This window comes from Tiliqua scincoides, chromosome 10 (assembly GCF_035046505.1).
Source record: "Tiliqua scincoides isolate rTilSci1 chromosome 10, rTilSci1.hap2, whole genome shotgun sequence".
NCBI classification, from domain to species: Eukaryota; Metazoa; Chordata; class Lepidosauria; order Squamata; family Scincidae; genus Tiliqua; species Tiliqua scincoides.
Window position 1 is genome coordinate 835568 of NC_089830.1, and position 137787 is coordinate 973354.

Consider the following 137787-nt stretch of genomic DNA (forward strand, 5'->3'; position numbering starts at 1 on the left):
TACTGTGTATGTGACTCGATATCTACCCTCTGGTGCAGGAGTTCTGCAAGCCTTTTCAACACACGTGGGCTTGCTCTCAATCACCCTTGCTGACTCTTGCCTCTCTGGTAAAAGAGGAACTGTCTCAGTGGTGTCAGAATACATGTCTTGTCTTTCATTTTTGAATAAAACATTATCTCTCTTTTTTTTTTTATCTGTGTCTTTGACCTCATATTTTTTCCTAGGACCTGAACTGAGAATAGACTTAGTTGGAGGCAAACTGAAACATTTGCCTAGGGTCATTGTCTCTCCCAAGGGCCACTTGCCAGACAGATTGTTAGCTAATGTAAAATCTTAAGAAAACTTACGGTAAATAAATCCTGTTGGACTCAATGGGACTTAGCACTATAATATATCTTATAGTGATTTCAGATATTTGTTCACCCCATTTTTTTCAGTTTTTTCATTGGACATGTTTAAGTCATATAAGTACAGCATGGAACAGAGATTGTGTAACATTGAATAGAACAGTGGTCTTCAACATTTTTCATGCCATGACACCAATAAAGTATGAGAATGAGTGCCCACCACCTTTTCTTTCCCCCTCCAGGGACCCAATCCTCACCCATTCCTCCATCTCTTGTGTCTATACAACAACCTGTGAGGTAGCAGCCTGAGCAGAGCTGGCCTTAGGTGTTGTGGGGCAAGATTGAGAGGCTCCAAGGGAGATTTTCTAAGATCCCTCGTTCAAATAGATCATGTCTGTTTTGTTCAGTTGAACCAGATACTTTGGATCATATTCCTCTTCAGTGTACTGCCCATCATAATCTCAGGTCCCACCTACTTGGCCCTTTTCTTTCTTCTCTTCCCATTTCCCTTGTTGATCCTTTCCCAATCCTTCTTAGTGATTATTCCCCTTCCATCACCATTTTGGTGGCGAAATTTTTGGCGGCAGTTTCTATGGCAAAGGCCAGAAGCTAATAACCGATAAAGTTGTATCTCTTTGCCTTGTTATATTTATTATTATCGATGGATTTTTATATGCCAGTAAAGGTTTACCAAAGCTAGATTGAGAGGCTGTGCAGGACTATATCAAGAAGTTGGTTTTGATGAGGCAGTACCATGATTGGATAACATAAGAACATAAGAACAGCCCCACTGGATCAGGCCATAGGCCCATCTAGTCCAGCTTCCTGCATCTCACAGCAACCCACCAAATGCCCCAGGGAGCACACCAGATAACAAGAGACCTCATCCTGGTGGCCTCCCTTGCATCTGGCATTCTGACATAGCCCATTTCTAAAATCAGGAGGTTGCACATGCCTGCTTGGATGGCTTACTGAAAAGCTGTTTTCTTCCTTTCCAAGCAAGAGGGTCAGTGGCTTGACATTGAGGGCAATGAATGTATTTCTCACCTCTTTCCTGCAGGTTGTCTCCCTGTCTTTATGGATTATAAATTTCAAAGAGACTCCCCAGTGTTCTGACACCTGTGTCTAGATTTGCCATCTGAGCTTGACAACATTTCATTAAACCGTCATACACACCACTGACGTAGTTTCTCCTGGACCTCAACGTTTGAGCAGAGGCTGCTCCTCCAGATTGTACTGGAGATTCTAGCTTTAAACAACAAGTTGCCTTGTGACCTGCTTACTGGGGAGACTAAAATCTAATACTTTCACTGCCTTCTATCTTCGAACCAATGTCTGATATAGATGTCTTGTGGGGCTTTAGAGCAGCTTCCCACCCCATAGTGAGGTCATCTCTTAAATTGGGCTAGTTGAGAAGAGGCTGCTCTCAGAAAACCGTTTGGCTCTGACAAAACTTGTCAGGCCTCACCTGATGCAGTTTCAGCATTATTTTTACTTGTTTTTCACATTTTTATACCGCCCTTCCTTCAAGGAGTGCAGGTGGTGCACACAGTTCCGTCCTTTTGTCCTCACAACCCTGTGAGGTAGGTGAGGCTGAGAGAGAATGGCTGCCCCAGGTCACCCAGGAAGCTTCATGGCTGAGTGGGGATTGGAACCTGGACCTTCCTGGTCTTAAGTCCAACTCCTGAACCATCACGTCATCCTCAGTGTCACCAGCCTGAGAAGCTGAAGTTTTTGTTTCAGCACTGTCCTTGGCCTTGAAAAGGATCCCAAAATCTACATAAGGAGGAAGTTGGAGTTAATTTGTAGCTGAGTTGCTCACTTGGGAGGTGGGTGGGATGAGAACTCGGAGCAAGGGACCCATCAACATCACAGGCTGGTGCTGTCGCCCCTCCATCCTCCCATCTTTCAGTGTTGGACTTTTGTCTGAAACTAGAGTTTCCCAAACTGTGGTTCAGGACTTCCCAGCCTGCTGGGTCATGATCTGATTGTGAGAGGGTTGTGAAACTGACAAGCCGATAGCTGACAAGAAAAATGTACCAAGCCCTCTAGAAAGTGAAACTGAGCCACAGGTGTGTATTTACTTGTGAGTAGGCAACCATATCTCAGTTCACTTTGAAAGGCAGGCTGAGAAGTACTCAACGCCACCAGAATTGTGCCGATCTGATAAAGGTGAAGCTAAAACACTCCAGAAGGTGGTCCATCCCCCCACCATAGTAACAAGGATATAAACAGACTTGAGCTCTGATAAAGTGAATTTTTTAAGTACCTAAAGCTAGGTATGAATATCACACCAAAAGAATGTCATTTTAAAAAGTGGTCCTGGTGCTAAAAAGTTTGGGAAGCCCTGTCTCAACCTATGGCAACCAACTCCAAGAGTTTGGGATGAAACGGGCAACAAGTTTAAGAGCAGGAATAAGTGAAGAGCAGAAAATGCTGCAACCAAGAAACAAAGTTTTCTGTCTTAAGAGCAGTTCATTTTTCTGTTGTCCAGTTTTAGTGGTACGTGGTTGTGGCTGGCTGTGTCAAGGTGAGCTTCTGTGTGTCCCAACCGACTACTGCATCACTGACGTTTCAGCTGAAAAAAGGTTCCTGTTTGGCAAGTGGAAGGAGGTGGCTCTCTGTGTTGAAATGAGCCTCGGTCTCTTGGCCCAACTGGGCAACGCCCTCCCCTGCTGAGCTTGCCGCTATGGAAACAGCCAGAGTTGCTCTTGGCAGAGAGCTGAGCACAGAGAACCCAGATCGGACAGGAAGAGTGTGTGGCTCAGTGGTGGCAGCAAAGGTCCCTGGGCATTTTCCTCCCAGCCTTTGCCAAGGGTGTTCCTTGAAGGGGCAGTCTGGTGCCCGCTGCGGCAGGGCAACATGAGCTGTGGAACGGTCACCTTGGCTCCTCCTGCAAAGAATGTGGTCCTCTATCGCAACGGGGACCCCTTCTTCCATGGCAGGAAGTTTGTGGTGAGCTCGCGCCGACTCCTCACCTTTGAGGCCTTCCTGAACGAGGTGACCAGCACTGTCCAAGCCCCTGTGGCAGTCAGGAGCATCTACACTCCCAGGCAGGGTCATCAGGTCACTGGCTTGGGAGAGCTGCAGAATGGGGGTCAATACGTTGCTGCCGGCTTTGAGCGGTTCAGGAGGATTGAGTAAGTAAAAGCTTGGCGGGACAATGAAGACACGGGTTCTCTGGACATGTTTGCATTTCTAGAACGGTTTCCAGGAAACCGGCCGATGCTCTAAATCAGTTGGGATTGGATTGGTCATATTTGGCTTGAATTGAGTAAGCAAGACCAAAAAATGCGCGCCATTTGAATTTTTATGTGCTTTATCACAATCTCAAAAGCTTTTCCAGTAGTCAAAAGCATTTGAACTATTTGAATAGGAAAAAAAAATCTCACTTAATGCAGTTTAAATATTGTGTTTGAACACATTCAGAGCTTTAATTGGAAATTTATTCTTACCGGATTATCTATAAAGTGGGAGAAAATGGCGATAAGGAAATAAAAACACATAACACCAATTTCGGCACTTCTCATTTTTGTAAACAAAACACACCCCAAATCTGCAAAAGAATAAAACTGTCTTATTTGGATTTTAATTATTTGTTTGGGGGGGTGGGATGCCTGGGTAAAGATTGGCTGCGTTTGCTACACTATATCACCTATATCACCTGCCTCGTACACTTTTAAAGCAAATATAATTTAGAATTACAATGTGAGTTTTGAATAAAAACACATAAAATCGCTTTCTGCACTTCTAACTTTGGAAAACACCAAAATCTGCAAAAATCTCCCACCTCTGTCTAGAAGTGTTGACAGGTCAACGGCATGTGCATCCTTTGGTTAATATTTTCAGGGGGGAAAAGTTAGTATACCTGAGAGTGGTACTGAGCTGAAAAAAATGGCCTGAGCTCAGGGAGGCAGCTGGGGGGGGGTGTTAAAAATGTTTGTGCCCCAGGTGTCAGATGCTTTAGCTGCAACATTGGAGGAGAGGGCTTGAAGACACAGAGGGAGGAAAGAGGTGGAGCGGCGGAAAAGAAAGAGAGGGGGTTTCCCAAATTAGCCCAAGGAGCCAGAGCCCCACTTCCTCGGCTATGGGTGGTCGGTGGGATGGGGGCTTCAGTGCACCTGTAGAGTCCAGGTGCTACACGGGTGGGGGTGGGGGGACCAGAAGAATGTGCCTGGCATCTTCAGGGTGATTGTGTGCAGAGGAGCAAGGAGGCAATGGAGACAGTGTGGGTGGCTCTGGAAAAGTGCTTGGGGCCCCACAGCCAAGTTGCTTATGTTAATATGTGAACAAAAAGAGTTGTCAGTGGCATCTGCCCTACTTCTGCACACATCCTGGGACCTGGCTACTGCCATGTGCTTCCCCCTCCCCATGCCACGTGGCGCTCCCTGCCTGGGAAGAGAGTGAGGGGGCAGGGGTCTTGCCCAACATCACTGACTGGGAGGTCACAACCGCTATGGATGTAGGTCTGTGGCTATAGGGGCAAACTTGGATTGTGACTCAAGTGGGCCGATGATGTCAACCCCCAAGCACTTCTCAGCACATGCTTTCCCTCTTGGGAGTCTCTGCATTTGTGGGTCTGGAGATCAGAGCAGCAAGAGACGTGAAGTTAGGAGACTTTGGGGCATATCTTATTCCAAAGCCCACTGAAAATACATCTGATCTTCTGGTAGGTACTGAGGTCTGCTAAAGGAGCAGTGAAAAGACTGATGGTCAACCTCCGGCCAAATTAATGATGCTATAGTGTCCCATTAATGTGAAACTAATGCAATTTCTAAGTGCTGGTAGAGTGGAGTGGCTGAGATGCTTGCTATGAGCCCAGAAGGTCCACTTTGAATCTTGTCCTTGAGCTGCCCTCACCAGCAGGCCTTAGGCAAGCCCCCCCCAAAGATAAAAACTGGCCTCTCATTGAGTTATTGGTAAGGTACTCAATAATACATGCTGTCAAAGGGATCATTAAGGGGCAACATACATAGAAACCCCACTCTAGGACAGTGTTTCCCAAACTGGGTTGTGACCCACCAGTGGGTCATGACCTGATTGTTGGTGGGTTGTGAAATTGACAAGCTGATAGGCTTGTGCTCCCAGTCACACTTAAATGGTGGTTTTTCATCACTCCAGTGGGTTATCCATGCCATGACGCAGCAAGCGGTCAGAGAAATGCTATCACCAGTTCTGTCTTGGAGAGAGGAAGAGCCCTGCTTCAAGAAGTCTGGCTGAACTGGGAATTAGCTCCCAGCCCAGCCGACCAGACCCCACATGCCTTTCACTGTCATTTCTTCTCTCCAGCTATCTGAACCCTGGAATGAAGCCATTCCATGGACACAAGAACACAGAGGGCCTGCAGGTGAGTGCCCTCGAGGTGGCTGGGGGACTCTGCTTTCATCCTGCTGTGGGCAGTAGAAAGCAGATCTTTTGTGACCTGCTGTGTTATGTAGAGGCTTTGCAGCCCTGGCAACACTCTTCATATGCCTGGCCTCCACCAGCCATTGTGAAGAGGTACTTCTCACAGCCTCTGTCCTAGCAGCGCAAATGCATTAGGGAAGAAGCATCCAGGGGAGGAACGAGGCTGTCAAGGGTGTGGTGGTGCATTGCTTCTGACTGGGGGGGGGGGGTGGGCCTGACTCCTTTAATGTAGGATTAGCTGATCAGATTCAGCATCTGAGTTTGGAGAGACATCTGTGTTTCTCTAGGGTAGTGTTCTTCAACCTGTGGGTTACGACCCCAAAGGCGTCCCAAAGCCTCATTTGGGGAGGTCATGGCAACCTTTCAAAGCCTGTGCAAGAGGGGGCTTGGATCCAATCCAATCACGGCACTGCCTTATCAAAACTGGGTGGATTGGATCCTGGGACGGGATCAGCGGTGGGTCCCCTGTCTCATTATTTATTTATTGGGGTTGTGGCACAAAAAAGTTTAAAGAATACTGCTCTTGGGTACATACATTCTCCCAGCCATCCTTGTGGCTAGGTTTGAGTTTGCCCACGGCCATCCCTTGGATCTTCTTTTCTTCCCTATGTGATCTTGCTCAGGGCCGGCCCATCTATGAGGCTGAGGCAGTTGCCTAAGGTAGCAGAATGACGGGGAGGGACCTCTCCTCTCATCCACACTTCTGTAAAATGCCAAACACATAGATAAAGATTTCCTAATAGGAGCTTTCATGTTTCTGGCCTCTAGAAGCATCCAGTTATTTCCCGAAGGGCAAGTGTTCTGGAGCGATGGACGAGGCAGGTGAACGTGCCTTTCTTCATACAGTGAGTGACTCTGCTTTCCTTTGAACGTTTCTTTTTGGAACTCTGGACAAATGAGTGTGAGCCCCACATATTAGGGACGGAGGAGAACCTATGCTTATTATTATATTTGTTTACCAAAGGTATACTCCACTTTTTCACAAAGATTTGCACCTGAAGTTGCTTACCAATATATCAATGAAACAGATAAAAGCACAATCTTAAAATTGCTGTTGAGACAATGAGTCAATGAGCATCAAACCAAAAGAGTCTTAACACAGTAGATCATTAGGCATGGAATTCTTGCCTGAACAAAAAGGCAGGGACAAAAACCCTAACCCTCAAAAAGAAGGGGCCTCTGCTGGACTTCCCCAGGGAGGATATTCCAAAGGTTTGATGCCATCACCTAAAAAGCCCTGCCTCACATATCTGCCCACTGAGTCTTGGTAGGACAGACAACTCAGCCTCTGGATCCAAATCTCACAGCTTGGACAGGTTCGTGTGGGAGAACAAAGAGCCAGAGGCCACCCAGATTGGCTTCTTTGCCAAGTGGGCTTTTGAACCCAAGTCTTATTGGTCCAAATCCATCACTTTCAGCTGTATAAGTGGATTTCACACAGCACTGCAGGGAACTCTGGGGTTCTTCAGAGTTAATGAGGAGATTGGTCAGTACTGGCAGGTCAGTAGCTGGCCAGCAGCACCTCTTGTTCCCTGCAGGGCTGCAGATGAGGCCTCTCACCACATTGGCACATGCGGTTGAGGAGCTGCCCCAGAATCCTCTGTGGTGCATCGATATTGCATTCGGGCAGATGTTTCTCTGCACAGATGCTCCCTAAAGTTAGGCATTTGAAAAACGACTGCCCTGCACCATCTGGCTCTGCTCTTTTCCCCTTGGAATGTCTGCAAAGCACAGTGCAATAATCCCAGGAAGAATACTGTACATGCAGTGTTTCTCAAACTGTGGGTCGCAAGCCATTTTCAGGTGGGTCCCCATTCATTTCAATATTTTATTTTTAATATATTAGACTTGATACTGCACTTGGGGAAATGTTACAGCTCTGTACTTTGAACAGGCTACTGTGTATATGCTTTTAACAATGAAAGTAAATGGGACTTACTCCTGGGTAAGTGTGGGTAGAATTGCAGCTGAGGATTGTTAAAAATGTTCCTGCTTGATGATGACACTTCTGGTCATGACATCACTAATGGAGGGTCCTGACAGATTCTCATTCTAAAAAGCGGGTCCCGCTGCTAAAAGTTTGAGAACCTCTGCTGCGCAGCTCGGCCTGCCTGTGGAACTCAGATAAACATTCGGGGCTTGGTGAACGTTGCCAGACCCCTTCTGTGCCCTGCTTTTTGCTTCTTCTCCGAAGTGTGTTCCGCAACGGGGACTTGCTGAGCCCTGCGTTCCGCCTGGTCCTCACCAAGAGCCTCCTGCAGGAGTGGAGCACCGTCCTTCGCCTGCTGTCAGAGAAGGCCAACTTGCGCAACGGAGCTGTCAGAAAGTGAGTCCCTGGCATAAGCTTCACCCACTTTCCTTGTTGGCCTCCTTGTGATTTTGGTTTTAGGGCACTCCTTGGCATCAATAGGTGGAGGCCTGCCAGCCACACGGAGGACACAGAGTGTTTCTCTGACAGTAAAGTGAACATAGATGAAGTCGTAGGGTGGACAGCCAGCCCCATTGATGAGGCCAGCTAAGCTAATGGACTCAGGCAGTGCCTGCTTCTGCCGGCCCTCCCACCTCTCCGGATGCCCTGGACCTACCCTAGGGATTCAGAAAGAAAGAGGGGGGCAGGCTGATGCCTGCTTCCGTTCACAATGAACATAAGACGAGCCCCGCTAGGTCAGGTCCAGCTTCCTACATCTCACAGATGCCTCAGGGAGCACACAAGACACCCTGCATCCACTCCCTTGCTTCTGGCATTCAGAGACAGCCTCCTTCTCAAATTAGGTGGCTGCACATACCCATCACAGCTTGTAACCTATGAAGGGCTTTTCTTCTAGAAATCCATCCAGTCGCCTTTTAAAGGTGTCCAGGCCAGACACCATCACCATATCCTGTGGCAAGGGGTTCCACAGACTAACTACACACTGGGTAAAAAAAATATTTTATTTTGTCTGCTCTAACTCTCCCAATACTCAGTCTGAATGGATGTCCCCTGGTTGTGGTGTTGTGTGAGAGGGAGAAGAACATCCCTCTCTCCACACCATCTAAAATGTTGTACGTCTCAATCATGTCCCCCCTCAGCCGCCTTCATGTCTACATTTATGTGTACTTATGACACCATTTTTATGGTTTTAAGTTCAAAAGCCAGCTCGACACCCACACCCAGTTTTTAGGGACTGAGGAAAGAAGAGTCTCTATTGTAGTCCTTTTAATACAAGGGCCATTGACCAGGCTTATTTCAGATCTACGGTTGGGTTCCAAAGGCGGAACTTAGTCCCGGCACTGAACCTTTCTTTCTTCTTGCTTTTGTCCTTGCAAGACTCTGTAAGCTGAATGGCGAAATCGTCTCCAGTGGCGAGGATCTGGTGAGCGGCCACTACTATGTGGCGGTTGGCCTGGAGAAGTACAGGAGCTTGCCTTACTTTGAACTGCTGGTGCCCAAGAAGACCACGCAGCGGCTATTGCGGTAGGCAGGCAGAGGGCATCAGAGAAGGCTGCCTCCTGGGGTCTCGCTTAGAAGGCTCGCAAGCAGGGCACACCAGCTCCTCCGTGGTGGCTGTGTTTGCAGCACTTCTGTCTCAGTCCTTTCTTCAAAATAGTTCCTTGGAGGAAAGAGGGATGGGTGCAGAATTACTGGAGCTTGCCCAGACCTTTTATCTGTTACCTGTGTCCAGTCATGGGAGGATGCTGTGAATTTGCTGGTTCTTTCCTTGCAGGAACCTCCCAATAAAGAGAAGGCAGAACTACGGTCAAGGGGTAGGTAGTTGGTTCACGGTTCCTTTCTTCACCGAACACTGACTCAAGATTATGCTCATCCCTGTGGCTTGGGCCTGGGCTCCTTTCTCCTTGATGAACCTTAATAATTATTATTTATAAGGGAAGTCTCCACCCTTTTTGTGCCATGAACCCAAAAAACAAAGTATGAGACGGGGAAACCGTGTACACCTGCCTTTTCCTTCAGGTGATATCGGTGGTAAAGTGTCAGCAGATGCAGCCACAGTGACCAATATGTAGAGGTGCTTAAATTTTGAACGGCTCAGTTGCCAAGGAATGCAGCTCATTCCCAATCTTTACAGAGCTTTTCTTGTGCTGTTCTCAGTTTGGAAAGGTTCGGCTGGCTTCCCAGGATGGCGCCAGTGACTCGCTGCTCCTTGAACCACTTCCAAGGGTAAGGGAAAGAGCAGCTGCCTAATGGGTTTACATGTACTCCTCTCTCTGCCAGGGCATAGCTAAGGAATCTGGCACCTGGGGGCACAAACACTGTTAACACCCCCCCCCCCCGAAACCTCTACATGTCCCCTTTCTACAGCCAAAGTTCTTTTCTTTCCACGCTGTTCTTTCGTTTCCAGAAAACAGGAGTTGGACAGACACAGAACGGGCCGCAAAATGTTGGGCAAGGGAAAGGATTGAAAATATGATTGCAGGGAGAGGTTTGAAAATATGTAAGCAGCCAGGCCTTTGTGATCTGCCTGTGATCAGAGCTGCCTGGGATGCTGACCTCTTCATCCTGAGTAAGCAGACAGGCCAGTGACAGCCAACTCCCTGGGCCTCAGAAGGCCTCCAAGACCCCCCTCAAGAAGCGCGACCCCCTGCTCCTCCTGAGCTACGCCACTGCTCTCTGCAAGCATCCAGAAGCATCTTTCATGTTGACCAAAGGGGGTCAGTATCTAAAGCTGTCTTTTACCCATTTTGTTCATGGTTATGGTCCAGCCATCTAGCCCAGGATGTCAGACTCGTTTCATGCAGAGGGCTGAAGTTCGCATTCATGGCACTTGCTAAGGGCCAGAAGCGACATCACTAAGCAGATGATGGCCATAAATAAGCAGGTAGAAAACCATTCGCTGCAAATGGCAGAAAATATGCAAAACTTGACCGTATTTTCAAGATATGAGAGAGCCCAATCATCAAGCTGGGGTGGGAAAAGTTCCTTCGGGGGCCACATTCAGCCCACGGGCCTCATGTTTGACACCCCTAATCCAGCCAGTCATTTCACTGTGTGGGAACCAATTCCCAGACCATCTCACCGGTTGAATATCAAGTGTCAAAAAATCACCTGGTGGTGAGTCTTCCATCTCAACAATGTTTGTGTAGAAACAGACCCAGGATTGGTTTGAAAGTTATTTTTGTTTTTGAAACATGTTTGCCCCACTTCTGGGCTAACCCAAGGTGGCTCACAACCAAAATGAAAACAACACAAAAACAAGAACAAAATCCGTAAAAACAAAACTGTTTAAAGTCATTCAAAGACAGGAAAGCCCAACATGACACCCACCCACTGCCAGGGACCCCCCTTCAAAAGTGGAACAGAGTCGCCAGAATAGCCGGTGGAACTGGTCCCGAGGGAGTGTGGGGAGCGGAGAGGTCAGCCAGGTCTCTGCATCTGCGCCAAGCATCTCTGTTCGTGCAAAGATCCTACCTGTCTCATCAATTTAATGTATGAGCCAGAAGCACAGAGCCTTCACCTGCGACCTCTCCTGTGTCAAACTTTGTTGCAGCTGAGATTGTCACGATCTCCACTCAACCTGTGACGTTGCTTGTGCAGCTAGCGTTGTGCTGGGAATGATGAAATTGGCCCCAAACTGCCCAGGAGTCAGCCTTTATGAGTTTTTTCTCGCATGGACCTTCCAGGTGGACCGTCGGAGAGTGCAATCCACAGGAACTGCAGAGAAAGAGAACAGACCAACTTCTCCACCAGCGCGGCCCAAACCTGCTGGGAAACATCCACACAGAGATGAGGGGAAATCCATGTTTCATGCCAGACCAGTCCAGGTTGGGCCAGTGAACCCAAGCTCACACCAGGGTGCTGATGAAGGTAGAAATACTTGCTCCGATTTCTCATGACTGCAGTATAGAAAGTATCAAAATGAGCAGAAGAGTCTATGCCTGGTGGGCTGCACAGTGCCTAGGAGGCCTTCTGTTGAGCAGGCTTGGCTTGATCCATTGCCAAGGTGAGAATCCATTGCCAAGATGTTTCCTGTCTGGCTTTCAAAAGGAAGCTGGGGAGGGTGAATTCTAGCAATCTCCGTTCTTGTTGTACCAGTCAAGCCGCTCTGGGTTGCCTTCACTTGGTCATTGCCTTCCTAGAGAAGACAAAGGTTCAACCAGCCCGGTCCCAAACTGCCTGAAATCCAAGGCGGTAGGCCAAATGCAGCCTCCCCCTTGCCTAGCTGCATGCCAGCCATCAGTGCTCCTCCACCTTCAACTCCTGGAAGTTGAAAGGCACTGAACAGAAGAGGAAGTGTGGAGGAAAGGAGGGTGCACTCTAGCCCACCACTCTTCTCTTCTCTTCTCTGCAGTTTAAAATAGGTATCAAACCATTGACAGACAGCACGCCAGTGGCAGTGTACTGTCCAGAAAGGCTAAGTGCCCCAGCCCCTCTCTGATCTGTGGAGGTGTCTCTCTGCCTGGCTTCCTCCTCTCTCTCTCTCCCCCCTCCCAATTCTCTAAGCATGCCAACTTCTCGCCATAAGCTCTGACCAGCCACCTGGAACCCCCCTGCCAGGAGGTCTCACACACCCATGCAAAGGAATAGCTCCAGGATTCCCTCTTCCAAAGGCCAGAACTTGTATAGCCAGCAGAGACGTGCATGCTTGCGAACTGTGAGCAGAGTATTCTTTCTCTGAAACCTTTCTTCCCTGCCGCTGCTGCTGTTCCCAGCAGGGCTTGATGGGTTGCTTCAGGGAAAAGAACCTCTCTGTTCCACCTCCTGTTCCACCAGGCCCTTCCTCTTCTGTTCCCTTCTCCTTCATGCATCTGATGGAGCTGTAGGGCTTCTGTGTACAGGCTGGCCCTTGGTATCCATGGGGGATCTGTTCCAGGACCCCCTGCGGATACCAAAACCCCCTGATAACGGAATCCACAGGTGGGGGCCATCAACGCGCCTTCCGGTCTCATTCGGAAGTGTTCAGAGACATGCAGAGGCTGCGTGCCTCAGAAGGCCTTCCAGAGGCTCTGAGAGGCACTTCTGGTTTTTCCTCCCCATGCCTCAGACACAGCTGGTCTTGTCTGGGTGGTTCGGTGTAACCCTCCAGACGTGGGACAGGACCCACAGTAAGACAAATCCATTGGTCCCAAATCTGTGGATAAGGAGGGCCCACCCGTGTAGGTGCCGTTGTTCTTGCTTGTGTGTACTGGTTGTTCTTGCTGCTGCTCGCTAGAACGGCTTCCTCTCTGGACTGGTGTACTCAGCAACATCTATTTCTTGAACTGAAGCAGTGCTCCCCATTCTCAGTTTGAGTTTTCCAGCCACCCATCCCCAAATGGGTGAAGGCGCCCAGGCCAGAGGCCGATGCAGCTGGGCCATGGCTCCCTGTCTAGTCTGGAATAACCCTCTTTTCTCCAGCCAGGGTGATCTGGTAAGCACAAGGCTCTCCACTCAGGATGCTCTCTTTTATTTATTTTTTTCAGAAGGAAGTGTTTACAGAACCAAAGGGGCGAGGAGAGAGATGCAGGGAGCTCAGGAAGTAGGGGAAGATGAGGACACGCAGGTGGATTTGCCCATTGATCAGGTACTGGGGGTGGAGGGCACATGGGCTTCTCCTAAGTCTTCCAGCCCAATTTTGTACATTGGCACTCTGTCACAAGAGAGATGATCGATATCCCGTGGGTGCTGAAAGGCCTGCTTAAATGCCACTTTGGCTGGAAGAATTTAGACTTGGTGTCCCAGGAGGTTCCAATCTGTTTTGGCTTCTTGTCAATAACTTCAGAAAGCCACTGGAATCTGTTCATTTCGTGCTGCCTTTTGATGTTGCTTTCATGCTTTGGACTCAGCCGTCAAAGCAGCAGGACCTGAGCAGGACACACTTCTGTAGGTCAAGCCCAGTGCTGGGCTTTGCGTTTTAAGAGAGAGGGCAGGTCTGAAAAGCAGCCAGCTTTGTACTTAAGTGGTGACAGAAGACCATGTAGGAGACAGAAGAAATCCCCCCTCAACTAAGTGAAAAACATGTGACTTGAGCCCATGCATTCGGCAACGAAGTTTATGAAGAATTAGAGCTAGACAAATGAGTGGTAACATTTCATATTACCAAAGGGGGACGACGAGGGAGATCCTCAAGAATAACCAAGTATGATTAATGTTCCAATAACAAGGCATTGGACTTCTTCTGTGGCCTGGAACAGTCTAACCTTTGTCTTGCCTGAAATCAGCACATTCAGCTTGCAGGCTGGCAAACTCACAAAACTGTTGTTCTAGTGAACAAAACTCTTAGCTTGAAACCCCAAGGCTGTCTGAAAGCATTTCCTCTTGCACGGGACGGCCAGGCTGAAGTGTACGCTGGAGCTGAGTAACACCTGATTTGGGCTCTTTGCTTCACTGAGATGCTTAAAAGGTCCAAGAATCAGTGGTTCTGGGTCAGGCCTCCCTAATCCAGGAAGCTCTAGCTGGGCACTCTGACAATAAATCTTATCAGTCTTTTCTCACCTCAGCCTGATTTGTTTTGATCATGTAGGGATTCCTTCTACAACTGCTTTGCTGTCAGCCCACAAGAACTAGATAAGCTTCTCCAAAGGCGTGTGGAATCTTAACATGTGTTTGTCCTGTGTTTTTCCAATGTTTTTCTCTCCCCCTTTTCTCCAGAAAACTGCAGAGACTGTGGAAGACGAAGAGGTTGCACCCAGAATTAAACTACTGCCACACAGCAAGGTAACTTTCAGGGAAGGAAGCCGAAGAACCCCAGGCCAACGGAGAAGCAGGGCCCAGTGATTAGTGCTCACACACCTCTTCCTGATCTCCTCTTTGGAGAGGAGGTTTGGAGTGTATGGGGCAGAGGTGCAAGGAAGCTGTCAGATCGGTTGACAACCTCTTCTCTAGCATCTGACTTCAGTGCCGGGGGATGCTTTGGTCAATAGGGCCATCCATGGGCTGGAGGAAAAGCTCTTCACATTGATCTCAGACTGCAGTGAATCTGTCCCCCCTGGACAGGCTGCCATGATGGGCCTCAGCTTCCCCTTGAGAAGCCTGTGCATCTGTCTCCCTGCTGCCAGAGAAGTCGTATCAGCATCAATAAGGAACAATTTAAACACATCAGCACACAAGTGTTTATTTGAGTACCCTTTGCCTTAGAAAATCGTTTTCCTCTCCCATAACCACCCTGCCCCTTCCAGCACCATTAAAAAACAACATTCCCCCTTCCTCTTCAATCCACTATGGCAGCAGTTCTCGAACTTGTCGAAGCAGCAAACCACCTCGACATCTGGTGCTGGCATTGTGACCCACCTCCAGAGGTCCCTGCAAGCCTCAGAATCACCCCAAACACAACCTGAAGTTGTGTTCATGAAACCATAAGTGACCTGGAAATCACTTCCAGGGGAGTTCCTGAGGCCCGCAGAGGCTGTTCCGGGCCTGGTGTGATGTAAGAGTAGCCTCCAGAGGTGAGTTGCAGCCCAGACGTGGCCACTGGTTGTGTTTGTTTGGCTCCAATTTGAAGCCAAATGGAGGCAAGGGCAGGCAGGTCGGCACAACTCACCTGGTCTTAGGCTGTGACCCACAGTTTGAGAAGTGCTGCTCTATGGCTTTGAAGTTTGGGAGCCAAAACAAACTGTGTGTGTCTTCCTTGTTGTTGTTTTTTTTTTATGGTTATACAGTTTCTAAAGTTTGCAGTTGCTGACAGGCTCCAGAAGACCAGTCCAGTCCCACATTCTGCTGGGGATGCAGGGGATGATGCAACAAGGTGGCCCCACTTCCTTCTGGCTCGGACAAGCCTTGCTGAGTCTGCAACATCACCGGTGAAACAGAGTCCCAGCGAGGCTCCTCCTGGGGGGGAGAGATCTTAAAGCAGCTGCAGCCTGGAATTGCGCAGGCCTTGCCCAGATGTCTTATGGAAGTTCTTAAATAAAATGTGTATGTTCCAGAATGCTTTTGCTGACTGCGTTTTGAAACACAGACCTGCTGGCCACAAAAGTGGATTGTGGTTTGGGTTTTGAGGGAGAAAAAAGGATGAGGCAGAGGCTCCCAGGATGACTGGGGATGGCAAAGGAGCATCATTTCACAGTTCAATAAAGGAAAAAAAAAGTGGGGCAACAGGTTAACTAACACCAACATAGGTAGCAAATGTCTCTTGCAGAAGGTCACCACAGACAGAGTAATCTTCCTCCAAACGGGCAAACCCTGTCCCCTGGTGAAACTCCACTCATGTAAAAACGACTCTCTGGAGCACCGTAAATGGCTCTCATGTGGGTTTAAAATACTCCCCTAACTGCGAGTGCAAATGTGCCATGAGAAAGCACGGATTCTGATGCTGACCGGCTGCCTCTGGATAACAAGAGCCTTCCAGCGCAGACTCCGCTCAGCCTGGCTGCTCCAAAAACCCAGGGCACGGAGAGCCAACGTGAGGCCCAGAGGCGAGGGGCAGTCTTGCCTCCACCAGTGGGCCCCTCTCCAGCATGCTGGGAGCTGAGAAGTTCCTTGGCTGTCAGCCATTCCACATTTGCTCCTCCAGCCTTCCTCTCAGAGTTTCTCACCCACAGACCCGGCTATGCAGAGAGCGACTCCAAGGCCAGTCAACAGCATTCCCAGGGCAGTCCCTGCAGAAAGAGAAGCAGCAAGAAAATAAACCCCAAACTCTTAATGGGAGCTTCCAGCCAATTTGTTCATGAGAGAAGGGGACAAGTAATCCTCTCTCCTACAAGCCATGCACAGAGCCGGCATCTTAGCCGTAACGGAGAGACTTACTGGCACCTCCAATATCTTCACCAAGCATCTTCCCCATGGCCAGCGTGAACATCAGAGCCAAAGAGTTGCAAAGAGGCACAGCCAGGGTCAGGTCTGCAGTGGGAGATGGAAAGGTGAAAACTAGATCTTCTGAAGCAAGACGACCAATAATTTTAAGAAGGCAACACAGGAGGGCCCTATCCAGAGAACCGTCAATCACAAGCAGACTGACTGCAACAGAAGCATTTCCAGACTAGCACATGTGAATCAAACAAGCCACAAGGGTCTGGTCTGCAGATGCAGGAGGGTGAAGTGGTGGGAATTGGAGGAGGTGCAGATTATATTACTTCAGACTGAAGAACAAGGGTGTCATTTTTGAATGCACTTCTATGTAAAAATGCTTCCTGCAAGCTACAAAAAGCAAGCAAGCAAAAAGGCAAGAGGTTCTAACCTGGCTTGCTCCTACTTGTGTTAGTTCTTCAAATGCTGGGGGGGACGGACGGGGACATTCCAGAGTGGCTTCTCCCACCTGTAGCCTGAAATAAAGGCAGCTCACAGTACCTCCTCCGAACTCGGACACCTCAGTCTGCTGTATATGTAGACAGTCTTATTTGCTTCTTCCTTGTCCCAGGTATCAGTGATCAGCCAGACCAGGAGATGAGCTAAACTCAGCCACTCATTCACTCCAAGAGGCACAAATCCCTGCCACAGGGCCATAGCTAAGGGGGCCAGGGGGGGCCTTTGCCCCCCCTGAACCAGCAGTTTACCCCCCTAGCATTTTTTCCAAACCTGTCCTCTTTATCTAATCTGGGGTCAGTTGGGGGTGATGTGAAGCCCTTTTACCAACATTTTTTATGCAAAGGAAGCATGATGGCTCAGTGCTTCTGGAAAATAGCCACAGAGGCCTGAGGGGGGACATGATTGAGACATATAAAATTATGCAAGGGATAGCTAGAGAGATGTTCTTTTCCCTCTCACATAACACCAGAATTTTAGGGGACATCCACTAAAATTGAGTGTTGGGGGTTAGGACGGACAAAAGAAAATATTTCTTTACCCAGCGTGCAATTGGTCTGTGGAACTCCTTGCCACAGGCAGTGGTGATGGCAACTTGCTTAGATGCCTTTAAGAGGGGATTGGACACATTTCTGGAGGAAAGTCCATCACAGGTTACAAGTCATGATAGGTATGTGCAAGCTCCTGATTTTAGAAGTAGGCTACCTCAATGCCAGGTGCAGGAGAGGACACCAGGATGCAGGTTGTGTCTTGCTGTCTTTTGTGCTCCCTGAAGCATTTGGTGGGCCACTGTGAGATACAGGAAGCTGGACTAGGTGGGCCTTTGGCCTGATTCAGCAGGGCTCTTCTTATGTTCTTATGTAGGCTATAAGCTCAATCAGGAGCCCAGGTCTACCCAAGCAGGTAGACCTGGGCTTCAAGTCCAGGTGGGAGCCCAGACCCAGGTCTGCCTGCCCAGCAAATGTCCACAGAAGTGATAAGTTCAAGCAGGAGCCCAGGTCTACACAGCAGGTAAACCTGGGCTCCAAGTCCAGGTCTACCCACCCAGCAAATGGCCACAGAGGCGATAAACTCAAGCAGGAGCCCAGGTCTACCTGCCTGGTTGACCTGGGCTCTGAAGGTGGTGCTCATGGCCCCTCCCAAACAGACACTGGATCCACCCCTGTTTCTAAGGAGATTCAACTCTCAGAAAGCTGGGAGGATTCAGCTCCACCAGGCAGAGTCCATACATTCAAATCTTATCTACTTTGCTTTTTAAAAGTAATAAATTCTTCTGTATTTCTTTGCCTGATTAATGATTAGTGGTTACCCTGAATGTTTTAATTTTGTTTTCTTGTTGGATTGTTTATGCCAATAAAGGTGAATGAAATGAAAATGAAATGAATGAATATTGTAAAAAAAATCTAGTGTTCCAATGACCTTACTGTATTTGACTAGCATATCTTTCCTCTTGCTTTTATGTAAAGTAAATCAATTTTATTTTAATATGTATCAATGCATCAGCAATCTGTCATTGACAAATGTTATTTAGGTGCTAGACTGGCGCTATATAGGCATTCTATAGGTGATAGATAGGTGCTAGACAGGCCCTAAATAGGTGTTAAATAGGCGCTATAGAGGTGTTAGATAGGCATTACATAGGCGCTATATAGGTGCTAGACAGGCCTAGATAGGCACTATATAGCTGTTAGATAGGCGCTAGATAAGTGTTACATAGGTGCTAAAAAGGCACTATATAGGTGTTAAATAGCCGCTATATAGGCATAGGTGTTATGTAGGTGCTATATAGGCATTAGGTGTTAGATAGGCGCTATATAGGTGTTAGATAGGCATTACATAGGCGCTATATAGGTGTTAGGCACTATATAGGTGTTAAATAGATACTATATAGGCATTAGGTGTTAGATAGGTGTTATGTGGGTGCTAGATAGGTGTAGATAGGAGCTATATAAGAGCTATATAGGCATTAGATAGGTGCTATATAGGTGTTAGATAGGCGCTAAATAGGTACTATATAGGTGTTAGATAGATGCTAGATAGGTGCTAGATAGGCACTATATAGGTGTTGCATAGCACTAGATAGGCATTATATGGGTGCTATATAGGTGTTACATAGGTTCTAGATAGGCGCTAGCTAGGTGTTAAATAGGCACTTTCAATACAAGTAAATACTACCTGCATCACAGTGATATGTTTTACTTTTGCAGGCTTGCAGGCCTGTGTATTGCACTGGTGTATAAATGAAAGGATATCTTGCATGTTATTTTTATGTAGGCAATACATTTTACATGGTATGCAGAGATGCATTTATTCTATGCAAATTATTTTTACGTTGCCTTACAGATAATGAATGCATCTTTCTAAAAAAAAAACCCCACATTATTTTCTCTTCATGAAATTTGGGGGAGTTTCGGGTATTTTATGTTTCTCCAGACTTATCCTTTCATTTTGCCCACCAGCATAGATACCTAACATCATTGTCCCCCTTGAAAAAATAGTCGCCCCCCCACCTCTAGAATCCTGGTTACGGGCCTGTCCTGCTACCTGGCCTCTGGTTTCCAGTGGATTTAAACAACACAAAAGGATCTAGGTTGCTGAGCTTTTAGGACACGTAGCTCTCGTGCTAGCAAGCTCTTCTTTGCAAGGTCAACCAGGGTTTGGCAGAAACACTGGGCTTTGAGCTGCCTAGACAGCCAGGAATGTCCGTGGCCCCAGAGTTTCCTGTTAGTGTTTGGCGTGAAGCATGACATAAATGCTAACTGTTAAAGTGATCAATAGGACAAGCTCTGCCTTCCCTTTCTGAATTGCTCTCTGGAGTCTGGGGACAGCAGCACAGCGGTGATTGAAGGTTGGCTGGCAGAACCAGCAGTGTTGCAGTCCCATCTTGATCAGGAAAGGTGCACCCAACTGAGGCCAGACAGGTGGCTGGCGGAAGCAACAGGCAGGTGCATGGTGGGATGCCCTGTGCCAGCCTGCTGCCTGAAGTCACCATCCTCAGTTGTCATACTGTTGCACTGATGCATCAGACTTTCAGCTAGAACATTTTCTTTTTTAAGTGAAGATGTTACTCCTCAGCTCTACTAAGAGTCTGGATAGCACCTGCCTTGGCCACACTGTGGTAATTAAAGGACCTAGGACCAAATCCTATCCCATTTCCCAGCGCGGGTTCAGCCATGCCAACAGGGTATGCACTGCGTCCTGCAGTACGGGGGCAGTCTTGGAGGCCTCCTCTAGGCAAGGGAACGTTTGTTCCCTTTCTTCAGGGCTGTACTGCAGCTGCACCTGTAATGGAGAGTTGGATAGGATTGGGCCCTTTTCTAACATCTATTGCAATGGACTTGGGGACTGGGCTAGAAGATCTACCAAGGTGGGAACTGTCCACTCTCCTCTTCTCCCTGCATTCCATTCACACCCTCCAGAAGTGTTTGGGAAGACCCACCTGTGGAAGCCAGAGTGAGGTAGTACACAAGCGAGCCCGATTGGTTGAGCAAAAATGGCACCATGTACTGCAAAGGGAAAAAAAAGAAAAAGAAAACCCAGGTCAGCATGGTCAGATCTCCAGTTTCACAGAGGTAGAGAGATTTGAGACACCTGGCATAACAAAGGATTCAGTGGGACTTGCTCTCAGGTAAGTGTCTATACAGGGCTGAAAGCAATCTTCAAAGCACTGTCTGGAAGAAACTACTCAGGATTTGGGGAAGAGCAGGATACCTTGTAATTGAGACACAGGAATTTCATCTCTGCCAGCAGTTGCAGGGTCCGCTTCTCTCTCTTCACCTGCTCTAAACCCTCCGTTCCCCTTTTCAGAAATGGGTTGGTTCCTCCCCAAAGAACAGCCACGAGGATCAAAGCAGCCACTTCACCTGCAACAGCAAAACTCTCAGATTATATTCGAGAATTATTCCGAAGAACTTTTCAAAGTAGGAGCTGGGAAACAGTGAAGGACGAGGCTAAAGGGTGCTTGTAAAAAGGGGGGGGGTCGCTTTCACCCCATCTTTTTCAACACGCGCTAATAGATGAAGTAGAGATTCTAACCTGTGGTCCTATCCAAGCTTGCTTGGGAATAATTCTCACTAAGTTCAGTGCGGCTTTCTTTCAAGTAAAATCTGATCAGGAGAGGTGTTTATTCCTGGTGAGCAAGATCGCGTTACAGCCTAAGAGTCCAATCCTACCCAATTTTCCAATGCCGGTGCAACTGTGCCAGTGGGGCATGTACTGCAACTTGTGGTGGGGCAGTAGTCACAGAGGCCTCCTTAAGGTATGGGAACATTTGTTCCCTTGCCTTGGGGCTGTATTGGGCCCCAAGGGTCCAATCCTAGTCAACTTTCCAGCATCGATGCAGCCACAAGGCAGCCCTGAGGTAAGGGAACAAGTGTTCCCTTACCTTGAGGAGGCCTCTGTGACTGCTTCCCCACCACAGGATGCAGCGCACACCCCATTGGCACAGCTGCACTGTTACCTGAAAATCCCCTTTTGCCTTTAGTTGTGATTTTCTCTTTATCTGGTTATGTACCATGGACTGAAGTATCATGCAGATTAAACCTCAACACACAGGTCACAATCAGGTCAAGTCACAAGCGCACACAACCTCCACTTCCCTGTGGTTATAGGCATCTTAAATCCACCTCCCTGATCATACATTGTAGGAAGAAGTATGGCATCTTAAATCATTGTTAAGTGTCTCCTATTCATTGTACTGTTTTAACTCAATCACTGCTTAAGTACTGTATGCAAACTGGAACTGCCTTCTTGTGTTGGTATTGTTAGCCAGCCACAGACCCCATTGATTTTGCTGATAACTGACACATCCACTTCCCTATGAACTTATTCCCAAGTACCACCCAGCTCAGCTCTGTCTCAAAAACCCCTTTTTAAAAGAGGGCTTCTGCCACATGCTCTCTCTCTCTGGCTCCCCCTTCCAAGGACCAACACATCTGTGTTGCGTCAGAGGGTCCTCCACACAGGACTCTCCCCCCCCATCCAACTGCTCTACAGGACAGGTAACTATCTCGCATCTGGAACTCTTTCCCTTCTCCCCCCCCTTTTTCTCCCCTTCACTCCCCATCTCTAGTCAGCGACTGGATTTGGCAGACCAGGGACCCCTAAAATCCTTCCCTACAACCTTTTTCTAATTTCCTCGGATGCACCAAATACTCTTTACATGCAACCACCATAAAAGCTAGCTACACTAGATTCACGTACTAGGACTAAGAAACATATACTCATGTGCATACTGTTTCTGTAATAAAACTATAATCTTTTATTGAAAATTATCTTTCTCTCAGTCTCCTTTTTAAGCTAAAGGGAATTTCTCTGCATTATGCCGTCTTGTTATCCAGCCTGCGATCCTGAGGTTCCAAAAAGAGTAGTGTAATAATTCCCCCTAAACAAAACAGCCCTTTTGGTAACACACCAGCACTGGGAAATTGGATAGGGTTGGGCCCTAAGACTTACTGAACACAGTGGGCTTACTTTTCAGCAAAGTAACACTGTTTTTAAACACCTTTACTGATCAGGTAGTCAGTGACTAGGAGTACAGACTCTGCCTGGGGGTGGCAGTGACCCATATACACGAATTAACAAGTGCCATCTTCTGTATATAGGGGCTGCAGGACGCAGAGCTGAAGATTAGGCCACTAACGGAGATGAAGTGCACCGCTTTATATCTCTGTCTCTACATTTCCGAATGGTGCACAAATCTGAAATCTACTGAACAGGACGCCGTTGGAGAGCACCATATTTTGAAATGATGCATCATGCAAGGATGAAGGGCCACATGAAACCAGACCATAAATAAGCACCCTCCTCTTTCCTTCACCGCAGAGGAGGCCTGTCCATGAGGGCAACTGAGACACTCTCCCCACATGGCAGGTGGTGGGGGTTCTTACCTACTCACTCCCCCTCCCAGATTCGAGGAGGAGGAGGGGGACAGAACAGAGCCCACCACTCCCTCCTCCTCTGCACTTCCTCTTTCGCTCTGTGTACCTTCCTGCCTCCAAACCAGGAGCCCAATACAGCAGGACCTTGCACTCTTGTCTGGTTAGGGACCAGAGCGTGAATAACAGGACAAAAAGGATGAATGTCAAAGCAGAGCCTTTTTCATTTAAAAGATTTTTACCCCACCTTTCCTAAGCCGAAGTAAATGCCCAAAGTGGCTTACAATTCCAGATTAAGAAATAATTAAAATCACAATAAGGGCAGTACAACCTGTTAGAGGAGGGTAACTATTTATAACCAAAGCTCTGCTGGGAGCTGATAAACAACCCACCACCCAAATGCAGCAGTGGACCTGCCATTCACTGAACAGGGCAAATGCCCAGGGCGCATAGACTCAAGAGCCTCTAGCACCGTGTGGGAAGCTGTCTGAGGCTCCTGAGGTGGTCGGAAACTGTGTTTCTGATTTGCAGGAAGCACAGCTTAAGACTGTAGGAAAGACGCAGGTGGCTTCCCTGGTCAGTCCTGGAGCTGTGTGAGGCTCCATTTCGCTCCAGGTAAGTGGGGGGTGGCTTCATGTGGCGAGGGGGGGTGGGCAACATTGCAGACCTTGCCCCTGGGCACCTCGAGGGGAGGTCCACCACTGCCCAAATGCAGATGGAAAATGTTTTGAGTCCTTGCAGAAAGACCATGAGGAAGGAGGGTAGTTCTTAGTTCCCTCAGTAGAGAATTCCATAATTGAGGTGCCACTACAGGGCTTGCCCTCACACTGTCACCCCTCTAACTTGGGACAATGGCTGCATTTGAAGGAGAGCCCCCTCAGAAGTCCCAAGAGCTCAAAATGTTTCTGTTTAGTCTTGTGAGTGTGTGATGTATCATCTATCTGGTCCCTGCGCCTCTCTATGCTTTTGTTATGTTTTTATTTATTGTTAAATATATTGTGGGGTTTTTGTTTAAGTTCGACATTGTAATCTGCCCTGGTCATCTGCTCCAGCAGGGGACAGGCAGGGTAGAAATATTTTAAATAAATAGGAGAGTGAGCTGAAATGTATGAGAGAAGGTGATTCCTCAGTTAACCTTACGGAGCTTGCAAATTTGTTTGGGCCCAAAGACAAAATGTAAATAACTAACTACGTAACACATGCAAAATGTGTGTAAAACCTAAATAAACAAAAAAAAAAGAAAAATAAACATAAGAATGTTGACAGAAGTTGTTGAGGGTTGGATGACATTGGATGAGAGAGGAAAGCAGGTGCAGGAAATTCTGAAATCTGGTTATAATTGAAAGCAATGAATTCAAGGTATTGCTGTACTTGGGGTGGGGAACATACGAACATCAGAAGAGCCCTGCTGGATCAGGCCAAAAGCCCATCTAGTCCAGCTATCTCTCAGTGGCCCACCAGACGCTTCAGAAAGAACACAAGACAAGAGACCTCATCCTGGTGCCCTCCCTTGCATCTGGCATTCTGACATAGCCCATTTCTAAAATCAGGAGGTTGCGCATACACATCATGGCTTGTAACCCGTGATGGATTTTTCCTCCAGAAACTTGTCCAATCCCCTTTTAAAGGCATCCAGGCCAGTCACCATCACCACATCCTGTGGTAAGGAGTTCCACAGACTAATTGTACTCTTGGTAAAAAAAAAAATACTTTCTTCTCTCTGTCCTCACTCTCCCAACACTCAACTTTAATGGCTGCCCCTGTTCTGGGGCTTCGTGAGAGGGAAAAGAGCGTCTCTCTATCCGCCCCCCTGCACTGCTTCTAGACCCAGGAGGCTGCATATGACCATCGTGACTTGCAACCTGCAATGGACTTTTCCCCGAGAAATATGTCTGACCCCCTTTGGAAGGCATCCAGGGCAGGTGCCATCGCCACACTCAGTGGCAAGGAGTTCCGCAGGCTGGGAAAAAAAAGAGGCCCTTTGTCTGTCTGACTCTCCTGACACTCAACTTCAGTGGTGTTCCTCCAGTCACTCTCTCTGTCACCGTGTCCTGTGGCAGGGCGTTCCACAGATACTCGGGCAGTGGCTGCCCCCTCGCTCTGGAGCTCAGTGAAAGGAACAAGGACGCCCCGCCCGCCTACCACCCTCTGCCTGACGTCTTCCCCACGTCCTGTGGCAGGGAGTTCCACAGATGCTCAGCTGCAGTGGCTGTTCCTGGTTCTGGTGCTGCCTGAAAGGGAAAGAAACTCCTCCACCCGTTCTCTGTCACCGTGTCCCGTGGCAGGGAGTTCCACAGACCCATCTGCAGTGGCTGCCCCTGCTCCCCCACCCCCGGCATGCCCCCCCAGCAGAGACCAGGCTCCTCCCCGCCCAGCCCCCACCGGAAGTGGCCTCCTCACCTGGAGACGCCATAGCAGCGCAGACCACCAGCAACAAGCCGAGGCCTGGAGCGGCGCTCCCGCCACTTCCGGTTCTGAATGGACAGCCGCCTTGGGGGGCGCTGCCGCTCTGTCCCTTCGCCTCTATGGTGCGAGGCAGCCTTCTTCCGGCTCTTCCCCGCACTGACCATAGAGTCCTTCGCTCGGGAGTTCGCAGAGAGACCGGAAGGGAGCAAGGCCTGAACCGGAAGTGTTGGGAACGAGGACTTCAATTTCCGCTTCGACGCCTGCTCCGCTCCGCCTCTCTCGCTCGCGCTCCTGCTGCCTGCCCGGCTGCTGTCCTCGCGGTGTTGCCGCCGCCATGGTGAGTCTCCCCTACAGCCTTTGAGCCTCACAACAGCCCTGCGAGGTAGGCCAGGCCAGGCGGGGGAGTGACTGGCCGGTCAGCCGCCCCGGGGGGGGGTTCCGTGGCTGGGGCTGGAGCGGCGCCTCCCAGGTGGTGCTGGGGCTACTGCCCCCCCCCCCGACTTCCGCATAAGACCCTAAGAGGAGCGTCCTGCGGCAGGGAGTTCCACGGGTTAAGCACACTCTGGTTGTAAGAAGAGCCCCGCTGGACCAGGCCCAGGCCCAGGGCCCCTCCAGTCCAGCTCTGCATCTCACAGCCGCCCACCAGATGCCTCGGGAAGCACACAAGCCTGCTGCATCCTGGTGCCCTAACCCTTCAGCTGCATTCTGAGGTCGCCTCTTGTAAAAGCAGGCGGGTGCATTTCCCATCAGAGCTTGGAACCTGCATTGGACTTTTCCTCCATCAATATGCCCAGTCCCTTTTAAAAATTACCTAAGTCAGGCGCTATCAGCATGTCCTGTGGCAAGGAGTTCCGCAGACTTATTACACACTGGGTATAAGAATGTAATAAGGGCCCCACCAGATCAGGACAAAGGGCCATCTAGTCCGGCTTCCTGTATCTCACAGCGACCCACCAGGTACCTCAGGGAGTGCAACAAGAGACTTGCTGCCTGTTACCAGTCCTTTGCACCTGGTGTTCAGAGACAGTCTACTTCTAGAACCAGGCATGGGATTGAGTAGCCCCATTGCAGGGCTACTTGGCTTACCCAGGGGAAGGGGACGAAAGCCGCCTTCTCCTGAGGAGCCACTGGTGGTGCCTGCGAAGTGTGCAGGATACAGCAACAGCCGTTTTTGGTGCTGCTGCAGTCCCATGCGCCGGCAGCTCAGAATTGGGCTGTAAGTAGCTTATAGTTCTAGAAAGGGTTCTTGCCGCTTGATGTTTGGCTCTCCAGTTTAAGAGTGTGTGTTTTTATTTAATTTTTTACCGTGTCTCTCTTAGAAACCGATTCTGCTGCAAGGCCATGAAAGGTCAATTACTCAGATCAAATACAACAGAGAAGGAGACCTGCTGTTCACCGTAGCCAAAGATCCGGTACGCATCTCTTGCATTGTACTTTCAAGCCAAAGTGGCATCCCTTTGCTCTCTGTGCAAGGCCTGTAATGAGTGGCAGGAAGGAAAAGAAGACAGACAGACAGACAGACAGACAGACAGACAGACACCCAGTCCGCATTCTGTAGCTGGGTCCGTTGCGTCCATTTACACCAGTTCCTGGAAAATGGGATCTGCCCATTGTTGTTCATGTTTTTGCGAGGTTGAAGATCAGGCCCTGCACTGCACTACCTGTGGGGCTGCCCTTGAAAAACATGGAGGAGTTCAGATGGTACCAAGCAGGCGTGTCAAACATAAGGCCGAACACGGCCTGCATAAGTTTTTTATCTGGCCCTTGAGCTCTCAGTTGCTGAGCACTGCTGAGGTGTCACTGCTGAAAGGGTGGCCCCCATGATAATTGAGCTCTCCCATATCCTGAAATGTGATCAAAGTTTGTTTATTTTCTCTTCTGTTGTTTGCAGCTAATGAGTTCCTAAGTCAGGAAAAGTGCTTATTTCTGGTTATGACATGTTTAGTGACATCTCTTCCAGCCCTCAGCAGGCATCATGAATGCTATTTGGCCCACTCTGTGAAATGAGTTTGACACCCCTGGTACAGAGGCTTGTGTCCTTATAGACACAAGAGAGCAGGAAGGTATCCTACCAGTTGCTTTGGTATCTCTGATTAAAAGCGGGATATAAATAAGATCTGGGCTGCAGCATGTTTGGGTGCCAGCCCCAATTCAGGGTGCTGCCTTTGCTTTGGTCTCTTCACAAAAGAGACCTGTATATCTCCCTGTACGAACTCACAGTGGTGAAAATCTGCCATAGGCCTTGCTCAGAGCCCCTTTGGAAGTAGGTCTCATTGAATCCGATGGAACTTATTTCCAGGCAGTAAGTGTGTATAAGTGTGCAGCCTGAGGAAGTTGATCATGGCCAAGGCTACAGTCCTGTGCACAATTACATGAGAGAAAGTACCATTGAACGCAGTGGGGCTTACTTCTGAGTATCCATGCATAGGCTTGCACTACATGCCCCATTGAAATTAATGGGGCTTAAGTTTATTTAGTTTATTTATCACATTTTTATACCACCCTTCTTCCAAAGAGCTCAGGGTGGTGTACACAGCTCAACAACCCTGTGAGGTAGGTGGGGCTGAGAGAAAGTGACTGGCCCAAGGTCACCCAGGAAGCTTCATGACTGAGAGGGGATTTGAACCTGGATTTAGTCACAATTAACTTGGATTGTATCCTAAGGTGAATCCTGAATAATTTCCACTTAAAACATACAATGAGATCTTATAATTTACCCCAGTTTATCATGCAATATGTGCTAATTTGTTTCTCTTGGCAGTAATATTTATTTATTTAAAGCCCTAGCTTTAATCAGTAAGCTGGGAAAAATCCACCGTGATGTTGGAGGGGTGACTAATATATTGACTCTTTTTTGACCAGATTGTTAACGTTTGGTACTCTGTCAACGGCGAAAGACTTGGCACATACAATGGACACACTGGTGCTGTCTGGTGCGTGGATGCAGATTGTATCCTTTGGTTTTTAAAAACCAGTAGTGTATATTAAGGGCCCAGGTTTTCAGGCATGGAGTTTGAGGTGTTCTTAATGAGAAATGTGGGAGAGAACATTCTTGTCTCGCTTGCGCATGGCTTTGGACTGAGTTTCCAAATGGCCCGTTCTGATGGAGCAACTGTTGATCTGAAGCAGCAATAGGGCACTTTGCTTTCCTGCAGTGGACTGAGAGGATGGTGTATGAAAATGTATAGAAGGTAGCAGGTAGAACATTTATTATGTTTAGGATGCATGTGAGTTAAAAGAGAGGTCCTTGCTCTCCACCCAGCTCTCATTCACACAGGGGATGTTCAGGTACTGCCCCTGGTATGTTGTGCTTTGGAATCCTTTTATGTCTGGATATTGAAGCCACCCTAGAACTTGGATGCCTCCCTTGCTGCAAGATGTCCCTGTTTATATGTTAGAATTCCTTGACTGCTGCTTCAGGGGACACGAGGCACGTGCTGACTGGCTCTGCAGATAACAGCTGCCGGCTCTGGGACTGTGAGACAGGTAGGACTTTGATTCAAAAGCCTTTGGGAAGGGGCTGCTGAGATCATGCTGAAGGGAGGCTAGCCTAGCTTGTCCTGCTTCCTGTTAATGTTTGGTTAGCCTCCCCCCCTGTAATGTTCTTCAGCGACGCAAGAACGTTCCTTGGTTAAGCAAGAAACACCTGTGCTTTAGTCGCTTCTGCTGAAAAATGATGGCAGCCTTCTAATGAGGCTTGCTTGGGAGTAGGCCCCATTTGAACTCCACTGGACACTTTTCGGAGTTGACATGCCCAGAATTGAGCCAGTAGCCACAAGCTGTCCTCTGGTGATGAGGGCAGGAGTATGGCTCAGTGATTTTGCATGCAGAAAGTCCTAGCAGTCCATGCCTGCGGTTCACAGGGTCTCTAGCAGTAGCCCTGAGAAACGCCTCCTTCTGTCTGGAGGAGAGAAGTAGATGGTCCAATGAATTGCTCACACAAGCCTGTTTTCTGTGCTGTCCTGTTTGATTAGGGAAGCAGCTGGCTCTGGTCAAGACCAACTCAGCGGTGCGGACCTGCGGCTTTGACTTTGGAGGGAACATCATCATGTTTTCTACTGACAAACAAATGGGCTACCAATGCTTTGTGAACTTCTTTGACCTCCGTGACCCCAGCCAGATTGGTGAGGCCTTTGGGAAGGGCAGCAAAAGTTGGGATGGGCTCTGCCCCCAGGCCCTTGGCTGGTGTCTCTGAACCCCCTTTCCATTTTCCTTTGTCCACAGAGAACGATGAGCCATACATGAAGATCCCCTGCAGCGAGTCCAAGATCACAAGTGGTGTTTGGGGTCCCCTTGGGGAGTTCATCATTGTGGGACATGAAAATGGGGAGCTGAACCAGTTTAGCGCAAAGGTGAGTACGAGTGGGGAGGCTTAGCGGCAGGGCTCTTGGGCTTGCTGATGCCGGAAACAAAGCCACTGCAACCAGCTGGCAAGACCAGCTTTTGTTTCCCCCCCAGCCTGCTCTGCAGTTCTTATCAGGCAGTTGTATAAATTCTGTGAGGATACTTGGCAGCTGGGGAGAAATGTATGTTCTTTTCCTGTGGCCTAGAGGCACTATTTACCCTTGATCTCCCTCTTCCCTCCTAGTCCGGGGAGGTCCTCATGAACGTCAAGGAGCACACCAAGCAGATCAATGACATCCAGACCTCCAGAGATATGACCATGTTCATCACCGCCTCCAAGGACAACACTGCCAAGGTGCGTCTTGCAGTTGGAAAGCCCCCTCTGGAAGCCAGCCTCTGAGGTTGGGACTTGGGGAGGCAAGGTACATTTTAGTGTCGTAAGCAGAACCCTGCAACAGCCAGAAAGGGGCTGCTGGAACTTCCCTTCCAGGTTCGCCTTTGAGCATAAACCAGGAAGTGGAGAAGGAGGCCTTGATCTGGTGTGGCCTTTCCTTGCAACAGCTCCTTGCCTTCCTGTGTGTGGGTCATGGCAGAGTTTGGGATTCATGTGTCAGCTGGGCCAGAAGGGCTAGTGGGCTCAGAGTGGAGTACTCACAAGTTCTTTTGGGGCATCTGGGTCTCCTGTGCATCAAATGAGCAAGCTAGGTGCAGAAGTGCCAGGAAAGGGTGACCACCAGTCAGGCTTCTTCCTTTCAGATACAAGGAGCATCCTGTGCATGGCTGTGTATTTCTTAATAGCAATGATAATAATAACAGCAGCAACACAGACCAACACTCATTTTGCTGTCGTAAACGTTAGACCTATTCCTGAGTATATTTGGGGTGCAGATTCCAAAAATGGCATCGGTTTTGCTCTATCAGAGATACGGCACGACCTTGTTAGTGAATGGTTCAGTTGACACTCCAAATTCATAGAAAACCACCATAAATTTTGAAAAAACATTTCTGACCCTCAAATTTTCAGTGCTGTGTAATAATATAACCCCCCCAACTATGCTTCTACCAAGAAAATCTTCATCTAACAGTCCCCAAATAAACAATGTAGGATCACCAATTTGCTGCATTGATGCCACACCCAGGGCAGTTAACAAAATTAACAACTCAGACGATTAACAGTTAGTGCAAACTGACAACCAGCCGTCACGTGGGAATTCACTTCTGATGCCCTAGTCAGCCTCCGTCCTGCTGTGGAGCAGCATTTTGGGGTGGCCCAGTGTGAGTGCAGAGAGATGCCCTGCAGCCCTCCTCTGTGGGTGGGGAATTTGTGATTGCTGGGCTGGTAGGAAGTGGGCCATCAGAGTGATGGGCTGGTGGACTGGGAGCAGTGAGGTCTCCAAGGCCAGTTGTTGGGACCTTCAGGACGCTCTGGCTCCAAAAAGGCTCTTCACTGAGAAGGCACCTCACAGTCCACATCTCCTTTTGGCAGCTGTTTGACTCCACAACGTTGGATCACCTGAAGACGTTCAGGACAGAGCGGCCTGTGAACTCTGCGGCTCTCTCGCCCATCTTTGACCATGTATGTTGGAGGGTGAACTGGGCTGTGTGTCTTGTCCTTGTTCCCCCATCCCCCAGTGGCATCATCTCATTCCTAGAGCTGTGTTGTCTCGTGGGCTGGACTGTCTCTGAGGCCAACTAAGGCGGTTGCCTCAGGTAGTCAGTTAGTGGAGAGACACCCAATTCTACTGCTGCTTCTGCTCCCTAGATTTGAAAAGGGAGAGCAGAAGGGGAGGTGTGCAGGAGAGCGATGGGCTGAGTGCTTCGAATGCTCTAGCCCACCACTGTCCTCCCCTCCACGTTTCCTGTTCTGCTGTCTTCTTCCTTTTCAAGTCTAAGGAGCAGGAGGAGGAAGAGTGGTGGCAGCCAGCCCCACCACGTGGTGCACCGCCTACAGTGCTGGCCTCCCAGTGGTGTGGGAAGTATCTTCTGCGTGAGCATGTTTGAGATGGAAGTCTGAGTCATGAGGCCCCTTCTGAACACAGGCCATATTCCACGTCTAACCCGCGTGGCTCCCGTTGGATTGGAACAGGAATTGGTGCAAATGCATGGGGGACCAGGTGGCGTGAATGAAAGGAGCGTATGGAAAGGCGTTAATCCCCAATTCCCGGTTGCTTGGGACACACCTGGGTGGGCCAGAGTTTAGAGCGTAGCAGTGGTGGTGGTGGTAGAGTTCTCTCTTGTTGTGGAACTGTTCCTAGGGGCGGGGGGTGCACCCTGGGACTTCTGTGTCTGACTGGCTTTCCCCTGTGGCAGCGAGAGAGACCATCTGGTCTTGGACAGGGACTGCTGTACTGCGTCCCTAGATCACTGCCTCATGCCACAAGAACAAGCAATTGAAAAAAGATTGTGCTCTCCCTCCCCCCCTTCTTTGCCAGGTCGTGTTGGGTGGTGGACAGGAAGCCATGGACGTGACGACCACCTCCACCAGGATCGGCAAGTTTGAGGCCAGGTGAGTGGCTTTTGGCTTGGCTTGTTCCTTCAATGGATGGTGGCAGTGCTGTGGCAGCTGTTGTGTTGCCAGGAAACAGAGCCCCGGGTTGCAGAGGGCCAGGTGCTGCTGCTCCTCCCACTCAGGTGGGCTCTGGGGTGGTCACCTCCTGCTTTCATCCCTCCTGGCTTTAGGTACTTCCACTTGGGCGTTGAGGAAGAATTTGGGCGTGTCAAGGGCCACTTTGGGCCCATCAACAGCGTGGCTTTCCACCCGGATGGAAAGAGGTAAGGGCTTTGCTGCTGCTCCTGAATCTCAAAGCGGTGGGTGTTTCATGGGGTGGGATTCATGTCTCCTCCTCTTGCTTCCAGCTACAGCAGTGGTGGTGAGGATGGCTACGTCCGCATCCATTATTTCGACCCTCAGTACTTTGAGTTTGAGTTTGAAGTCTGAACCTGCTCCCTTGGACCTGCTCGCTGATTTACTAGGATGGGACGGAGCTGTTGCTGCTGCTGCTTTGTTATGGAGCAGCACTGGGGTGTCTGCTCTTGGGCACGGCTCCTCCCTGCGCTTTGAGGTGTATTTATAAAGGTAATATAGGAAAAAATAATAAACACTCAATTATTTTCCCACCACAGTTGGTGTATGTGTGAATTCATGTGTTCTGGTTTATGTCATCATTACTATTAGGTGGTTCATTCTTAATTTGGGAGAGGGAGCCGTGACTCACTGGCCGAGCCCTTGCTTTGCAAGCCGGAGGTCCCAGGCTTGATCCCTGGCCACATCTGCAGGAGGGTGGGTTGGGAAAGACCCCCATCAGAAGCCCAGGAGAGCCACTTCCAGGCAGCAAAGCAGTCGGAACCGAGCTGTATATACTTGCCAAGCATTGGAGTTGGCAAAAAAGCAGCTTTATGTCCAGCTTTTTGTCACCGAACACTTTATTTGTTGCAGCTCAGGGTAGTCACAGCTCTGAGTACAGAAGTGTCTCCTTGAACTAATACATGTTCGCGCCATGCTTTCCAAGGGTGCACACTGCTTTGTGTGCATTACCTAGAAGCTGACTTTGGAACTGCCCTGCAAGATGCACGAACATTATTGCCGCTCCCACATTGCAGCTGGGAGAGGCTGAGTTGGGAGCGTAAGGCCACCCACAGAATTCACGGCAGAAGCAGCACTGCAACTGGGGAAGTCACAGCTCAGCACAGCGGCAGAACCCTATTTGTGTGCCAGAGGCCCCAGAATCCATCACAAGGAGCTCCGGGTCGCAGGCCTGGAAGAAAGAACTTGCACCTGCACTTAAGAGTTGCTGCCACAGACAGCAGTCAGTCCTGGTTCTGTAGAGTTCAGTGATTTTGTAGCTCTGCTTTTTTCAGAGCCAAACTTATGAAGGGAAAACAAAGCCCAGCCGTGAAGTCCACAGGCCAAATGTAGGCCTTGGTTTCCTCGTTACAAAACCTGCACATGTTGATTAAAAGGAGTGTGTGACTTGTGTGACCAGCACCAAGCAAGAGGCTTTTGCTTTTCGAGGTGGAACTCAGGCAGGGTCCAGGCTAGCTGGCTGGCTGGCTCTCTTTCCCCTTAGGTGGCAAGGGTGTTGGACTCTGTTCCTGAAACCTTCTGTGCGGGAGTCTGCTCTGGCGCTGATCTGCTTGGCCGTTCTGAGAGGGTTTTGCTGTTTCTTGCTATTTGCTGGATTTCTGTCCAGGCTTCATCTAGGTAATGGGGAGAGCGAACCCAGCGGAGAAATAGTCCTGCAGAAAACATGGAGGTCAGACACACATTTCCCCCCCGCCCCGTGCCATGGTCCCCTCTGATTGGGACCGTGTTCAAGTCAGACCCAGGCGTCCTGAACCCATGGATAAGGAGGGCCAGCCTGTAAACAGTTGCAGAGCTGTATGGGGAGAAGCATATCCAGGAAGGTTCAGATCACTGTTTCTCCTCTGCATGGACTTGGATTTGAAGAAAAAATTGCTCTTTGTGGAGCGCAGAGGTAACCCAGCTGCCTGTCTGCAAGGCCTAGTTAGTCTGGGGCTACAGAGAACCCCTCTGGTCAAAATCGTTGGATCATCTGACCCTGCCTGCCTGGGAAGGAATCATTTCCCCGCTGCCCAGACTGAGCCACCCTGGACTCACTGAGAAGGGGGACTTGCAGGTGAATGCAAATTTCCCCTTTTAGAATGCTGGCAGTGAGGCAGAAACTTCTAAAACCAAGGTAAGGTTTTCCAGTAGTCCAAGAGGTCAGGCTGTTTGCATCCCCCCCCCCCCCGCACATTCATTCCTTGCCTCTTCTCCAACATGACTCCTTTCCCATGTTGGATGAAATGTCATAATTCCATCCAAAGCAAAGAATTATATATATAATTTGATCACTTCGTTTTGGTTGAAGAATGTGGAATCTTGGGTAAAGGATATGTGTCTGCCTCTGGGCTAATGGTACATAAGGATAAGGGACGTGTGTCTCCTACCTTGCCAGAGTAGCACACTCTGGGGCTCCACAGAGGGCCAGATGACCAAGGGGTTGCGCATGTACAGTGGATTGAGGTACTTCTGCCTCCTATGGTTCAGCCAGGGCCAGAGTGAGTGTGTCTTCTCCTTCACTTCACAGAGCTTCCTGCAGGGGGCGGCAGTGGCATTTCAGTGCTTGGATTGGGCTGCGGCTTCCTTACAAACCCTCCCTGGCTAGCTCAGTTTGCCCCCATATTTCGGGTGTTGTTTTATTATGACGAGGAGTGGACTGAGATTATCTGCTGCTTGTATTGGGGCAGATCCACCCCCCTTAAATTACCTGGTATACTCACCCCACCCCTGCTTTTCTGGCCTTGGTGACCATGCAACTCATTAACTTGTCTCAAAGGTGAGATGATGGGAGAGGCAAACAGTGGCATAGCCAAGACATCTGGCGCCCAGGGGAACAAATTTATACACCCCCATGCCCCCACAACACCTCCCTCATGTTCATGCTTCCCATACAACATAAGAACAGCCCTGCTGAATCAGGCCCAAGGCCCATCTAGTCCAGCTTCCTGCATCTCACAGCGGCCCACCAAATGCCCCAGGGAGCACACCAGATAACAAGAGACCTGCAAGGCCTCCTGGGAATTGTAGTTAAGAACATAAGAACAGCCCCACTGGATCAGGCCATAGGCCCATCTAGTCCAGCTTCCTGTATCTCACAGCGGCCCACCAAATGCCCCAGGGAGCACACCAGATAACAAGAGACCTGCAAGGTCTCCTGGGAATTGTAGTTAAGAACATAAGAACATCAGGCCAGAGGCCCATCTAGTCCAGCTTCCTGTATCTCACTGCGGCCCACCAAATGCCCCAGGGAGCACACCAGATAACAAGAGACCTGCAAGGCCTCCTGGGAATTGTAGTTAAGAACATAAGAACAGCCCCACTGGATCAGGCCATAGGCCCATCTAGTCCAGCTTCCTGCATCTCACAGCGGCCCACCAAATGCCCCAGGGAGCACACCAGATAACAAGAGACCTGCAAGGCCTCCTGGGAATTGTAGTTAAGAACATAAGAACAGCCCCACTGGATCAGGCCAGAGGCCCATCTAGTCCAGCTTCCTGTATCTCACTGCGGCCCACCAAATGCCCCAGGGAGCACACCAGATAACAAGAGACCTGCAAGGCCTCCTGGGAATTGTAGTTAAGAACATAAGAACAGCCCCACTGGATCAGGCCATAGGCCCATCTAGTCCAGCTTCCTGCATCTCACAGCGGCCCACCAAATGCCCCAGGGAGCACACCAGATAACAAGAGACCTGCAAGGCCTCCTGGGAATTGTAGTTAAGAACATAAGAACAGCCCCACTGGATCAGGCCACAGGCCCATCTAGTCCAGCTTCCTGTATCTCACTGCGGCCCACCAAATGCCCCAGGGAGCACACCAGATAACAAGAAGACCTGCAAGGCCTCCTGGGAATTGTAGTTAAGAACATAAGAACAGCCCCACTGGATCAGGCCACAGGCCCATGTAGTCCAGCTTCCTGTATCTCACAGCGGCCCACCAAATGCCCCAAGGAGCACACCAGATAACAAGAGACCTGCAAGGCTTCCTGGGAATTGTAGTTAAGAACATAAGAACAGCCCCATTGGATCAGGCCAGAGGCCCATCTAGTCCAGCTTCCTGTATGTCACTGCGGCCCACCAAATGCCCCAGGGAGCACACCAGATAACAAGAAGACCTGCAAGGCCTCCTGGGAATTGTAGTTAAGAACATAAGAACAGCCCCACTGGATCAGGCCACAGGCCCATGTAGTCCAGCTTCCTGTATCTCACAGCGGCCCACCAAATGCCCCAAGGAGCACACCAGATAACAAGAGACCTGCAAGGCTTCCTGGGAATTGTAGTTAAGAACATAAGAACAGCCCCATTGGATCAGGCCAGAGGCCCATCTAGTCCAGCTTCCTGTATCTCACTGCGGCCCACCAAATGCCCCAGGGAGCACACCAGATAACAAGAGACCTGCAAGGCCTCCTGGGAATTGTAGTTAAGAACATAAGAACAGCCCCACTGGATCAGGCCATAGGCCCATCTAGTCCAGCTTCCTGCATCTCACAGCGGCCCACCAAATGCCCCAGGGAGCACACCAGATAACAAGAGACCTGCAAGGCCTCCTGAGAATTGTAGTTAAGAACATAAGAACAGCCCCCCTGGATCAGGCCATAGGCCCATCTAGTCCAGCTTCCTGTATCTGACAGTGGCCCACCAAATGCCCCAGGGAGCACACCAGATAACAAGAGACCTGCAAGGCCTCCTGGGAATTGTAGTTAAGAACATAAGAACAGCCCCCCTGGATCAGGCCACAGGCCCATCTAGTCCAGCTTCCTGCATCTCACAGCGGCCCACCAAATGCCCCAGGGAGCACACCAGATAACAAGCGACCTGCAAGGCCTCCTGGGAATTGTAGTTAAGAACATAAGAACAGCCCCACTGGATCAGGCCATAGGCCCATCTAGTCCAGCTTCCTGTATCTCACTGCGGCCCACCAAATGCCCCAGGGAGCACACCAGATAACAAGAGACCTGCAAGGCCTCCTGGGAATTGTAGTTAAGAACATAAGAACAGCCCCACTGGATCAGGCCACAGGCCCATCTAGTCCAGCTTCCTGCATCTCACAGCGGCCCACCAAATGCCCCAGGGAGCACACCAGATAACAAGAGACCTGCAAGGCCTCCTGGGAATTGTAGTTAAGAACATAAGAACAGCCCCACTGGAGCAGGCCGTAGGCCCATCTAGTCCAGCTTCCTGTATCTCACAGCAGCCCACCAAATGCCCCAGGGAGCACACCAGATAACAAGAGACCTCTTCCTGGTGCCCTCCCTTGCATCTGGCATTCTGACATAGCCCTTTTCTAAAATCAGGATGTTGCGCATACACATCATGGCTTGTACCCCGTAATGGATTTTTCCTCCAGAAACTTGTCCAATCCCCTTTTAAAGGTGTCTAGGCTAGACGCCAGCACCACATCCTGTGGCAAGGAGTTCCACAGACCAACCACACACTGAGTAAAGAAATATTTTCTTTTGTCTGTCCTAACCCGCCCAACACTCCATTTTAGTGTATGTCCCCTGGTTCTGGTATTATGTGAGAGTTTAAAGAGCATCTCCCTATCCACTCTGTCCATCCCCTGCATAATTTTGTATGTCTCAATCATGTCCCCCCCTCAGGCGTCTCTTTTCTAGGCTGAAGAGGCCCACACGCCGTAGCCTTTCCTCATAAGGAAGGTGCCCCAGCCCCGTAATCATCTTAGTCGCTCTCTTTTGCACCTTTTCCATTTCCACTATGTCTTTTTTGAGATGCGGTGACCAGAACTGGACACAATACTCCAGGTGTGGCCTTACCATAGATTTGTACAACGGCATTATAATACTAGCCGTTTCGTTCTCAATACCCTTCCTAATGACCCCAAGCATAGAATTGGCCTTCTTCACTGCCGCCGCACATTGGGTCGATACTTTCATCGACCTGTCCACCACCACCCCAAGATCTCTCCTGATCTGTCACAGACAGCTCAGAACCCATCAGCCTATATGTGAAGTTTTGATTTTTTGCCCCAATGTGCATGACTTTACACTTACTGACATTGAAGCGCATCTGCCATTTTGCTGCCCATTCTGCCAGTCTGGAGAGATCCTTCTGGAGCTCCTCACAATCACTTTTGGTCTTCACCACTCGGAAAAGTTTGGTGTCGTCTGCAAACTTAGCCACTTCACTGCTCAGCCCTGTCTCCAGGTCATTTATGAAGAGGTTGAAAAGCACCGGTCCCAGGACAGATCCTTGGGGCACACCGCTTTTCACCTCTCTCCATTGTGAAAATTGCCCATTGACACCCACTCTCTGTTTCCTGGTCTTCAACCAGTTCTCAATCCATGAGAGGACCTGTCCTCTAATTTCCTGATTGTGGAGTTTTTTTCAGTAGCCTTTGGTGAGGGACCATGTCAAACGCCTTCTGAAAGTCCAGATATATAATGTCCACGGGTTCTCCCACATCCACATGCCTGTTGACCTTTTCAAAGAATTCTATAAGGTTTGTGAGGCAAGACTTACCCTTACAGAAGCCATCCTGACTCTCCCTCAGCAAGACCTGTTCGTCTATGTGTTTTGAGATCCTATCTTTGATGAGGCATTCCACCATCTGACCCCATATGGATGTTAGGCTGACCGGCCTATAGTTTCCTGGGTCCCCCCTCTTTCCCTTTTTAAAAATAGGCGTGACATTTGCTATCCTCCAATCTTCTGGCACCGTGGCCGTTTTGAGGGACAAGTTGCATACCTTAGTCAAGAGATCTGCAACTTCATTCTTCAATTCCTTAATAACTCTTGGGTGGATGCCGTCAGGGCCCGGTGACTTATTGATCTTTAATTTATCAATTAGGCAGGTGGAGGCAGAGGGTTGGAGGGTGGAGGCAAACTGATGAGGGATGACTTGCACTGCCTTCCACCCCACCTCCAGCACATTACACCACTTTATTAATTTAATTTACATTAACATTATTTTTGCTATTTTAATTTACAAAAGCAATTCACTAAAGAAAAAGAAAAGAATAGATAACTTGCCCCGAATCCCCCCAGCTCTCTTCATTTAAATGTTCTCAAAGTTAAAAGGTTGGTAAGAGAATATTTAGCTGGCCAGAAGAGTAAAAGAGATGGGCAATGAACGCCCTCGGCTGCTGGGGGAGGGATGCAAATCCATCTTGGCAAACATGGAAGAAATGGAAACCATGTAGATGAGATTTCCACCCCTAGTCTGTGCTTTGGGATACATAGCCCGTTCAGCTGAGACCAACTGAGGTGATTGCCTCAGGCAGAGGACCAGCAGTGCACCTGCTGCCCACCTCCAGCCACCTGCCTCTGCTCTTTCTCTGGCTACCTGGATTTGAAAGGAAGAGGGGAGAAGAGTGGTGGAGACACTCTTTGCTTTGGAAGCCAGAGTGGGAGAAGGAACAGTTGAGACGAGCAGTGAGCGCCCTACCTGAGGCACTGCCTTAGTCGGCCTCATAGGTGGGCCTCCGAGCCCTGCCGTTTTTCCTGACCCGTCTCACCTTTCTTTCTCGCTGTTGCACAGGAAAGTGCCGTACGGAGAAGCATAGCTGTGCTCAAACAGGGTCAGCAGGAGGCCTTCGCTGAATTCTAACGATAAGGGGAACTGGCGCCCCAGTTGCCAGACACAGTCGAGGAAGAGGAGAAACACGGGGCCTTCCTGCTTGAGTCGGGCATGCGAGTGGGCAGAGCGGGCGCAGCGGAGGTGGAACGGGTGACCGGCCTGTAGAAAGCAAGGCATGGAATGAGGCATGCTCAGGGGCACCTTCTTCTGGAGACCGGTGGCATGGCTAAGAGGGGGCAGGGGGTATATATTGCCCCAGTGCCACGCCTCGAGGGAGTGCCAACCCATATCTCTGACGGTGGATCCTGAGGTGTAGCCAGCCTGCCCCCCCCATGCCTCCCTGCCCATGTTTTTCATGAATACCAAGGTTTCCACAATTTTGGCCAGTAGTGGTGTCACCCCCCCACGGTGTGGCCCAGTATGATCCACACCCCCTCGTGATGCCACTGCCTGAGGACAATCACGTGTGGTCTGACACAGGGAGGGATGCCCTCGGAGAGCACCTCAGCACATTCCCTTTCTTGCAACCTCACCTGTATCCACTCCCGCTCCAGCAGCCCCTGGAACCCGGCCAGTGTCCTGCAGTCAGGATCCAGGATGACCTGAGCGAGGGCTGTCACCAGCAACGTGGTGTCTGTCCCTTCTGCTCCGTGCACCAGGATGCAGGCCTCCTCTCTGTCAACAGAAGCACACAGTTCCCAGGAACTTGGTTCAGTCCTGCGTGTGACCTGCACTCGGCCCTGTTTCTCAGGGCTTCAGACAGCCAACAGGACTTGCTCACAGGACATTTGCCACCGTGAGCTCCCGTTCCCAAGATGCACCAGCCTCTGTGGAGTTGCTCTTGTGCGCGCTGCCAGCCCACCCACGAGGCCACCCGATGTGGGTTGCATCAGCAGCAAATGGTGAAAGGGCAGCAGATTTGGGGCACCTTTCACCCTGCCATCTCTCTCCAGCCTGCCACCAATGCAAGCTGAACTGGTCTGTGACTGTGCTGTGACCCTGTAAATGAAACCAGAAGCCCCTCACTTACTGGTTTCACAGCAGTGTGCGAGGAGCTTGGTAAGAGCTCTTGGGTTGTTTTTGTGTCTAGTGCAGACTTGGCATTCCGGGTTGTGGCCTCCCAGCTCACACTGCTTCTTGCCGAAAATGGGGGTGGGGGGACAGGACATCCCGACTTCCTGGACCCCATTCGTACCTTTCCATGCACTGTGCTGCGAGGCAGGCAGTGCTCAGCGCTTCCTTGACGTGGGACAGCCACTTGGAGGCTTCCAGCTTGCTCAGCCAGCGGTCCATGCTGGAGGAAGGGTCGCTGCAGGCCTCGACCAGTTTGACAAAGCTCTCCTGGAGGGGGCGGCCCCTGCGGGGGAGGCACAGAGGCAAAGAGAAAACAGGCTGGATCGAAGGACTGTTTTGTGGTGTGTTCCACTCCTTGCCAGGGGTATCCGGGGAACTTGCAGTCTTTCTTACGAACTCTTTCTGGTGTGTATTTTTAATGTTTCACACCTTTCAGCCTACCCCAGTTAAAGGATATGCGTGCGCAAGAGAGTCAGAGCTGTTGGTTGTCAGAGGAAGTGAGAACCTGGCCTGAGGTTGAACAGTCTGACTTGCAAGGATATGTTTGGGGGATCTTAAATGTCCATCTCATTTACTTCAGAGTGGCATTCGACCTCATCTTCTCTTTCGTTGGACCAAGGCGGCTGGTGGTTGACAGGCTTGTCTGTTAGAAAATGACCTTTACATAAGAACCTCAAAACAGCCCCACTGGATCTGGTCAAAGGCCCATCTAGTCCAGTTTCCTGTATCTCACAGTGACCCACCAGGTGCCCCTTGGAGCATACAAGACCACAAGATGCCTGCACCCTGTTGCCATGACCTTGCACTTGGCGTTCTGAGGTCAACTACTGCTAGAACCAGGAGGTTGCGCATACCCATCATGGCTTATCAACTGTGATGGATTTCCCCCCCATAAATCTGTCCAATCCCCTTTTAAAGACATCTAGGCCAGGTGCCAGTTTTAATTGAATAAACTAAGCTACTGTAGGCAACCTTCAGTCTTGAAAGACTCTGGTATTGTGCTCTGAATGGTGGTTCTGGAACAGCGTCTAGTGTGGCTGAAAAGGTTTAGTTTTAGAATAAACTAAAATGTTAAACAAAAGTGAGCAAGATTTCAAGTGCATCAGAACTCCCCATCTGGCTGGAAACAAGGAGGTGGGGAACATTCATGTAACAACCTTCTGCGCTCTCCCCACTATTTGTTTCCTTAACATCCAGCCTGATGCAGATGATGCCTGAAATAAAAAATCATGACTTTCTAGGTAGTCCTTTTAACAGGAACTGTAATTGTTGAAGAAAGGAATGTAAATGGGAGGAACCGGGGCCGTCCCGTCCAGGACCGCATCTCAGGTGGGAGACTGACAGGGCACTTTGGTGCTGCTCTCGTCTGCTTCTTCCATTCTCTCGATCCAAGAAGGAAAGAGGGGAACAGAGTGCAAGAGGAAGTGAGGAGGAGAGAGAGTGGTGGGCTACAGCAGCAGCAGAGACAATGGTTGAGAGGCTACCAGGGTAAGGAGAGGGGCACTAGGAGTGCTGCATCAGATGGTAGGAGGTCTGGCGCTGACCCTGGGAAGAAGACAGTTTTCCAGAGCTCATTTGTTGTGACCTAAATGTACTGTAAGTACATTTCTCTGCCTGGACATGAGGGTGGGTGGTCAGGTCCATCTTTAAGTCAGTTGGCCCTGTGCCTAAGGGTCCCCCGCACTAGATTAAAAATAAAATGAATATTTTTACTAAATCATTTCACAATCAATAGAATCAGTGGTTTTTTTTAACTATCTACGTACTTTTCAAAGGTAATCTGCACATTTTGTTTGTGTACTTGTAGGCTTACATGTGTGCAAGTTTATATTAAAATATGGTTAGATCCATGTGGTCCATTAACTCACAAGCACTTTTAAAGCACATATTTTGATTGCATTCCATCCTACATAGAGATATAAAGTCGAGGATAAATTGTATTGCTATTCTCTAGGATTCTACAGCTGTTCACAGCTTCCCTGGCTGTGAACCTGGCGTCCTGGGCCCCACAGTCCCCAAGGCTGGCGCTCTGTGTGGTGAGATAGCCTGGGCCAAGAAAAGAGGGTGCTGCAGTCTCCCTTGAAGCACCACTCACAGCTCATTTGGAGGTGCAGTGAAGTGTTCTTGTATGTAAGCAGTGGTGATGGGGAGAGAGGTGTGAAGAGCTGTGGTCTTGCCGTCAGGTCCGGCTGAGTCAGCTGTCTCAAGCACTGGACTGTGACTCCTGATAAAGAAGGCTTGGTGAGAGAGAGAGAGGTAGGATCCTATTTTCTGATTGTGTGCCAATCTGCCTCTGCCGCCTCCCAGAAGGAGGAAGGGACCAGGCACAACCCTGCCTGCCAAATGCTCTCTGCAGCTGCCTACTGAAAGGTCACCTGGCAGACTTAAGGACAAAAACATGGGATGGTTTTGTTTTTTCCCCCCTTTGTTTCCATCGCATGAAAGTTGAGCTGCTGAGCTCTGTGACCAGTTCACATGGGGGGCCATCTTTGGGCTATATCCCTGATACAAATTTACATTGGTTTTATACCAGTCTCTCTCTCTCTCTCTCTCAGCCTTGCCTATCTTACAGGGTTGCTGTGCAGACAAAAGGAGAGAAGGAGCTATGTACACCACCCTGAGCTCTTTGGAAGAAGGGCCATATAAAAATGTGACTAAGGGTGCAATCCTAACCCCTTCTGTCAGTGCTTTCTAGGTGCCCATGGGACGTGTGCTGCATCCTGCAGTTGGGTGTCACTCACGGAGGCCTCCTCAAAGTAAGGGAATGTTTGTTCCCTTACCTCTAAGCTGCATTGCCCTTATGTCAGTGCTGGAAAGCACTGACAGAAGGGGTTAGGATTGCGCCCTAAGTTGAATAGACTAGGATTTCCCAAACATTCTTGACTGTGACCCTAAGGACAGTTTCAGTCCAGTGTCCCATGGATTTTGTACATATTAAAAACAATAAGGATAATGATGTTGTCTGTGAGTACCAGAGCACTGGCAGGGAAGCTGCGAGATAGCATTGCTTACAGCAGGGACTGCTGCTCCTGTGACCCTCTTTTGGGCACCACTCCAGGCACAAACAGCCCTGAGTGAGGTGAGGCAGCCCCAGGCTCCAGGCTGGCAAAGGGCCACCACTTCCATCTGCACACGCTGAAGCTTCCTCTCTCCCCTCTCCCCGCCACCACCTGGTCTGGACAAGGAAGAGGGTATGGAGGAGAGGGGAGTGGCGGGCTGGGCTCCCTCTCCCTCCTTCCCAGTCCAGGGAACAGGTGGAAACCCGAGGGGCATCTGCCCCGGTTACTATGCCAAGGTAGGGAGGGCCACATGACTGCTCCTTAAGTTCTGCCCTGATTACAAAGGGAGCACTGGTGGCTTTGCACCCCCTTACTTCTCTTGTGGAGGAGAAGGAACGGGAGGTGGGGGCACGAAGCTGGGGAGAACCTGGAAGTGACGTCACCACGTTACTGGGGCAGCATGTTATGGCTCTGGTTGGAACAGAGGCTGGTGCGTCACCAGGTGTGCCGTCTCAGGCACTGGGAGTTCTTGGGCCAGTCCAGGAGTCGCTAAGCACTTTCAATGTGCATCCTCCCTTCCCACTGCGGGACTTGTTTCCATGTGCTTTTGCTCTATTCTAATGTAAGGTGCCCTGCTTGGAGGGGGCAGCAGTGAATGAAGGGGGAGGGGGCATCAAGGCCCTGCCAAGGGGCAGAGCAAAGGTGTGCTCACCTCTCCAGGGGTCGGTGGAGCCTTTTCCAGCAGGGGTAGGAGGCCCGATGCTCTACTCCACCTCCGGTCATCTGCGCCTGCTTGGCTGCTTGTGCCGACCTGGTGTCTAGGACAAAGCCGCGGTCGCCTCGCTCCAGCACCGCGCCGAGCAGCAGCTCGTCCTCCGGACAACGCTTCCGGTTGGGCCCGACCAGCGGCTGGCTGCTGCGGAGCATCACCTGCCAGCACAGAACGAGAGCTGAAAGGGGAGGGGGCACACCAGGGTTTCTCCTGGCATAGACGGCACACATGCCTGGTGCTTGCATCACTTCCTACTTTGCCTAGGCGCACAATTTATCCACCACCTTCCTCTGGACCAGCCAAACTCTTGCTGGTGCCTGAGGCAGCATCCCAAATGCCACTCCTTCCCTTAATCATTGGGGCACTAACTGTTGCCTCCACCCCTCCTCCTCCTCTTCTTCCGATTTGGAGCCCCCGTCCACCACCAGAGACTTACCCAGGGCCTGTGGTGCCTGGGTAGCAACGTCATGACTCTGTGCGATGTCATGACATCATCAACCTCATGATGTCACTTTCCAGGTTCTCCAGCTGCTTCCTGAGTCAGATTGTGGCTGCTCTTAGCAGCGGCTGGGGCACAATCACCCAACTGGTGGCTGAGAGGGTGCGTGTGCTCCAGCTGCTTCTTGACTGGGGAAGTGACTGGAGCCCGTGTGCTGGCACCCCCTCCGAATGGTGCACAGGGCACTTGCCCCGAATTGCCTCAGGGCAGATATGCCCCGTGGACCACTCTTCTCTCCCCCAAGCTGCTCTCACCGTTCCGTTCTTCTTGTGGTAATAGCTGAGGACGGGGAATCGCCTCCCCTGGCGGAACCGGGCACTCTTCGCCAGGGCTCGGTCTTCCACTGCAGCCGGCACGATGACGACCGGAGGGTAGCTGGAGCAGACACCAAAGCCCTCGTTGATGTGGCTGAGCCTCCAGGTGCCTGTCTGGGAAGAGGATTCACAGCAGGCTGAGTTCACAGTAGACCTTCCGGGGCCAAGGAGGGTGCGGCAGGCTCATGTGGTGGGACTGTCTATCCTGCGGGGGGGGGAAGAGACTTTCTCTCTGGGGAAAGCGGTGGGTTGGCTGCTTGGAACTGCAAAGCATCCCACAAGGAAGGGGCTGGTGCTGGGCCGGGCCCCCTGCCCACTGACCCACACTCAGGGCCGGCCTTAGGCAATTTGGTGAATTTGGCTAAGTTGGGCCCCGCACCCGGAAGGGCCCCTCACTGGGCCCACAGCCGGCACCTTGCTCTGCCATGGAATCTCCCATGCCAAAGCACCGCAAAGAGAGCATGGACAGCGGAGCATGGACGCTGGACAGCCCTCCCTCCCACCAGCCCCTGGGCCTGTTTGGCTTGAATTTGCCACACACACCCCAGTAAGCAGTTGGCAGTGACCCTGATTTCAGGTGCCTCACCGCTGCTGCTGATCCTGGTGAGTGGGCCCCCCTCTCCTGCAACAATATTGTGCATTGGGCCCCTCAGCTCCTAAGGCCGGCCTGCCCACACCTGGGGGCAGCTCTGCCCACACCCCCTGCAAAGATAATAATAATAAATAATAATACAGGTATTTATATACCGCCTTTCTTGGTCTTTATTCAAGACTTTATTCAAGGCGGTTCACATAGGCAGGCTGATTAAATCCCTGGAGGGATTTTTACAGTTGAAAGAAGGCTCTATCTTTCAAGAGCCGCAACAATTCAGATGTTTCGTTCTGATCTGGCCTCCATCCTCCCACGCTCAGAGCAGATGGAATAGCTCGGCTCAGCTTGTCAGCTGCTTCAATGCGGCTGTTTTGACTCACATCAGAGGCTATTTGCTGGTAGTACTGCTGGAGGACGTCCTGCGGCCAGCCCTCTTCCAGCTTCAGACTCTGAGGTCGGTAGAAGAAGGGGTAGGTCATCATCACTGACTCCACGGAGGAGAGTGCCTGTGGGAGAGGAAGAGGAGGAGGAGGAGGAGGAGGCATGATCACCAAGATCCAGACGAAGGCAGGCACCTCTTCTCTCACAAGAACATAAGCCCAGCTGGCTCAGGTCCAGGGCCTGTCTTGTCCTGCATCTCACAGATCCCTCAGGGAGCACGCAAGACAACAAGACACCCGTAGCCTGTGGCCACTCCTTGCCCCTGGCAGTCTCCTTCCATCCCAGCCCCAGGACACCTCCTGGCTGAACTCAGGAATTGTCCGGGAACACAGAACCTTCCAAGGCCTGAGTCAGCATCTCAAATGCCACGGCCAGCCTCTCGCTGGATTCAAAGGAAGAGGGAGACTGAGCAGGAGAGGGCGAGGGTGGCAAAGGTGCAGCTGGAGAAGGCGGGGTGGGACTTGCTGCACAAGGTGGAGGCCACAGCCCTTGGTGTGCCATCTCAGGTGCCAGAAGGTCTGAAGCTGGCCTGGGCCCCGTGGCCCTGCTGGGAGCCACACTTTCCTATGTGGACAGGAAGTGGATTGTGGATGACACAAGGTGCAGCCCTGGCTGTGCCAAGACCAGATCTTGGCAGTGGGGTTTTTCGTGTGCCCGAGGAAGGCTCAGGCCACTCTGTTGCTGGGCAACACATGTGAATGCTCAATTGCCCCGATCTGTGCGGGGGGAGGAAATGGCTTCTCCTCTTGTTTGTCTTTCCACCTGCTGCCTCCTGATACTGTTTGCCTTTCAAGACGGAAATCCCAGGACAAACAGAGAAGCCACCTGTTCTGGCTGCGGAGCGATGAGCAAACAAGCAGGCCTCGGGGGGACCTCGCCGGGATGAGGCCAGACTTGGGAGCCTCCTGCCTGCCTGCATTCAGAAGAGGGTCCGGCCACTGCTGGGCAGGGGGCACCATTTCCTCCCTGCCTCCCTTGGAAAATGAGGCATATTTGTTGGGGCCGTGCCAACTCAAACATGACTCTTATCAGTGTGAGAAAGATGGTTAATCTGTCTGTTGAGGGTGTTGGGGGGCACAGAGTTCAAACAAAGCCAAGCAGGAAGGGCACTCCATTCACCTCAATGGAGCTGGCAATGTTCAGACATTCCTCCATTCCTGGAATCTCCAACTGCAGAACTTTTAAGTCTTTGCATTTGAGAGTAATGGTGCCAGAGGTATTTGCATGCCTGTGGGGAACAGTGAGAGAAGGAGGAATGAGTGGAGAGCCATGAAGGGTGGGGGCAGAGGATCTAGATTGGCTTCCTTGCATGAGGAGTGCACACTTGTGGGATTGTACCAGTGTGACTACGTGAAGTACGAATGCCATTTGCGCAGAGGTGCCAAAGCGTATCGTAAGAACGTAAGAATAGCCCCACTGGATCAGGCCATAGGCCCATCTAGTCCAGCTTCCTGTATCTCACAGCGGCCCACCAAATGCCCCAGGGAGCACACCAGATAACAAGAGACCTGCAAGGCCTCCTGGGAATTGTAGTTAAGAACATAAGAACAGCCCCACTGGATCAGGCCATAGGCCCATCTAGTCCAGCTTCCTGTATCTCACAGAGACCCACCAAATGCCCCAGGGAGCACACCAGATAACAAGAGACCTCATCCTGGTGCCCTCCCTTGCATCTGGCCTTCTGGCATAGCCCATTTCTAAAATCAGGAGGCTGCATATGCACATCATGGCTTGAAACCTGTAATGGATTTTTCCTCCAGAAACTTGTCCAATCCCTCTTTAAAGGCATCTAGACCAGATGTCAGCACATGCTGTGGCAAGGAGTTCCACAGACTGACCACACACTGAGTAAAGAAATATTTTCTTTTGTCTGTCCTAACTCTTCCAACACTCATTTTAGTGGATGTCCCCTGGTTCTGGTGTTACGTGAGAGTGTAAAGAGCATCTCTCTATCCACTTTATCCTTCCCCTGCATAATAATGTATTTGTGCAAGCACAATCAGGAGCTTGCACTTTGCACAAGAAGACGAGCCTGGAGTTGCTGCAGAGTACAGGGCAACAGGAGTATGTGGGGTGAAGTCTGCAGCGTGGCCGCAGTCCCAAGCAGGCGCTGGTTCAGTTGGCGTTCAAGCCTGGCAGGAAATCACGAGTGACTCACTGGAGGAGGAGGGGGGAATGCAAGCAAGAGCAAGAGAGGAGCTGGCAAGAACGGAAGCCTCACTCACTCCTGAGTTTAGACCAGGAGACCCTTTTTCAAATCCAGATCAATTCATCTCGAATCCCCACCCCCTCTGGTGCTCGCTGAGGTTTAGAATCACACATCAGCGCCTGCTCCTGCCTCCTACGTGGGTGGGGAAGCTGCCACTGTCCTCTCAGGCATTCTGATTAGGGCTGTGTTCACACAGAGAGAGGTAAGCCCGGCGATCACACAGTCACTGTGTAGCTGGCCCCTCTGGAACCGGGGGGGGGGGCCATGATGTCACCCCAAAGTGCCTCGCCCTTAAGTAAATGCAGTGGCATGATGATGTCACTGCCAAGTACTTCCGGATTGCAGGCACTCAGAGTGGCTGCACGCGGCTCTAAGCGGCTGACCATTTTTTTCCTTCCCACAATAAAAGCAGTCAGCTGCTCAGAGTGATGTGCAACTGTTTTGAGTGCCCGTTGGGGGACAAGTGCAGGAGACGTTAGCTTGACACCACTCAGGGTGTGGTATCCAGCACCCTGTGCCCCCCTTATCTGTGCCATTGCCCAGGTGCATTATTCTGGGGGCTGGCGAGCCTTTGGCATTTGTCACATACCCACCTCCATACATTTCTGTCGGTCCAGGCCTAAAAAAGAAAAGAGAAACCTGCAAATTCAGGAAAGGGCCTCCAGGGCCTCTGAGGGCCTGACCTTTAAGCCCCAATGGAATTCCAGCAAGACAGAAGCTTCAGTCTCCAGCCTAACTATCTGGGCCACGCAAGGATGGGTGGGGAGAGGGAAAGGCACTCCACGCAAGCTCAGATATACTTTGTAATTCCGATTTCTGGGGCTGAAATCAGGATTATGAATGATGGTCGTTTCTGAGATGGAATCGTGGTTGGAGCAGGTCCTCGCAGGCTGTGCTTTGAAGCGGTCCTCGGGGTACCCCCACCTGCAGCTCTCCTGCTGCCTCCCTTTCTTGACAGTGTCTCCAACATAAAGAATATCATCAAACGCGAAGAGGTTTCTGTTCTCCGAGCAGATGCCAGAAAGGCAGGGGTGGGCCTTCGAAAAATGGGCCCTCCTGAAGTGAGGCCAGCCGCCCATCCGCCCAGTTTATCAGGAAATAAGCCAAGGAAAAAGAAGGGGTCAGCCTCTGCGCAAGACAGCAAGATGGCAGGCAGACACACGCACTGCTAGGAGGGGGTGAAGAAGGCAGACAAGGGGTTAAGAGGCAAACCTGGTTTCTCGAGGGGAGCCGTTAGTCCAGGAGCTTTGATACCAGCTCAGATTCTGAACGCTGAGTGTCGCAGGAAGAAAAGAGGAGGAGAGGTTAGCATCATCACGCACAGGAGCAGACGGGTGAGGTGGGGGGGTTTCTGCTGCTCACTTCAGAGCCCCTAGTCTGACCACCAGCCACCTGTGCAAGGCAGAGGGTGGGCAGCAGCCCCCTCCGGGGAGTACAATCCCGCCTCCCCCAGGCCTGCTCTGAGCCAAGGAAGCCATGGCATGGTGCTGGTTGAGTCAGGTGCCTCAGGTGGTGATTGGTGGGGGGGCCTCTATCTGTCTGCTTCCATCACACCTCCTCAGCCCCCCCAATTCAAAAAGCAAGAGGGCTATGGAGTGGAAAAGGGAGAGTGATGAGCATCAGTTCCCTTCTCCTCTTTCCTCCTGAATCCAAGGAGCAGAGGAAGCCCTGGGTGCCTGCGTCTTGGAGCAGCCGTGCCCATCTCTCCCCGTGGAAGCACCAGGTAAAATCATCACCTGCTGGAAAACCCTGCAGGGCTGGAGCACAGGGGACAGCTCCAGAATCAAGCAGGGCACAGGAGTCATCTGCTGTCATGTGACTGGCTAGTTCTGATTCCCAGAAGAGGAAAAGTTAATCTCTTCCTTCCCAGATCCCGAGGCAAATCAGGTTTCCCTTATCGCAAGGTGCCTGGATTCTGGATTTTTGGAATGTTGTAATAACTGCAGAAATATCATGAGAAATGCTTGCTCTTTTTACTCTTCCCCATATGGGTGTCTGCTGGCCTCCTGGACATTTTTCAACGGTGTCTGTACAGGGACACACCACCGAGCAGGGAACAGAACTTGCAGCCTGTATCTGCACTGTACATGGGAATGAGCATAAGACCTTCCAGTATTCACACTACAGAAGGTTTAAAAAACAAAAAGTCTTGGACAGAAATGTCTGGATTTCAGAATAGTCTGAATTTTGGGTGTCTGGATAAGGGGCAATTACCTGTCTGCTCACTGCTGACCTCACCTGTTCAGCTAGGAGCTGGGAGCAGCCTGTCCTGTTAGGAAAGCATCCTGGTCTGTGCTCATATTTGCACTGGCTGCTGCCCACCACCCACACCTACCCTCCCTCCCGTCACCTCTTCCTTTTTCAATAGGAAACGGAGCAGTGGGGCATCTCCCCCCAAACTGCTGCCTAAGGAGACCACCATGGCTGTGCCCTGTTGAGCAGTCAGTCCTATTGCTTCTCAAGCCTTGACACCTCTAGCTTTAGATTTCAGGTTAGGGAGCTCAGGTCTGTTTGTAAGACCTTCGATCTGGGTTATCTTGCCACTAAAGGTTAGCAGAATTTATATTCTAAAGCAGCCAAGGTCCTTTTGCAAGAGAAGATCTGGGATTCGTAGGTTTCTGCTTTAGCAAAAGCATAGGAGCATTCAGCTTGCAAAGGAGCTGAAGCTTGGGGGAGGGGGGAAAGAGCTCTGACGTGGCCCAGCAGCTCAGGTTCTGCAAAGTTTATTTTAATCGGCAGCTCAGGTTCTGCAAGGTTTATTTTAATCAGACTGCACAAATGGGAAAGAAGTCTAGTTTAAGGTCATGCAAAATATGTGTGATTCTGAAGACAACCAAAATGATCAAGGGAGGACGAGGAAAAGTCAAAACATTTGTGGGGTGTTTTAGTTTAGAAGGAATGACAAGTTAGGGAGGAGGGTGCAGGAGAGGCTTATAAAATCAGGCAGGGCATGAGGATCAAGAACAGAGATAAGTGTTTCTCTCTCCAAGTACTGAAGCTTCGGCTCAGCCAATGAAATGGACTGGCAATCACTTCAGGACACACAAAATAAAGTAGTTCTAAACACAACACACCAGTAACGCATGGGCAGAGGTGTTTGAAAATGGTGTTATATACTTTACTCAGAAGTAAGCCCATTGTGTTCAGTAAGGCTGTAATCCTACTGTACCCACCAGAAACAAACACCTCTATGAATGGGTGGAGGTGTTTGTTTCACATAGGATAGGATTACAGCCCAAGTTTTACTGAACACAATGGGCTTACTTCTGAGTAAGGTAAATAACAAACACCTCTACTTATGCGGTTTGCTGCCAAAACAAGCGGCAATGGGCGCAAGCTTGGATGGTTCTAAAATTGAATTTGAGACAAATGAACAGAGGCTGATAAACGAATAATGAATAGAATTGGATTAGACAAATGACCCATCAATGACTGTTAACCCTGGGAGCAAAATGCTCGATGTGCAGAGGGTGTGTGCCACAGCAGACCAGTTGCAACAGTTGCGCAGAAGACCAGCTGGTGGGCCACCGAGGGAAGCAGAGTGCTGGCCTAGACAGGCCCAGCAGGGCACTCATTCGCCTGGGAGGCAGTCATGAAGAGGCCGGCTGATACCACGGCGGTGGAGGGAACTCACCTTTTCTCGATGGCATCCACGTTGCGGATAAGAAGCCACAGTTCAATCTGGCTCTGCTCTCCATTGCCCCCTGGCCAGGACGACAAGAGAAGGTGGTGGCTGGTGATGCAGAGAGTCCCCTTGACCGGCTGGAGTCCCGGGCATGAGAGCAGCACGTCATCCACCTTGGTGGTCTTGATCAACTCTGCAAACTCCATGGCCGGCAGCGCTGCAGTTCTTGCTCAGAGAGCCGGCTGTGCAGGAGGAAGAGGCTTCCAGCGTCACCTGTGGCAGCAGGAGGCAGAGATGTGGCTGATGCTGTTGGAAGAGGCAGGCATTCCTGCTCTCCTCTCCCTGCGAATGCTTCTCAGGAACAGCGCTATTTCTGGCCAGCTCATTTGAATGCTTCATAGCAGGGGCCGGCCCCCCCATGAGGTGGATTAAAGCAGTTGCCTCAGGCCCCTGCAGGACTGCAAGCGGCATGCACCTCAGTCCCTCCTTCCCCCTCTCCCAAGACTAGAAAAGGAAGAGGAGGACAGAGTGGAAGAGGAAGAGTAGAGGAGGGTGAGATGGGTGAGCTAGAATGTCTCCAAATCTCTAGCCCGCCACTCTCCTCCACACGTCTTCTTCTACTCGCCTCCCTCTTCCCCTTCTGATCCATGGAGGGAGTAGCAGAGGCTGGCACTGCACCAAGTAAGGAGGGGCAGTAATAAACTGGCATGCCACCCTGCCACCCTGAGTGCCACCCTGAGTCCCAGCAGGCCTTGACCCAGCCGTGCCTGTGGGAAATGCTTAAAGGGGCTTCTGCACAAGTTATGCATGTCAAAGACAGAAGTCTTTTTTCTTTAATTTTTTAAAAAGGGAAGAAAACAGTTGTGTTAATGACATTGCTATAATTATTATGAGTCAATAAAGAGTAACCCCAACAAGAGAGAGAAAGCAACTGTGGTTGGCAACCTTCAGTCTCGAAAGACTATGGTATAAGCCAGGGGTGCTCAATAGGTGGATCGCGATCTACCGGTAGATCGCGAGGCAAAATGAGTAGATCGCGGAGTGCCAACCCCCCCTTCAGGTGCCTCTGGGAGGAAACGCCGGGAGTAAGGCCCATTGTACTCAATGGGGCTTACTCCCAGGTAAGTGTGGCTAGGATTGCAGCCTCACAGCCTAATCCTAGGCATGTCTACTCAGGAGTAAGTCCTGTTATACTCAGTGGGGCTCAAGGTACACCAACATACATTGTACACATAAATGTTATATGTTATGATGGCGCGAACATTGTAAAAAAAACTGGTAGATCTCCGGGCCTTGCTGGGTTTCAAAGTAGCTCTTGAGCCAAAAAAGTGTGAGCACCCCTGGTATAAGCCTACAGCACCCGGTATTCCCAGGCGGTCTCCCATCCAAGTACTAACCAGGCCTGACCCTGCTTAGCTTCCAAGATCAGATGAGATCAGGCATGTGCAGGGTAAAGAGAATTTAAATAAATAAATAATCAGGCACCTGTACTCCCGAGACTGTTAGAGACCTTAGATATAGCATGTGTACGTGTAGATATTTGCTAGACTCTCCCTAGAAATGGAGTTCAAGGCCTGTTCCCCCCAACCTTTAGAGTCATTCCAGGGTACCGGAAGGCTAAACTGGAGAGCAGGATGTGCTGTGAGGGACTTCCAGGCCAGACGAAGGTCTGCAGCTGGTCTCACGCATGATCTCTGGCACACCAATTACTAGAGGAAATAGGAAAATGTGACATTTTAGTTTGGGGGTATGAAGATGACCTTATACCACTGAATGATTTTCTTCTGCAAACCAGACAGGGATGCCTGCGAAGTTTTTTTTTGTTTTAATGTTTCAAAAAAATCCATGACCCACTGGTGGGTCCCAACCTCTAGCTTAAGAAACACTATGCATTTTCTCTTGTAATGATCGTATTATGAAATCTCTGAGGAATTCCATCTGAGCACACGGCTCGGACGAGGGGCTGGGTGGGGTTCACAATGTCATGAAGCAGGAAGCTCTCTCGTGGCTTCAGAACTCTCCAAAATCATGATCTGCTATTTCAGCAAGACACTTCTTGGACCCATTCACTGCGTGTTCACTCAGAGATAACTCCCACAGAAATCACCGAGGTTTACTCCCAAGAAGTGTGCAAAGGATCAGAGCCCGTATGCACAGAGAATGATATTGTTGCAGCCATCCTGAGAGGAAAAAAAACACTTATGGAAAAAATTGAGAAATAAACCATTTCCAAGGAGGAAGACAGAGAAATGGGTCTGTTTATGGCAGGCGCACTCCTACCCACTGCCCTTTTCTCTCCTTCCAGCTGCAGGTCTGCTTCCGATATTTCAGCTAAGGTGGGAAAGCCAAATCCTACAAAATTCTCGCCATTGAAGAGCCAGAAACCCTAATATAATCCCCAAGACTTTTTCTTTTTCCAGACTTTTTGTGAGGCATTGTTTGGCTCTGGAAGGTCTAGTGCTTTTCATCTTGTGGGTCATGACTCCAATGGGGTCACAAAGCCTCATTTGGTGGGTAACCTTTCAAAGCCTGGGCAAGAGAGGGCCTGGATCCAGTCCAATCATGGTACCACTTTATCTCCAGGCAGTTCTTACTGTTGGTAAATGAGGCAGGAGAAGCTTCAGAGCCATGCAGCGAACTTCTGATGCTTGAGGTGCCACAACAAATGTCACCTTTCCCTTATTTGGTGGTGTACAAGTTAGTGCTTCAGTGCCTCCACTGTTCTTCCCCTCTCACTTCCTGGATTTGAAAATGAAGATGCGGTAGAGATGAGCGCCCCTCTAGGCCACTCCTCTCCTCTCCTCCCCACTTCCTCTTGAGCTCCATTCCCTTCTTCCTTTTCCAATTCAAAGAGGGGAAGGAAGAGGAACCACAGGGGAGGTAGATGGAGACAGGCAGCAGTTTCCTGCCTGAAGCAACCACCTTCTGCCCTCATGGCCAGATCTTGGGTGTTTTACCTGCTGTGTGATTTTGTAGCCTTCCCTGTGGCTTTGGAGACTCCTGGATTTTAGAGCTTTTCATTACTATCCAGCTCTGATCACCTTTTGTGTTAGGAGGCCAGAAAATGATCAATTTCTACAGCAGTTTCACTGGCTTTAATAGTTTAACAGTGCAAGACTATGCATGTCTACTCAGAAGTAATTTCCATTATATTCAATGGAACTTACTCCCAGGAAAGTGTGGTTGCAGCCCAAGTTAGGAGTTCTGAAACGTGCATAAAAGAAACATTTTATTTCAAACAAATTGGAAGTTATATTTGTTAAACAAACTTAAACTGGAAATAAACTGGAAAGTGGCAACTAATATAAATAATGCTAAAAAAAAAACACAATTGTGAGCCCTTTGGAGACAGGGAACCATTTATTGATTTATTTTGCTGTATAAACTGCTTTGTGAACTGCTCTGGTTGAAAAGTGGTAGGTAAGCATGAATAATTATTGGGTCCAATTAGCAATGCATGTAAGGTATTTTGTTAAAAAGTTTAAAACACTTCTAACCTTTTAAGGCAGCAGATTTTTTAAAAAAAAATCTATTTCAATAGAAGTGCTGAGAAAAACAGCAGATGCAACAAGGGGAGGGAATGCCTCCAAAACGGCATCTGTTATGAGACTCGAACCCATCACATAAAAAATGGGACGTTTGCTTTCCATGTCAGTTTTTTCACCTTACGCAGATTTAACTGGCTTAATTAACAAGCGCAGGCATTGACCGCATGGATTGGACTGCAGGTTTCCACCAGGCCTCTCAGCCTGAGCCTCACCAAACCAAACACAGTGCCCCACATGTGCAGCCTGCCGCCTGCCAAGAGCTCATCAGTTCCTCTGGGGTCTGCAGCCTGTTGCAAGAGCAGGAGTTCTCTCCAGCCCCCGCCGGGCTGCAGCGCGTGGCCAGTGGGTGGGGTTGTCAACGGAGCACTGCAAGCCCCAGGCATGCCTGCTGTTGTGTTTGTCACACCGATTTGATGCCACAGCTTCAGCCGCCACGTGGAGGTCAACATCACCTGCTCACATTTGCATGGCGAGCTAAAGGCACAGTTACAGAGGTCTACTGAAAAGTTGGCCACCCCACTAGTGGGCCCTGCTCAGCCTGATGGGCCACAGCATATCCTGAGCCTGTGCAATTACCCGAGAGTTGTGCTGCGCTTGGACAACTGAGGCAGCTGGCTCTGGCAGATTGGCAGGAGATGCCCACCCCTATGTGCCCTCTTCCCCCTTGCTGTTCTCCCACTCCCTGGACTGGAACAGGAAGAGAGGGACCAAACAGAAGAGGAAGTGTGGAAAGCAGCACCACTCCTCTCTCTCTTCCTCTCCTCCACACTTCCTCTTCCACTCCATCTGTTTCCTGCCCCCATTTTCTTTTCTAGTCCAAGGAGTGGGAGGAGGAGAGACTCACCAGGTCAGGAGAGGCCAATATTGGGCGTGCGGCCTCAGATGCTTGGAGGTCTTCGGCCAGCCCTGTTTATAACAACCACCCTGCAAGGTAGGTCAGGATACCAAAAAGAGTGGCCACCACAGAAGCTCCTTTCATGCTCCCTGAATTCATGTGCAACCTTGAAGATGCATTTTCCTGAGTCAAATCGTTGGCTCCTCTAGTCCTCTGTGGTCTTCTCTGGCTGGCAGGGTCACAGGGTGGGGTCCCTTTCCCAGCCTTGCTACCACATACCTGCCAGTACCAGGGATGGAACCATATATGGGCCTCTCTGTATTTGGGAGAGATCTTTCCTTCCACACTATGGATGCTAAAGACCCAGGAAGGATGCCTGCCCCTGGCCCGCTGTTCTTACCTGACAGCTGGGTTGGCCACCAAAACCCCAGCAGAACTGGCTGGAGGAGATCTTGCTTGTTGACACTCCACTCGGGGACCCAGCACCTATTGAGGAGGACCAGAGGGGCACAGAAGGCAGGGAGTCCCAGCATGTGCAGTGCAAACCAGGCACACAGAGGATGATGCCAGCCCAGAGACAGCTGCTTGGGAGAGCTTTCAACAGCTGTGGGGTTTTTTTCCCTCCTGCTGAGAATTGCTAAGGAGCTGAAGCATGTAAGATTTTGGATTGTGAAACAGCAAGAGGAACTATACATATTGCAGTGTGGGAGAGGCTGAGAAGGGGAGAGACTCAGAGAGAGAGAGAGAGAGAGAGAGGATGTTGGGTTTAAGGTGGCCTGGCGACAATACGTGCTTTCCATTTATTTATCTTTTCCTCTGACTGAGCGGATGGAAGGGAGCACTGAAGATACTGAGATAAACTGGTGATGTGATCAACTCCATCAGTTTGTAATAGGGTGGGTGTCATCCAAGTGCCGAAGCAGACAGATGGGTGAGGAAATGGGCTCCAAGATAAGGAGAGAACCACAGGAACTGAAAGTGGGGGAGGAGGAAAGAGCTTTCACAGGCTGAGAAGCAGCCGGATAATCAGATTTCACCCAGCCTGGCATAAGGCATGCTGTCAAGTTGCAGGGAGTCCCAAAAGAACCAAGTTGCATCCATGCTTAGTGAACTGAAGGCAAATCTTAAGTCTTTTCATTTAACATATGAACATAAGAGTACCTCTGAGCATATGCAAAGAGCATTCCCCAACCCACAGAAGGACCACAACCAGCCCCCAACACATCCAGCAGCAAAGAAGCCCCAGACCATAGGATATGTCTTTCCAAGCCCCTGCAGCATCTCAGTTAGCTGCAAAAGCACTGGGCCAAAACCACTAGGCTCCCTGGCCAGTCTGTCCTAGAGATTGTCCTAGGGGCTGCAGTGAATTCCCCCAATTTGATCTCTATGGCAGGAAGAGCTTCACTTGTTGGATTTCTGCCTGTGTCAGGCAACCGATAATGGCACATGGACAGAGCAACTGAGAAAGGCAGCAATTGTACTGTACAGTTGCTGAGAAAAAGGATCCACAAATATCCGGTGGCAAAAGATTTATTTGCCTGTACTACAGACAGTCAGGGAGAGAGAGCGGGTGTCTCAAGGTGATCTGCACTGAATAGAGTTGTTCCTGTTTCAGACCCTTATAATCCCGCAGAATGTAGATTAGATTATAGATCAAATAGAGTCTCTGGCTGTAGCTTGATTCTGCCTCCAGCTCTTGAGCACAAAGTCCTTTGTGCAACAGAGAGCAGAAGTCACACGCAATGTGTCTGTTTTTATATCCTCCAAGCTGGAGACTCATTTTAGGTGGTGCAAGAGGCAAGAGACAGCAGAAGCCACCGGAAACGCAAAGGGTAGCATGCCCAAAATGCGCCATTCATGCTGCCTTCCTGTCAATTGTCCATCTGGTCCAGATTTTCTGTTCCACCTTAAATGCAGGGCAGCAAATGAAGCAGCAGTAAATAAGCCAATTTTTTTTTAAAAAAGGACCAGGCTAGGCCCTCTGAAGTCCAGCTGGGGATAAGTGACAAATGACAGCCCTCCACAGGCGGGGCTTCTAGAGCTCTGGGAGGCTCCCCTGGGCCATGCCTGCTGGGCATGGGATTCTAGTGACCCATCTCTCTTCCGGGAGAGCATAGCTCAACCCTTTCCTCCCTCTGGCCAGTCTGTACCTTGCAAACTGTCCTGGAGAGAATTTTCTCACTTAACAGCAATTGTGTGATCCCCAAAGCCTGTTCACACATTGCTTTCAGTTGGCATCCTTCAGTCTCGGAAGACTATGGTATCGCGCTCTTAATAGTGGTTCTGGAACAGAGTGTCCTCTCCAGTGCGCAAAGCCTGGGTAAAGTAGGTATGGAGGATAGGCTGTTACCCATGCAGCAAATCCCCCCTCTCCATGTCGCTGAAATGGTCCAATGGAAAGGCAGAGGCCAATACGGTTGGTTCCAGCGGCGTCGCAGGAGTTGCCAGAACATGACTGTGTTCAGCCATGAACTGCCTCAGGGACTCCGGTTCCGGATTTTGCCTCGAGGGTGACTCCTGAAGCCTTTTCCATATCTGGATGTAGCCACAAGGCAGTGGAGGTTTGGGATCAGAGTTTTCCTTCTCTCAGACGAGCTGCCTTCCCAGGCTGACGAGTCCCATCTACTTACGACAAGTACAGCCAAACTGAGGGCCTATTCTTATCCCCAGCCCCCAGGGGTATGCTTTCAGTGCGTGTACAATATGGGCACATGATGCTTGATCTATAGAAATGTACACTTGTTCACAAGTTACATTTGACACACAAACAGCAGCAGCACCCTTAATTAGCATTACGTAATGAAAGAGACTCATTGTACAAATGAAAGCTTGTACCGATGAGTCACATAGAATGCACGAGTGTATACAAGCACCAGCACAAGTATACAATGTAATGTGTGAATAGCCCAAATGGCATGAGCAGCTGAAAGCAAATGATTAGATGTGATTAGCATCTAATCATTAGATGCATTAGATTCTGCATTAGATGCATTAGATGCATTAGATTCTAAGCATTAGAAATGATTAGCAAATGATTAGATGGTTAGATGTGGACTCACCTCTCTGCATTACAATCTCTGCACATGAACTGGAGGTTGTCCATGACTTTGTGTATCTTGGCTCAACAAACTCCGACACTCTTTCTCTCAATACTGAGCTAAACAAACACATCGGTAAAGCAGCTACCACGTTTTCCAGACTCACAAAGAGAGTCTGGTCCAACAAGAAGCTGATGGAACATACCAAGATCCAGGTCTACAGAGCTTGCGTCCTGAGTACACTTCTGTACTGCAGCGAGTCATGGACTCTCCGCTCACAACAGGAGAGGAAACTGAACGCTTTCCACATGCGCTGCCTCCGACGCATTCTCGGCATCACCTGGCAGGACAAAGTTCCAAACAACACAGTCCTGGAACATGCTGGAATCCCTAGCATGTATGCACTGCTGAAACAGAGATGCCTGCGTTGGCTCGGTCATGTCGTGAGAATGGATGATGGGCGGATCCCAAAGGATCTCCTCTATGGAGAACTCGTGCAAGGAAAGTGCCCTACAGGTAGACCACAGCTGCGATACAAGGACATCTGCAAGAGGGATCTGAAGGCCTTAGGAGTGGACCTCAACAGGTGGGAAACCCTGGCCTCTGAGCGGCCCGCTTGGAGGCAGGCTGTGCAGCATGGCCTTTCCCAGTTTGAAGAGACACTTGGCCAACAGTCTGAGGCAAAGTGGCAAAGAAGGAAGGCCCACAGCCAGGGAGACAGACCAGGGACAGACTGCACTTGCTCCCGGTGTGGAAGGGATTGTCACTCCCGAATCGGCCTTTTCAGCCACACTAGACGCTCTTCCAGAACCACCTTTCAGAGCACGATACCAGAGTCTTTCGAGACTGAAGGTTGCCAACATTCCAGATGTGTTGGGTTTGCGCTGTAGTCTTTGCACACCATTGTGGGGCAAGGAGGGAGAAATCATTTCAACATCCCTGATTCATAAAGACTGGAGAATGGCTTGGCTGATCAGACCAAAGTTATTCAATCCAGCCTTCCTCTGCTAGCAGCCAATCAGATGCCTTTGGAAATTCACAGGGGTGGTTCACCCTGAGACCTGGGCCCATGAGCTGGGTTGGCCCATAGGAGGTGCTTGCCCCATCTTTCTGCCTGCCTCTGTTGCATGGATCTGGGAAAACTACAGAAGAGAGCAACCAAAATGATTATTGGACTGCGGCAGCTCCCTTACGAGGAAAGGCTACAGCATTTGGGGCTCTTCAGTCTAGAAAAGAGGCACCTGAGGGGGGACATGATTGAGATGTACAAAATTATGCAGGGAATGGAGTCAGTGCATAGAGGGGTGTTCTTTTCCTTCTCACACAACACCAGAACCAGGGGACAGCCACTCAAATTGAGTGTGGGGAGAATCAGAACAGACAAAAGAAAATATTTCTTTACTCGGTATGTAGTTCATCTGTGGAACTCCTTGCCACAGGATGTGGTGATGGCATCTGGCCTAGATGCCTTTGAAAGTGGATTGGACAGATTTATGGAAGAAAAGTTCATCACAGGTTCATGATGGGTACAGGTAACCTCCTGGTTTTTAGAAGCAGGCTGTCTCTGAATGCCAGGTGCAAGGGCGTGGCAACACGATGCGGGTGTTGTCTTGTGTGCTCTCCGAGGCCTCTGGCGGGCCATTGTGAGATACAGGCAGCTGGACTGAATGGGTCTTTGACCTGATCCAGCAGGGCTCTTCTTTTGTTCTTATGTCCTCCGCCCGCCACTCCCTTTGCCTAATATATTTGAAAAAATCAGCCTGAGATAGTGGACATGTGTGTGCACCCACAGGTAGAAACCTAGCGTATGCACTGCACAACCAACAGTCCCTGCAATTGTCACCACCATCTCCAACCACAGTGACAACAGAAAGTGTGGCTGACTGCTTTGACAAAAAAGATATCTTATGTATGGCGACTGCAACACAGGAGCCATTCAACATGTATTCAAGTTCATTAAAGAAGACTCCACTCCACTGAAGTGCATCAGGAGGTGATGTTCTTCCCTGGCAGCAGGTGCTGCTGGTGCTGTTCTTGTGCTGTACAGCATGCTGTGGTTACAGGAGCAGCAAAGTTAGGCAAGTGGACCCATAAAATACTGGGCAAGTATGGAGTCAGTGTGTATGTTTGCCTGAATCTAGCCTGGGGTCATAGACAGACTCCCACTCATCTCCCACTCTCTCCACTAGCATCCCCTTGTTCCAGGAGCAGCTCCTCTTTCCAGCGTCTCCTCTGACTTGCTGAAGGAGGCCATGGTTTGTAAAGCTGGTCAAGGACCTCCTGACATGAGACCATGGACTGAATGTCTTCCCCACCTCTGATCCAGCCGTGTCCCAGCCACATCCATCACTGCTCCCCGCAACCAAAAAGGGGATGATGATGGAATGGAACAGGAGAGAAAAGTCATAGGAGAGCAGTGACCAAGCATGGAGATGCTCTAACCCAGTGGTTCCCAAACATTTTATCACTGGGGCCCACTCTTTAAAATGACACTCTCTTGGGATCCGTCTAGTTTTACAAGACCAATTTAAAAAACAGCAGTTTCAACTTACCAGCTGCTCAAATCTCTGTTTTTATCCTTGTTAATATGGTGGGAGAGAACCACCTTCTGGAGCATTTGCCCAGCTCCATATTCATCAGATTGGGACCATCCTGATGGCCTTGCACGTCCCTTCACCTGGTCTTCAATAAGAGCCAAGGCACATTTGCCTACTCACTAAATGCGCACGTGTGGCTCAGTTTCATTTTCCATAAGGCTCAGTACATACACCTTGTCAGCCTGGGGACACACACACACTTCCTTCTTTAGTGTTTTTTGAGGCCTGTGTTCATCAGATCGGGACCATTCTGGTGATGTTCTCCATTTCTCTTGGCTTGTCCTTCAAAGTGGACAGAGGCACATTTGCCTACTCACAAGTAAACATGGGTGTATGTGTGGGGGGGCAACAGACAAAAGAAAATATTTCTTTACTCAGCGTGTGGTTGGTCTGTGGAACTCCTTGCCACAGGATGTGGTGATGGCGTCTGGCCTGGACGCCTTTAAAAGGGGATTGGACAAGTTTCTGGAGGAAAAATCCATTACAGGTTACAAGCCATGATGTGTATGTGCAACCTCCTGATTTTAGAAATGGGCTATGTCAGATGCAAGGGAGGGCACAAGGATGCAGGTCTCTTGTTATCAGGTGTGCTCCCTGGGGTGTTTGGTGCACCGCTGTGAGATACAGGAAGCTGGACTAGATGGGCCTATGGCCTGATCCAGTGGGGCTGTTCTTATGTTCTTATGGTGGGGGTTACTTCTAGCACATGAGCAACTAGAAGTAAGCATTCCCACCTCCATCAGTCATCTCAAGTGATGGTCAGCCTGGTGACCCCTGATTATTTGATGGAAAACTGCCCAGAATCTGCAGAGATGACCTTTTAACCCCTCCTCCATTTCAGCCCTGGGTGGAGGATGACTGTCCTTTCTCTGCTGATAATGGAATCGGGAAGGGAGGGCTTGCCAAGGGACTAAATGAGTTTACACACTTTCTCTCTTTCATGTCCTCTTGGAAACTTCCTTTCAAGGCACAGGGTGTCTCCTCTTAGGTGGAGACAATAATACAATCTTTTTGTTGTTGTTGCTTTTATTGTTTCAGCCCTCCATTAGCCTCTGGATAATTAAAGTTCCTGCCTTTAAAAAAAATCCCAGGGCTTTATTGTTCCAAGAATAAACCGCTTCTGTCTTTGCACGCAAACAGGCATATATATATGTATGTGTGTGTGAGGACAAGGGAGAGAGTCAGCTGGTAGCCAGCCTGGAAACGTCTTTCTCTGCCTGCTGGTTCCTGCCATGTCTCTGGTGCAGTTCAAGGAGCTCCTCGGGGAAGAGGAGTCCAGCTTGGAGGAGGAGAACCTAGACAGTGTCAAGGCCTTGACAGCCAAGCTGAACCTGCAGACCCGGCGGCCTTCCTACCTGGAGTGGAAAGCCCGTGTGCAGAGCCCCTCCTGGAAGAGCGGGCTGAAGGAGGGTGTGCTCCAGAGCCCCAGGGAGACACAGGACAGAGAGGTGACTGGGGGTGGCAGCCAGACACAGGTGCCACTGAAGACGGTTTGTGGGTTCCCTACAGTGGAAGATGCCTTGAAGTGGCTCCGCCTGGAGCTGGTGAGTCTCTCTGCCCAGCTCTGTGGCTAGTGGGAGCAAGAGCAAGAAAGGATGGGAGAGCTTCCACACTTTGCATCTCCGTTCCCAACAGTGGCATAGCTAAGGGGGGTATATAGCCTCAGGTACTACACCTTGGGAGGGTGCAAACCCACACCCATGACAACAAATCCCAAAACATCTGGAAGGAATTCTGAGGTGCCTTAGAATTCCTTCGATCAACGTCTCTCAACCAGTGATATGGGGACCACAAGTGGTACTTGAGGTGGTGTCTGATGGTATTCATGGGGCCCCTGGACACCTGCCGCCTGGCAGTGAGACCCGGAACATGATGCAATGAATAGTAGTAGGAGGTTCAGCTTGGTGGGCAGAGCTCCAAAGCCTGCTTCTCAGCGCTCAGAAAAGCCCTCCCTGAGCCTCTTATTGGTGTTTACTGTGCCACATCTGGCCTCCCAACCTAGAAGTAACTGGCGATGATGTCAATGCCAGTTACTTACAGTGGTACTTCGAATAGGTGGACCATGTGAAATGGTATGGCAGAAGACAAACCTTGAGGAACGCTGCCTCCGAAGGCCTCCCGGGTCTTAAAAAGGCACTGTCGGTTTTTGTGGAAACTGGAAGTGCCTCTTAAGGCCCCCAGGAGGCCTTCTGAGGCGCAGGGAGGCTGTGCACAGGAGCCCCTTATGAGTGTTAAAAACTTTTGTGTCCCAGGCGCCAAATCCTTAGCTATGCTACTGGTTCCTGAGGAAGCCCCAGGGCAGTCCTGAGAGAGAGGACCTCCCCCATCTCAGACCTGTCACATCCTTGACATGGATAGACCTTCTCCCCTGTAACGACCTTTGTGGGACAGCAAGCCCCGTTGGTCAGCTGCTCTCACCGGTAGGACAGTTGTGCAGCTGTTCAGCCTGAAGTGGCCAACCTGCTGCTTAAGCTGAGGCAGTGACAACTGTCACAAGGACTTCCCTGATTCAAAGTTCACCTCTGCCATCACCTCGCTAGATCGGCTGTTTTCAGCCAGTGTGCGGTGGGAGTTTGCAAATGGTCTCCAGGTGTTTGGGGAGGGGTCATTTGTTTTTAGGGCCATTAGGGGTCTGAGCCCCCTCCCAGCAGGACAGTGTGCCTTATCAATTGTCAAAAAATGGATGGTGTGCCTTCACAAGGTTAGTGACTTGTCAGTGTGCCGCGAGACGAAAAAGCTTGATCGTTGTTGCGCCAGAGAGTGGCAGGCAAGTCGCATCTCAGCCCTCTTTCCCCTCCACAATACTGGGCTCCCTTTTAGGGCTGTCGCAAGGCCGCCTAAGATAACGCATAGGAAACACCGGGAACACTGTCAGGCACCACACCGGTCTTATTCACATTTTGCTTCTTGAATGGTTGTTCCCAAATGCTTTGCAATCCCTCTATCAGCACCACCAGAACCTTGTGGGGTCGGCCATTAGTAGAGGTGGGAGAAAATGGTTTTATTTCTTTCGCAGATTTTGATGTTTTCCAAATGAAGAAGGGCAGAAAATGGTGTTATTTGTTTTTATTCAGAATTTACATTATAATTATAAATTATAATCCCTTTTAAGACAGACCAGGGACAGACTGCACTTGGTCCCGGTGTGGAAGGGATTGTCACTCCCGAATTGACCTTTTCAGCCACACTAGACGCTGTTCCAGAACCACCTTTCAGAGCACGATACCAGAGTCTTTTGAGACTGAAGGTTGCCAACTTACAACTTACTAGGTGGTATCATGTCAGCAGATGCAGCTATAGTCATTAGATACCCATGCAACCCCTCATTAGATGTTAAATAAAAAGCAAACCAAATGGGTTTCTGGTGAGACTCAGGTACTTGCGTCAGGAGAGTCCTGAGCATTTAAACATCTCTCTGAAACGGGCGCCCTTTCTTTTTTTTGCCCAGCAAGAAATGCAGGCCCTGGACCACCAGCTGGCGCGGCAACTGATGGCTCTTCGCAACCAGATCCACCGCCTCAAGATGGAGCAGGCCTGCCACCAGCACAAGGAGATGCTGGACGACGTTACTTTCGAGCTGGAGGGCTGTGAGGAGGACTCCGACCTGCTCTGTGACATCCCACCCAAGGCGGCTTTCCTGTTGTCCACCCCGCTTAAGCACATCGGGGTCACACGCATGAACATCAACTCCAGGCGCTTCTCCTTGTGCTAACAAGCTTCGCCCTGTCTCATGCTCGCTTCGGTGCCTTGGCAGGGAATGTGCACAGCCCTGTCACAACTGCAAGTGAAGGACTCACAGAGAGCAGCCTGGCTGGTAGTTTTTGCAGCTCTTGGGCTGGAGGGTCCGTTTCCAGGAATGGTCCTGGCAGTGGGTGGATCGAGGTAACTACTTAGGTTAGCACCAGGTTGCACCAAATAATACTCCTGGGGGCCAGATGTCAAGAACACCCCCAGAGGCATTTTGGAGATGGTCTGAGGCATGGGGAGGCCAGGCCTCAGATGGCCTCCAAAAGGCACCGCCTTCTACCCCCCAAGGCGTGGTACCCAGGGCATTTAACTCCAGCCTCCCCTAGCTGTGCCAATGCAGCTCAGAAAGTCAAGGAGTGACCCAGGGAGTCTCAGGGTCTGTCGCTTGTAAAGACGTCTGGAAAACGCAAAATCCTGGGCTGAGCCGGATGGCAAAAGAATAACCAGAGTTGTGTTGCTGGCATCAGCATCGTGTTTTCTCTAACAAAGCCTGCTCACTCAGCACAGCTCTGCTCCTTTATTGTGTTGCTTGATTTAAAAAAATATACTGGAATTTTGGCTGGGAATGGAAGATGGTGCAAATGGGGGAGCAGGCAGGTATTGACTGTAGGGAATCAGCCACTACAGTGGATGATGGGGAGTGAGTGTGTGTGCGCGTGGGGCAACAGGGAGTATTTCCGCTCCCTATTCCATTCTTCTTGTTGATTGGATGAATATTGAATATATTATCATTCAATGACCGTGTGTGTCTAACCAGGAGGCCCCAACCTCCTGCTGCCTGAGACAGTGCACTGAATGCCCCCTCCCTGGCATCACACCAGGTTCTCTTCTTTCTCCACCCTGAATTTGAAATGGAATAGGATGGGTGGAGTGGAAGAGGATTTTGGAGGAAAGAAGAGTGGCGGGGCTAGAACAGCAGAGGCGCTCTGTCCTCCCACTCTCCTCTCCTCCACATGTCCTCTTCTGCTTCCTTTTTCTCATAGTGTATACATAGCTTCATGTATCTCATAGTGGCCCACCAGATGCCTCTGGGAGCACACAAGACACAACAAGGCAACTTGCGTCCTGCTGCCACTCCCCTGCACCTGGCATTCCGAAGTAGCCTCTTTCTAAAACTAGGAGGCTGCACGTGCCCATTGTGGCTTGCAACGTGTGTTGGATTTTTCTTCTAGAAATCTGTCAGTCCCCTTTTAAAGGCATGTAGGCCAGATGCCGTCATCATATCCAGTGGCAAGGAGTTCCTCAGACAATCACATGCTGGGTAAAGAAATGCTTTCTTTTGTCTGTTCTAATGTTCTCAGCATTCAAATTACCAGGTCATTTTCTCAAGTCCTCCTGGACAGTTCAGTGGTGTTTTGTAACTATTTGCACACTGTGCAACAAGGAGTGTTGAAGCAGCCTCCCCTCCAGCCACCCGCGAGCAAGTTATGCAGCTGCCTCTATGTGCCTGTAGGTCACTGATGACTTTTGCTGCAGAGGAGCCTCCAAAACTCACTCTCAGAGGAAACTTCTGAGTCACACCAGAAGGCAAGTGGCAGGGCCACCTCCTCCGTAGGAGTAATATTGGCAATGCTGGTGATCGTCCTTGCTGCTGTTGACAATTTTTCTATATGGGGAGGGGCTTTGGAAGTGGCAAGTCAGAAGCAAACCTGGGAAAGTGGGGCAGAGACTCTCTAGCGCAGGCAGCAGAGCAGACTCTGGGAGGGCCAGACGGGCCCTGATGACAATGAAACTGACTGGGGAGGTTGAGGCTGATGACGGTGTTGAGATAAAGAACACTTGAGGTCCTGACTCAGCTGGAAACAGAGGTGGGCGAAAGAAAGAAAGAAAGCGGTGCTTTTGCTACCAGAGCCCAGGCAGATGCCATGCGGGAGACCCATGAGCAGATCACCCCATGTGGACACCTGGAAGGCATGGGTGGACTTGGAATTTGGAACAGTGGGGCAGGGGGTGTTTGACCCTTCCCCCTGCACTGTTTTCAAGATCCAAGTCCCCAGCCCCAGCAGAGAATATTCAGGCACAACAGAGGTATTTTAATGTTCTTTCCCAGGCTCACAGAATCACGGGGGTGCCCATTTAGATTAGGAAAGCGAGGGGGGGGGGGTTTAACCCCTCCACCCCCTGCCCCAGAGCTACTGTTCTAATCAAATAGCAGAGCTGCCTACGACTGTTCTTAGGTTAAAATTAAAACATCAAGACCCAAGTGCTGACCTCTCTGTTTTGGCCCTTACAAATGTTAAAAGTTAATAGGGCTTCAATATTCAAACAATTAATTAGGTTAACATATTTTTCAAGGTTTAATGGACTACAAAAGGACCCTGATTCATCAGGCAGAAGTACAGATGTATGTCTATGATCTATGAACACCCGGCTAAACATAAACTCACAAGCCTTATTATAACAGTACTGTGCTTTTGTGTGGGCAAACCAGTCCTAACCAGCACTGGAAAAGGCAGGCCGAGTGGCCTGCGCTGTAATCAGCACAGGTTGGGAAGTGGCTGGAGGGCAAATCAGGGTAAGGGGAAATTTTTCCTCTGAGTAACTCTCCAGCCACCCCTATGGGGCTACTTGCATCTGCCCCAGTAAATTTGCTGGTGCAAATCTGAGCGTCCCGTGTGAGGCTGCTTGGGCCAGGCATTGCCAGATGGTACAAAGTAGGGGTGCCTGGCAGGCTGGGGGAGAAGGCAGCTTCTGCTTGGGGATGGTCCCTGTTTGGGGCCCTTCGGGAGGCCTCAGGTTGGCTCAGGGGGAGGGGGTTAAGTCACCCTGGTCCTCCTCCCTGGCATAGCCCTTGCGACTGAGTCCTAGGAAGGCACTGTTGTGGACACAGCCTTCTGCCTCTCCAGCCCTGACTTTCCACCTTCATCATGGGCCTTCTGTTAGTTATATAGGCTGCTTCAGCCCCACCCCTTCCTTATTGGGGAGGGCATAAAAGGGACCCCACCCAGGACATCTCTCCCTCCTCCCGGACCTCTTAGTGGTCAGGTCCTTCTGGCCTCCCACCTTCTCCCCAACACCAGGTGCTCCAGTCAGGGAGAGGTGCCCTGCCAGTGGGTCTCTCCCAACGAGCTGGAGATGTGGGAGGTTGTCGGGCAGACATGCCTGCCCTCCCTCTTGCCTGGCCAAGCTGCCCTCCCCTTGTGTCTCCTTGGACCCCTCACAAGGTAAGTCTGGCTCTGGCGGGGAGGAGGACACCACGACATACAACAAAGCACCATCACTGCCACCACAACTGAGATGTGATTGGTCAGCCTTGTCAAGCGGCTCCCCTGGTCCAGTGCCCGGATTAGTCATCCTGAGCCCACCTCTGACCCAGAGTGACTGCCGCAGTCCTGTGGACAGACAGACCCCGTTCAGAGCGATTGTTTTAACTCGTAGGCAAATGCAATTGATAAGTTTGCTAGTGCAATTAATAAGATAATTGATGAGACACTAAAACTGAGTGAGTTGAAACAGACAAAAGAAAATACGTCTTTAACCAGCATGTGATTAGTTTGTGGAACTCCTTGCCACAGGATATGGTGATAGTTTCTGGCCTAGATGCCTTTGAAAGAGGATTGGACAGACTTCTAGAAGAAAAGTCCATTACAGGTTACAAGCCATGATGGGCAGGTGCAACCTCCTGATTTTAGAAGTAGGCTAATACCAGATGCAAGGTAGTGGTAACAGGATGCCGGCATCTTGTTGTCTTGTGTGATCTCTGAGGCGTCTGGTGGGCCACTGGGAGATACAGGAAGCTGGATGAGATGGGCCTTTGGCCTGATCCAGCAGGGCTCGTCTTATATTCATGTTTATCGCGCATATCAATAAAGATGATGCTTGGAAAACCAAAGAGGTTGAAAAGACTTCATCAGCCTGAATTAAACACACGGCCTACAAAAACTCTTGCTCTTAAGATACCAGCAGTGCAATAAGGACCCCATTTTTTTTTCTTTTTTGGTCGTTTTGTCCTGATTTTGTTAGAATGCTGCTGCTGTCATCTCCTCCATGCCTGTCTCCCCCTGGTATGCACATCTTTGTGCATCTTGCTCATACCCTGTTTCCTGCCACCCCCATCGCTTGTTGTCGAGCATTGGCTGTTTTGTGGCTTCTTCCCCACCCGCTGCAAACTATACTCTTGTGGTTCTTTTCATCACCGAAAGGGGAGGCTTGGCAAATGTGCAGAGAGCACAGCTGGATGAGAAACACCCAATCATCACAAACAATCCACCTGTCCTTTGTCATGCTCCTTGGAATGAAATATCAAACCTGGGACCCCTCGGCGGGGTAAGTTAGATTGAGAGAGGGTGACCTGCTCAAGACGACGCAGTCGAGTGGGGATCTGAACCCAGGCCCCTTTGCTACTCACAACCCTACACTACCCTGAGAGCAAGGGTAGTGTAGTTGTCATGCTGAGTCTTGGAAACACAACATTGTTAGTTGCGTTGACCACACCTGGACCATGCACAGGAGTTCTCTGAGATAGGAGGGAGGTGGACCTGGTCACAGTCAGATGTGTGAGGTGGGTCTGGAAGCCACGTGGGGCCAGCAGCAGCACCATCTAGGTCTACAGCTGCATAACCGATGGGTTGGCAGGAAACCTCTGAGTTCTCTAAGCAGTGTTGGAACTTTTTGTGGTCAAGTAAGTGCCGAGAACCACCTTCTCAAGCTGTCTGTGTCAAAGCATTCAGAGGGCAGGAAATCAGCAGAGAAGGTGGCGGGGGGGGGGGAGTGAGAGAGAGAGAGAGAGTTGATGATCTCCTGGTGTGGAAAGAGTTGTCCACACTCTAGATTTAAAAGAAAAAAAGATCTGCTGCAGAATGTAATGAAGAAGCCATTTGCTTTCTTTTCACGTTGTGGGACTGGGAGAAACGTGGCTTCCACTTTCCCTGCAATCAGGTAAGTGATGGAGGCCAAACATGGGTCCTTGTGGGGAACGTGGAGCAAAACAGGCCCCCTACCTCAGCCTGGGGGCGCAACGGAAACTTCTCTCTGTGGAACTCCTTCCCTGGGGAGACCCGCCTGGTCCTTTCCATCTGTCCTTTTCAGTGGGCCGGCAAATACCTTTCTTTCTGGACAGGCCTTTACAGTTATAAGTGGCCAGGTTGACTCCTGCTGGTATCTCTTGCGTTTACTTTTCTTTGGGGTGATGGTTTTATGGCGACTTGACATTTGCGCTGAGTATTATTCTGTTTTGAGATATCCTGGGCCGCTTTAAGAGTCTTTCGGGTGCAGAGCTGAGTTCAAATTGGGGAAAAACCAAATAAATGCAATGGAATTAAAAACACAACAAAGCCTTCTGAAATCCCCTTTGTCCCTTTAAAAAAAGATAGCTGGGTGGATTTGTGTTTTATAAATTTTATACTTTAATTTTGACTGAGATATGTAATACACACTCATACTCACTCTCTGCATTTATTTATTGCCCTTCCTCCAAGGAACCCAGCTTTGTAGATGTGGTTTCTCCTCCTCCTTTTACCCTAACAGCAATCCTATAAGATAGCTTATGGTAAGTGAGAGAGACTGGCCTAACCTACCTGACAGGGTTGTTGTGGTAAACAGAAGAGGAGGAGCCATGTAGACTGCCCTGATTTGTTTATCATCTATTTAGGGGATTTTTATCTCACTTCTTGACTTCTGAAGAGGCCGCCTTCAGGGTCCTGTTGCACCCCTTTCCTGGAGATGCGCCAGCTTTCACCCCTCCAACGCTAGCCCACAGCCCTCTTTTCCTCCACACTTCTGTTTTTCCTTGCTCTTCCTTTTCCTATCCAGGGTGTGACAGGAGATAAGTGGAGGTGAGTGGGAGGAAGGTAGTTTGCACCCCCCCCAACTAGCTTGCTGCCTGAGGCGAACATTTCAGTTGGCCATATAGATGGACCTGTCCCTGCTGCCAAAGTTTTTTGCATTGATTACAGAAGACAAAACAACAGTAAACACATAAAAATCCGTCTTTCATCCTTTCTCCTATTCCACGCAAGGCAGCTGGTGTTTTTGTGACCATTGTGAAGGGGCACAGTCCAAGCTTAGAGGAAGGGTGGTATATCAATGTGGAAATTAATTTCTTTACTTGCATTATTTTATGTAATAATTAAGATATGTTTGTTTAAGCAAATCTCAACCATACGATATCTAGGCATACACTGTATTGCCTACATAAATTACAATCAAGACACACCTGTGGAAATTGAAAGACAGAAAAAGACTTGGTGAGGCAAAGAAAAAGGAGGAAGGAGGGGCTCACCACAAAGGCCACAGCCTATATATTGATGGCAATATGGTATAGCAAGGCCATTGGCATATAAAATAAATACTTAGCTCTATTGTGTGCAAAACATACATTGCATAATCCTTACCTCAACCCTGTGCAATGATAATTATTTGCCTGCTGGGGTGGGGAGAGTGGCTTGGCTGAGGTCAGAGAATGAGTTGGAGGTTGAGGCAAGACGGAACTTCCAGATTCACAGCCGGGCTGGTGCTATCCCTCCCCAGCTTTCCGACTGACCAAACCAGCCCTCTCGACTTCTCCTCCAGCTCCTATTCCTTCTGAAACCACCTGCTCTTAGCTATGGCTCTGTTTTCAGGTGTTTTAGCTAGTGTTGCCGTCTCTTATTTGTCTGATTCTTGGAGGTTTTCTTTCCATTACGAGGAAAGCCCAAGTTTAAACCCCCTGGACTACCCTGCTTTGGGTAGTCACCTGGAGTTTGATGCTGATTCCTGGAGAATCCTGGCCAATTCTGGAGGGCTGTCAAGACAGGTTCTAGCTGATTTCCAGCTGGTCAACATCACTTTGAAACAGGTCCCTTTATTTTCTCTGGTGTGCCTGATTTCCAAGTTGCAGCATCAATTTTTCAGATACAGGTAGGTCACTCTTTGTCCAGACATCCAAGATCCAAAATCCAGACTTTTTTGTCCCAGACTTTTAAAAAAACTTTTGGTCGTGTGAATACTGGAAGGTCTTCTGCTCATTCCCACCTACAGCACAGATCCATTATATTTATGCAATTCTAAAATTCTAACATACTCAAAATTCAGACACTTTCCCATCCCAAGCAACCTGGAAAAGGGCACTTGTATTTGGACTCTTGGTACCCAAGAGTCACCATCACCCCACAGAATCTCCCTTTTGCGGTTGCTCTTGCCTGTGAAGCTCATGTTTTCTGACCATAAAAGATACTTTCAGGATTTGGAATTGAAAAAAGAAAGCCATGAAACTGTGGGATTAAAGTGAACAGAGAAAGCTTTCAAGATGAGGATGATTTTTTTAAACTGTGCATATTTTGCTTACGTTTTGCCTCTGGCCAAGGATAGCTGTTAAAGTCATTAGCAGAGTTTAGATTTTTAATTACATCTCATCTGTTGTGGAATATCAAGAGCGTGCATATTTTAAATTGGATATTCATGGCAAATCGAAAGGAACCATTGAAATTGGCTTCTTGCAAGCAATATGCAAACTTAATTTTCTGATTCTTTGTTCTGTTTGGTGTTTAGTAAAGCTAGAAGGAAAAATAGACTAGAATTTGATGTGCCAACATTTCCCCTACGCATTTTTGCAAAATACTTTTTTGTGCATTTTTGCAGCAGTATAGAGATTGAAGGGGTGCAGGAGCTTGTGGGGGGATTCAGTAACTGGGGGAAAGGAGTCCATGCTGAGGTTTCAACAGTCATGCCAGTTTAAAAGGCCCAGAAATTAGGTTAGGAAATAAAGTGCCAACAGAGGATGGTGGTAGCATTGCATATAAAGGAGGTGACATTTTGTCTTTCTTTTACAAAGCAGCCAAGTATTTCTCAGGGAAGGGATGGCCTGATCCTTTAGGATTTCATCATGAACCATTAACCAACTCGTCCAGTCCTGCACTGCATGAGCCATAAACCCATAGCTAGAGATGGAAGAAAATTGTTTATTTTTTCACGGCTTTGGTGTTTTCCAAAGTTAGAAGTGCAGAAAGCCATGTGATGTGTTTTTATTCAAAATTTACATTCTCATTAAAAATTACGATCACTTTAAAAGTCTACTAGGTCCTTGATATAGGTGGTAGAGTGTCGGCAGATGCAGCCACAGTCATGACTGTTGCACCCTCCGTTAAATAATAAATAAAAACCAAATAAAATTGTTTTTTTTTTTTGCAGATTTTGTGTTCTTTGGGTTTGATTTTTTTTTTTAACCAAAGATGAGAAGTGCAGAAAGTGGAGTGATGTGTTTTTATTTTGTTATCACTGGTTTCTCCCATCCCTGGCAAATAATCAAAGGGGCTTGTGTGTGGGTGTACGCAAAATGTCTTTTCCAATTACCAACCTTGGGACAACACAAAATGCACGCTAGGTTTCATTTTCAAGTAGCCCTCATTTTTGCAACAGCAGAAGCAACATTAAATATGACTTATCGTTGAACCGCTTTGTGAACTTTTAGTTGAAAAGCGGTATATAAATACTGTTAATAATAATAATAATAATAATAATAATAATAATAATAATAATAATAATAATAATAATATTTTCACTTCAAATGAATTGGTCTTTTCCATCCTGAGGTAACAGTATTTGTTGAGGAGAAGCATCACCATAAGCAGTCAGTTCCCCGTTCAATCCTCTTAAATTCGTGGATCTGACGGACGGTCGTGATCCATGATAGCTTTTGCTGTGACATAAACGGGTCTGTCTTTCAGGAGCAACAAGATTCCCTGTTGTGGTCGCTGCCACAGACAAGCCCAGTGGCTTCTTTGGCAGTCAAATTCTGGTGCCAGGGTGGCGTCAGGGGTCCACCCAGTGGAGCAGTGGCAGAAGGCCCATGCTCATCAGAGGGCGCACCTGGGCAGGCTCAGTACCTGAGTCACTGGGGAGAGAGCATTTGGTGCCATGGGGGTCCCAAAGCCCCCCTCCCCCCCAGCAACCAAGCATAGGCTGCACCTGGTGCGCAGCACAGCACGAGAGGTCTCATGGTCACTCTTCAATTTGTCCAGGACTCCATGCGCTCCCCTCAAAAAATGCTGGAGGCCCTGCTAAAATTTCCAGGACTGTTTGCAGGAGTCATCTGGAGATTGTTGCTGGTTTCACTTCACAACCTTTTTTGGCATATAATTGTTGCTGGTTTCTGAAGACTCAGGACCAATCCTGGAGGGCTGGCAACCCTATTGTGAGAACCTCAATAATTCTCATGGGTAGCTCAGCCCTGACCACTTCTTTCAAAAGGCAGTTTTTATAGTTCTTGATTAGCTCCTCAGAGCAAAAATGAGATTATCCATTTTAATCCTCAGGAAGAATGATCCATGTCAAATAAACTGTGAAATCAACCTGTGCTGTGATAGATAATTGATTTAATTTTGCACGAACAAGCACTGCTGGAGATGAGCGTGGCAGGCATCCTAAGAAATATCCTAAAAATGTACTTAGAATTTTCTCTAGACTCTCGAACTTCCACTCTCTGAATTTCTGTCCTGTATAACAAAACATTGGTTGGCCACACCTGAGTCGTGGTGTCAAGATAACCAGACGTCCTCCATACTGAGCAATCATCTGAAAAATCAGATATTGTCTCTGAAATAGCATTTTTCCAGTTAGTGGTTTTTAATTTCTCCCACAGCCACCACTATGGACATTTTCTCATCTAAGGTTTAAATCGCCTCTGAGTATAATTCATGACCACCGGAAAAGCACTCTTGGTGCAGAACAGAAAATGAAAGTGAGTCCTGTAATTCACAAAGCTAACCTGTCCATGAGGCTGTTGCCTGAGGTGGTGGGTTTTCTGCTGCTGCTTGTGACTTGCCTTCACTGCCCTTTCCTCCCACATTCTCATTTCAAAAGGGAAGAGGGGACAGGAGCAGAAGAGGAGGAGATGAGAGTGGTAGGCTAGAGTGTCCAGGAAGTGGTAAAGAGATGGGAGTGGTGGGCTAGAGCAGCGATTTCCAACCTTTTTCATCTCTCAGCACACTGACAAGGCACTAAAATTGTCAAGGCACACCATCGGGGTTTTTGACCGTTGACAAGGCACACCATGCTGCTGGAGGGGGGGGGGCTCACACACCCCATTGGCCCTACTAATAAATGACCTCCTCCCAAATTCCTGCGGCACTCCTGTGGACCACTCGCGGCACACCATTGTGTGATGGCACAGCGGATGAAAATAGCTGGGCAAGAGCATCTGGAAGTGAGGAAGAGAGAAGATGTGGTGACCTACGCTAAGGTGTTCAGAACAAGAAGTAGGGAAGAGAAGAGAGTTGTTGGCCTCAAGTGCTTGTCCTGTGAACGACAGGGGTTCCCTTTCATTTTTTGGTCTATGCAGACAATGAACCAGGGTGCCATCAGGGAGTGAACCAGGGTAGCTATGAGGGTGCCAGCACAGGGATTCACTGCAGGGTCCCCAGTGCTGTGCTAGATGGCCCAAGGGTCTGGCTCCCCATAAGGTGACTTCTCATGTTTAGATGATGAACTCCACCTGTTGAAGATAGTTATTGACTTGGGCCAGTTGTACATTGAATCTTGGTTTACTAGGATGTCTTCTAGCCTCAGGAAAGCTCACCCCCTTCATCTGCAAGGGAAGGAAAGAGCCCTTCAGTATTTGTCATAATGTCCAAACTCTGGTATCCTAACCACAGCTTGCAGATGAACCAGGCACTGAAGCTGGGATACTCTTGGATATCACAACACAACTTGACTTGTGCTTAGCTGTGACTCGTAGTAGCATCCTTCCTCCCTTTCTGCATGAAGGGAGTGGGGGAAACAGATGTGCAGGAGACCAGGGACTGTGTGTGAATCCTGGCTTCGTGCAGTAGTTGAATGTGTCCGGCCCTCAGTCTTACAAGTTTGCCGTAAAGCTACACCTGAAATCGGAGAGGTGACACATCCTATTCCCAGGTAGGGAAGGGAGCAGTTGCAGTGTGTGCATGTGTACAGATATTGTCAAGGAACAAAGGAGGAGTGTAGAACAGAGAGAGAGAGAGAGAGAGAGAGAGAGAGCGATGAGCTGAAGGCACTTAGTGGTGTGCCTCCTGGGAATCTGATGCTTAGTAGTGGGTCTGCTTCCTGGGAGGAACTTGTTTCCATGTTTGTAAAAAGGCAAATGATAATAAAATTATCTGAATCCAAGTTGCACTTATGCCTGGAACTTCTCACTGCTTGGGGAAGTGGGGAGTGTGCAGCACTATATATTCTTAAAAAAAACCAAACACACAACTAAAAAAAAGCATTGATACCATAGCAATTTTGTGGTCTACTTCTTGTTTTTCCAGTTTCATTTGGTGCTGCCCTCCCTTCTGTTTTGGGGGGGGGGGGGGAGGAGAAAACCTAAATGATGACCATAGCTGGCTTAGGGCCCAATTCTATCCAACTTTTCAGCGTCAGTCCAACCCAGAGGTAAGGGAACAAATATTCCCTTACCTTGAGGAGGCCTCCACCCCAAGATGCAGCACATGCCCCCTTAGCACAGTTGCGTCAGCACTGGAAAGTTGGATAGGATTGGGCCCTTAGTGTGTCCAGGCTTTGCCCCGGGTGACTTTCCACAGTGATCTCAAGCATTGGTAGTGCTCCAAGCAACCTTCAAAAGTTGTTTGCTGTAGATCTTCGGAATACTTTTTGCCAGATATTCCTACTGATTGCGCACTGCCTCCACTAGTCCATAAAGAGGAAATGGAATGTGTTGTAAACAAAGAAAATAAATGAGCAACGGTACTCAGTTGCTGCCAAGGGCCTGGGTGGGTTTCCCCAAGGTACATTAAGAACGGAAGACCTGATGGGTCATCCCCATCTAACTCAGCGTCCTGTTTTCAACAGTGGCTGGCTGCCAACTTCTGGGAAGGCCACAAATGGGATCTGAAGGCGAGAGTCCTCTACTGCTGTTTGCCCCCATCCTCAGCTACTGGTCTTCATGTTACCTCTGAATGTGGCTGCAGAGAGGACAGGTTTCCCTGTATTAAAACACCACCATATTTTGTTCCTGGGAAAATGTGATTCTCCACACACACAGCTAGTGCAGCTGTTGTGGTTTGTGGAATGCAATTGCACTATTACTATAAGCACCTATTGGCTACAGTTACGGACAAGGCCTCTGTTGTGCTCCGGGGCACAGGCCCAAAATGCCATTCCCCTGGATCACGCCACCCCCCTCCCCTGGGATCTCTACCCATCCTCACAGAGCCTCCCACGGCTTGCAGGACTGCTTGGAAAGTCTTCTGAAGCTTCCACTGTGGTCTTAAACAGTACTTCCAGGAAACCAGCACTATTTAAGACCATGTTGGAAGCCTCAGAAGGCTTTCCGAGCAGTCCTGCAAGCTGTGCAAGGCTTCACCTGCCCCCGGAGGGTAGGCAGGGGTGACACAGTGGGTGGGTGAGATGGTAGTGGGGCTGGCGTGGTGGTGCCACTCCCACAAGGCCCATGGATGTGGCGCCTGGGGCTTTTACTCCCCTGCCCCCACCACAGGCCCGCCACGGATTGGCTAGCTCCTGTGCATTCATCCATGGTGGTGATCAACAGAGGCATCACTACGGTTTTCATCAACTGCTGCAAGATATCATCACGTCACCCCATGACCTTCTCCTGTACCAGACCAGACAAAATGAATGACAATATCAAGTGGTCTTGGCAACGCCACTCGCAATCAACTCCCTCCTCCCCTCAACCATGTCTGCGTTATTTTGAGCACGTTCTATATTTTCATTTAATTTCATTTAATCCAACTTTCCAGCACCAGTGCAGGCTCAATGCAGCTCCTCAGCATGCAAAAAAATGTTCCCTACACAGAATGCAGCTTGCAACCCAATGGCCTGGCTGCACTGGTGCTGGATAGCTGGGTTGGACTGGACTGTCACTTAACTTGTGCAAGGCCATCTTTGAATGGGTAGCAGTTCGAACCTGGATTTATGGCCTCTTTGTCACTCACTTCCTGTTCCTCCTTGCAGAGATTATGGGTTGCTGCTGCAGTTTAGGTTATGATGACTGGGAGAACATTGAGATCTGTGAGACGTGCCATTACCCCATCGACCCAGCTACCAATCCCCAGGTGAGAGATCTGTTATATGCCCTCCTTTTCTCACATCAAGACCAGCTGTGCTGCTCCGTGTCTCAGATACCCACTCTGGATCCTTGTCCTGCTTTGTCAAAGTTTGCACAAACCTTGAATTCTGACTTCCCCCGCAGGGGTGTTGTCCTGGTAGGGGCTCAGGTGGAGTTCAGGAGCAGTGACACCAGCAGGTGCTGTCGCTGAAATTTTTTGCGAAGGATCTGAGCTGAGAAACATTAAATCCAGACAGAGAAATTTGCCCAATGCAGTGGCATAGCTAGGGTATCTGGCACCTGAGGATACCCTAGCTATGGTGTGGCTGACCACCTGGTGTGGTCCACACGACCCATACCCCCTAGTGATGCCACTGCCGCTGCGGCAACCTGCTTCAGGTGGCCGCAGGGATGAGCCAACACCAAGACCAGATGTCTCGAAAGACAGGGTGAATTCATAGGAAACAGGGCTGGTGGGAAATGTGCAGGGCCTGCTCCCTCTTGGACCTGCTATCAAAGGATTCTCTGTTATCTTGTTCTTTCTACAGAGGCTGACTTCCAACGGCTCTGAGGCATGGAATCCTCTGCTGTCCTGTGAAACGGGGCCTCCTCCTAGTTCCCCTCTTCAAGGTTAACTTTGCTCCCTCTTCCCAGCAGTGCAAGGCAGGGAGGCTGTCCGGATTGCCTTAGAAGTGCAGGACCTGGGCTCCCAGTGGCGAAGTAGGGGTTGGACACTAGACTGGCCACTGGCAATGCCAGGGCAGGGTTAGCCGAGGGTCAGCACCCCACAGCAGTGCCATCCTTGTTGCAAAGGAGTGGTGCTCCAGTGCCCTCAGGGACTCTGCGGAGGACTGTGGGGTGCACCTCTCTGACTGTTTGACTGGCACCCCTAAAAATATCCCCCTCCCCTGCACAGTGACTGATTTTATTCAACTGTTGGGTTGATGTTATTTGTGTATTGTTGATCCTTTGGACCCCCTCCCCAGCCATTCCTCTGCCTTCCACACCTTGGATTTCAAAAGAAAGAGGGGGACGCATGGGAAGAGGAAAAAATGCCAAAAAGATGCAGAAGCCCCCTCCCATTCTCTTCCTCCATATTTCCTCCTCTGCTCTGCTCTGCCTCCCTCTTTCTTTCCAAATCCAGGCGGAGGAGCGGCGAGGCAGTGGCAAGTGGGTCACTCTGCAAAGGGGAGTTTCAAAGCTCTGGGCATTTAGTGTGGTGTCTCAGAACTGTTGTTGGCACAATAACCACTGCAAATGCTTGGGTTGCAATCAAAAGAACAGCCCTGCTGGATCAGGCCAAAAGCCCATCTAGTCCAGCCTCCTGTATCCCACCAGGTGCCTCTGGGAGCAATCTACTTAGAAGTAAATCCCATTGTAGTCAATAGGGCATACTCCCAGGTAAGTGTGGATAAGATTGCAGTCTGTATTAATTATAAACATTTTGCTAAAAAGGAGGGGTACAATTCATGGAAATGGTGTGCCAAGTGATATGCAAGGGGAAAAGGTTGGGAAGCACTGCTCTAGGGCAATGTTACTTTTTCTTTGCAGAGAAACTGGTGGTCGCTTTGTACGACTACGAGTCCACTCATGATGGAGATCTGGTGCTCCGGAAAGGGGAACAGCTGCGGATATTGGAAGAGTGAGTCTGCCTCTTAGCTCGAGCACCCAGGGGTCAAGTGCAACACAAAAAGCGTCAGCTGCCACAGCCAACTGCAGCAGGAGTTGTAGAGCATGTTGGCATCTAGGGTGCAAAATGACCCTGTTTCTCCAGCTTTTCATTTTTTTCTCAGAAGAGAGGTGGCACATTTGCAAAAGTTCATCTCAGCCCATTTGGGGTTTGCCTCCACCCCTTCACTGCCCTGGAACTATGTCCCGTCCCCCGTCCTCCAGTTTTCAAGGGCTGGCAGTCTCTTGACTTCCCCAGGCCCCACCTCAGAAATCTTAGGTTTTGGATGCATCTGACCCGGCAATCCAATTTGCATTCCATGATAAAATATTTGGATGTCTCTGCTGTTTCCTTCTCGAGAAATGTTGACTTTCTGGCTATGACTCTATGGTTGATGTAAAAATATAGGAACAGAGGTATAATGTACATGACATCACAGTGTCGTGTGACATCACAATGACATCATATTGTGACATTACAATGTCACGTGATATCATGTCATGTGATGTCACTTTCGGGATGTCACTTCCCCCCCCCCCCGGCGTAGCACCTGGGACAGGTGCCTCTCAGGTCTCTCCCTAGTTGCAGCTCTGTATAGAAATACAACAATTGCAGGAGTATCTCCTGCAGCACCACCAATCTGAGAATTCTTTCATTGAAAAACGTGATAAGCGAAACAGGCTTGAGATGGTTAAAGGTGTTGTTGGAAAGTAAAGTTTTACTATGAAGAAAGGACTGAAGAAGGGCTGGCCTGTCATGAGGTGGCTGAGCTCCTGCTCTCCAGCCTCTGCCCATCAGCTGTCTTCCTTCCCTTGCCGCTCCCTGGATTCAAAAAGAAAGGGAGGAACAGAGCAGAAGGAGAGTGGTGCTCTAGAACGTTGCTGACACTCTAGCCTGCCACTCTCCTCTCTTCTGCTCCTCACTTGCTCTTCCACATCTTCCTTTCACATTCAGGGATTAGGAGGAGAAATCGTGATGCTGGGAGCTGGTGATGGCTGAGGGGGGCAGCTTTTGCTGTAATGCCTTAGGCAGCGAGAGGTCTTGGGCCAGCCTGGATTGGGTGCAAATGCCAGGGGACTCAGCCACTACTGCAGAATAGCTGAGTGCAGTACCCTGAGTCCTCATACCCTTTTTCTTTGCCGGGAGTGGGTGGAGGAGGTGTACAACTGATGCTTGCTTCTTTCCTCCTAGGTTTGGGGAGTGGTGGAAAGCTCAGTCTCTCACCACTGGCCAGGTGGGCTACATCCCAAGCAACTTCGTCGTGAAGCTGAACACTTTGGAGCAGGAACCGTGAGTTGAAACGTTCCGTGTTTTGCTCAGAGCGGGTGTAAAGGATCAGGACTGGGTGATTAGATTACTGGTAGCACCAGTATCTATAAAAACTACAGATGGCAAAACAACATCTTAGGGAGGTCATTTCCCCAGGGCTGGCTGAAGCTATTGGACTGCCTTTCGCTCTGCCAGTGCTGCCCTCCCAGCCCTTACCTGGCTCCTGTGGCTCTTTGAGCAAAACAGAAAATTCTGAGCATGCTGGGATCAACCCCAGTGAGCTCTACATTTCCTGCCTCTTTTAAAGGATCTTGCTTCTTCCTCCACTGGACTCTTAAGTGATAGAATATTCAGAGCACATGGAGAGCAAGCCCAGCATGCTCTGCCTTTCTTGTTTTGATTGGCAGAAAGGAGCCAGGGCAAGATCTCTGTGTCCCGATCCTCAGGGGACTGGCTCAGTCAGGGACAGATGTTCATCTGCTGCCATAGCAAACAGCAACTTCCTGGATGAGCCAGCCCTGGCTCTCGCATCCAAGACCATGCCTTTTCTAAGGTGCCAGCATCCGTGTGTCCTCTAAAAGCAAAGAAATAATGCACCTGGCTTCAGAACCACGGCTTTTACACAAGCGTAAATTGCATGGCTAGCTGTGGCTCACTCAGGCAGTTGTCTAAGGCAACAAATTGGTAGGGACACTGGGCCTTCTCCTGCTTCCTGGACTTGGAAAGAAAGGGTGTGGCAGAAGGGAAAAAGAAATGGGGAGGAGAGGGCTGGGCTTGAGCATCTCCAGCACTGCAACTCTCGTCTCCTCTACACTTCCTCTTCTGCTCCATTGCCACTTCCTGTTCAAATCCAGGGAGGAAGAGCAAGTGAGGACGTAGCTGGCTTGGGCTGGCCCTGCCAGTTTGATGACTCCAGTAGTCTGTTGGTCAGCAAAGACTTGTATGATGAAGCAAGTACAGCTGCTTTCATGGGGCGTCGGCCCTAGCAGCGAACATGCGCTCTTTTTCAAAGCGAGCATCAGCCTGGCTGCTGGTGCTTCAGCAGAGTTGAGCGGGAGGAGGGACACACTGGTGTAAGCGCTGCTGTTTTGTTCCTTGCAGCTGGTTTTTCAAAGCCATCAACAGGAAGGATGCTGAGCGGCAGCTCTTGACTTCTGGCAACACTCACGGTGCTTTCCTCATCCGGGAGAGTGAATCCACCAAAGGTAACTGACAGCCACAGGCACTGCAAACTGCTGCAGGCTTGGGTTTAGAGCAGGGGTGCCCAAACCCCGGCCCTGGGGCCACTTGTGGCCCTCGAGGCCTCTCAATGCGGCCCTCAGGGAGTTCCCACTCTCCAATGAGCCTCTGGCCCTCCGGTGATCTGTTGGAGCCCACACTGGCCCGACACAACTGCTCTCAGCGTGAGGGCGACTGTTTGACCTCTCACATGAGCTGTGGGATGAGGGCTCCCTCCACTGCTTGCTGTTTCATGTCTGTGATGCAAAGGAAAGGCCGGCCTTGCTTTGTGCAAGGCCTTTTATAGGCCTTGAGCCATTGCAAGACCTTCATTCATTCATATAATATATTCATTTATGTAAACATATGTAAATTTATTCAAATTTGAAATGTAAATTAATTCTGAATATATTCATTTATGTAAACGTATGTAAATTTATTCAAATTTGAAATGTAAATTAATTCTTTTTTTTCCCCTGGCCCCCGACACAGTGTCAGAGAGATGATGTGCCCCTCCTTCCAAAAACTTTGGACACCCCTGGTTTAAAGAGTCCCCTTGGCCGTGAGGCTGTGACTCCTTCACAGGCATCGACAAGCAACAGGGTCTGTCCCTCTCCCCAGGAAAACGCAGGAAGCACTAATGGGGCTGCAGGCAGTTTTTGGAGAGGGCTGACTGTGAGGTTGACAGGAGCTTTCCTTTGCCTTGCTTTGTCCTGCTGCTTTTGAAACACGGACCTGAGACAACACTCACAAGTGGGGGTGCCTCTCTCAGATCACCTTCAGGGTCAAGGCAGAAAAAAAATTATTTATCCAGTGTGTAATTAGTCTGTGGAACTCCTTGCCACAGGATGAGGTGATGGCATCAGGCCAAGGCGCCTTTAAAAGGCAGTTGGACAGGTTCCTAGAGGAAAATCCATCACAGGTTACAAGCCAGATGGGCACATGCCACCTCCGGGTTATAGAAATAGGCTCCCTCAGAACGCCAGGTGTAAGGGAGTGGTAGCAGGATGCAGGGATCTGTGCTCCCTGAGGCATCTGGTGGTCGTCTGAGAGCTGTAGGAAGCTGGCCTGATCCAGCAGGCTCTTCTTAGTAGGTATGACTCTAAATGCATCTGTTGATTCACTGGTTGACTGAGCCTCTTTGGGACGGAAACCAGCTTTTCTTCCCTCTTGCTATGTAAAAGCCCAGTCCTGAGCTTCCTGGCATGCAGGCCTGCCACGGCGCCAAAAATAGCTGCTGCGGCATCCGAAACACTCCAGGCAGCCACCAGCAGCTGCTTGAGGGAAGAGGACTTTTGTCCCCTTCCCCCAGGTAAGGTCAGTAGCCCTGCAAGGGGCTACTTGATGCTGTGGTGGCTCTTGAGCTGGCGCAGAATCAAGGAGTCCCGTGCTGGGCTGCATGGCCTGACACGGGGCTCAGGATCCAGCGGAGCTGAGCTCTGCTGGTCCTGCCCCCTCCTGCTCCATTCCCCGCCATGCCACTTCCCCACGCTCCTGCCATGCCCCGACTCACCTCTCTGCCACTTGTGGTCCTGGCAAGCCACCAGGCCGCGGACCGCAGACCCAGCACTGAAGCTGGCCTAGTGTGGGCTTATGCTGGGCCAACTCCAGTGCTGGGCCAGTGGTAAGGCTCGCAAATGTGCCTTACAGAACATTTGTGATAGTAGCCAGCGCAAGGGGCTCAGGATTGGGCCCCAAGCCTCTCTGCCATTTTGGGCTCTACTGTTGCAAAGCACTGGGCTGGCCGAGACCTCCTAGTATCTGAGGCGACCTGCCAAATGCTCCCTCTGTTTATCTGGTGGTCTGCCAGCCTCTGCTCCTCTTATTCTCTTGATAGGAAAGGGGGTGGAACAGACACGGAGATGGAGAAGAGAGTGGTGGGTTAGAGTGTCTCAGCAGAGGTTCCTGTTTGGACCAAACAACGGAGGAATTTGATGGGAGCATTTCAACGTTCTCACAGTATTTGCACACTTGTCTTGGCCATGTGTGTCCCCAAGTTCCATCCCTGTCCCAGCTTAGGAACCACAGAAAAGAAATCCGCAAAACAATCAGTGTTGTCCAGAAAGCTTGCTGATGAAAGTTTCATTTTTCTGCCTCCCACCACCCCTGGACGTTGTCTTGGAAGTATCTGGGGCTGCTGGTGTGACTCCCCACTTATGTGAGCAAAATGAGAGAAGACCCAGGGCTTGAGGTGTCAGCAAACACCTGAGCTAAACTGAAGGGAGACAGGCCTGCGGGATTTGGAGGAAAGGAAGACCTGTTTTGCGAGGAGTGGTGAAATGTTTTGTTGGGCTTGGGCGGAGGGGCCTACTCCATACATCCCTCGGTAGGAGGGAAAGAAGGGATCTGGCATCTTCCTTTCCTGTCTGCTTCCAGGTTCCTTCTCCCTCTCCGTGCGGGACTTTGACCAGAACCAGGGGGAGGTCGTCAAGCACTATAAGATCCGCAACATGGACAACGGCGGGTTCTACATTTCCCCCCGCATCACCTTTGAGAGCCTGCACAAGCTGGTGGAGCATTATATGAGTAAGATGAGGTCGAGACCTTCTGCCCTGAAGCACGGCTGAGAGTCAATCAAGAATTGGAATCAGTGGTGTAGCTAAGCTATCTGGCATCTGGGGGCACAAAAACTTTTAACCCCCAGTGTCAAATTTAACACCCCCCGTGTTAACACCCCCAGAAGTGCCTTTCTGAAAACTGGAAGTGCCTTTCTAAGTCCTCTGGTAGGTGCATGGCCTCCCCAAGACTCAGAAGGCAGCTTTTTTTAACCTTGGGTCCACCATCAGGGGGTGTGGGCGCCCCCTCAAGGTGTGGTACCCGGGGCGATGTACCCCCCTGCCTCATTAGCTGCACCACTGAATTGGAGCATAACAGCAGGGCCAGTGTTGGGGGTGAGTTCCTGGGGGCCCCAAGAGGCAACAAACAGCACAGCACAAATTGTGCATTGCGATTCTCCCCCCTCCCCTCCCCATCCACAGTAGGGCTTCCCCAGAGGCTCCTGTGGTGCTGATGCTGGGCCACCTCTCAGGAAGAAGGCAGAAGCTTCTGAACCCGCCTCCGCCAGCACCACAGACGGAGAGGGAGGAGCACCCCAAGACCACTCCCCTTTCTCCTACAGACCCAGGGGGCGCAGCAAGGAAGGGGGTGCAATTTCTGGCCATTCCTCTCAGTATCACCAGGGTGCTGGAGGAGGAGGAACGTCTGGAGATCATTCCACTTGCCTTTCCCACCAGGGTGAGCATGTCCCTGGTCACTCTGCCACGCCTCAGCTTGTCTCCTTTCCCTGCCCCTTTTGTGTCACTGTCGTCACAGACAACACAGATGGGCTTTGCACCCGCCTTGGCAAACCCTGCCAGACCCAGAAGCCCCAGAAGCCCTGGTGGCAGGATGAATGGGAGGTGCCTCGGGAGAGCCTGAAGCTGGTGGAGAAACTGGGAGCCGGGCAGTTTGGAGAGGTCTGGATGGGTGAGTGCAACGGTTGGGCTGGGAAAGAGAAAGACATCTAATCGGCAGGATCACGGATGTTCTGCTCACCCACTGGTTGCAGCTACTCGGAAGTCTCAGCCGTTTTCAAAAACCCAATGAGTTTCTAACCCTCATGACCAAGTAGATGACAAATGCTAAGCCATGCCAGCCCACAGAAGCCCAGGTTTGGGTGGACTGACCAGGACTTCCAATTTTGGGGGGAGCCAAAATTCCCCCCAAGTTCCACACTTCCTGTTGCTTCTTGCATCTCCCCTTGTGCTAGCAGAAGGACAAAAAAGCTATGCAAGACTGATAAAAAAAAATATGGATTGGATTTTGGAACTTCAGATGCTGTCCAGATGACAGGATGCTCAGCTGTCCCCTAACTGGTGCCTAACTGGCTCTTGGCTGGCTGTCTCTCTTAGCCAGTGCATCTTACACAGAGTTATAGTTTCTCACTCACGTTAACAGATTCTGTCCCGAGATGGTTCTTTCTCACTGACCTCTTGAGAAGGAGCACCTTGTACCTTGGCACCTCCCCTTGGGTGCTGTACCTGCAAGTCACCCACTTTCCTAACGAGGTTCTCATTCAGAGAGGCATCCTTGTGCTTCTCAGATGACCAGCCAGTGATTGGAAACAATAACCTGGGCCTCTAGTAGTCATTAAGGACAGTTAAGAACTATCAACTGGCCTCCTGAATTCTGCCTTTAACCCAAAGCCTTAATTGCCAGTCTGCATTCCAGCGGGTCAGAACCATTAACCTGCCCACTGTCTGCTTTTAAGAAATTAGTTCAATCTCAGACATATTTGCTCCGAAGTAAGTCCCACTATTTTAAAAGGGCTTACTCCCAGGTAAGTGTATATGAGATTGCAGCCTTAGTCCCAACCAGTGCATTTCTATGCATGTCTACTCAGAAATAAGTCCCATTCTGTTCAACTGGGCTTACTCCCAGGAAAGTGTGCATAGCATTGCAACCAAACCCATTTCATAGGTATATGTTTAAGGCTGCAATCCTCTCCACACTTACCTGGGAGTAAGTCTCATTGACAATAATGGGACTAATTTCTGAGTAGACATGCATAGGACTGGGAATCCACTCCCGCCACATCACCCCAGAAGTCTCTGTGCCCTGATTTCTGGAGGGGGGGGGGGAAGCGGCTGTCTGGCCCAACTCTCTGCAAAGATCAGCTGCGAAGACAGGAGGCTGTGACGCCATGCCCAGATCCGGCTCACGGGCTGGAGGCCTCTACCCTAGAAGTTCCATTAAGTACCCAGGACCCTGAGGAGATGTTCCTGCTGGCCAGTGGGGGGTGCCTGGGCAAAGGCAGGGGGCACAATTCTGTCAGCTGACATGCCACCACTGTCATTGGCCTCTTGGTTTGCCGCTGACTTGGCTGAGCCTCGATCTCCCAGCTATAAGGATCTGTGGGCTGAGACCCTCGCTCTGCTCCTCCACAGGCTTCTATAACGGCCACACGAAAGTAGCCATCAAGAGCCTGAAGCAAGGCAGCATGTCTGCTGAGGCCTTCCTTGCCGAGGCCAACCTGATGAAGAAGCTGCGGCACCAACGGCTGGTGAGGCTTTACGCAGTGGTGACCCAGAAGCCCATGTACATCATCACTGAGTACATGGAAAGAGGTACGAACGGGCTGTCACTGCCTGTGACCAAAATGCAGCCATCTCTGCGTAGTAGTGGGTGTGCCGCTCCTCCGTGTTGGTTGAGCTTTGGCCGTGCTGGGGACAGAAGCAAAAGCAGGAAAGGCTTAAAGAAGGAGGTGTGCAATTAACTGCTGGCAAGGGAGCCCCTGGGCTTTGCGTTTGCAGCCTCTCCTCTGTCCACTGCAGAGTGTGCAGACTTCCATCCCCCTGAGCCATCGGTTATTTTGAGCCCTTCCTCTGTATCGCCCTCGGCTCTAAATAATGGGGGTCAAGACCCAGCTTGCTGAATTTGGCCCAAGGCCGTGGAGAAGGAGAAGGAAATGAAATGCTTGCAAGGACAATGGGAGCCGCCTGCCAGGGACATGAGAACAGCCAGGAGATTCCAGGAAGGGCTTCCTGCTGCCTCTCAAGCCTCCAGGCAACAAGGGATGCCCAAGAGCTCTCTTGCCATGGGTCTCAGTTCTCAGGCACTGCAGTGGAGGCAGAATGAATCAAGGCCCACCTCGTTTCAGCAAATTAGGGGCTGTCTAACGTGGCTGGGTGCTGGTTAAGGCACCAGACAATGCCAAGGCAGAGACTGGACATAAATAGGGAGAAAAGTGGTTTTTGAACCAGATAATTAAATCTGCAGATAGGCCAGCCTGAAAAACTGGAAGTGCCTTTCAGAAAGCTCCAGCAGGCCTTCTGAGGCACGGGAAGCAGCACCTGGCCCCCCTGTGCATCAGAAGACCTCCTGAATGCCACTCCTGGTCACGTCCAGGAGATCACCTGAGGCCCTCCAGCACTGCTTGCGATCCGCAGCAGTGGAGTCCAATCCGTGTTTCACAAACCCGCAGCTGGTGAGGAGTGACTGTACAAGGCAGTCTCTGCCCTGATATCCCTTCACTTGTTTTGACAGGCGCTTTTAAATTTTCCTTTGCAGGAAACTTGGTGGATTTTCTCAAGGCTGCAGAAGGGCTCCAGCTGACCATTTACAAACTCCTGGATATGGCAGCGCAGGTGTGAGCTGGGGGGGGTGGCGGCAAGGATTGATACCTGGCAGAGGGGGCAGGGGACCAGACATGCTTTTGTGAGAGATGGGAGTGAGGTGCAAGTGAGAAAAATGGCTTTCATCTCTGGGGAAAAAATACAGGGAAGGATTTCTGTCTCCAGTGCCAAAACCAGGCACCTGTTGATGTTACAAACTTAAGCCAACTTAACTGTCATGTCTGCCCCTTCCCAGGGACATGAGTTTCCCTATTTGTTTGGTGGCATCATAGAATTCTCAGTACCCTCAGAGGCAGAGGCATCACTAGGATTTGTGACACCAGGTGCAAGAGCTCATGGCGCCACCCCCGTGACGGACCTCCTCCTGTACCAGACCATGCAGAATAATTGACCATCTCATTCGCACAGCCTACATGCAGTGCCATCACTAGGGATGGCGTCACCCCCATGAACTTGATATTTTTGAATGTTAATTTATCACAATACAGGTCCCCCAACTGTTCAGCCACCAACAAAAAAACAGTGGCCAGCTTGATGACACTCACACCACTGAATCAGAGTTCTAGTATTTGCTCTGATGCATGGAATGAGAACTGACCCGTACCAACAGCTGATTGGTTCTCTGCTGTGTCATAATAACATCTCAATGGCTCTCAGAACAATCAGTCTCATTGGTCAGTTTTGAGTTTTGGAAATCCACTTTTTGTTACATAAGGCAGTTAATTGGTTATTAACTGATTAATTGGCCATAACATCTGATAGAATACAGATAATTTAACTTGGTTTGTTTTGTCACATTCTGCATGAAATTATCTTTCCTGATGTTGGCAACCTTCAGTCTCAAAAGACTATGGTATGTTCCTGATGGTATTATTCAAAAATACAAATTTTCCAAAAGATTTTGAAAATTTTGTCCACTAGTGGTGTCACTCCCCTGAGGGAGCTGAAAGGGTAGCATTGGGACAGCCCAATGATCATGGGGGGTGGTGGATAAAGAGCTTCCGGCCTCAGCCAGCCTTGTGTTTGACACCCCTGGGCTAGAGTGACAGACCGGAGAAACAAACGCAGTATGTAACAAACACATCCTCTTCTCTAACAAAGATAGCAGAAGGAATGGCCTTCCTCGAGAAGAAAAATTATATCCACCGAGACCTGCGAGCTGCCAACATCTTGGTGTCTGAGAGTCTCTGCTGCAAGATTGCGGATTTCGGTCTGGCCCGACTGATCGAGGACGATGAGTACACAGCCCAGGAGGGTGGGTCTGCTTCCCAGGCTGGCCTTGCCAGGCACTACCGGGTGGTGGGGAACATTTTGCAGCTGCCCCCAGCAGATCGCTGTTCTGCAAGGTGTAGAAGGTACCTCTTCGTCAGGTAAAACCTCTGCCTCTCCTTGCATGTTCCCCGTGGTGAATTTCCTTCATTTTTGCAAAAGGCATTGCGTATGAGGAGTGCAAAGGCACGCTCTTGCAAATGTGCCCACCACAGCTATAGTCCATGTGGCTGTGCGCAGTCCCTGCTTCCCCAAGTAAGTAGTCCCAGGAGGGGGGCCACACTCTCCAGAGTCTCTTTTCCTCAGGAAGAGAGGTTGTTAGAAGTCTATGGCGGACTTTGTAATAATTTAAAAATGTCTTTCTTTTTTAGTGTGTGGCCCCAAGGCAGTTGGCATTAAAACATTGTGCCCTTTGGCTAATAGGAGTACCGGGTAGAAGCAGGTATCATGCACTCTGCTATGGGTCAGGGTAGCAGCAGACCACGCCACGCTCCTGGAGAAACACTTCCTACAAGGCACTGCTAACTTTTAGTTCTTTCTCAGTTTCCATTCTAGTCCCTGTTTCTCTTTCGGTTCCTCAAGCTGCCTGCCTGTCATTTCTTTGGTTCTTAGCCACACACACCCTCCCTGAGTTGGAGATGGGGAAGGATGAGGCCTTTTTCTCGGCATTCTCTGTTCAGAGGGATCTCTTCAGAACCACCAACCATTAGTCAGAGAAGAATAATTAATAACAAGGAGCCCCAGCCTCTGGGGCAGTGATGTCATGAGGTCACATGACATCGTGATGTCACTTTTGGGTTCTCCCCAGAGAAGGAGGCACTAGCGACTTTGAGCCCCTGCTCGCTCTCCTGTAGAGGCTCCCCTCTGAAGAGGTGTTCCCTTCAGAGGGAGTCTACACAGGTGAAGGGGTGCAAAGCCACTGCAGTGAACACAACCTCCTCCTGGAGGACATTAAGTGGCACAAGTCAGTAACTTCTGGGTTCTCCTTGGAGGAGGAGGCACTGGTGGCCTTGCACTCCCCCTTGGCGTAGCACCCAGGGCAGGAGTCCCTCAGGCTCCACCCTACTTATGCCTCTGCTATTAACCTCCCATTCTGATGGTCAGCCTGTGATCCACCTAATGAAAGAGTTGACCAGTCAGCATTCACAGCTCCAATCTCATAATAACCACTGCCGGTCTGTCCGTGGCCCCCACCCACCTTCTGTGGTCTGCACAAAGGTTGTGTTCATTTTTTGGTTTGAAAACAGCCAGAAGTGAAATTGCTAGTGTGCCTTGCCTCTAGTGTGCTAGAAGCGTGATTCAAAAACAAATGACACACTACACGAGCAACATATGAAATGGCGTCCAATTCTAAAGTATATTCGGTCTTTCCCATAGAGATTCAGTGGCAAGAGTGGCCCCATCTTGTCCCCCCCATAGAATCATCCCAAGGGAGGTATCCATATTTTTGAGCACCAAACTTAGAGGAAAGTTTGCTAGCGTGGCGAGCATGCTAGAAGGTGAAAAATGAATGCAACCCTAGCTAGCGTGCTCGAAGGAGAAAAGAAAAACAGATTTCTCGTGTACTGTTCTTTAGCCTTGGGGTCAGGACCCAGTGGCATCCAAAAGCCTCCGTTTTGGGCTCATGGCAACTTACGGGAATGAAAAAGGTTGAAGACCACTGGACTAGGGCACCACCAGGTCAAGGGGGAGGCGTCTGATGTACCCCTTCAGGTACCAGGAGATGGTGTCCCAGTCCTGCTCAGTGCTTAGCAATTGAGTTGAAATAGCTTTCAGTAGAGCCAGGCTTCATGGTGACCTTGTCTGCTCTCTCGAAAAAGAATATTCGGTTATAGCGAAGAGTGCAGGGAGGGCGTTATGGGGGCAGGGAGTGGGTGGCGATGGGGGTGGATGGATAGGGTCCTGGGAGGGGCCAGGATTGTTGGCGGGGTCTCCGGTCTCATTATTTACTTACTTATTGGGGTCATGGCACAAAAAGTTTGAAGACCACTGCCCTAGTGCTTCTAGCTCTGGAAGCCGAAAAATGAATGCAGCCCAAGTAACTCAGTTACTCAGTAGGTCTTGAGTAACTGTCAGGTCCTAGTACTGACTGCTGGTTTATCTGCAGCAATGAATGCAGTGCCAGGAATAAAGCAGAAGGCAAAATGGGGTCCCTGTGGGGCAGATAAGGGCCTGGCAGAGGAACTATCCCAGATCTTAAGCTGTACATGTGGGTGAGGAGAAAATGAATTGCTTTATCAGTAGGCAGCCTGGAACTTTTGTCCAGAGTGCAAGCAGCATTTTTAGTACATGTTGACACAAATCTGCAACAGCCATCAGTTCTTGCCTGCTAAATGGACCTGAACCCGTCACGTAGTCAATGGTGTCCAGTGGAGGCAGCACCCCCTCTGGTGGCCAATGCAGGAAAAGTCACCAATATCTGAACTTGGGGTCGGAGCCAGCCATGGATTCACCGTGCCCAGTGTCATTTATGCCAACTGGGAAGCAGCTTCTTCTGGGCTCAGAATGTCTTCCCAGCACTACATGGAGATGGGAGGAATTGAACCTGGGACTGTTTTGCTCCACCTCTGAGTGATAGTTCTTCTTCCCCAGTGGCAAAGAAACGTACCTGTTGTCTTACTCAGGTTATCACCCCACCCTCCTTGTGTCTGCAGGAGCAAAGTTCCCCATTAAGTGGACGGCCCCGGAGGCCATCAATTATGGGACATTCACCATCAAATCAGACGTTTGGTCCTTTGGGATCCTGTTGACAGAGATCATCACCTACGGCCGGATCCCTTACCCAGGTCAGTATTTCTCCATAGCAAAACATGCCCACTTCCTCACTTGCAAGAAGGCCCATCAGAATCTCATGTTAGAAACCAAACCTCCCTCTCTTCTGCTTTGCATTGTGATTTTAAACATTTACTGTTGGTTGAATTTTAAAAGTCCTAAAAAAAAACACCCCAAACTCAATCCCACACAAAACCTGTTCTTAGAGCAAATAAGGAAGAAACTATGAGTGAGTTGCATTTCTGGCCCGGGCACCAGCTCAGCGGCTAAAAGTGATGTGGTGTCATGAACCCCACACTACTGAAACACTATGAAATGTGTCTATAAACTATCACCTGTGGAAAACCGGCATCAAACTAACTGAAAAAGAGACCCAACAAAAAACTATGTAAAAGGCTCGCCGCTCTCCTCTCCGGGGAGCCAGAGGAAGAGTGGTGATGGTGCACTGCCAGGGAAGGGGGTGGTGTTGGGACCACTGCTTCTGGCCAGCCTTTTATTAACCCTGTGCATGTGTTGTGGCTGTAGGGATGACCAACCCAGAAGTGATCCAGAACTTGGAGCGTGGCTACCGCATGCCCCCGCCGGACAACTGCCCGGAGGAGCTGTACAAGCTGATGCTTCAGTGCTGGAAGGAGAGCCCCGAGCAACGGCCCACCTTTGAGTTTCTGAAGGGGGTCCTGGAGGACTTTTTCACAGCCACCGAAGGGCAATATGAGCAGCAGGTGTGATGCAGGACCTTGCGCAAAGGAAGGACCCAAAGAAGGGGACCAAACCTGCATGCATGCGGGGGCCCTTCTTGGATTGACCTGGAGGGACTTGATGCATCCAGGTCTCAAGAGTCCCATCCTCTGAGACGTGGAAGACCTCACCCTGCTTCCAAACCGCCTGTGGGGGAGTGGGAGTGGAGGCTGTAGGATTCTTAGAGGAGACTGCTATGGTTGCTTCTGTTAACTTCATGCATTTTGGGACTATGAAACAGGTACTGGGGCAAAGACCTGGGGAGACTTCTTCCCATCCTTAGTTTGTAAAACAAGAGGTTCCAGGGTTCAACCAGCCTGGAAGATGCACCTGTAATTGAAGTACCCCCCCCCCATAACCCTGGGTGGGTGATTTGCTAGATTGTAAGCTCCTCAGGGGCAGATTTCCTCTTTTTTCCCCTCTTTATGTCACTGTATAAAACATCACTGTGCCATATAAATAATGAGTAACCAGTAGAATAATACTTCTTAATAAGATGGCACTCTGCATATTCTCAGACACACTCACTTCTTTGCGATTTCAGCAAAATACATTCCAGAGCTCAGAACAGGCAATGGAAGCCGATGTCCAGGTTGAGCTTTGGTGAAAGACCACCCAGCTTAGAGTAAGTACTGCTGTTCTGGTCAGAATCCAAGGGAGTGGGAGGAGCAAAGGTGGTCCTTTCAGCATTTCTCACAAGTCCAGAAAGGGAGGAAGGAAGCCTGAGGACTGTCCATATGCCTACCTGTGCACAGGTACGCTTTTTTCCCTGCACATGTAGGCTAAGGCTGCAGTCCTATATACACACTTTCCTGGGAGTAACTCCCACTGAACATGGTGGGACTTACTTCTGAACAGGCACAGGTAAGATTCTGTTGTAAATGTGTGCCAAAGTCGAAACCTACCACCCCAAACAGACTTAGGAGTAAGCCCTTGGTGGCACTGAACATCCCAGCCAGACGTGTAGGCTTGTGCTCTCCAGCATTTTGCTTTCAGCTGACTATTACAGTTTAGATTCCTTTCTGAAATGGTCCCTTTGTCCCCATTAATCTTATAGATTGATTGATTTTATTTGATTGTACTCTGCCTTTCTCCCCAGAGGGCATCCAAGGTGGATAACAACAAATAGATAGAAAATACAAAAGGCACTAAAATACAGGTAAAACAATAAAAACAGACAAAATAGAACAATAAAAACAACATAAAATAGTATAAAAACCAAAACAGCCAGCAATAAAACACCAATAAAAAACATTAAACTAAGTTCCTAAAAACAGCCATTATAGCACTTTGAAGACCTTCCCAAGTAAAGACATCTTCAGGCCTTGCAGGAAGGTTAATAAAGAGGATGCTGTCCTCAGCTGAAAGGGGAGGGCATTCCAGAACACAGGCACCACCACCGAGAAGGCCCTGTTTCTGGCCTCCATCCTCTAACCCAGTGTTTCTCAAACCTGGGTCGGGATCCACTAGGTGGGTCGCCAGCCAATTTCAGGTGGGTCCCCATTCATTTCAGTATTTTATTTTTAATATATCAGTCTTGATGCTACCATGGTATATGACTGCATTTGGGAAAACATGGCAGATCTGTACTTTTGACAGGCTACTCTGTATATGCTTTTAACAATGACAGTCAATGGGACTTACTCCTGGGTAAGTGTGGGTAGGATTGTAGCCTAGGATGGTTAGAAATGTTCCTGCTTGATGATGTCACTTCGGGCCATGACATCACTCCTGGTGGGTCCTGACAGCTTCTCATTCTAAAAAGAGGGTCCCAATGCAAAAAGTTTGAGAACTGCTGGCTGCCCTGACCTCTCTCGGTGGTGGCACAACCATCAGGACCTAAGAGAACAGACCGGATTACGTGGAAGGAGGCGGTCTCTCAAGCACACAGGTCCCAAGCCATTAATCTTCCACTTGCTTTGCCTCTTTCAGCCCTAGCCATCAAGGCAAAGGAGCTTAGGCATGTTGCAGCCGTTTGTTCAGGCCTCATCTAGACCTGAGCCCCTCAGCAGCTCAAGTTGAGCAAGATGTATTTTAATAAACATGCAGAAAAAGGAACTGAGGAGGATTTGCACTGTGGAAGCTTAAATCCCTGGGGGCTGATATCACTAACAGCCCAATCCTATGCATGTCTACTCAGAAGGAAGTTCCATTAGAGTCAATGGGGCTTACTCCCAGGAACGTGTGGATAGGATTGGGTTGTAAGGCAGCAATCCTATCCTCACTTTCATGGGAGTAAGCCTCATTGACTATTATGGGATTTACTTCTGAGCAGGCATGCATAGGACTGGGCTCTTCTACTACTGCTGCTTCCACCACCACTAAATAAATAAATAAATAAAATGAGTCATCATCATAATTTATTATTACTAATAAGAGATAATACATGTTATTGTTGGCAACCTTCAGTCTTGAAAGACTCTGGTATCGCGCTCTGAATGGTGGTTCTGGCACAGCATCTAGTGTGGCTGAAAAGGCCGATTCGGGAGTGACAATCCCTTCCGCACTGGGAGCAAGTGTAGTGTGTCCCTGGTCTGTCTCCCTGGCTGTGGGCCTTCCTTCTTTGCCTCGGTCTGTTGGCCAAGTGTCTCTTCAAACTGGGAAAGGCCATGCTGCACAGCCTGCTTCCAAGCGGGCCGCTCAGAGGCCAGGGTTTCCCACCTGTTGAGGTCCACTCCTAAGGCCTTCAGATCCCTCTTGCAATGTCCTTGTATCGCAGCTGTGGTCTACCTGTAGGGCACTTTCCTTGCACAAGTTCTCCATAGAGGAGATCCTTTGGGATCCGGCCATCATCCATTCTCACGACATGACCGAGCCAACGCAGGTGTCTCTGTTTCAGCAGTTCATACATGCTAGGGATTCCAGCTTGTTCCAGGACTGTGTTGTTTGGGACTTTGTCCTGCCAGGTGATGCTGAGGATGCGTCGGAGGCAGCGCATGTGGAATGCGTTCAGTTTCCTCTCCTGTTGTGAGTGAAGAGTCCATGACTCGCTGCAGTACAGAAGTGTACTCAGGATGCAAGCTCTGTAGACCTGGATCTTGGTATGTTCTTGTTGAACCAGACTCTCTTTGTGAGCCTGGAAAACTTGGTAGCTGCTTTACCGATGCGTTTGTTTAGCTCAGTATCTAGAGCAGGGGTGTCCAAAGTTTTTGGCAGGAGGGCTACATCGTCTCTCTGACGCTGTGTCGGGGGCTGGGGAAAAAAGAATCAATTTACATTTTAAATTTGAATAAATTTACATAAATGAATATATTAAAGATGAACATATCAATGAATGAAGGTCTTGCAATAGCTCAAGGCCTATAAAAGGCCTTGCACAAAGCAAGGCTGGCCTTTCCTTTGCTGCCACTACTGCATCACAGATGTGAAACAGCAAGCAGTGGAGGGACCCCTCATCCCACAGCTCACTCGAGAGATCAAACAGTTGCCCTCATGCTGAGAGCAGTTGTGTGGGCTCTAACAAAACTCCAGAGGGCCAGAGACTCATTGGAGACTGGGGGCTCCTTGAGGGCCGCAAGTGGCCCCAGGGCCGGGGTTTGGGCACCCCTGATCTAGAGAAAGAGTGTCGGAGATCGTTGAGCCAAGGTACACAAAGTCATGGACAACCTCCAGTTCATGTGCAGAGATTGTAATGCAGGGAGGTGAGTTCACATCCTGAACCATGACCTGTGTTTTCTTCAGGCTGATCCTCAGTCCAAAATCTTGGCAGGCCTTGCTAAAACGATCCATGAGCTGCTGGAGATCTTTGGCAGAGTGGGTAGTGACAGCTGCAAAGAGGAAGTCACGCAGACATTTCAGCTGGACTTTGGACTTTGCTCTCAGTCTGGAGAGGTTGAAGAGCTTTCCATCTGATCTGGTCTGGAGATAGATGCCTTCTGTTGCAGTTCCAAAGGCCTGCTTCAGCAGGACAGCGAAGAAAATCCCAAACAAGGTTGGTGCAAGAACACAGCCCTGCTTCACGCCGCTTCGGATGTCAAAGGGGTCTGATGTGGAGCCATCGAAGACAACAGTGCCCTTCATGTCCTTGTGGAAAGATTAATATGTATCATTAATAACATTTATAATATCTAAGAGTGGAACTATATATTATAATAATATCTATTATCAACATTTTACAAATTATTAATAAGTTGTATCTATTAATTATTAGTATGATTAATAATAAATGAATAACAGCCCAATCCTATGCATGTCTACTCAGAACTAAGTCCCATTACAGTCAATGGGACTTACTCCCAGGAAAGTGTAGATAGGATTGGGCTGTAAGTAAAAATAATAATTATAATCAGAATGTATTATTATTACTAATAACAGATAAACTTGTTAATAATTATTATTATTCATATATAAATTAACAATATGTTCTATCTATTTAGTATGATAAATAAATAAATACCCATAATTTAATAATACTCATAATTTATTATTACTAAAATATTATTAGTAATTATTACGTTATTTAATTAATTAATATTATTAATAAGTAATTTATTTATTTAAGTAATTGACAAAGTTATTATTATTAATTATATTTATGTGTAATAAATTGCTATTGCTGCTGCACCCTCCCGTGCAGGGGAGTCCCTTCCCGCGGAACTCCCAGCTGCAGCCCCCCCACGCGCAATGGAGCCTTCCAGCCCCGCCCCCCGGGGCCAGTGGTACAGTCCCAGCAACTCCTCGCCGCTCTACCTAGACTGCTGGCCGGCTTCGGCACGCCTCCCGCGACTTCTGATTGGCCGTCACCGTGCCCGCGAGGGAGCGCCTGCGCGGCGATAGGCCCACGCGAGCGAGTGGGGCGGAGCCTCCCCCTCGGGCGGGCTCGGTTGCGCGGCGGGACTCGGGCCGGCCGGACGGAGGAGCTGTCGGGAGGCGGCGGAAAATGGCGCTCACTCAGGGGACCAAGCGGAAAGTCTGCTACTACTACGACGGTGGGCGGAGGCCGTGGGCGCCCCTGGGGGGAGGGGCGGGCAGGTGGGGGGAGGGGGAGCGACTGGCACTGCTGGGGGAGGGGCAGCAGCCAGTGGGAAACTCGGGCCGCAGGACGGGTGGCAGAGGGGGAGGGGCAGCCCTGGGGGTGGGAGAGCCCCCGTGGTTGGGGGGGCTGGGGAATGACTGGCATTGCTGTGGGGGGAGGGGGCGGGCAAGGAAACTTTCGGGGGGGCACTAAGATGGGGTAGTGGAGGGGGAGGGGCGCCCTTGGGGGGCAGGAGCTGGAAGGGCCCCCATGGTTGGAGGAGGAGCTGATGACGTTGGAAGGAGGAAGGCTGGGGTGGGTTTGTGTTGGGGGGCTGAGGGGTGCCAGGGACCGACGTGTGAGGGGGAAACAGTGAGCCAGAAAACTTTTGGGGGGTCCAAGACTTGGGGTAGCAGAGGGGGAGGGGCGCCCCTAGGAGTGAGGAGTGGGCAGAGCCCCCCATGGTTGGGGGTGATGATGGGGACTGGTGATGGTGGGGCCGTGTTGATGATGGAGGGGGGGCTGAGGAGTAACTGGGACTGATGAGTGAGGAGGGGGAGAGCCAGGAAACTTCTTGGGGGGGACCAACACTTGGGATAGCAGAGGGGGAGGGGCTCCCCTGACGGTCACGAGTGGGAAGAGCCCTCCTTGGTTGGAGATGATGATGATGGAGGGAGGCAGAGAGGTAGGCAGGCTGGGGGAAGGGGATACGTGGTGACGGAGGGGGGCTGAGGAGGTACTGGGACTAGGAGGAAGTGGTGAATGAGGAAACTTTCTGGGGGAGCACCAATACATGGGGTAGCAAGGGGAGTGTGGGAGCTGGGGGTGCAGTGCAGAAGAAGTTTCAGATATGGCCCCGAAGGCGCCTTGGACAGGATCTCCCAAGTGCCAGATGCACAGTACCTCAGAGGTGTGCTGAACACTGGGTCTGAGATCTGTGCAGCCCATAAATGAATCCCTTAAGCTGGGCCAGGACTTGTGGGCACCAGGTGGCACCAGGTGGCACTGAACTGGCAGGGGCTGGGGCTCCGCTGCCCAGACCTGAGCTGAGTCTTCTCACTCCAGCCAAGGAGGTGGGGTTGGTGTGGGGGGGGGATGAGAAGGAAAAAGATTTCGGGGGTGATGGGAGTACAGGCTGGTGAGGATTTTGGGTAAAAATGGCTCATGGGATGGGGAGAAGAGGCCAACAGTGGGGGGAGGGGCTAATGAGGGTGAGTTTTAGTGGCATGAGAGGTGGATCCTCCAAAGAAGGCTCCCAGGATAGTAAGAAGTGTACGAGGGTAGGAATTGGCTAGAGAGGAGCCCTGGAGGATAGGAAGCTGCATTATCTGGAGTGTGGCCTGCAATATCTCATGGTTTCAACCAGGGAAGGGCCTTTTCCAGGCCTACTTGGAGGTGCCTGGACTCGAACCTGGAGCTTTCTGCGTGCAGGAAGGTGTGCTTGTGTGGAACTACACGCGGTGCTCATCGGGGAGGGGGTGCTTTTCAGAAACTGCTTCTGCTGCCCATCGCCCCAGCAGGCTGTGTGCCCCAGTTTCCTGGGGCAAGTGGCTGCCTGGCATGAGTTTTGGAAGTGACCTGTGAGAAGTGGAGGTTACAGTGCAGAATGGAAAGCCTTCTCCACCACTGTGTCCAGGCAGGTAATCTGGGGATACCGGATGTGGCCCATGGGCCGGGGTTTGGAGGCCCCTGCTCTAGGAGGATGCAAAATGTCAGCTGAATTGTGGTAGGGAACTGGAGGAGGGTGATGCGCCCAAGCTGAAGAATGGAGTGGAAGCTCATGGTGAGCAGAGCAGAGCCTGCTAGTTTCCTCAGGTGACTCTAAAGGCAGAAGCACCTCCCAGCTGCAGGGGCAGTGATTCCTCGAGGGTCCTGTCTGCCTCTGATGTCCTCCCCAGACCACTCAAGGCAGCCTCTGGTCCCGATAGTGGAGTGGGATAGCTTTGTGCCATAGTGGAAATGTATTTTGTGCTCAGAGGCTTCAGCAAGTGGTTCTTGGTGTGTGTCCAGCCCAGGTGCTCCCCCAAGCACTGGGGTGTTGGCCTTCCCTCCCTGACTATGCCTCGACCTGAGCAGCTTCCATTCCAGGCTTCTGTCTGGCACAGTTCCAGCAGCAGGAGCCCTTGAGGCCGTCTCCTTCTCAGAGAAGCCTACCTGTCTTTTCCGTATTTTTCCTGGTGGGGAACATCTCCAGTGAGGCTTGGATGCAGTCACGTGACTTGGCAGGCTCCTTGGAAGGTCTAAATTCCTGCTTGTGTTCCAGTTTTAAGCACCCCCCATCTGCTGCTGGAAATAGTTTGACGTGACTAGGTCAACTTTCTCACCTGGAGTGGGCCAGAGGTGGGTTGCTGATTGATCCAAGAGGTTGAATCCTGAGGCTCTTGATTGGAAGCTTGCGCGTATGGGAGCATTGTCTCCTGAGAGGGGAGCCACACTTTACACAGTAGTCTCGCTTGCTGGGAGTGCACTGGTGTTCGCTGCAGTGTACTGGTAACATGTGGGTGATGGTTGTGAGTCCTTAAATACCCATGTATGCTCTTCTGGACACCAGAGGAAGACTGGAGTTCTTCAGTGTCCAAGTAGTTGTCTAGACTAGTGTTCTTCAACCTGTGGGTCTGCGAAGCCTCGTTTGGGAGGTTGCGGCAACCTTTTAAAGCTTGTGCAAGAGAGGGGTTGGATCCAGTCCAGTCATGGGACTGCCTTATCAAAGCTGAGTTTTTTATATAAACCTGCACAGCCTCTTCTTGCTGTTCTACACTACAGCTCCTAAGGCCAGCCCTGCTCAGGCTGCTACCTCACAAGGTTGTTGTGAAGACACAAGAGGTCTGGAGAAACAGGGCAGGTAGGGGTAGGGATGGGCAGCTTGGTCTAGTCAAACTGGTCTAGTAGAACACCAGAGGAGATGCTGCTCGATTGGATCAAAAGTCCAGCATCCAATTTCTAGAGCTGCCCAGTAGGATGCCTGTAGACCAGCAATACCCATAAGCTGGACGAGGTTGGCCTTCCCTGATTGCGTAGTCCCTGATCTTAACTTGGCCCCTGCTATTGGGACAAAGAGGCACATTTTAAGTGGGGGGTCCCTTATGCTTAGCAGGGGGAGAGCAACTCTCTCTATTCGTTCCAATGCAGTATCACCTCCCAATAGCTTCTTACTGGGATGTCTTCTGTCTTGCTAGATTGTGATCCCCTTTGGGACAGGAAACCACCTTTTCATTCCTTTTGCTACATAAACTGCTGTGAGAAGCTTGAAAAATGGTTTACAGATGGGACTTTGGTGTCCAAAGGGATCCATTCTCAAACCCCCCACAGATACCAACAATCGCAGATAAGCGAATCCACGATTTTTGGCCTCTTATGCCCTCTGAAGCCCCCTCCAGAGGGCTTTCTGAAACCCACAGAGGCAGCACATGTCTGCCCATACTGCCCATAGGGTGTGTCCTACATGCCTGAAGCAGCACTTCCCCCTGCATATTCCTCCCCTATGCCCCGAGATGGGCAGGAAGGTTGTGTTCTGGACTGCCTCTCCCCATATTGGAAGTGAGATTGGTGGGGAGTTGAAGCAGGGACTTTCCTGTAATTGCACCAGCTCTGTGGAGTACTTTGTCTTTCAACAGCCTCATGTTGTTTTCATCATCATCTTAATTACACCTGCTTGTTTCTAGCTGTGTTGTGAATTTCTGTTACTATTGTTGATTTTTGACATGGCAGACCCTTGATTTAGCATACTAATGGGGGGAAGTAGTGCCTCTTAATTCCCAAAGTTTGTCAAATCAAAATACATTTAAGTCAGTGGAGATTTGCAGAAACAATCAGCATTTTCTGCTTTGTTAACAGATTCTGAAGTCTGTTAAACTGAGGTCTGTTAAATCGAGGGTTCACAGTGATTGTTTTGTGCTTGGCTTGTTGCGTTTACTTTAGTACTATTTTTATATGATTTTATTGCACAGTGCTTTGCGTATTTTTTAAAATAGAAAAGTGTTTTTGAAGGACATGTTAATAATAGTGATGTTGTATGACTGTTAATAACGTCATTGTGCGACTCTTAAGCACTAGCATTGTGAACAGTGTTCCTTCTAAGTGCATGGTTATGCGCCTCTCAGCTGAGTTCTGCACAGCGCAGCAACCCGGATGTTCGGCAATGCCATGATGATGTCATTGCCAAACATCCAGAGGCAGTGTCATGATGCAGCTGTTGAAGAGGTCTGCACGCTGGTGTGGAGCAGCGATTTTTCAACCAGTGTGCCACGGTGCATGGGTGTGCCATCGGTCCACAGGTGTGCCATAGGAGATTGGCGCACAGCAGTTGAAAATCACTGAAGATGATTCTGGGTTCTGTGACAGAGCCAATGGAGGAAGAGGGACAGATAATTTGTTACTACTGTACAGACAGTTGCCCTAGAAATAGAGCCGCAGAGCCTAGAACAGTCTTACGGAAATGACATCACACGAGTCAGTCGTGACTTGTGGAAATGACATCACCCCTCCAAAACTAAAAAGCCCCAAAGTGCAACTTGTGACCCTCCAAGCCAAACTTGACCCGTCAGCATCCACGGAAGCCCCGCTTTGCCCCAGGCAGGGCAGTTCTGTTTTTGCTGCCTACCAGGGTGTAAAAAAAAAAGGGGGGGTGGTTGGGCATTTGACTAGTCTATAATATATTAAATAATTTTTTTATAGCTGTAACTTTTTTGGAATAATGAAAGGATGGTCTAATCACCCACGGATTTAATATTACTAATTACTCAATACCAGAATCTTGGTTGACTTTTGTTGTGCGACAAAGACATGAGCAGTTTAAAGTTTCTCTAACCTGAGTGCAAACCATCCTTGGGTCTGTCAGCCCTCCAGGATTATCCGGGAGTTCCAGGAATCAGCATTCATTTCCCCGTGACTGTTGAATGCAGTTCTGGAGGTCTTAACAGGACCTCCAGGAATTTCACACATGGTGTCATGCTGCCCCAAACCTCCAGGAATAGCTTTAGTCAGAGTTGGCAATCCTGACCCTTGCAGAAGAGGTTCAGGCTTAGATAGGCAGATAAGATGGGCCTTGGTTCCTCCTGCAAGGTGGGAGTTCCAAGTAGGAACCCATTGCCCCGTTGGCTACTTGAGTTCCTGTTCCTGTTGGGGGGTGCCTGGAGTTCTAGCAGGTGACCACTAGGTGTAACTCTGGTGTGTGGCCAAGTTTGCCGTTAACAAACAGCCCTGCCCTTGCAGTTGAGTGTGAACTTAAAGACAGTAAGGTACTGCCTGAGGAGTGGCACTCTTATCTTCCTAGAATATTTGGTCATGTCTAGTTGCATGCCTGGTAGCTTGTTGACTGACAGTATTTGACCAGTCTGTCGTCCCTGGTTGTCCTGAACCAGGACAGCCCCTGCAGCATCCTCCACAGCTGTGTTTCTCTTGATAAATCCCCAGTTGTAGTTTCTCGCTGCAGCCATGCCGCCTGGGGCAGTTGCTCCCTTCCTCCATCTTCCGGATCATTTGCGTGGCTCTTCTCTGTCATTGTTCCAGTTGCTTCATATCCTTTTTGAGAGGTGGTGGACCAGGCCTGTGTGTGCACACAGGCTTCAGATTTCTGCTGCAGGAAACTGGGATGTACTCCAAGTCAGGGCGATTGCCATGTAGAGTGTGAAGCCACTCCTGAGCAACGAGAGACCCAGGTGGGTGGGTGCATGTAGTTGACGTGGGTGGTTGTCATGCTGAGCAAAGGAGCGCCACTGGCTGACAAATCCCATTTCTGGACACTCCTCATAAACTTACCCCACCACATCTTCACCTCCAGTTGCAACAGACTCCACACTGACATAGCTGCATTTATATCTGGCTCGGTGCTGTCTCCTCTTGACAGCAGAGCATCTTCAGGGCTTTTCCCGGCCTTGCCACCAAGATCTGTTTAGCTGGAGACCGTGACCACCCATCAGTGCAATCATTGCATCAGTAGCAGATTGCAAAGGGTCTAGAGGGCAGCGGGTTTGGGGTGCCTTTTCCCCCCTAGTCTGTCACCACTGCCGCCACCAATGCAAGCCATACTGATCTGCTTCCTGGCTTGCTTGAGTGAGAAGCAGGTCATTCCCCTCCTCACTGCTCCGTGCATGCTGCCATGAAACCCAGAGGAGTTTGTGCTGAATCTGCAAGTGAAACCAGAAACCCCACACTTCTGGTGTTTAGGGCAGCATGCAAGGAACATGGTGAGTTTTGGTTGGTTTGGAGGTTTTTGTAGTGCAAAGGTGGCAGACACAGCATCAGGTAGCGGTCTGGCTTGCATCGCCCTGATCAGAGAAGTTAGGAACCAGACTCGGGAACCGTCTGCATGCAAAACATGCTCTGTTCCTAGGCTGCTATCTCTTCTGCTCTCAATCATCCCTTGTTACGTCTCCCAGTGTTTACGTGGTTCTCAGCATAACCGAAACTTTCTCTTTCCCTCCCCACCACTTTTCAGGTGACATTGGAAACTATTACTATGGCCAGGGACACCCTATGAAACCTCACAGGATCAGAATGACTCATAACCTCCTTCTGAACTATGGCCTTTACAGAAAAATGGAGATCTATGTAAGTTTTTTTTAATCATTTGAGTGAAAAAGGTACGATTAACAGCACGCCAAGGTAAATCAGACAAGAAGTTGGAGACAAGATATGAGCATTCTTTTCTCAGATATTGCCTCCAAAAAAAACAATAATGAGAATGGAGAAATTATTTATACAGCACCATCAGTACTTCGCAGAGTACAAGAGGATAGGTCCCTGCCCCAAGGAAGTTACAGTTGGACATTCAATCCAGGTGAGACAATGGAAGACAGGGAGGGAAATTAGTAGGTTACACATGTAAAAAAGAAACCTGCTTACTCACTAAATTCCCATCCAGGTTTCCACAGATGACAGAGATTTCATAATTCATAGTATGACTGACATAAATATCACCCCACTGTTTTGTCTGGTTTGTCAGCGTACCAGGCTGTTCCCTTTATCCATTGTACCGTTTATCATATTTCCCTTAAAAGCAGTCTTGCAAATAAGTCCAAACAAGTTCCTAGTCCACAGGTTTGTACTTGCCGGCCTGCCGGTCCTTTGCAAGTCATTTGTGGCACGTTTTCAGGCAAAGAAAGATTGGGAAAACTGTTTTCATAGAGCAGAAACAATTCTCTGCTGTCCTTGCCTAGCCCTAGAGGGTGTCTTCAATTTAAATGGAAAGACATTCCTGTGGCCCGTGTACTTCTCCTGAAACTTAGCAATAACAAACATTAAGAATTTGCACTTTTGCAGAGGTTTGATGATACATAGGGAACCACTTTATGGGGGGGACGGACCTGGAGAAGTCACTTCCTTTCGTCCACCGTTAACAAACCACACGCGCACACATTCCCGTCAGCAGTACACTGCCCTTTTATGTATTCTTTTTAAGGGTTACTGATATTCCAGTTACTTTGGGGGCAGAGACAGTGGGGAGAGCCTGTCTGGGGGAGTCTGAAATGTCTTTGGCTTTGCTGGCCTTCCCAAAGCCTGCCATAAACTGTCTTGTCATTGCAGCGACCTTACAAAGCAAGTGCAGAGGAAATGACCAAATACCACAGTGACGACTACATCAAGTTTCTGCGGTCGATTCGCCCAGATAACATGTCTGAGTACAGCAAACAGATGCAGCGGTGTAAGTGCTGACTGGGATGTTGCCAACACTACTAAGGTTCAGGGGGGCGGGGGGGGGGAAGCTGCTGAAAGGACGCACTCCCACAGTGCCAGGATTTTCCGGTTTTCTTTCTTTCAAAACTCAGAAACAGAGTCTGAGCACAGACATAAAGGGAAGCAGCAGGCAGTGTTCGATGGATGGCACCCATAGTTAGTGGAATTCTGTTGTAATATGTCGTCGACACCTTGACAGGGCAGGACTGTGCCTTCCAGTGGCCGGGGCACAGGACAGATGCTGCCCTGGTGGTGCTCTAGCCCACCATCCTCCTCTCATCTGCATTTCCTTCCTGTTCACAATTCCTGAGTCCAGGGAATAGGAGCAGCATAGCCAAGTGAGCCCCACCAGTCCACCACCTGACACCCATCCAGATCAGACCACAGGTCCATCTAGTCTAGCTTCCTGTTTCCCATGTGCCTCATGGAAGCCAAGCATGTAGGCAGAGGGCCTTCCTGTTGCTGGCATTCAGAGGCCTGCTGCCTTGGGGCTTGGAGATAATAGGGAGGTGTCCTGACTAATGGGCATTGATAAACCTGGGTGGACCAGAAAAAAAGGAAAAAGGATACCAACTGTGTGGATGTGGACTGACCGCACTGAGTGAATGTTTGTCAAGCATCTGAATGCCCTGCAGTTCTATACAAATGCTCAGTACAGTAGGTCCTCATTATATGTGGATTTGACCCACCATGGGTTTCGAACCTGCAGTGGGAGGTTCTCCGTGGGTCAGATTTCTATATCTCTGATTTTTGTCATCCATGGGGGTTTGAGGGATGGAACCCTGCAGGTGCTGAAGCATGACCTGTAATCGATAAGAATAATGATGCCAAAATAATCATCATCAGCACTGTGTGCTTCTGTGTGCCATGCGACTCCAGCAGATGGCGCATCAGGAGGTGTGTATGTCTCTGGTGTTGATTTCCCCCCTCCCACATCCTCTGAATGCCTGTGTATTCTGTGCCAACAGACAGCCCAGGCAAGCCAAACTCATCTTGTTCTAAGCAAGAAGGCAGAGTGCCTTTCTCTGTGGGCCTTGCTCTGCAGTGCAGCTGCTCCTTTGCCCTGCTTGTCTGGAGTACGGGCACTGAGTGACAGGGAAATGTCATCCATCCACCTTGCAGTTTTCAGTTTGCTTCACGTCTTTTGATTAAACTTCTCATCTTGGAACCATTTTTGTTTTTGCTTTCCTCCCCCAAGTCAACGTTGGAGAGGATTGCCCCGTGTTTGATGGCTTGTTTGAGTTTTGTCAACTTTCTACGGGAGGCTCGGTTGGTAAGTTAGCCATTTTAAAAAAATTAACAATCTTCAAATGATGAGTGTACGGTAGTATGATTGATAACACAGGCCAACACACATTTTGCTTCCTTATACGTTACACCAATTCCTCAGTATATTTGGGGTACCGATTCAAAAAAATAGCATCCATTTTGCTCTATCACGTCTAGTTTTGGAGACACGGCATAGCCTCTTTAGCGAATGGTTCAAGCAGCTTCCTCATGAGGAACTTACCAACCGTGTTTGAGAACCACTGTTCTAGACCATTTTTCATAAACAAAGCAGTTTACAATAAAAACAGTTGAAAGCTGCGTACCAAACACTGTCAAGCAATCTCTGAAAGCAGCAAGAAGGAAAAGAATTGAAATCAGCTGTCAAAACATACATTATCACAGAGCTGTGAAGGCATCACAAAAACCAAAGAGGTTTTTGCTTTTCAAAATGGCAAATGATGGGGCTCTTTGGATCTTGTTCTGAGCAGCTTGAAAGACTTGGGTAGCGATCCTGAGCCATACTTACCAGGGAGTAAATGTTGTTGAGATCAGTGGAGATGGCTTCGGAGTAATAATGCACAGGATTGCAGTGTAAAGACACCCCAGGACCATCTCTTGAGCGCAGTAGATACTGACTGGTGAAGTGTCTTCCCTGTAGGTCTCAGGAGGGACATATGAGATTCTGCTTGATGAATATGTTTAGTAGAGATGCTTTATAGAACATGAGATATGCCCAGGACTGGCTGAGTGTTCTCCTTTCTCTCCAGCTGCATTTTAAGGAAATTTCTTTTATATGTGTTTGCAGAGGCCAGGACTGTCATCTTTAATGAGTTTCTGTGGAGCTAATTCTTTTCCAAGCACTCCCTTTGCAGGATTTTTGTTTCTAATTGGGGAGAGATGAGCAGATACTGCTTCTGTCCCCTCTTGAAACTGGCAGACTTAGAAGTGTGCCTAGTCTAGTGTCATGCTGTGTTTTGCTCACCATGTGGTGGGCTTTATGGTTCCTTTTGTCACGCATGCGTGAGAGCAGAAATGGTTTACATTTCCATTTACCTTGGTAGGTATTCCATTATGGTCTTGCAAGTGTGATGAACACCAGCCTTCTCCCCCCCCCTCAGAGCCGGAGAGAGCGATCAGGGGCTGCTTCACAGGTGCGCTGCACCTCTGGCACCACTACAGAGAGAATCCCTGTTTCCCCTCTAACTCGAAGACTGGGAGGCTGCTTTTGGTGCTGCATTACCAAAGCAAGCGCCCCCAGCTGCTCGGGGCTTGTTAGCTTACAAGCATACCCTTGGCAGCACAACAGCAAAGCGACCAACTCAGGCCTCCTCTCCAGTGTGGTTCTTCTGTATCTTTGCTGGGCTCTGGAGGTACTCGGGGAGTGTCCTTTGGACTCTGTTCTGTGTCATCAGTTTGAAATTCCCTCTCTAGCCAGTGCCGTGAAGCTGAACAAGCAGCAGACGGACATTGCCGTGAACTGGGCGGGAGGCTTGCACCACGCCAAAAAGTCCGAGGCCTCAGGATTCTGCTACGTGAATGACATCGTCCTGGCCATCTTGGAGTTGCTCAAGTAAGTCGAATGTCAGCAAGGTCTAGCTTAGCCTTTTCCCTGCTTGTTTTGCATGTGAGGCGCTCCTCCCTGTGGGAAGAAGTCAGTCAGTTAATCTCCCCCTGCCCCATCTGAAGTGGTAGAATCTGGAAACCTCACTTTCCAGCATCCTCAGGCTGGTTTGCAGCAGCGGACTTCACCTTGTCCAGGGTTGTCTCTGCACCCACCAGCACTCCTTAGTTTGCTGCTATTCCATGTGGACATTGGTTCCCTGAGCTCATCACCCCTGTGAATGAAGCTGCTTCTGTCTTGCTATCGGCTAAAACCCTGTCTGTGGAATGTTGCCCAGGTGGCATTGTTCCTGGGGGTGTTTTTGTTGTCCCCCCGGACATTGCTCTCAGATCACTTAATCCTTCAGACCAGTACAGTGAATGGTGCTCTTCCTGAAAGCCAGCTTTGCACAACTCTGCCGACCTTCCCCTGCAGAGGTCTGTCGGGTAGTCAGTCTTGTTTTCTTGGCTTGAGTGGCCTTGCACTTGTGTCAGTGGACTGAGGGAGTACTCTAGGTCCAAATTGTGGGTTAGGACCTACTCTGTGGGTCATGTAGCACCTGGCTCAGCTTCCATTGAAAATACAAAGTTGGAAATACAGAGCTACCAGGTAGGGTGGGCTCCCAGTGAGGGAGAGACCTGGTGCTTGTTCTGAATAGGTGGAAAGATGGGGTGCTGGGAAGGGCTGTATGGTTGGAGAAGGGTCCACATCTGCGTTCTGCTTTGACTTCCAAGCTAGAATGTTTGAATTCCAAGCTGTGCAGAACAGCAGCATGAACACGTTGTGTACTGGGACCTTTCGCTGGTCACAGCTTAGGTTTGAAGCTTAAATTGATGTTGTCACTTCTGGCCATGGCATCACTTCCATGTTAATGACATCACTTCTGGTGAGTCCCAACAGACGGTTGTTCTAAAAAGTGGGTCCTGGTGCTAAAACATTTAGAGGACCACTGCTCTCGAGCCGTGATTTCCAACCTTTTTTGTCTCACTGACAAGGTACTAAAATTGTCAATGCACACCATCAGTTTTTTGACAATTGACAAGGCACACCATGCTGTTGGTGGGGGGCTCACATCCCCCAATGCCCCGCTAATAAATTACCCTCCTCCAAACTCCCGCGGCACACTTGCAGACAACTCACGGCACCCCCAGTGTGCCACGGCACAGTGGTTGAAAATGGCTGCTCTAGAGCATGTCTCAGAATCCTCTGCAATGAATGGGGTTCTGTGGCAGGTGCCATGGGGTTCCTTTTTAGATAGGTGAATGTTGACAGCATTCCCCAAATGTGGGAAGCTTCCAGATGCAGGAGCATGCAGATATTTTCAGTACCTTCCTTGACCCTGACCACTTCGTCAAGCAGGGTGCTGCTTGGGGTGTTGGGTCACCAGCCTGACTGCCCTTTGCCACTCCAGGTACCATCAGAGGGTGTTGTACGTCGACATTGACATTCACCATGGTGACGGGGTGGAGGAGGCCTTCTACACCACTGATCGTGTCATGACCGCGTCCTTCCATAAGTACGGCGAATACTTCCCGGGAACAGGGGATCTACGGGTGAGGATGGAGGCCCGAGCAGAGCCTTCCCTAGCAACCAGGCAGCTGGAGTTTCCCTGGAATGTTGCTGTTCCTCTGATTTTGTTTCTCAATAGGACTTCTTTCTGGGTTCCCCTTGAGAGGGAGCTTTGTAGAAATGCGTGTTGGTCTGCCACCGTCTTGCTGTGTTTCAGAAACTGCTGCTTTGTCTGTTCATTTGATTTACAGGCGTGCCCCGCTTAACAACCTTCCGCTTAATGACGGACCGCATATGCAACGGTCAAAGCACAACAAAGAGACTCTAAATGAGGCAGTCAGGTCTCCCATAGCTTGCAGCAGAGTGTCTGTTTACACAACAAAGAGTCTCTCAGTGTAAAGAAGAAGCAATCTATCTCCCCTAGCATCTGGCAGGAAGTGTCTGTTTACACGACAAAGGCAGTAGATTGGGTTGCATGTTCACTTAACAACCTAATTGTTTCTTACCATTGCAGCCTCCCCTACCCCCATTCTGCCTTCCCTCCTCCTGCTGCTAACTGACCTGCTCCAACAGGTGGTGGGAGAGCCAGTGGCACAGGTGGGAAGGGGCCGGCTGAGTGCACTGCCAGAACGTGCTTTATGGCACTTTTGCAGCAGTTAGTGCTGGTGGACCACTTGTTTCGCCAGCACGAAAGGCCGTAAAATTCGACTGTTAGATCCTTGGCAGATGCACGGTTCTGGCAGCCCCTGGACGAGTGTGCCATAACTCCTTTTCCTCTGCTCTACCAGGATATTGGAGCAGGCAAAGGCAAGTATTATGCTGTCAACTATCCTCTCCGGGACGGAATAGACGACGAGTCCTATGAAGCCATCTTCAAGCCCGTGAGTTTCCTTTTGACCTGTTTGGCAAACAGACCCTGAGAGGCCTGTCTGAAGTTTCTGGAGCCCTGTCCTGCCCCCTCCCACTGGCAGTAGCGCTCCAAGATCTTGGGCAGAGAGGGGACTTCCCCATCACCTCCTCTCTAACTCTTTTAGGTAGTGGCTCCAGGGCATGAGCCTGGGACTGTCTGAAGGAAAGCATTTATTCTGTCCCTGCACCAGGGCCCTTTGCGTGGACCCAGGTGGCCTAACTAGCAGCTTTCGGATGAGCCACTTCTGGTGCATGGGCTGAGTGGTGTTGCTGCAGCAGCTCGATTGGCCTCTCATTTCTTTGACCAGGTGATGTCCAAGGTGATGGAAACATTCCAGCCAAGCGCTGTTGCACTGCAGTGTGGCTCAGATTCCTTATCGGGTGACAGGCTGGGCTGTTTTAATCTGACCATCAAAGGTGAGAGGGGGCTTTGTTCTGAGTGGATGTGTGAGTCTGTGGCTTATTCAGGGACTGCCTGAGATGCTTTGTGGTTCCAAGGGGCTGCTCCGTGCATTCTGAAGAGGGGCTGTCTCAGATTTCTGGCAAAGGGTTCTGGGATGGACAGTATAAATCTCATGCAGTTGTATGTAATTTGAGACTTGTGTTCCAATGTCCTCTATGGTGAGAGATCCAGGGGGAGAACACATTAAATTGCATGTGATGGCCTCATTGAGGCTCTCAAAATGTGCTCTGTTCAAGTGGACCGCTTGTGCCGTCTTGCCTGTCTGTTGTGGGGTGGGCTGTCTCCAGGACGGGGCCAGCCATGGTCCAGCAATATGATGTCCTTCCTCTGGCTTCTGTTCCCCAGGTCACGCTAAGTGCGTGGAGTTCATCAAGAGCTTTAACTTGCCCATGTTGATGCTGGGAGGGGGCGGCTACACAATTCGCAACGTGGCCAGGTGTTGGACATATGAGACTGCTGTGGCACTGAACACGGAGATACCCAATGGTAAGGTGTTCCCTTCCCCGCATCCCCAAATCAACTTGCGCTCTCCAGAAACAGGCTTGGGGATAGCCGAGTTTGGCTACAGCCAGGGGTGGGGTGGAGAACCAAATGGCTGTACATCAAAGAAACCAACCCACCAGGCAGCTGGCCCTTCTGGAGTTCGAGGATCAGAAGAGGAGCCCCACTGGGCCATTTTAGCTAATGCCTTTTGTTGAAAAATGGGTCCCAGTGAATGGTCTTGAAGGCAGCCAGAGTTCTTCTGCTGCTGGTGCTGGGGGACCAGGCTCTGTACGCTGCCAGTGTGGGAGCCTGCCAGGTAACCATATGCAGGCTGCTGTGCGATCTTGAGATGATGAGCTGATGTGAGATGTTTTCCACTGCAACTCTGTTCCCTTGTCATCCCTTACTTCTCCACACACCTAGGTGTGTGCTAAACAAACCCTATTCTGTATTCTTGAATGACTTGGGAGCAGAATGAGGAAATTGGTGTGTGTGTCCTTAGTTGCATGACATGGCTAGAAGGGAGGAGGCTTCTTTAAACTGTGGAAAGCCTCCCTTGATCAGACCATGTACTGCTGGCCTCTGACATTGTGGGGTCCCCCTCTCATGGCTTTTCTTGGTACTGAGTTTTAACTGTCTGTACAGTCATGGGCTTGGTTACATTCTGTGTGCCTTTTTTTTTCTGCAGAGCTTCCATACAATGATTATTTTGAATACTTTGGCCCGGATTTCAAACTCCACATCAGCCCCTCCAACATGACCAACCAAAACACCAACGAGTATCTGGAGAAGATCAAGTGAGTCTTGCTCTTTTCTAGTGATGTCCAGTGGCTTTTGCTCTGGTTGCCTGTTTGTCTGTCTGTCACGATGCCATTCTGATTGGCTTGGTGTGAGGTCTCTGTGTGCCTGATTGTCCACAGGCAGCGCCTCTTTGAGAACCTGCGGATGCTCCCCCACGCTCCCGGGGTCCAGATGCAGCCGATCCCTGAGGATGCTGTGCCAGAGGACAGTGGAGATGAAGATGAAGAAGATCCTGACAAAAGGATTTCCAGTGAGTGCTGGGGGTCGTGTGCCACCTTGGATCATTCAAGCACATGGTCAGGGCAGGTGGACTGTGTAGCCTCTCTGACCTTTGTCAGTCAGAACATCAGCCCACAGAAATAGGTCATTAGCAGCTGTGTAGAGAACAGTAGTCCCTTTCTCATCCAAAGGGACTTCTTCCTATGGTCAGATGTGTGCTCCAGCCTGGTGGAAACCACCACCTCTAGAACCCCTGCTGTGGTTCAAGATTGTCCCTCCATGTCCATTGGCAAGTTCACCTTGCACCCCTTTTGAGCCACATTCCATGTTGGATGGCCTGGGCTCATTAAAGGAGAAACTGAGGGACACTGAGAATCTGAGTGGTGGGTCCATTGCCAAAGAGGGTGGTGTTGGATCTAGAAGACCTTAGTTGCTAGTGCAATGTAGGAAAGCTGGCCTAGAACTTTAGGTGTCTGCCAGTCTCAAAAATGGTAGTGCGTCTGCCAGATTTGTATTATTTTTTGCTAGTTGCAGAATTTGGCACTTCTTGGTGAAGAAATGTCTGTCTGTTTGAAAAAAGCCCAGCCCTGCCTATTCCCAAAGGGAGGCCTGGATGGGGACTGTAGAACTTGGTGCGCATGTCTCCATCAAGGCCTTTTGTCATTGCTTTTGAGGGTTCCCTCTCCTCCTGCCCGCAAGGCGACATCAGCGGTGCTTAGATATCTCTGCCTTTCCCCCTCAGTCCGCTCGTCAGACAAGAGAATAGCTTGTGAAGAGGAATTCTCCGACTCCGAAGACGAAGGGGAAGGTGGGCGCAAGAACGTGGCCAACTTCAAGAAGGCCAAGCGAGCCAAAACGGAGGATGAGGAGAAAGAGGAGGAAAAGAAAGGTAGAGTCAGACCCAGAACCATCTGAATCCTCAAGATGCTGCTTATTCTTTGTGGAACGAATAGCTGAGGTGTTCTTCTGCTCAGACCCCAGAATGTGCCATTTCCAAACAGGATCAGGCCCACACTTGTTTAGCTCCAGCGTCAGGTACTCCAAGTCCATCTCCTTGGGCCTAGATTGTATTTAAGAACCAGGGATGAGTCTTGAATGTAACAGTCATAAAGTGCCTCTGAACATGTGCTGAGTGCATTTTCCTTCTCACTTAGTAACCGCAGCCCTGCCCCCTCCCTGTGCAACTTCTAAGTTCTTGTAAACTAGGGGTGTAGCTTCTGGGCCAAGGTTCACCTCCTGTCTTTTAGAAAACAGTCCACTGCAAGCAACAAAAACCACTGTTGTGATTCCTTTCTGTGAGCTTTTTCTGTCCTTTGTTGGATTATTTGACAGGAGGAGCTGTCAGCATTTCCAGGAATGCAATATCATCTTTGTTCGGGGGGGGGGGGCATAATGCGAGAACTGAATTTGGAAGATAGCTGGCCAGCCGCCCGCAGAGGCATGTCTGCTGGTTCCTTGTTCAATTTCCCATTCCTGGGGCAACGGCCAATGAGGCATTATGGGGGCTCTTTTGCAACTTAATTGTTTTGTCCCTGTCTGGTTGCAAAACGGTCAGTTTCGAGCTCTCCCTCCCGAGTGATCAGAACCATAAGCCTGGTGGGGGTCTTAATTGTCAATTAACGTTTTGCCCCGTGTTTTGATCCGTAAGAATCCCTGTGGTAGCTTGTGTAAAACAATAAAATAGAATTAAAACTGCTAAGCATGCAGTCAGAAATATTCCTTAGAACAATTAACCCATTTCTGCTCAGCCCACAGGTGTGCACATTTCATCCCTGTTGCGTATATGCAGCGTTGGGCAGAAATGTCTTGATCAGTCCCCAAACCTCTTGCAGGGATCGGGCTCTCTTCTCTTTGGTTATCTGGAACTGCACTTAAAAGGCTTTGTGACATGGAAGTCTGTGTGTGTTGCCCTCACAAAAAGCTCAAAGGGCTTCTTTGGGGAGGATGTTGCACAGGGCAGCCACTGAAAAAGCCCTGCTCCCCGCAGAGCCCCAGCTAGAATCATAGAGTTGGAAGGGACCTACAGTCATCAAGCCCCTGCCTGTAGCAGGAAATCCTCCTAGAGCTTCTGCAGCACTTGGCTGTCAACAGTGTTCTGTGGGGTAGAAGCTTTCCCTGAAGTCTCCTGGACCTGAGCCACTGAGAGGGGTTTTAGAGGTTGACACCCCCCTTTTTTAAGTGTGTCTAGAAACCAGTCTGTTTTTCTGTTCTAAATGAGAATCTCATTTAGATTCTCATTGAGAATTCAGCACCTGAGAGGGTGCTGAATTCACATTCACACAGCAACACAGAGCCCCGGTGGGAGGAGGATGGAGAAACAGACCTTTCCCTGGAGGACGGGCGTCAGGGGAAGCAGCCAGGCTTGAGAAGTTGAACCCGGTGATGTGTAGGAGGCCAGGATGTCTCTGTGTGCAAATAAAGCACCTGTGTCTGATTCTGTCACTCTGTTGTCTTCCAGAAGTCAAAGAAGAGGAGAAGGCAAAAGACGACACAGCAGAGCCCAAAGGGTGAGGCTGGCAGCCATGTCTTCTTTCCTTGCCTTGTTCCTGTTGCTCATAACCGGCTTCCTCTCAGCTTGGTGAACTCTCTCTCGGCGTTCATGTGTGCCTTGCCTGTGTTCGTAGGGCCAGCCGTCGTGCTTGTGGTTCCCTGGGACTGAGTGCTGTCCTTCAGCCATGCATGCTGGCCTACCAGGCTTTCCACAGCCCCTACAAGCCGCTGTCCAGAGCCTGTGGACTGGCTTGGCGGGTCTTGAGTTGTGCAAGCCTGCGCTTTGTTGGGGAAAGGAAAAGGCAGTCTTCCCACCTGCCATTCTCTCTAGGTCAGGTTTGGGTCTCGCGTGTACATATCACATGACCCACCGCAACGACCAGGGTCTTGCCTCCTCTCCTGTTCTTTGCTGCCCATGTCAGCTGCAGAAGCGGGCTGTGGTTGGAGAGTTGAGCCTGTCCTGCTGCCTGCCTGCCTCTAGATTTCCCTCCTTGGGAAGGACCACCTGGTGGGGTCCCTGCTGTCTTGTTGGCCTCATGAAGACCTTGGTGTGCCCAGGCCTCTTGCAGACGGGTGACTTTTTGTTTGGAATGTTCCTGTTGCTTTAAACCACTAGTTTAATTTGCTTTTATTGTTGGCTTTTATCCTTTCAGAGACCCTTGCTGAAGAGCAGCCAGTCAGTGCCGGGTGTGTCAGGGGGCTAATCAAGGGTCTGCCCTTCTGAAAAATGAAGTGGTGCCCCAAATGCCACCCTTCTTCCCTAGTGGGGTGCCAGCCCTCCCCAGCTCTCCCCCAGCCTGGATTCAGAAAGGAAGAGGGGACTGGAGCTGAGGAAATGAGGAGTGAGGGGTGGCCTGGAGCACCTGCTTTTCTGTTCTCCTCCACACTTCCTCTTCTGCTCAGTTTCATTCTTCCCTTTTCAGTCCAGGGAGTGATGAGCAGGTGGATGGAGGCGGTCAGCAGACACCTTGCTGACTGCCATGGGGCATCCTCGGAGAGGGCTGGCGCTCGTTGGGCAGCTCTGGAGGACCAAGTGTGGCATTGTGTGTGTTTGGCTTGCAATGGATATCATAAGCTGCCTGGATATCCCATAAATGGGAGAAGGGCATAAGTGTTTTGGATGTCTAAATCACGCTTTCCTGGTCTGCTGTCAGACTGTGTTTCACGCAGGCAGTATCATGGTTAGTGACCTTTTGTGGACTTGTGTCCGCCCTTCCCTACTTCCTAGAGAGGAAGTGACCTTTCTCTCTGGTGGGTGGGTGGGGGGGCAAAGGGCCCTAGCAAGGGAATCCAAGCTCAGGAAGGTGCGCTTCCCCGCAGAGCAGTGCCCTCCTCTCCACAATGCAGCATTCTTCTGAGGCCGGGGGGGGGGGGGGACACCCAGAGCAGCCATCCCCAGGAGGAGGCTCTTGGAAATGGCTCCTGGTGCTGTCTGAGGCTCATAGCAACACGAGATTTGGCCGGATGCGACTTGGCAGCTTCTTCATGGGGTGGTTTTTTTTTGGGGGGGGGGGCAGCAGAATGGAAGATGGACTGGTCTGGAGTGTGGCACACAACCTGCCTCGATGCCCTGATGTCCTTTCTCTGTCCATGGTGGGTGTGTGCAGAGTGGGTGGTTCCCCCCCTCTTGCTCGACTCAGGATCATTAGCCAAGGCTTTAAAGCCCCCTCCCCCCCAGGAGGAGACTGTTCCAGTATTCTGCTATGCCTGCTCTTGAGTTGGGCACTTCCTTGGTGCTTTCTGTGCACCCCGCTGGGGAGTTTACCTCCACATTCCCTGCTGAGAGGAAGCAGGAGTTTTGCTGTGTTAGTTTGTGTGGTTGGTGCCTGTGTGCATGCATGTGGGGGGCTTTCTGGCAAAAGCCTACTGACCACCACCGCCTTTTAATCTGTCTTCTCTTGCTGTTCTCCGACAGGGTGAAGGAAGAAGTGAAATCAGCCTGAGATGCCAGCAGCCGGGTAGCCCACTGGCCTCCGAGTTCCCCTGGGTTTGTCCTCTCTGGTGCCCCCTCCCATTCCACAAGATTTGTATTTCGTATGTTTCTGTAGATATTTCTATCTGAATATATTCGGGGGCTTGGGACCTGGCTGGCATTCCTAGCCGTGCTTTCCTGGGCCAGCCACGGGTAGGATGCTATGGCCTGAGATGGTGCTGCTGGAGAGCCCCTCCCCCAACTTGGGGACACGTGTGGGGTGCATTTTCCCTTTTAAAGATGACTCTCCCCTCTCCTGCACTATCTCTTCCTTTGAAGGGATGAATTCCCTCGGAGAGCTGGAGGCTCTCTGGGGGTTTGCTTCTGTCTTTTCTCTCTTTCCTTAAATAATTTTTGAGGTGTGGATACAGCCATAAAACTTTGGGGGAGTGGGGCAGGGGGGGGCCTGTGGACTGGGGCTGCTCACTGTCGTGCCTGCCAGGGAGCCCACCCCATTCCACTCTGCTGGGAAGCGATGCTGCTGCTGATCACCTCCCAGCACCTCAGCAGCGGGGGAGTGTGACAGCGGCTTCGGGGGTGCAGGCTGTGGCTGTGCTCTTAGCAGTGAGTGCTGAAAGCCTAGGAGGACCTGTGGGGGGGGGGGGTATTCTGGGGAGAAATGTCCTCTCTGTGGAAATGACGGGAGAGGGGCGAGTGCAAATCTAGCCAGTATTGATGCTCCCTGCAAAACGAGTATTGCACGCAAACCACACTCCTCTCCCCGCCTTTCCGAATTGCCTTCAGTGCCCATCGCTGGTCTGTGCAATCTACTGGCCAGCAAGTGGTGGCATTTTTGGAGTACATCTCTCTGAAGGGCCTGTTTTCTGAATGCCGGCACATGATGACTTCATACCTAGCAAAGGTTTCAGAGGACAAGTTTTGACCACTTGTCTGGATCCTGAGGGCAGGCAGGTGGAGGTTTTGAGGGGAAGGGGGGATTTGCTTCCACAGTGCCCCCACCCTTGAGGGGTCAACCCCAGCGATGCTGCTAACATAGCCATGTCACTTGTGGGGAGGGGGAGGGGAAGGAAAGGGTTTTATTTTTTTAGACTTCTGGTTTAGCTGTTTTTTAAGTCTCTCAGATGTGAGTTCCTCACAGCTCTTCCTGCTCTTTGATACATGTATTGGTGACATAAAAAGATCATTGTTTTTGTGTGTTTTGGGGAGGGCAAAGGGGAAGATATATATATTGTGGTTTTTTAAAAAAAACTTTTTATTTTCATTTTTTGGAGAAAGCAAAATCTTTGTAATAAAATTGGTCTGTTTCTCTGCGTGGTTATTGCGTGTGTTACAAAACCGATTCCTGTCTGCTATCAGAGCAGGGTCTGGGCCTCTTTGGCCTTCCAGGGGACTGCTGGGGTTAAGTTAGCCTAGATCTGCCATGGCCAGCCCAGCCCAGCCAGGAGGCCAACTGAGGTGATTGCCTTAGGTGGCGGGTGGCTGGGAGACCTCTGCCCCCTTCCACTGCTTGCATTAGAAAAGGAAAAAGTGAGATGGCAGAGCACGTGTGGAGGGCAGTGGTGATCCAGAACAGTCCCTTCCCTTTTCCTCTTCCCTTTCAGTGCCAGGGCGGTGTGGTGGAAGTGACACCTGGCGCACCACCAGCTAAGGGGTTGGAATTTGGCCTGTTAACATCAGAAGAGCCCTGCTGGATCAGGCCACGGGCCCCTCTAGTCCAGCTTCCCAAATCTCACAGTGGTCTAACAGATGCCTTGGGGAGCACACAAGATAACAAGCTCCCTGCATCCTGTTGCTGCTCCCTTGCATTAGATTGTTGCCTCAGAAGCCAGGAGGCCTCCGGCTAACCTTGAGTTGTGGACTGGTCCTGAGTGAGATGCTGAATGGACTTACAAGTCGAGTGCAACTGGAAAAAGAGAGATCTTAGATGGAGAAACCACCAGATTTTAGGCTCAGTTCATTCACCAGTTTTCCAGAGACTTTACAGTAGACAAAAGTCTGGGTAGGTTGGTGGCTGTCGGTGCTTTTCTTTTTCTTCCTTCCAGTTGTGCTCATAGTCCTGAGCACTGACACTTCAGATAAATGAGAGCAAAATTTGAATACAGGAGCCTTCAAACCCTGACCTGTGGGTCAGATCCAGCACACCAGGATTAGACTTCTGGGTGGGGTGGTGGCAAAGCCTTACCATTCTGCTCTACGACCTCCAGTTTTCACAACCAATCTCTGCCACTGATTTAATAGCTGGTGTGACTGGCTCTAGTGTAAGCCGCTGCGGGTGCAGTCCCAACCCACTTTCCAGTACCGACATAAGGGCACTGCAGCTCCAAGCTAAGGGAACAAACATTCCCTTACCAATGAGTGTGACCTAACTGCAGGATGCAGCACACTTCCCATTAGCGCTGCTATGCCAGCAGGGGTTAGGGTTTGGGCCTAATTGTTTAGCTTTAAAACACAGATAATGGGTTCATTATAGCTGCTCTTAGTCATAATAGCAAAACTGGAACTTCCATGAAAAGAGACAGTACTGTATATCCCTGAGTAGCAGATGCTGGGGCAGAGAAGCAAGGGACCCCTCAGGTGGAAAGATGAGGATGGAGTCTAGCAAGAGGAGAGTCATGGATGACTTTTATTCACACCTGTGGGCTGACATGGCAGTTGCTTGTGGCAGTGAGACATCTAATTCTGGCACCTGGTCACCAAATCTTTCCATTTCTCTAGCATGGGTGCCTGTATATTTTGGCGAGCTACCAGCAACCTAGAAAGGTACCAAGCTACATCTTGCACTGCAATGCAACCTCAGTTGCTGTGTATGCCACCAAACCCCCCCCCCCCATTCCTTCCCTGTGAAAAACAAAAGGCCTTTGCTCCAATTTTCTTCTTGCAGTTGTGGAGCAGGTGGCAAGGAAGCCTAGCCCCTGGAGACAGGGCGGGGGGGGGGGGGAAGAGAGAGGAGAGCTACAGACCTGGCCACAGTCATTCCTGGCCAGGCAAGGTTCGTAGCTTAGAGCTCAGGTGGCTTTTGAAGGTTATCTGGAAACATCAGTTGGCACAGAACAGCCCTGCAAGTGTGGATCAATGTAAACCTATTTTGCAAGGGCTTCAAAGAGCTGCACCGGTGGTGGGCTTATTTGCAGGCACAATTCAAGGTGCTAGTTTTGTTTTGGGGGGGGGGGGATTGTTATTTTAATTGTGAGTGAGTTGTGCTCCATGTGTTGCAAGTGGACTCTGATGCCTGCTTGGGCAACAAGTTATGTAAAAAATTTTAAAACCCTGAGGCTGAGCTCACAGGCCTCACTGGTTGGGCCCCAAGAGTCACAGCTCTAGGAAGATGCCTTGTGCTCCACAGCAGCCCTGCCTGCGGTTGCCTGAGTCCAGTTTCTGCACAGATTGCGCACAAAGACAGGAGGCAGCGGGCCACCACACCCAAGTTGGTTTTCTTGGCAGGCTAGAGTTGGAAGGCCTCTGATCTAGAGTGAACGGCTCCAGGAAGAAGCTCAGTGGAGCACCTTTCCTACAGCAGCTCACCTGTTGAGCCTTAGTCCCACAGAAACCCCCGTCTCAATAGGTTTCTCCTCTGCTCTCCCAAAAACCTGGAAATGACATCTGGCCCTATGGAGGCAACACTGTGATGATGGCAACAGCAGCTGCTGTTTGAAGAAACAGGGAAGAGAAAAATCAGCCTTGGAGACCTCACCCTTTGCTATACGAATATAAATGGGCCAGCTGCCTTGTTTGTAAGGGGCCAGAAATGACCTTCAGACTCTCCCAACCAAGCCTGCAATGGGTAGTTGTCTTTACAGTTTAGTGGCAGTGTGCGATGTTCAAAGGTAGATGACCCCCAGCCAATAACTTTCCTAGACTCTTCTGCTGTTAATTAAGGCAGTGGCTAGGCTGTGCTTTAGTAGACAGTGCTTTTGGTGGTGACACTCCTTTTCAGTACAGCTTAAAAACAGCAGAGAGAGAGAGAGAGAGAGTAAAGTCCTAAAGGAAGTTACTTTCATGCTTGTCAAAAGGGGTGTGTGAACTCATCCCACTTCAGGGAAACAGTGCCAGAGATTGACAGGAGGAGTGTGCTGCTGTGGCTGTGTGAACACAGAGCTGGCAGGGGTGTACATGTTCCTACCTTCTTTCCCCTCCAGAGTCAAAAAGTACACACGCCCTGGCTGATGGGTGCCGTTCCTTCCCTGGCACTGCAGCCCCTGTCATGGTTCCTTGCTGCACAACCTCTTACGTTTGGTAACAAGGGTCTGCTAAAGGCAGAGCATCAATTCACAGGCCATTCTGCACCCACAGGGGGTTCTGCCCCCCACTGTGTGTACTGCATTGTTTCTTCAGTCAACACAAGTAAGCCATGTGTCTTACACCCAGCAAGACAACCATGAAGCAGCACTAAATGCCACTCTAAAACCACAAGTTCCTGAAATTAAGGGTTGGACAGTGTACGTAGGAGAGGGTTGTATTTTGTACTAAGCTTCCAAGAGGTCTTTAAAAGGTTACTCCACCAGCTGGCACTACTGCATGGAAGCCACAGGGAAGCGGCCACAGACAGCTGGAGTCCTGGCCAGCTACCACTGTAGTTGGGGACTCAAGGCAAGATGGCCTCTTGAGACTTGATCCTCCAGAAGGTGTGTCATTACCCAGAACACGCTTCAGACCACAGCTGTGGCACCCCCTGCCGCCATCAGCCTCACCTCACCTGGAACAGATTCCAGCTGGTTCAGTCTCACCTTGGACAAAATTTGTATCTTTAGTTATCTATTTGTTTCTTCTGCCCTCCAGGCACGGAAGGTGGAGGACAGAGGTGGAGCTAGATGCCCTCAGCAGAGCAATGCCCTTTTGGCACAAACATCACAGCAGTTTCATGTAGCTTTTAGAGGCCCTGGGAGGTGGAGAAAAGTACAAGATTGTGGCACCCTTTGCACTGAGTACCAAGGCCCCAGCACCACTCCAGAAGAAACCATCCCTTGGAATAGTCTGACTGTGCCTTCTAGCCTTGCCCCAAAAGGTAGTCTTAATCAACCAGCAGCTCTTAATGGCATCAAGACCTGCCAAGTGGCCAGGAATTAACAAGTTCTGCTGTTGCTGGTCACCCACCAGCTTAGGTTCAGAAACCAGACTGGACAAACTCCACTTTCTGCTATTTTGCCCAGAAATCCCTGCAACTGCAATGCCCCTGCACGATCAAAGTGAACCTTTGCCAGTCACTAGTGGCGGGTGATCAGAGCAGTGCTCCAGTCAGGGGTTCAGGAAAGCTGCCCTGGCATGCTGTGCCTAGCTCACGGCACACAACCATGACTGGAAAGCCTCTTCTGCCCTCCTCCCCAGGCTACAACGGTTGGTCAAGCTGCTGCCAGATCGGAACCTGGGATCTCCTTCCTACAAAGCAGCTGTTCTACAGTTCAAGTCATACAGAACCAGCCTCCACCCAAGAGGTTAATGTGAGCAAAACAAAAAGGAAGTGCGTCACCTCTGCCAAGGTATGAGGCATCTTGGGGGAGGCAGCTTCACCTCTAACTCACAGAGCAAGTGGAGGGGGAGGGGGAATAGGGAGGTTAACATAATCCAGGTCTGCTGACCTGTGAGGATAGGTCATTCTCTTCACCTCCATTCCTACAGGTGCAATCCAATGCACTTACCTGCAGTGAACCCCACAGATGGGGTACATGGTGCACATTCCACAAAAAACAGAAGCCATCAATCTCTGGAGCAAGCCAGTGGAAACGTGGCAGGTCCACCTTCAGTCACAACTCTGAACTCTGAGCTCGCATCTTCACTAGGTGCCTTCCCCATGTGGTAGGAAGCGGGGGCTCTGGCTCCCTCCCCAGTTCAGAAGATGCCCATGTTCAAAACACAGAAGTCAATGGGTACGTGCCGAGTCTAGACTGTGCCAGAAAGCCTCCTCTCCCTCCCCCAGGCTGCAGCGGCTGGTGGAGGGGCACAGGCAGACCTGCTCCACATCCCCACAAGGCTCAAAGCCAGCATTACTGCCAGTGTCATTCCTTCTGCATTATAGGGATTTGAAGAAGATCCCAGTTCTTGTTTAAATGGTTCCCTGGCCCTAATGGAAGAAGGCGGTTTCTTTAGAACTGCAGTCACAGCGATCACCAGAGTCCTCTCTACCCCATCATCTTCCGAGGATGCAAAATGGCTGCCTCTCACACACACACACTGGCTGCACAACATGGGCGATGCTCACCGGCCAAGCTGGTAGCTCAGGCAGGATGGAGACGCTTTTCCTCTTTCAAAAGGAGAGCTCCAGGCAAAGAGGATCAATACCTCAGTTGGCCCAATGGCTGCTAGGCTCAGGCATACAGAAAATCTCACAAGCAACCTTTGGTCTTGATGGGAGCGATCAGCCAGGGTGTGGCACCCAGAAGCTGCTCGCTCAATATTTGGACTAGATAACCCAACCGTTTCCAGGGGAGGAGGTGGCAGCATTACAACACCAAGCACATTCAACTTGCACTGAAAAAAAAGCTATTTACACTCTACTTAGCAGGATCAACAGGGCAAGTTAAGAAGGGCAGCCACTCCGCAACATGCTGAGGTCTGTCTTCTCTTCCCTCCCAACCGCACAGTACACATGCTGGAGTGGCTTTAGTTTATGACTGGCTTCGGAGCAGCAGTTACCCAGACTGTGCCCCGTACTCACAGATGTATACATCCATACATCCAGGCCCTGCACAAGACCAAGTGTGTTCACAGCTCAGCCCACCCTCAGTTTAGGCACCCATAAGAACGTACTGCTGATCCTTGTGCTATTTTGTGCTGCTCCTCCCTCATTCCAACCAGTAACATTTCTACCCACAAGTGAGGCCCATTCAATGGGCAATACTCCCAGGGAAGATTGCACAGGATCGCAGTTCTGTACCCAGTCCTGGCAAACTAGGTACACTAGCAGAGCTTAGCCTTAAGACACACTTGGGGAACACTTCTGAGCATATGCAGAGTGCATTTCTATCACCTCTGATGAGTCTAGAGCAGTGCTTCCCAAATTTTTTAGCATCAGGACCCACCTAAAGAAGGTTTCACTTTACCAGCTGCTCAAGCACCTGTGACTGGGCAGCTGTGCTCCCCCAAGTAGCAGACTGTTTAGCCCTTGATACACATGGCCTGATCTGCCTTAAGTTTCACAACCTACCAAAAGCTGGGCCATGGACCCAGTTTGGGAACTGCTGGCTAGAGAAGTGGTTCCCAAACTGCCCTGCAGTGAACTCGTGAGGTCGCACGAGATGTCCCTGGCAGCCTCTTCTTCCCACCTCTCACTGCCATCTTGGTCAGGCTGAGATTTCATGCACCGGTGCTGGCTGGTGTCTCATCCTCCTGTGGTGCAGCGCCTCCATGATAGGGCACCGTGACCAGGGCAAGTTTGGGAACCACCGGTCCAGAGAAGCCACCTACATGCGCAGGCTTTCAGAGCAGGAGCTAAACTCTTGCCAAGAAAAATCCACCCAGACCACGAGGAAGCGGCAGCACTGTGCTCAGGAACACTTGCTTTCCCAGATAAGAAGGGTCCAAGCCTAATCCATAAAGGGGTCACCATTTATTCTTGTCAAATGTTACAATAAGACCCATACAACTTTTTGTTTTAGGAGTTAGAAAACTGCAGATCCGAAGTTGGGTCATTAAAAAATTATTTACAAAGACAAGGAAACAAAAAATTGAAGTCACATCATACAGCCAGCACTCTCCCTCCCTCCCCTCCCCCCCCACGTGTTCCACCCAACCCCCCAAATAAACCCCAAAAGAAGTTCTCCCCTCTGAAATCAAATTAAACACAGTGGACTTACAAGCTTTTATGGTTTTAAGCCAAGAGCAAGACATCATAAAAAACTAACCAGATTAGCTTTTTAAACTGTTGGTTTCTATAAAAAAAGCACAAAATACTTTTAAATGAAGTCAGAACCAGGAATGTAACCCGAGAGAGATCGGAGAAGATCCATTTTGAAGAACAACAGTGGTCAGTTGCTGGCTTACTGGACTTTTCTGAAAATAGCTGCTTTGAGGATTAGTAGAAAGAGGATCCAAGAGACCAGAACTTGGATGCTACGTCTGGATTCTGCAACAGGTTCCAGTTACTCCAGGAACAGTTTTCCTCCGCACAGTTTTGTTTTTTTCAAAAAGGGAGGACAGGAGGATGCCGTGTTGAATGCCAGGCATCCAAGTTCACAGATCGTTTTTGCTCCGGAGTGCTGAATGAGAAGTGAGAGAAGGGAACGCATTGGGGTGAGCGCTTGCTGGTTCAAGGCTGAACTTGGAGAGGGAGGGAGAGAGACTCGTGTCTGTGGTGTCTGTATGTGGGGTGTGTGTACGAACAAGGCAGCAGTTCCATGGGTTACTGGGATGAGAAGGATGGCACAAACAAAGTCTTGTTAAGTTAGGCGGACACTCTACTCCTCGTTCTGCTCGGGAGCTGCAGGGGCAGGGCTGGGGCCTGCCTCTGCGGGCTTGGAGGTCTCCTCCAGCTTTGTGTCCTCCTGAGTTGTCTCCCTGGGCTGCTGCTGCTGCTGCTTCTCCTCCTCCTCCTGCCCTGGTTCTGTGCTGGTCTCTTCCCGCTCAACCTCTGCCTCCTTGACAGATGTTTCGGCCAGAGCAGCAGCTGCCTTCTCCTCGGCGGCTTCTTCTTTGGTCGCGCTCAACTGCTCTGTCTCCGTCTCTCCTGGAGCACAGGCAGAGCCCTCCTCTCCCTTGGCTTCCTCGTTTCCCTGCTCCTCACTGGGAGAAGCTGCAGCCGATGCATCCGCTGACTCTTTCTTGGCCTTCCGGAAGGAGATTCCACTCAGCTTGAAGGACTTCTTGAACGAGAACCTCTTCTTCTTCTTGGGGGTCTCCTTGGAAGCTGCTGCTGCAGCCGCCCCCTCGGGCTTGTTCTCGCCTCCTTCGGGGGCCGGCTCAATGGCATCTCCACTGCCCGCTTCCACTTTGGGTTCCTCCTTGACTGGCTCAGCAGACCCGTTGCCGTTGAGGGGGGCAGCCTCGCCATCTGCTTTGGGGGAGAGGTCTCCATTGATCTTGACATGGCCGTTCTCCTGGAGAAAGACGTGGGGATGCACAGTTAAGCCTGTGGTTCGGGTAGTGCTATCCAGAGACACACACTGCGTCATTCTCAGCCCACCACCCAGTTCTGCAGCCAAAGACCCCGTAGTGGGATCTGCTATTTCCTTCCCCCCTTTTCTAGGAGCAAAAAAAGAGATACAGTGGAGGCTGGTTGAGCTTCAGCCACACAGCAAACCTCCTCTCCATTTTCCAGTGCACGAAAGGATACCCCCCACTCCAATGACAGGGAAGCCATTCCAGGCTGCGATGCAGCCAGAGGGGTGCCAAGCGTGCAAACGGCCCCTCCCTCTCAGGGTCAGCCTGGGCGCCACCTGGAACGGCTCCAAAGGGGAGGAGCCGTCTGTAGGAGGCTCCCTCCAAAGCTCGGAGCTTTGACCCCCTCTGGCTACGCCACCGATGCCTCCAGCGGCACACGCGATCCGAGGCGGGCTGGGGGGGGCCCCCTGCAAACGCTCCGGCGGCCCCGTTCCCCGCGGGGCAGGAAAGCCCCGGAGGACGCGGCCGGCAGGTGGCGCCCCTGCTCCGACAGCCACCCGGCGCAGCGGCTGCGTGCAGCGCTGCAGAGCGAGAGCAGCGCCCGGCGCAGGGAGAGCCGCAGCTGCCCCTTTGTCTCCCGCCCGAGGAGCGCGCAGCCCGCACAAAGGCGCCGCAGCCTGCGCGCGCCCGCGCCCGGCGGCGACCCTGCAGGGAGCGGCGGGCCCCCGGCGCCGGAGCCTGCTGCGGGCGCCCCCTCCCCACGAAGCGGCCCCGCAGCGAGGAGCGCAAGGCGACGCAGCCCCCCCCGCCTTTGTCTCCCCGCGCCCCCTCCTCCCGCCCGAGGGAGCGGCGCGCCAGACAAAGGCGGACCACGCGCCCGCCCCGCGCCCCGCAGGCGGCGTCGGAGCCTCCGGGCAGCCCTGCGAGGCCATCCCTGCAGGGGGCGGAGCCCTCCGGGGCAGCCCTCGGGAGACCCTGCCCAGGGGGCCCTTGCCGAGCCCCGCCCCGCCTCGCCCCGCCGGCGGCACCCTGGCAGCGCAGGACCCTTTGGACGGCCAGCGACCGGCAGGAGAGGCCACGGCCCGGCCGGAGGAGGAGACCCACCTGGCCGTTGGACTTGGAGGGCGAGCCCGCGGGGGCGGCGGCGGCGTCCGCGGCCAGCACGTCCCCCTTGGCCGCCTTGGAGCTGTGGCTGCCCATGCCGGGAGCGGGCGGGCGGGCTGGACGGGGAGCGGCTGTGCAGGCTGGGCGAGCGCCTTCGACGGCGCGGTCCGGCAGCGGCGGCGGCAGGAGGTGCAGCCCGCGCGGCGCGCCCAGACTCCGACGCGAAGCAGCTGCGCTGGACCGACTGCCCGCGAGGCGCCCGGGCGCGGGCTAATAAGGGCGGGGAGGGGCGGGGCGGGCCTTTAAAACCCCCGCCCAATGGCAGGCCGAGCCGCGCGGGGGGCGCCCCCACGCTCCTGGGGTGGAGGAGCGGCGGGGAGCAGTGTCTCTGGGCATACCCAGAGTGCCTCCTGCCCCCCAGCTATGCTGTAAGTGATGGTGGAGGGGCATCTGAGAGCAGTGTCTCTGGGCATACCTAGAGTTCCCTTGTCCCCCCCACAGCTATGCTGTAAGTCAGGGGTGTCCAGAGGTTTTGGCAGGAGGGCCACATCATCTCTCTGACACTTTGTCAGGGGCCGGAGGAAGAAAGAATTAATTGACATTTAAAATTTGAATAAATTTACAGGAGTTTACATAAATGAATACATTAAAGATGAACTTATATGAATGAATGCAGGCCTTGCAATAGCTCAAGGCCTATAAAATACCTTACACAAAGCCAGGAGTAGCTGGGAGCTGTTGTGTCGGACCAGTGTGGGCTCCAACAAATCTCCGGAGGGCCAGAGGCTCATTGGAGACTGGGGGCTCCCTGAGGGCCGCATTGAGAGGCCTCGAGGGCTGCAAGTGGCCCCAGGGCTTGGACACCCCTGCTGTAAGTGATGGTGGAGGAGCATCTGAGAGCAGTGTCTCTGGGCATACCTAGAGTGCTTCTTGCCCCCCCCAGCTATGCAGTAAATGATGGTGGAGGAGTAACTGAGAGTAGTGTCTCTGGGCATGCCTAGAGTGCATCACAGCTCCCTCAGCTATGCAGTACATGATTTTGGAGGCGCAACTGAAAGCGGTGTCTCTGGGCATATTTAGAGTGCCTCTTGCTCCCCCCCAGCTATGCTGTAAATAATTAAGGAGGAGCGACTGAGAGCAGTGTCTCTGGGCATACCTAGAGTGCCTCTTGCTCCCCCCCAACTATAAATCAGGGGCCTTCAAACCCCGGCCCAGGGGCCAGATGCGGCCCGTGGCGAGCCTCTGTCTGGCCTGCGGCCAGGCTCTTGTCCCCTGAAAGCCCCTGGCCCGCTTTGCTGTACATGACTGGAACTATGCTCTGGCTGCACCTGGAGGGTGTTCTAAGGCCCATTCATTCATTTATTTATACATCTAAGTTCCATAGTTTAGTTACGTATATAAATTTAATTTTTTTCTGCCCTCAAAACAGTGCCAGACATTTGATGCGGCCCTCTGACCGGAAAGTTTGGAGACCCCTGCTGTAAATAAATATGGAGGAGCAACTGAGAGTGCTGTCCCTGGGCATACCTAGAGTGCCTCTCGCTCCCCTCCTAGCTAGGTTTCTGAATGCAAGCTGTGTGGCTTCCACCCATTCATTTGATTGAAATAGGCCCTGTATGCATTCAAATGGGGAGTCAGTCTTGTGGAGTTAAATGGGGGTTTCTGCCTAAGAAGCACGTCAGGGTGGAATGGCTTTTTCCATCCCTTTGGGGGCCGAGGTGACAGCTGGTGACACAAAATGGCAGCCAGACTCATGTTCACACTTACAGGCATTGACTTCGCTAAGACCAGCCCCAGCTCCGAGATCAGGGTTGCAGGAAACCCATGCGTGCCATCCATGAGTCTGGACTGATGATTTTCTGTGGCTTTTGGAAGTGGGCAGGAAGCCACTGTCAGGCATCCTGGGCCCCTCCTAGCACCTCTCTCTCCTTGTACAAAAGATACCAGGGCTGGTGGGGAGGGGGCTTTCTCCCTCCTGCACCTCAGGAGCAGGGCTAGGCCAGGACTTAGACTTGGAGGGCACCACACTCCTGACACATAAGGAGCACCATGCAGCCGTTGGTTCCAGGATTGGGGTGGCCATCTCCATTGGCAGGGACGTGTACTGGTCTGCACCACTCCTGCTCAAAAGGGAAGAGGGGAGTGAAGGGGCAGCGTGGAGGAGATGCTCTAGCCCCTCACTCTTCTTTCCTCCACACTTCCTTTTCCAGTCCAGGTTGTGGGAAGAGGAAGAGCAGCCCCTCAATTTTAGGCAAAACATGGTCTTCTGCACTGAAAAGCGGGCTATTGCAATAGGCATGGAAGTCAGGCCCTTACTGAGTTGTTTTGGATTCTCAAGGTGCATTTCATCAGCCAGGGCTCAGAAAACCAACAAGGAGGCCGAGTCTCTCTTGCTCCCACCTCGGCCATCTCTTGTGTCAGCTGGAGGTCTTTGGAGCAGGCTGTGCTCTAAGTGCCACCCTTGACTGAGGCTTCAGTTAAGTGCACTCAGCACAGAGCCTTCTCTGCAGGTGGACCTCCCTACCACAGGAGTTCTTGGTACCAGCTGGGAATGCTGCTTCTCTTTTGCCAGGCCGGGGAGGCTGTGAAAATGTCTGGGGTGGTGGTGGATTCTGTCTGCTGCTGGTATTCTGATTGTTTTGCTGCCTCTGTTTTATTAATTTGTTTTTTATACGTATTTTGTTTTTCGCTACCTTGGGACCTCTGGTGAAAGGTGGGGTAAAAAAGGGGAAATGAAGGCACCAGAAAGCAGGTAAGGCCCACAAGTGCTTTACAGGGTGCAGCTGTTTATGCACAACACATCTCTAGCTGAAGGAATGAATTGCACGGTGGTGGCCACTGGCTTGGGTGATTTGGAAAGAAATAACAATCACGCAATGAATTATACACATTTTGCAAAGGCAGATTAGCACTAAACAGAGCCTCCATGTTCAGAGGAACTCTGCCCCTGAATTCAAGGTGCCAGGGGAAGCTGGCTCCTTCCTCCCTCTGGAACTTTTGCTCCATCCTCCTCTTCCAATCTGGGAAATGGGAAGGAGGGAGCAGAGGGGGCGAGCTGACAGAAAGAGGTGGGTGGCCCCTGCCTAACTGCTGCCTGAGGCGAGTGCCTCAATTGGCCTCATGGATGGTTCCTGCCCTGGTCTGTTCGAGCCTGGCAATTCTCTGTTGTCCTTAAGTTCATGCTCTTAGCATCTAAAAATACATCTTCCTCTTGGAGGCTCTGAAGGTTTTATGAGAATTTCCCCTCTCCTGCCTGAGAACTCCTAGAAGCACATAAAATCCTTTGAATTTTAAAATCCTTTGTAGCTAGTTCTTTTTTTCCCCCCCTGGAATGTCGGAAAAGGGCAGACCCTCCTGAAAGTTTAGGTGAGCTTCTGCCTGGCTGGATGAAGGTGGAGAACATGACCTCATCATGATTCAATTGATCACCATTCCCCAATAAGAACTAATCAGTAAATTAATCAACTGAAGTCCACTGATCTAATTACAGGCCCAAGGATTGTCTGATCCCTCAAAACCTCCTCCTCCCCCCCCTTTTTTTTTTTGCCTTTTTTTTGTTTGTTTTTGCAAGTGAGAATTAAGGGGGCAGAAAGTCCCATGGCAAGGGGAGATGTCAGTTGCTTTCTCTTTTGGTATCCATACCTCCTTCTGTTGGAGCTTGGCAGCTCCCCTGCTGTCGCCTGGGCAGGATCAAGGCCACCCTATAAAGCAGCATAACAATGGCTGTTGTTGTGCTTGATCCAACCCCCAAGGTCATGTTTTGTCTTTCTTGCCTGAGTAAAATTATCTGTTAATTGCATTACCCTCCCATCACCATGATTGACTCTTCAATGTCCATCCTTGGGGGGGGCAGGGTGGCGGGGGGAATCCCCCTCCATGTCGATTGATTTGCCACCTTTTGTTCCTTGCTCTCCTTCACAACAGTGACATGCAGAGATTTGGCAGGAGATTCTCCGACCCCCCCCCCAGTTTTCACAACACAAAATTTTTTCCCTTGCTCCATTTCTGTGTTGTCAGCTTCCCCCTTCCTGTGAAAGGCGCAGGGTTGGTGTGAAAGATGGCAAGTTGTGTTGCCCAACCTGCAAGTGAGAATTCCTAGATTATGAAAACTCACGTTCTGTGAGGTTCTGCTTCCTTGTGTGTGTGTATATGTGTTTTAATGTCCTTGCAAGACTCCATTCTCCAAATGCACAAAATTGTGCTGTGTTGGCTTCAGAAAAAGCATACAGGAAGCTGCTTTTTCCTGAGCCAGATCAGTCCCTCCTGTTGCTCCAGAGATCTAGCCCTGCAGGGAAATGCTGCCGGGGCTTGAACCCTCAACCTTCTCCACACGGTGCAGAGGCATGGCCTTTGAAGGGAAGGCACAGCATGTGTTGGAGGGAGTATCTTTGACTGGTACTGCTCTGTGTGTGTGTGTGTGTGTGTGTGTGTGTGTGTGTGTGTGTGTGTGGTTTTCCCCTGAAGCTGGCCATGTGGCAAGCTAGAAGAAACCAGTTCCCTTTTCCATTCAACAAAAACACATGGATCCTGCTGCCGAACCACAGCTGGGTGTATGTGGTCCCTTTGCTGAAATCAGGCCTCCCCCCAAGGTTAAGGAGGGTTGTGGGTGAAGGGGGTGACTGCGGCTTGTAGGGGTGGCCCACCTTCATGGCCGAGGCTTCTGAGGTTGAGCATGGCTGGCTGGTTTCACCTCACTGGGCCACTGGCAGACCTGGTTCAGTGTTCTCTGTGTTGCTGTCTCCCAGGGACATGAGGCTTTCTTCATCCTGCCCAGGGAATTGAGCCTGGGACCATCTGCATTCACGGACCACTGAGTGAGGCCTGCCCCCCTTCATCTCACTCTAGCCTGTAGGGGAAAGGACCCCAGGGCAATGGGGACAGTGTGGTGTGTGCATTGGGGGCACCCTTTCCTTTGCAACGCCATTAAGAGGTCAGATGTTTCCATGCTTGTGAACTTGACTGTGGGGCTGAGTCCTGGCAGGGAAGATGGCCGCGCATTTTCCAGGCCTCTTCCAAACTCGATGGTCCTGGCATTTGACACTCTGGCACTTGGGCTGCAATCCTTTAACGCCAAGTATGTCTATAAGTTCCCTAAAGAACCAGGCAGATGGTAGCCTCTGGTACCTGATTGGTGGGGGACCAACCTTTGCCCATCCACCTCCTCCTCCTCCTCTTTGCTTCAAAAAGGAAGAGGGGAACAGAAGAGGAAGTGTGGTGGACAGGAGAGTGGTAGGCTGGAGGTCCTCTGCACTTCCTCCTCTGCTCTGTTCCCCATCCCTTTCTGAATCCCAGCAACAGGAAGAGGAGGAGGAGGGGCCTGGGAGATGCCCACAGATAGGCCACTGGGCAAGGGGATGGTATTTGTTATGCTGCACAAGGCCCCAGGAAATCTGAGGCCAGTCTGGCTAAGAAACCCCAGCTGTCCGTCTTGACCGCCCCCCAAGTTGCCCGCAAGCATCTGTTCTAGACTGTGAGAACGGCGACATCTTCATCTCCCTGAGGACAGCATGTTTCTTTGGATGCCTGTGACATATTTTAGCCCAAGGAAAGTACAGGGTGGCTTTGAGGATACCACTGAACCCTCTGTGTTTCTGTGCAGCATCTTCACGCATAGATAGTCTATCAAGGTCCACTAGAAAGCACCCCTCAAACCTCCCCCAAACCAACCGTCATCTACCATATGGCTATTTGCTGCAATAAGTTTTTCTTCAATGAAATTTTGTCACTATTTTGTATGAGAGACTGGAGAGGGGCACAGCCCAGTAAAACTCTGGTTTTGCCCATTCCAAACTGGCAGAATGGGCAGCAAAATGGCAGGCGCGTTTCAAAGTAAGTAAGTGTAAAGTCATACACATTGGGGCAAAAAATCAAAACTTCACATACAGGCTGATGGGTTCTGAGCTGTCTGTGACAGATCAGGAGAGAGATCTTGGGGTGGTGGTGGACAGGTCGATGAAAGTGTCGACCCAATGTGCGGCAGCAGTGAAGAAGGCCAATTCTATGCTTGGGATCATTAGAAAAGGTATTGAGAACAAAATGGCTAATATTATAATGCTGTTGTACAAACCGATGGCAAGGCCACACCTGGAGTATTGCGTCCAGTTCTGGTCGCCACATCTCAAAAAGGATATAGTGGAAATGGAAAAGGTGCAAAAAAGAGCAACTAAGATGATTGCTGGGCTGGGGCACCTTCCTTATGAGGAAAGGCTACAGCGTTTGGGCCTCTTCAGCCTAGAAAAGAGATGCCTGAGGGGGGACATGATTGAGACATACAAAATTATGCAGGGGATGGACAGAGTGGATAGAGAGATGCTCTTTACACTCTCACATAACACCAGAACCAGGGGACATCCACTAAAATTGAGTGTTGGGAGAGTTAGAACAGACGAGAAAATATTTCTTTACTCAGTGTGTGGTTGGTCTGTGGAACTCCTTGCTGCAGGATGTGGTGACGGCATCTGACCTGGATGCCTTTAAAAGGGGATTGGACACGTTTCTAGAGGAAAAATCCATTACGGGTTACAAGCCATGATGAGTATGTGCAACCTCCTGATTTTAGAAATGGGCCATGTCAGAATACCAGTGCAAGGGAGGGCACCAGGATGAGGTCTCTTGTTGTCTTGTGTGCTCCCTGGGGCATTTGGTGGGCCGCTGTGAGATACAGGAAGCTGGACTAGATGGGCCTCTGGCCTGATCCAGTGGGGCTGTTCTTATGTTCTTAAACCCTGGTTCAAATCCCTGCTCAGCCATGAAGCTCTCTGAGTGACTGGGCCAGTCACTCTTTTAGCCTCACCTACCTCACAGGGCTGTTGGGAAGACTCAGGGAGGGAAAGAACCATGTACACCACCTGAGCTCCTTGGAGGAGAGGCGGAATAAAAATGTGCAAAATAAATAAGCACAGTCCAGCCTTTTTATCTGTGGAGAATCTGTTCCAGGATCCGCCGGGGATTCACAAATCCACAGATACATGAATCCGCAGCCACTTCTGGTTTGGTGCGCAAACTTGGTATCCATGGCATCTGCGGTGAGTCACATCTGTGGATGCAGGATCTGCAGATACTGATGGGGGGGTACACTGTAAATTCTTGGAGAACCTGTTTTGTTTTTTCCAGAGAGGGGAAAGTGCCCTTTGTCCCTTGTTCCTCCCCTTTGCCTCCTGCACTTGCCCCAGCAACTGCAGGATAGAGCCTTGCAGGGTTGCTGGAACATGCTTCCGACAGAGCTGATGGGAGCAGGCAGGATGAGATGGTGACAGACCTGAAGATAGGAAAGAGGCATGAGGGGCTCCCCCTGACCTTCTTGCTGGGTGGGCAAGGAGGAGGCAGAGCCGTACCCCAGCAACCTGGCACTAGCTCTGCATGTGCCTCTCCAAAAAGGCAGAAGGGACAAGCAAGCAACCGACCATGCATGAGGATTTTGCACTGCTTTGCCCATTTTGTTCTCCCCAACAGTCAGATTTTCTGCATTAACTGATCATTTCAGTGCGTGTTCAGCTGATGACTGTTGGTGCCTGTGAACCCCTTCCTTGAGTGAGGGAAGAAGCAGAGCCTTCTCGGTGGTGGCCCCATACTATGGAATTCCCTTCCCTGACTATTAGCCTTCCTGAGAAGGCCTGAAGACGTTTTTATTCCAAAAAGCTTTTGGTGCTGTGTTGAATCTTGGGGTATGATGGCTGCGGACAGGCTTGTGTTTTTAACCATTTATTTAATGTTTTATGATTGATAGTTTATTTTATGCCGCTGCTGCCTGTATTGTTGGCATCCTTCAGTCTCGGAAGACTATGGTGTCACGCTCTGAATGGTGATTCTGGAACAGACTGTCCTCTCCAGTGCACGAAGCCTGGGTAAAGTAGGTATGGAGGATAGGCTGTTACCCATGCAGCAAATCCCCCCTCTCCACGTCACTGAAATGGTCCAATGGAAAGGCAGAGGCCAATACGGTTGGTTCCAGCGGCGTCGCAGGAGTTGCCAGAACGTGACTGTGCTCAGTCATGAACTGCCTCAGGGACTCCGGCTCCGGATTTTGCCTCGAGGTTGACTCCTGAAGCCTCTTCCATAACTAGATGTAGCCACAAGGCAGTGGAGGTTTGGGATCAGAGTTTTCCTTCTCTCAGATGAGCTGCCTTCCCAGGCTGACGAGTCCCATCTACCCAGTGGCTGTTTAGTCGCCTCTTAGGACAAGTACAGCCAAACCGAGGGCCTATTCTTATCCCCAGCCCCCGGGGGAAAGCAGCCCCAGCAGCCCGCTGCTGCCATTGGCTGGCTTTTAATGTGTGTTTTATAGTTTTATGTGTATTTTGTAGCTTATGCATTTTATTGTTTATGTATTTTAATTGGTAGTGAACCGCCTTGGGTGCCGTTCGGGGAGAAAGATGGGATAAAAATCGAATGAATAATTTTAAAGAAATAATAATAAACGGAGTGTGTGACAATCCCATACCAAGCACCCCGTCGTGGAATGCCCTGTGATATTGCTAAAGTGGGGGGGGGGGGGGCTCAGAGTATGGGGCTTATGGGTCCCCTGCTTCCCCTCCCCCAATTAAAGCGCTAGGCCCAGGTTGGACAGAGCTTGCCCAGGGGCTGCTACGTGTAGCCCTAATCTCCGATGTGCTCCTGTCCTGCAGAGCTCATGGCCTGGAGGCAACACAGAGAGATAGTGAAGCCAGATAGCTTGAGCTATCTGATTTTTCCGTGTGCTGTGCCTTCCCCAAGGCCTTGTGGAAAAGATTGGCGTGGCTTGATGTGGTTTTTTGCCGAGTATAATTCCGCCTGGGTTATTACCTTGCAGAGATTGTCAGAGGCACACAAGCCACAAGAGCTGTCCTCATCGCAAGAGCTTAGACAGATTGCGCTGGATGGCCAACAGACTGAAAAATTGGAGACCCCCCTTCCGCCAGCCACCATGCTTAGTTGATCAAGCTGCCCCCTGCTAACAATCAAACACCCCTTCCCCAATGCAATTGATTAACACGTTCAGCTAGATCCGTTCCCAAGTGTATGGGATCTTAACCGAGAGCTTGGAGAGCAGTGTGGCCTGCGCAAATGCTGGGATCAAGGCACGAAAGAGAGAGTGCCTTCCACGGAGGTTTAAAAATAGCAATGGAATTAGCTAATTAGATCTCTCCAGGGAGCGCATTCCAGCAGGGAGAAAGCCAAGCTGAAGCTGCAAGAGCCTGATGGTGCGACTGTGAAGGGAGTGGGGACTGCAGCTGATGGGATTTAGCCAAACCACCTCTCCATCTTCCTATTCTCCTTGCCTCTCCCCATCTTTGACTGTAAGCTCTTTGTGGCAGGGACTCCTCTCTTTCCCTGGGACTACTCCGCAGAGTACCATGTACACAGGCTGTGTACCCATTCTGTTTTGTGCTGCAATGCCAGAGGTTCAGTGTCCATGCGTTTGATGTCGCAGGAGAACTGGAAC

At 50.3% G+C, this 137787-nt stretch overlaps 8 protein-coding genes and 1 pseudogene across 10 annotated transcripts; 5 read left to right on the plus strand and 4 right to left on the minus strand.

Moving 5' to 3' along the window:
* Positions 1-3209: 3209 nt before the first annotated feature.
* DCDC2B (doublecortin domain containing 2B) lies at positions 3210-15523 on the plus strand. The gene is made up of 11 exons (XM_066638710.1): positions 3210-3487; positions 5493-5694; positions 6522-6598; positions 7948-8079; positions 9061-9207; positions 9458-9497; positions 9841-9909; positions 11370-11553; positions 13149-13249; positions 14317-14382; positions 15324-15523. Exons 1-11 carry the CDS (start codon positions 3210-3212, stop codon positions 15510-15512), a joined length of 1485 nt encoding a protein of 494 aa, XP_066494807.1. The 3' UTR covers positions 15513-15523.
* Positions 15524-15950: 427 nt separating this feature from the next.
* TMEM234 (transmembrane protein 234) lies at positions 15951-25254 on the minus strand. The gene is made up of 5 exons (XM_066638918.1): positions 25182-25254; positions 20617-20768; positions 20345-20411; positions 16411-16503; positions 15951-16262 (listed from the first exon to the last, which is right to left on the minus strand). The coding sequence occupies exons 1-5, from the start codon at positions 25192-25194 to the stop codon at positions 16186-16188; spliced, it is 402 nt and encodes a 133-aa protein (XP_066495015.1). The 5' UTR covers positions 25195-25254; the 3' UTR covers positions 15951-16185.
* Positions 25255-26018: 764 nt separating this feature from the next.
* On the plus strand, positions 26019-32653 carry EIF3I (eukaryotic translation initiation factor 3 subunit I). Its single transcript, XM_066638711.1, has 11 exons — positions 26019-26060; positions 26507-26599; positions 28050-28137; positions 28608-28673; positions 29162-29311; positions 29412-29539; positions 29776-29886; positions 31018-31107; positions 31964-32037; positions 32211-32303; positions 32388-32653. The coding sequence occupies exons 1-11, from the start codon at positions 26019-26021 to the stop codon at positions 32467-32469; spliced, it is 1017 nt and encodes a 338-aa protein (XP_066494808.1). The 3' UTR covers positions 32470-32653.
* A 925-nt stretch (positions 32654-33578) lies between these two features.
* On the minus strand, positions 33579-53859 carry LOC136661367 (myotubularin-related protein 9-like). Of its 3 annotated transcripts, none has more exons than XM_066638563.1 (12): positions 53765-53859; positions 52164-52427; positions 49742-49801; positions 47440-47548; positions 46260-46385; positions 45228-45401; positions 44415-44632; positions 40825-40986; positions 40163-40304; positions 39568-39788; positions 34482-34627; positions 33579-33767 (listed from the first exon to the last, which is right to left on the minus strand). In XM_066638563.1, exons 2-12 carry the CDS (start codon positions 52358-52360, stop codon positions 33595-33597), a joined length of 1728 nt encoding a protein of 575 aa, XP_066494660.1. In that variant the 5' UTR covers positions 52361-52427; positions 53765-53859; the 3' UTR covers positions 33579-33594. The 3 variants fall into 3 exon arrangements, with proteins under 3 accessions (XP_066494660.1, XP_066494658.1, XP_066494661.1); XM_066638561.1 differs by having other exon boundaries at positions 53743-53859; XM_066638564.1 differs by lacking the exon at positions 49742-49801 and having other exon boundaries at positions 53743-53859.
* LOC136661875 (5S ribosomal RNA) lies at positions 53503-53621 on the minus strand (annotated as a pseudogene).
* A 9545-nt stretch (positions 53860-63404) lies between the features above and the next one.
* On the plus strand, positions 63405-66292 carry FAM167B (family with sequence similarity 167 member B). The gene is made up of 2 exons (XM_066638995.1): positions 63405-63716; positions 65621-66292. The coding sequence occupies exons 1-2, from the start codon at positions 63405-63407 to the stop codon at positions 65882-65884; spliced, it is 576 nt and encodes a 191-aa protein (XP_066495092.1). The 3' UTR covers positions 65885-66292.
* A 4419-nt stretch (positions 66293-70711) lies between these two features.
* On the plus strand, positions 70712-94457 carry LCK (LCK proto-oncogene, Src family tyrosine kinase). The gene is made up of 13 exons (XM_066639041.1): positions 70712-70797; positions 78787-78887; positions 79429-79510; positions 80432-80522; positions 81741-81839; positions 82920-83023; positions 85413-85562; positions 86349-86501; positions 87962-88141; positions 89085-89161; positions 90251-90404; positions 93073-93204; positions 93716-94457. Exons 2-13 carry the CDS (start codon positions 78792-78794, stop codon positions 93916-93918), a joined length of 1521 nt encoding a protein of 506 aa, XP_066495138.1. The 5' UTR covers positions 70712-70797; positions 78787-78791; the 3' UTR covers positions 93919-94457.
* Positions 94458-98750: 4293 nt separating this feature from the next.
* Positions 98751-119543, plus strand: HDAC1 (histone deacetylase 1). Its single transcript, XM_066638328.1, has 14 exons — positions 98751-98856; positions 105319-105431; positions 106407-106524; positions 107755-107829; positions 109257-109395; positions 110837-110978; positions 111723-111815; positions 112152-112260; positions 112652-112792; positions 113478-113586; positions 113710-113840; positions 114552-114698; positions 116268-116316; positions 118215-119543. Exons 1-14 carry the CDS (start codon positions 98808-98810, stop codon positions 118240-118242), a joined length of 1443 nt encoding a protein of 480 aa, XP_066494425.1. The 5' UTR covers positions 98751-98807; the 3' UTR covers positions 118243-119543.
* Positions 119544-125757: 6214 nt separating this feature from the next.
* On the minus strand, positions 125758-128598 carry MARCKSL1 (MARCKS like 1). Its single transcript, XM_066638695.1, has 2 exons — positions 128367-128598; positions 125758-127258 (listed from the first exon to the last, which is right to left on the minus strand). The coding sequence occupies exons 1-2, from the start codon at positions 128460-128462 to the stop codon at positions 126620-126622; spliced, it is 735 nt and encodes a 244-aa protein (XP_066494792.1). The 5' UTR covers positions 128463-128598; the 3' UTR covers positions 125758-126619.
* Between the last annotated feature and the right edge of the window lie 9189 nt (positions 128599-137787).

What these genes read in the sequence shown, in the direction of transcription:
- DCDC2B (XM_066638710.1), top strand. Translation starts at nt 3,210, where the DNA reads ATGAGCTGTGGAACGGTCACCTTGGCTCCTCCTGCAAAGAATGTGGTC. An exon ending in GAGCGGTTCAGGAGGATTGA is followed by an intron (nt 3,488 to 5,492) that starts GTAAGTAAAAGC and finishes GCCATGACGCAG; the next exon opens with CAAGCGGTCAGAGAAATGCT. An exon ending in ACCACGCAGCGGCTATTGCG is followed by an intron (nt 9,208 to 9,457) that starts GTAGGCAGGCAG and finishes CTTTCCTTGCAG; the next exon opens with GAACCTCCCAATAAAGAGAA.
- HDAC1 (XM_066638328.1), top strand. Translation starts at nt 98,808, where the DNA reads ATGGCGCTCACTCAGGGGACCAAGCGGAAAGTCTGCTACTACTACGAC. An exon ending in CGGGAACAGGGGATCTACGG is followed by an intron (nt 110,979 to 111,722) that starts GTGAGGATGGAG and finishes CTGCTCTACCAG; the next exon opens with GATATTGGAGCAGGCAAAGG. An exon ending in TTTTAATCTGACCATCAAAG is followed by an intron (nt 112,261 to 112,651) that starts GTGAGAGGGGGC and finishes TCTGTTCCCCAG; the next exon opens with GTCACGCTAAGTGCGTGGAG.
- LOC136661367 (XM_066638563.1), bottom strand. Translation starts at nt 52,360, where the DNA reads ATGGAGTTTGCAGAGTTGATCAAGACCACCAAGGTGGATGACGTGCTG. An exon ending in GCAGCACAGTGCATGGAAAG is followed by an intron (nt 40,305 to 40,824) that starts GTACGAATGGGG and finishes TTCTGTTGACAG; the next exon opens with AGAGGAGGCCTGCATCCTGG. An exon ending in TGCAACAGCGAGAAAGAAAG is followed by an intron (nt 34,628 to 39,567) that starts GTGAGACGGGTC and finishes CGCCCCCTGCAG; the next exon opens with GAAGCTCTGTGAAGTGAAGG.
- FAM167B (XM_066638995.1), top strand. Translation starts at nt 63,405, where the DNA reads ATGTCTCTGGTGCAGTTCAAGGAGCTCCTCGGGGAAGAGGAGTCCAGC. An exon ending in AGTGGCTCCGCCTGGAGCTG is followed by an intron (nt 63,717 to 65,620) that starts GTGAGTCTCTCT and finishes TTTTTTGCCCAG; the next exon opens with CAAGAAATGCAGGCCCTGGA.
- MARCKSL1 (XM_066638695.1), bottom strand. Translation starts at nt 128,462, where the DNA reads ATGGGCAGCCACAGCTCCAAGGCGGCCAAGGGGGACGTGCTGGCCGCG. An exon ending in CCTCCAAGTCCAACGGCCAG is followed by an intron (nt 127,259 to 128,366) that starts GTGGGTCTCCTC and finishes GTCTTTCTCCAG; the next exon opens with GAGAACGGCCATGTCAAGAT.
- TMEM234 (XM_066638918.1), bottom strand. An exon ending in CCTCACTCTGGCTTCCACAG is followed by an intron (nt 16,504 to 20,344) that starts GTGGGTCTTCCC and finishes CTCCCACTGCAG; the next exon opens with ACCTGACCCTGGCTGTGCCT. An exon ending in TGAAGATATTGGAGGTGCCA is followed by an intron (nt 16,263 to 16,410) that starts GTAAGTCTCTCC and finishes CTCTTTCTGCAG; the next exon opens with GGACTGCCCTGGGAATGCTG.
- EIF3I (XM_066638711.1), top strand. Translation starts at nt 26,019, where the DNA reads ATGTCCTGTGGCAAGGAGTTCCGCAGACTTATTACACACTGG. An exon ending in GCAGACTTATTACACACTGG is followed by an intron (nt 26,061 to 26,506) that starts GTATAAGAATGT and finishes TGTCTCTCTTAG; the next exon opens with AAACCGATTCTGCTGCAAGG. An exon ending in TCTCGCCCATCTTTGACCAT is followed by an intron (nt 31,108 to 31,963) that starts GTATGTTGGAGG and finishes CTTCTTTGCCAG; the next exon opens with GTCGTGTTGGGTGGTGGACA.
- LCK (XM_066639041.1), top strand. Translation starts at nt 78,792, where the DNA reads ATGGGTTGCTGCTGCAGTTTAGGTTATGATGACTGGGAGAACATTGAG. An exon ending in GCTGGTGGAGCATTATATGA is followed by an intron (nt 85,563 to 86,348) that starts GTAAGATGAGGT and finishes CTGTCGTCACAG; the next exon opens with ACAACACAGATGGGCTTTGC. An exon ending in CGGCCGGATCCCTTACCCAG is followed by an intron (nt 93,205 to 93,715) that starts GTCAGTATTTCT and finishes TTGTGGCTGTAG; the next exon opens with GGATGACCAACCCAGAAGTG.